Raw genomic sequence first — 128,734 nt, forward strand, 5'->3', positions numbered from 1 at the left:
AAACAATGAATAAGCAGAAAACTTATGCAATATAAAAGTTATGCAATTAAAGATAGAAAGAAAATAACTAATATCCAGATAAGAAGAACCCAAGAGAGGAAAGTCAAAATAAACAGTAGGAAATATGTGAAGCAGAGATAACATTCTCAGACTTATATTGAGAAGAAAGACTTCCCACTGGAAAGTCTCACAGAGTGACAAGGAAGAGAGATAATGAAAACCTGCACTTAAGGATATCATAGCAAAATTTAAGTCTTTTCAACTAATGATGTTGAAATGATTGGACATCTGTAGGGAAAAAAGAGCAGAATCATTTTTTTGAAATGTTTTATTTATTAATTTTTAGAGAGAGGGGAAGGGAAGGAGAAAGAGTGGGAGAGAAACATCAATGTGTGGTTGCCTCTCATGTGTCCCCTACTGGGGACCTGGTCTGCAACCCGGGCATGTGCCCTGACTGGGAATTGAACTGGTGACCCTTTGCTTCACAGGCCTGTGCTCAATCCACTGAGCTATGCCAGCCAGGGCAAGAGCAGAACCATTTTTAAGAATCTCAACATACACATTACACCTTACACAAAAATTAATTCAAAATAGAACATAGACCCAAATGTAAAACATAAAACTATAAAACTTTTAGAAGAACACATGAGATAAAATCAAAAGACAGGTCCCATATGATCTCACTGACATGTGGAATCTAATGAACAAAATTAACTGACGAACAAAATGGAAACAGAGGCTGTCAGAGGGGAGGGAAGGGGGGAACTGGAGGAATGAAGGTGAGGTGATTAGCCAAAGAACGTGCATGTGTAAGCCATGGGCTCTGACGCCATCGTGATGACAGCAGGAGGAAGGGGGGCAATGTGGGCAAAGTGGGGGGAAATGGAGACCCCTGTAATAGTATAAACAATAAAAACAAAGTTAAAACAAAACATAAGAGAAAATCTACATGAACTTGGGTTAGGTAGAGAGTTCTTAGATATGACACCAAAGCATGATCCATAAAATAAAATATTGATAAACTGGGCTTCACCAAAATTTAAAACTTATGCTCTGTGACAGATATTGTTAAAGAGAAAAGATAGGCTGTGCACCGGAGGACAATACACACAGGTCACATCTCTGACAAAGGACCTGTGCTCAGAATACGTGAAGAGCTTTCCAAACTCAATGGTAAAAAACAACCCAATTAGAAAGTGAGCAAAATACATGGAACTATATTTTACCAAAGAGAAGTTATGATGACACAAATAAGCACACGAGAAAATGCTCGACATTTGGGAAACACAGAACTACAATGAGATGTCACGGCAGACCTATTTGAATAGCTAACACAAAAACAGTAGCAGTAACAGAGGTCGGTGAGGAGGCAGAGAAACTGCCCCCCATGCACTACCAGTGGGACTGCAAAGTGGTGCAGCCACTCTGGAAACAGTTCCACAGTCTCTTACAAAACTTGGTGTGCACTTACTGGAACTCAGCAATCGCAGTCTTGGATGTTTATCCCAGAAATATGGGAGCTTTACATTTAAAAAACTATGAATGTTCACAACAGCTTTATTTAGAAATAGCCCCCAACAGAAAACACCCGAACATCTTTCAACGGGTGAGTGGTTGAATAAACTCTGACACATCTATAAAACGGGACACCATGCAACAATAAAAAGGGGTGCATTACTGATACATGCAGTGACCTGAATGGATCTCAAGGGCATTATGCTCAGTGGAAAAAATCTATCTCAAAAGATTACACAGCATTCTAGAAATAACAAAATTATAGATGGAGAAATCAGTGGTGGCCAGGGGAGAAGGTTGTCAGGGTCAGATGGAGTGGGTCACGTGAGGGGGACTTCTTTTGGGGGGGTAGAGCAGCTCTGTGTCTTAATTTTCATGCTGGTTGCACAAATCTACACTTAGCTGCATAGAATACACACATGCACACACACACAAATGCAGGTTATAAAACTTAACACTGCATTGAAGATCTGAAAACTAAGGTCTGTAGTGTAGTTGACAGTAATACACCAGTGCAGTCCCTGGTTTTGATACTGTTTCAGCCCCAAACCTTCGGAAATGTAAGACATCAATACGGGGGCAGGAAGCTGAGTGAAGGGTACAGGGACTCCATACTATTTCTGAAATTTCTTATAAGTCTCTAGTTATTTCATATTAAAATGTCTTTAAACTGGGTAGAGAAAGATGGACTGTTCAATAAATTAAATGTTATTCATCAAGGACTCAAATAAAATGAGAGCTTATCTCACAATATATATTAAAATTCTAGAAGGCATAAGGGTTTCAAGATTTAGAAGAAAACAATCTTTATTATATAAGGATAAAAAAGACTTTTTAAAGGGTTTCTTTTTTATTTATTATTTTTGAGAGAGACGGGGAGAGAGGGAGAAAGAGACGGAGAGACACATCAGTGTGTGGTTGCCTCTCACGTGCCCCACGGGGACCCGGCCCACAACCCAGGCCTGTGCCCTGACTGGGAATTGATCTGGTGACCCTTTGGTTTGCAGGCCAGCACGCAATCCACTGAGCCACACCAGCCAGGGCAGGGAAAAGAAGAAAGTATTAAATTAGACTTTTAAATGCACAAACTATAAAGGAAAATTTTGATAATTTAACCTCATTCTCGTTTAAAACTCTGTATGACAAAGGACACCAAAAACAAAGTTAGAAGACAGGCAGTTTCTCCTAGAACATAAGAAGCTGAAAAAGGCACGCGAACACACAAGCTCTCAGAGCCTGCAGACGGGCACGGCGATTTCCGCCCCGCCCCGTGGGACCTGCGGCACTGTGAGATAATCGGTTTGTGCTGGTTTAGGGCACTGCGTTTGCGGTCATTGTTTAGGGCAGAAATGGAAAACTCCAGTGACTTACCTCTGCCGATTTCCAAGCAGCACACTTGAGCGGCCATGCTCCCTGGGACACCGCCACTTCGCTGGGCGGCTGGAGGCCTCGCCACCGCTCTTGTCTCGACTCTGCCTTGGGAGTGTTCTCTGTCAAGGACGGAAAGCTGAGGTTTTACTTCAGCAAGAAAGACTAATTTGCATTAGCTCGCAATTTTTAAGTTAATCACTACTGAAGACTCAATTTTTTTCCTACAAAATATACATATCTCCCAATGGCTACCCATAAATAGTGATCATTTTAATATAGCTCTTTATAACAACAAGTTGAGACATTTTAAAATTCAATGTCAATTCCAGCCCTTCTCCAGTGAACAATTTTATTTCATAGCTTTATTATTTGACATATATATTTAAATATAAGGTATAATACTGTATAAAAATAGAGTTTGAAAATGTGAAAATCATTCAAATAAAACTTTATCAAAACAGGAATAATGACTATAATTATTCTACTTAAAAGGCATTTACTACTGCTGTGTGAACATCATGGTTCCAAGCAAAACGAATCAGGAATGTATGGATCATTCGATAAGAACTTTTAAACAAAAAATTTTTAAACTTAAGCACAAAAGAGCATGCTAAAGAAAATAAAATGATATTTCCATTTATGTATTTTAACTGAACTTCATATTTTTGTAGTCTTAATATCATTTTCCTCCCTGTGTTAATTAATGGGTAAACAAAGTATCAGTACCTACTCTATCTCAGTGTATTGTTGGGCACAACAAGAAATACAAGAAAGCTGTTTTCCAACTGGTGTACGCACATCGTGGTGGGCACTGAGAGCCTGCCCAAGGGCTAGGTGGGCGTGGGTAATTTTAAAATACAGTGTCCAGATCCACAAGTTCTGCATATGTTCTGTCCCACACTGGGCATCCTGAGAGTGCAGCTGTGTAGCAGCATCAGGCCGAGTCTTTCCCCCTTCCCTTTTGTGATCAATTTTCTCCCACTTTATAAAGAAAAGCATCGATTGCCTAATCTTATTATGGTTATCTTCCATCAAGGTGTATGTAGAAGAACCTCTAAGGCACCAAACAACAGTAGGAAACATTGTTATGGGGTTGCCTCTTTCAATCAAGGCATGAAAAATCCAAAGTAGAGCTTCAAAGGTTGTCTTGCCTCACACACATTTCTTTAATGGCAGAGAATGGCGTACGTAACAGGAAATTTTGGTCCACGCTGGGATGTTTGGCAATCAGATACATTACAGTATGGAGAAGCAGAACAGTTGACAAACTTCATTCAATGTGGTTGTGCTTTTCCCTCCTGCACCTGTTGTCAGAGAGTGCGTCATCCCCGGGGAAGAGCCCATGAGAAGAAAGCCAACAGCAGGGGAGGCAGGGTCCCTGCTCTGCTAACGGGCCAACCTTCTGACAAGGCTCTCTACAGTAGCTCTCTCCCTTAGGGAAGGAGTTCGGGAGTGTGCATGAAACCAGAGTGATGTTTGTTTACACATTTATTTGCATAAATAAAGAAAGATATTTTCTGAAAGAAAGTTTAAATCTATCTGATTGGACTATTTGTTTTGACAGTGGGGTCTGGTTTTGCCAACTAGAAAATCGGATCATTTCCAGAAATTGAATGAACCAAATCTGCAGTTCTGAAGAGTTGATGAAAATATATTTAAAGCATATGACACAATAAAATCATTTCTCAAAAAATTATTATATTGACAGGTATGTTGCAATTAATGTTTTTCTGTTTCCCATACATTCTGAGTGCATTGTGTTAAAGGATACCTAACAGGTGTACTTATCATTTGATAAATTATAGTAAAGGTTTTGGTATTTTTCTTAGAAACTTTGAAAGTAAATTACTCCCAATGACTATTTAACTGTTTAATCTTTTCCTAAGTAGGGTGTTCACAATCCTTTGCTTTCAATGACATTGAAGAAAGATGTAATCAAGTTAACAGGTGACAAGAGATGAAAAACATTTTTATGATAAACCACTACATAATTCTTGGCATATGACTTGGAAGGAATTCATAGAATTGACATTGTGATAATAAAATATCTTCTGTTCCCAACTATAATTTTATGTGAACAAGTCTTCTCAGCATTTACATTTGTAAAAATGTAAAATAGAAACAGAATTAATGCTGAACCCTACTTATTTCTAGCAATAGGTAATATTCATATGTAGGTAAATGAACAGCTCCATGCATCTCATAATAACATGAATTTTCAATAAATTGTATCCTTTATGTTTAATAAGTACTTATATTACATTTATGTGGTTTTGATTTTGACTGTGCACTAAAAATAATTGAAATGATAAGTCAGTCTAGAAGGAGTATTTTATCACTTAAAGCCTCTAGTCAGAAAACTAAAAAATAATTTCAATTTACATATACAAGTTCTGTCCAGAAAAAGTCCAGCCACTGTTAATATAACAAGAATGGTTTGCACATCAATGTAACCTGGCAGCCAAGGAGAGTGGACTGGAATATGCATGTGTGAACAATGACGACTTCACTGTACTAATCAGTGGAAGCAGTAGATGCAGTTGAGTGAGCATGGGTACTGTGTGGTGGTCACATTCACAATGGATGAGCAAGTAGAGCAATGAATCTGCATCAAATTTTGCATTAAGCTTGAACATTCTTCCGTGGAAATTATTTGAATGATTCAGAATGCCACAGCAATGCATAATTGGTGATTGGCAGCTTTAACACAACAATGTGCCTGCTCATGCATCACATCTCATGCAGTTTTGTGGTAAAACATGAAATCACCCAGGTGACTCAGCCTCCCCTACAGCCCAGATTTGGCACTCTGTGACTTTGGGCTTTTCCCCAAACTAAAATCACTTTTGAAAGGGAAAAGATTTCAGACTATCAGTGAGATTGAGGAAAATACAACAGGGCAGCTTATGGCAATTGGAAGAACTGTGTGAGGTGCTAAGGTGCCTACTTTGAAGGGGACTGAGAGTGTCATTGTCTTATGTACAGTATTTCTTATATCTTGTATCTTCTTCAGTAAATGTCTCTACTTTACATATTATATGGCTGGATACCTTCTGGACAGACCTCATATATTTGATGTAGAGCAGATTTTCAAGCATAAAAATACTCTCTATTAGAATAAATTCTGGGAAGACTGTGGAACAGAAATATGACTTCAAGTGGAAAGAATGATGTAAAATTTCCAACAGTTAAAGAAGACTTCATGTAATTTTTTCAAATGAATGACTACAGTATCAATCACAATAGTACTTAGATTCCTTTATATACACTTAAAAGTCTCACATAATAGTTTTTACTTTGTTTTCTTTTATCTTCAATGTCAATATTTTGAATTACACCCTTTGTAGTTATTTATACTTATGATAATATTTCACATGTCAGCTTAAAGATATACAAGGAGGTATACAATTTTTCAAAATCATTTTAGAGGTTATGCAAAAAAAATAGCTTGAAAAGAAATGATACAAGGCATGGATGGTCTTTGCCTTCAAAAAGTTTAGCCTCACTAGGAGGGTAAGTCTAACATACAGACTTATAGGAAACAATTAGAGGAGAACAATTACATGTCAACTTCCTTCAATTAACTAATTTCAGGACTAGAAATGCTAAGGAGAAAAAAATAAGGGTATACAGAGTAATAAAATAGAGCCTCAAATAAAAAGTAAAACTTGCACGACCTTTGAAGGTTGGCTAGGATCCTGATCAATGTAGAGGGAGAAGAGGGAGAAATAATTCCAAACAGAAAGACCTGCATGGGCAAAGGGGCAAGTATGGTGTACATGAAAGACACTAAAGAAAGAATAAGAACTTCCCACTTATGGGTCTAACTTTGCATTTTCTTGTAACTTCACATGAAAATGAATAAAATGAGCTTACGTGGGGCTTGGAGATTTTATAATTAGTATTTGCAAACAGTAGCGGTTTGAGGTTTAGGTCATCTGTGTACTTTCATGTGATTTAATCGGGAACTGTATTATCACTGTTCAAGAATTTAGCAACAAAAATCACCCTCGAAGTGATAAAGACCTAAGTTTTAGACATTACAGAAGTAGATTAATAAACATTTCTGGAGGTAAATTTTGAAATGTAAGGAAACTGAAGAATAGCAAGAATTGTGTAAGATAAAACGTCTTGCATATTAGGAGATGCATTTTAGGCTAGAATAACTAAAATATTATATACCTATATTAAATAATCTTAAAGGGGCAGGAAGAGAGGCAGTTATATTGTAATATAGAGAGTCAATAGAGACTCATTTACATTTTTTAATATCAGGCAGCACAACATTGAAAGTGAAGTGTGCTTAATTAAATTAAATTAAATGATTACACAACATTTATTTCTTGATTTTCTCAAGCAAATGGAAGGGGATAACACACATTTAGTTCCTGAGTGGAAATAAAGTCCCTTCACTATCATAAGCTGTGTATCACTTGAGACTGTGAACTCACATGCCAGGGAGCACTAGTACGTGAATGAGAAACCACAAAGGAAAAAGGAGAGATGCTACAGGAAGTGATGCTACTGACTCATTTGAAGATGAGTGTTAGATACCAAGGTTGTAGGTACTTTGTAGAAATATCTAGAGAGAAGCTACAGCTCTCGTTGAGCCTGTAGTCTTCAGATAATACCACAAAGCAGAACTGGTAAACCCGGTGATATTTTTTAGATATCAAACTGACATTTAAATGGCCAGATATTAACAATGCAACAGCACATGTTGAAAGTGAAATGCCCCAGAAGTTGAACAGATTTCCAAATTATTCCATTTATTATTTAGCATCCAATAAGCATTGTTGCTATGTATTGACAAGTGTCCTTTCAGGTACAATTTAAGTAAATTAGTCATTTGTTTATAATTAATTTTTAAAAATAAAAATTTAAGGGAAATTATTAACTTCAAACAGCAAACAAACCAATCATAGAACATGGTCAGTAGGCCAAGGAAGAACTGATTATGTGTAAGAGTCTCATTGTGATTAAGCTCCTATGTAGCCTTTGCAGAATCATGAGCTTGGAACTTTCATCTACAGATTTTACTGTTTTACACTTCAGCAACTTCAAGTAGTTGATATTGTCCTAATTTTTTAAAATTTCATTTTATATGAATTTCAAACTTGCAGAAAAATTGGAAGAATAGTACAAAGAACTCCCATATACTCACCATCCCAATTCACCAATTGTTAACATTTTGCTTTATAATTCTCTTTCTTCACTTAGGCACACATGTTTTGATAGTCCTATACCTTGAATTTTGAAAGGCCATTGTGCTAGGTTGGGTTCCCCGGGAAACAGGCCCCATGGCTCAGGCTGGTTCAAGGGAGATTCACTAGGGAGTGCTTTGGGAAACAACCCGTGTGAAGAGGGCAGGATGGGCAAGGGAGAAACTGGGCCCCAACAGAGGCCTTGGCCAATCTCCAATTAGGAGTTTGGTCCTGGGAGGGCTCTTTAGAGATGTCCTGTCTGGAGGCATGGGTGCTGGCCACAGCTACAGGTCATTGGATGTAGGTTCCCTCAGGAAGTGGGTGTGACCTTGGGCACAGGGGCTCTCCCCAGCTGTTGGGAATGCCCGGAGAAGGACCCTGCTGAGAACCCTGATCCCTGACCCTCCTGGCAGAAATGAGTGCCTTGATCTTGAGACAGGCATCTGAGAGGTACCACCGCACCCCCTGTAGGCACAGCCTCTGTGACTCCCTTTACTTCTGAGAAATGCTGCAGAGGAACAGGAGATAGAGTGTGAGTGCTGTAAATTTTTTTTGAAAGATTGAATTTTGACATTAGTGGGAAAAGGCATTAAAAACAGAAAAGGGATAAAAAACAAAAAATTCAGAAATGTTTAAGCAGATTTTGAATTTTGAAATAGGTAAATAAGAAAATGTGAAAAGGAAAAAACTTTTCTTGCAGGAGAGCTTAAAATTGGACTTAAGACAATTTCATTTCAGTGTTTTGCTAACAATAGCCTACAAAATTTGAGACATCACCAGTAGTTCTTACTGAAGAATAATGGGAAAGAGGACTTCCAGCCAAGATGGAGACAAAGGTAGACACACTGTGCCTCCTCACACAACCAAAATTAAGGACAACAAAAATTTATAAACAAAAAAACAACCAGAACTGACAGAAAATTGAACTGTATGGAAGTCCGACAACCATGCATCCAGACTGGTAAGAGGGGTAGGTTCGGTGGCCAGTGGAAAGGGGTCTCGGCAGGAAAAAGCGGTGGGTTACAGACCTGGGCACGCACATAGCAGCTGGCAGACCCCAGGCATGGGGTGGCAATGAGCAGACCCAGTGAGGTGCACAAGGCAGCTGGCTGACTGTGGTCACACATTCGCCTGCAGATAAACCAGATGAAAATGGGCAGCGAGACAGACTGCGCAACCTAGGACCCCAGGGCTGAGATACAAAGCCTAAAAGCATCGATTGAAAACACTTGTCAGGGTTGAGAGATGCCCAGCCTCACAGGACAGTTTGTAGGAGAGACCCACAGGGTCCTAGAATGTACACAAACCCACCCACCTGGGAACCAGCACCAGAAGTGCCCAATTTGCTTGTGGGAAGTGGCAAAGGGGACTGAAATCCGAAAGAGAGTGAAGCAAGTGCCATTGTTCCCTCTCTGACCCTGTCCCCACATACGGCATCACAACCCAATGACTGGGTTGCCCCACTCTGGTGAACACCTAAGGCTCCGTCCCTCATACATAATAGGCACGACCTCACCAAAAATGGTTCAATCAGAAGAACCAATCAAAGCCCCAGAGCCAATACTTTTTTTAAAAGATTTTATTTATTTATTCTTAGAGGGGAAGGGAAGGAGAGAGGGAGAGAAATATCAATGTATGGTTGCCTCTTGTGTGTCCCTGCTGGAAACTGGCCTGCAACCCAGGCATGTGCCCTGACTGGGAATTGAATTGCAGTCATTTGGTTCATAGGCCTGTGCTCAATCCACTGAGCTACATCAGTCAGGGAAGAGCCAACACTTTTAAGGGACCAAGAGATAGCCAATCTATAAAATGCACAGTTCAAAGTACTGGTGATCAGGATGCTCACAGAACTGGTTGACTTTGGTTGCTAATTAGGTGAAAAAATGAAGGCTACATTAAATGAAATGAAAGGAAATGCACAGGGAACCAATAATGATGGGAAGAAAACTGGGATTCAAATCAATGGAGTAGACCAGAAGGAAGGAAGAAACAACCGAATAGAAAAGAATGAAGAAACAAGAATTCAAAAAAATGAAGAGAGGCTTAGGAACCTCCAGGACATCTTTAAACATTCCAACATCTGAATTATAGGGGTACCAGAAGGGGAAGAGGAAGAGCAACAAGGAAAACTTATTTGAACAAATAATAGAAAACTAAAAATGAATGTGGCTTTGACCCAGCAATTCCACTATTAGGTATATCCTAAGAACCCTGAAACACCAATCCAAAAGAACCTATGCACCCTGATGTTCATAGCAGCACAATTTACAATAGCCAAGAGTTGGAAGCCACCTAGATGCCCATCGGTAAATGACTGGATCAAAAAGCTATGGTACATCTACACAATGGAATTCTATGCTGCAGAAAGGAAGAAGGAACTACTACGCTTTGTAACATCATGGATGGAACTGGAGAGCATTATGCTGAGCGAAATAAGCCAGACGGTGAAAGACAAATACCATATGATCTCACCTTTAACAGGAATCTAAACAACAAAACAAACAAGCAAGCAAAATATGACCAATGACACTCAAATACGGAACAGGATGACAGGGTCCAGAGGGGAGAGGGGAGGAAATCACAGGGGAAAAGGGGATGGACTCACATGAACAAGTATAAAGGACACATGGACAATAACTAAGGGTGGGGGGCGGAAATGGGAGGGAGGTGGGGAGCACGGGGTGGGGGGCGGGCAGGGCTGGGAATATAAGACAGAAAACTGTACTTGAACAAGAATTAAATAAAAAATATTTGAGATAAAAATAAAATAAAATAAAATAAAAATAAAATCAGAAAAAAAAAATAATAAAGGAGAACTTCCCCAATCTGGCAAAGGAAATAGATTTCCAGGAAGTCCGGGAAGCTCAGAGAGTCCCAAAGAAGTTGGACCCAAGGAGGAGCACACCAACACACATCATAATTACATTACACAAGACTAAAATGAAGGAGAGAATCCTAGAAGCAGCAAGAGAGAAGGGGATGGTCACCTACAAAGGAGTTCCCATCAGACTGTCAGCTGATTTCTCAAAAGAGACCTTGAAGGCAAGGAGGAACTGGAAAGAAGTATTCCAAGTCATGAAAGGCAAGGACCGACATCCAAGATTGCTCTATCCAGCAAAGCTTTCATTTAGAATGGAAAGACAGATAAAGTGCTTCTCAGATAAGGTCAAGTTCAAGGAGTTCATCATCACCAAGCCCTTATTATATGAAATGTTAAAGGGACTTATCTAAGAAAAAGAAGATAAAAAATATGAACAGTGAAAGGACAGTGAACTCACAGTTATTAACAACCACACCTAAAACAAAAGCAGACTAAGAGGACAGCTAGATCAGGAACAGAACCACAGAAATGGAGATCACATGCAGGATTATCAACAGGGGAGTGGGAGGAGGAGAGAGGGGGAAAAGGTACAGAGAATAAGTAGCATAGACAGTAGGTAGAAAATAGACAGGGGGAGGGCAAGAATAGTATGGGAAATGTAGAAGCTAAAGAACTATGACACGTGGACATGAACTAAAGGGGGGAATGGATAGGAGAAGGTGTGCAAGGTAGAGGGGAATGAAGGGGGGAATGGGATAACTTTAATATCATAATCAATAAAATATATTTCAAAAATAAAACTAATAATGAAACCTAAAAAAAAGAAAGAAAAAGAATAATGAGAAAGAGTCCTGGCTGGTGTAGCTCAGTGAGTTGAGTGTGAGCCTGTGAACCAAAGAGTCGCCAGTTGTTTCCTAGTCAGAGCACATGCCTGGGTGGCAGTCCAGGTCCCCAGTAGGGGGTACACAAAAGGCAACCACACATTAATGTTTCCCTCTCTCTCCCTTCCCATCTCTCTAAAAATAAATAAATAAAATCTTAAAAAAAAGAATAATGGGAAAGAGAAAATATCACCAACTGTTGGAGGCTCAGCTTATGGGACAAGGAGAAATCCATGGTCACTGCGAAAGCAGCTTCGAGTGGTCAGTGGCAGGCTCCTGGGCCAGGACAGCAGACTGAAACCTCAGCACTGAGTTTCCATCACCCAACACTTAATGAGATGCACTTTTAAAAAGTTAAAATTGTAAGCCCTGGCTGGTGTAGCTCAGTGGATTGAGTGCAGGCCTGTGACGCAGATGATCGCGGTTCGATTCTCAGTCAGGGCACATGCCTTGGTTGCAGGCCAGTTCCCTGCAGGCCAACTCCCATCAGGGGACGCACGAAAGGCAACCATACATTGATGTTTCTCTCCCTCTCTCCTTCCCTTCCCCTCTAAAAGATAAATAAATAAAATCTTAAAAAAAAAAAGTTAAAATTGTAAAAAAAATTAGCAATCTAGTAGAGAAACAGATACAATACACATTTTCTAAAGAAAAAATGAAAATAACTGGTGGTCATGAAAAGAAACAAGATTCAGGACTTCCCTTCTCCTCCACAGGTGATACTGAGAAGCTGACAAGATCTGGAGATTTCGCATCAGTATCTGAATGTCTGGGGAAAAGGGAACTGAGTGAACAATGAATGTCCTTATGATTGAGAAGAGGTGGAAATGGCTAAAGGGAAAAAATAGGTGGAACAGAGTGAGTCAGCAAGATGCTGACATTTTAATGGAAGCAAGATCCACGGTTTCACACTAAGGGGAGGAGCTGAAGGGGAAGGGTGTGTCCCCTCCCCATGGAAACAGCATACACCCCCAGCTAGAGAGAACAAACAGGATCTTGCCCAAGACTCAGAAGACAGAGCAGACTCCAAATATTGTAAACAAAGCTGCATATGGCCTAACGAGGGCTCCCATTCCTCTTGCTGCCCAATAGTGGATGAAATAATAGCCCACGAACTGCACCTTAGTATGTGGAGAAAAGAAACCAGTCTCAGAGATGGTGGGAAGAGTCAGGAAATCAGTAAGTATATCTGAGCAGATAACCACCAAGGCTTATTATACTGCACCTATATTAACCCATTTACTTCTTATAATAACTGTATAATAGGAACTGTATTTTCTTCATTTTAAAGAGGATGAAATTGCAGCACAAAGGCTTAAGTAACATGTCCAAGGTCACATAGCCCACACAATTTGGATCAGAATTCAAATCCAGGCAGTAAGGCTCAGGACCTGAGCGCTTAACCATCACCCTCTACTGCCTTCAAAACAGAGTGCCTCTTCAGAGCTGCCAAAGCATCAGCAAGACAGAAAGAAATGACCTGGCATAAGCCAAACATATTGCAATAGGAAAAAAGGAGAGGAGAAGGAAGAAGGGGGTGGGGAGAGAAGCAAGAAAGAGAATGAGAGAAAGGAAGAAGGCATGCAAAAAAAAAAGATTACAAATGTAGAAGAACATTTAGCCCAAGGAAGAGAAGAAAATTCCTCACAATATGGCATTAGATACTTTAACCATTGCAGTGTGGTAAACTGTATTTTCATATATTTCATTTCATAATTGTTTGTTCTACTATATGACAATACAAGGTTGAACATTTGAAAAATATGTTTCTTGCCCTTACATATTTCCTCTTTTTTAGAAAATGCTTCCCACATCTCCTTCCTTTTTGTCAGTTTTATCAATTTCTTATTTGTAGGAATTATTTATATACTCTGGATACTAATTGTCAGTTATTTGTTTTGAAAATATGTCTCCTAGTTTCTGACTGTCTTTTTCACTTTTTAAAAACACTTTACTTATTCATGAATTTTATTTATTCATTTTTAGAAAGAGGGGAAGAAAAGGAGAGAAATATCAATGTGTGGTTGCCTCTCACACACTACCTACTGAGGACCTGGCCTGAAACCCAGGCATGTGCCTTAGACTGGGAATCAAACTGGCCACCCTTTAGTTCACAGTCCACACTCAATCCACTGAGCTACACCAGCCAGGGCTCTTTTTCACTTTTTATTTGTTTTTTTATACAGAGAATATTCTTAAGTTTAATAGTTTTATTAGTTTTCTACTGCTGCCAAAAATTACCACAAACTTAGTGGCATAAAGCAATATCTATTTCTTATGTTACAGTTCTGTGGGTCAGGAACTTCTGACCTACAGAAAGGAAGGCTTGACTGGATTCTCTGCTTCAGGTCTCACAAGGCCAAAATCAAGGTATTATTAGCCTAGCTGAATTCTCATCTGGAGGCACTGGGGAAGAATCCACTTCCAAGATCATTCAGGTTGATTCCTTATCACTCCATCTTCAACTGATTAAGGAAGTATCAGACCCTTTTCACACAAATCCCTCTGATCTCCTCTTCTGCCATTGCTTGAGAAAACTCTTGTAAAGTGTTTGTGTGATTAGATGAAGCCCACCCATATAATGTAACAAAATTATGATGATAACTCATCATAGTCACAATGATACCCACGCTCAAAGTGGAGGGGATTGTATAAAGGCTAGGGTTGCTGGGGCTTACTCTCAGAATTGTGCCTACCATAACAGTCAAATTTGTAAATGCTTTTCACAAAATGTTTGTGCCTTTTCTGTTGTATTTAAGAAATCCCTCCCTATCTCAATGTAAAAAAGGTATTCTTCTACCTTTTTTCTAAACATTTTGAAGGTTTGTTTTTAAACTTTATTTTTAATTTTTTTATTGTTCAATTACAGTTGTCCCCATTTTCCTACCATTAACTCTCCCCCACCCTACCCACCCCCATCTCCCACATTCAATCTTCCCCACACCTTGTTTTTATCCATGGGTTCTTTATACATGTTCAGTGATGACCCTTCCTCTTCTTTTCCCTGTTACCCCCCTCTCCCCACCTCTGGTTACTGTCAGCTTGTTCTTTATTTCCATGTCTCTGGTTATATTTTGCTCACTTGTTTGCTTTCTTGCTTAGGTTCCCCTTATAGGTGAGATCATACAGTATTTGTTTTTCACCACCTGGCTTATTTCACTAAGCATTATGCTCTCCAGTTCCACCCATGCTCTTGTGAAGGGTAGGAGTTCCTTCTTTCTTTTTGCTGCATAGTATTCCATTGTGTAAATGTACCATAGTTGTTTAATCCACTCATTTACTGATGGGCACTTAGGCCCTTTCCAGCACTTGGCTATTGTAAATTGCACTGCTATGGACATTGGGGTGCATAGGTTCTTCTGAATTGTGTTTCAGGATTCTTAGGGTACAATCCCAGCAGTGGGTTTGCCAGGTCAAAAGGCAGTTCGATTTTTAGCTTTTTGAGGAAATTCCATACTGTTTTTCACAGTGGCTGCACCAGTCTACATTCCCACCAACAGTGCACTAGGGTTCTCTTTTCTCCACGATCTCACCAGCACTTGTGATTTGTTGATTTGTTTATGATGTCCATTCTCACTGGTTTGAAGTGGTATCTCATTGTGGTTTTAATTTGCATCTCTCTGATGGCTAGTGATGCTGAGCATCCTTTCATATGTCTCTTGGGCCCTCTAAATATCCTCTTTGGAGAAATGTCTGTTCAGGTCCTTTGCTCATTTTTTAATTGGGTTGTCTTCCTGGTGTGGAGTTGTGTGAGTTCTTTATATATTTTGGAGATCAAACCCTTGTCCAAGGTATCACTGGCAAATATATTTTCCCACATAGTTAGTTCCCTTTTCATTTTGCTGATATTTTCTTTAGTCATTCAGAAGCTTTTTAATTTGATGAAGTCCCATTTGTTTATTCTTTCCTTTATGTCCTTTGCCCTATCGGTAGACATATTGGTGAAAATATTGTATGTGGAATATTTGAAATTTTCCTGTCTATGTTCTCTTGTAGGGCTTTTTTAGATTTGTGAAAAAATATGGAAGTCTTCACAAATTTGCGTGTCATCCTTACAAAGGGCCATGATAATCTTCTCTGCATTGTTTCAATTTTACTACATGTGCTACCAAAGCGGGCACTTGCTTTTAAACTTTGGAGTTCTTAATTCATCTAGAATTTGTTTTGTACAAGATATGAGGTAGAGACCTAATCCTTTTTTTTAAAGATTTTATTTATTTATCTTTAGAGGGGAAGGGAAGGGAAGGAGAGAGGGAAAGAAACATCAATATATGGTTGCCTCTCATGCATCCCTTTTTGGGAACTGGCCTGCAACCCAGGCATGTGCTCTGACTGGAAATTGAACTGTGGTTGTTTGGTTCACAAGCCCACACTCAATCCACTGAGCTACACCATCCAAGGAGACCTAATTCTTAATTTCATTTTTTTCAACATGGATAAATAATTGCCCCAATGTTAAGTAGTTCATCCTTCCCCTACCCAAATGAAATGCCCCCTCTGTCATGTACTAAGACAACACAGATGCACAGGTCCATGCTCTGGGCTCCACAGTGTGTTCCATTGGTCCGCACACCTATCCCTGAATCAAGGCCATACCATCATGATGACTAATGCTTTGTTTAGTCTTGTTATCTAGAAAGGCAAGCTCTCCACCTAGTTTCCTTCATGAATGTTTGGATATTCTCGATCTTTTGATTCTCCCAGATAAATTTTAGAGTCGGCCTATCAAATTCAATTTTAAAACTCATTTTTGGGTTTTGATTGCACTTGCACTGAATCAGTACTTCTCAATGGGTGGCAATTTTGGTCCCCAGGTGACATTTGATGATGTCTGCAGACATTTTTGGCTCTCACAACAGGAAGTCCTGTGTCTAATGGCTTCTAGGTTAGGGAGAATGCTAAACGTCCTACACTGACCAGGGTAGCCCTTAAAATAAAGAATCGTCTGGCCAAAAATGTCAATAGTATCGAGTTTAAGAAAACCACCACTAAATCTTTTCAATTTGGAGAGAATTCATACTTATATTTTTTAGTATTTCAATGGACAAACATGAATATTTTCCATATATTAATATGTAGGTCCTCTTTAATGTATTTCAATTAAGTGTTATAGTTTTCAGTGTACAGATCTTACACATCCTTTGTAAGTTTTATCCCTAAGTAGATAATAATTTTTGCTATTTTAAATGGTATTTTTAAAAATTATATTTATTACTTATTCATATTGTGTAGAAATATAGACAGACATCTTGTTAAAATGTAGCATTTCTTTTTAAATTTTTAACTGTTTTCAATTATGGTTTATATTCAATATTATTTTTTTATTAGCTTCAGGTGTACAGCACAGTCAGTAGACAATCATGTACTTTACAAGGTGTCCCCCCTGATATTTCTAGGACCCACCTGGCACCATGCATGGCTATTACAATCTTATTGACTATATTCCCTGTGCTGTACTATCCATGGTTATTTTGTGACTACCAATCTGCACTTCTTAATCTGCTCACCTCTTCCGCCCAGCACTCTAACCCCTTCCTCCTGGCAACCATCGGTCTCTTCTTGGCATCTGTGAGTCTGTTTCTGTTTGGTTTGTTCGTTTATATTGTCCTTTAGATTCCACATATAAATAAAATCATATGGTATTTGTCTTTCTCTGACTGACTTATTCACTTAGCATAATACATTTAGTATTTCTGACAGGTCGATATTTTCAAGTTTTCTATATGAGAATCCTCTCATCTGCAAGTAAATGTGTTTCTTCCATTTCAATACTATGCTTTTAATTTATCTTACTTGTTTTATTATGATGGTTAGGACTTTCAGTACAAAGCTGAATAGAAGCATGGAGCATGGGGACCTTTTCTTCTGTCTGACCCTAAAAGGAATACTCCACATTCAAATGAATGGAAATTTTTAATTTAGATTTTAAAATCCAAACAATGCATTTTTTGCTAAGAAAGGTCATCTGTGTGATATAGATTCCTTGAAATGTTAAGACCTTCTTTATGACAAATATAATCACTTGTAAAACCCATGTTTTAAAAAATGTTTTATTTACTGACCTACCAATAAATGAGAGATATTTTGAAATCACCTAATATAATGGCCAGTGTTTCAATATCACCCTATTATCCTATTCTACCAATTTTCACTTTATATACTTTAAAGTTATTTTATTGGGCATATTCACATTTAGAAATGTTATTATGTCTTTCTAGGGAATTAAATCTTTTATCATTGTCTTTATAGTGCTATGGCTTTAAATTCCACTTCTGATTTAATACAGCTATGCCAGCTTTCTTTAGTTAGGATGTGCTTGTTTTATCTTTTTCCACCCATTTGCTCTCCACCTTGCTGTGGAGTTACACTCACAGCATATGCCTGGGTTTCTTTCTCCCCCATTTGATAGTCTCTGCCTTTCAACAGATTAGCTTAATTCACTGACATCCATTGTGATTATTAATATATTTGGACTCATTTCTACCATTTTACTTTTTTGTTTCCATTTGTCTCACTTTATCTATGCTTTCTACCCTTCATAAAATTAAATTTTTTCACTTCATTTTTTTCTCACTACTTTGAAATCTATGCATGTTATACTTCTCTTCTTTTAGCATTTTCCCTTAAAAGTTTAGAGTCAAATAATATCCTTACCTTTCTCTAAAAAAATACAAGGACCTGAACACACCATAGACCCACTCCCAATTTAAATACTATGGCTACTCAGTATTCTAGTTGCCTTTTGCTAAAACTAAAAAATGTGACGTATTTTATACAGAAAGTATTTTGTATACATGTTTACTAATGGTGTACTCAGCTATTCTTCTGGAATAACTTTCCTTCTTTTTAAGGTATGTCCTTTAATGGCCTTGGCTGGTGTGGCTCAGTGGACTGAGTGCTGGCCTGCAAACCAATGGGTTGCTAGCGGGCTCAATTCCCAGTTAGGGCACATGCGTGGGGTGTGGGCCAGTCCCCCAGTATGGGGCATGGAAGAAGCAACCACACATTGATGTTTCTCTTCCTCCCTTCCCCTCTCCCCAAAAATAAATAAATTAAATTAAAAAAATTTTTTTTCTTAAAAAAATAAAGTATATCCTTTAAGGTAGGTCTCATGGTGGTAAACTCTCAGTTGTTGTGTATATCTACAAATGACTATTTCATCCCCATCCCTGAATAATAGTTTTGCTGGGTTCATGACTATAGGCTATTGTGTTCTCTCAGCCCTTTGAAAATAGGGCTGTAGCTGATGAGTTTACGGTAATTGTCATTCCTCTGTGGATGTGTCCTCTATGTCTTAATATTATTTTCAAAGGACAATGCTGGGGCAGAGGTGGGGGGAATTGAATGCGGGGGGTGAGCAGGGCAGGGAAGAGCGATGGGGGTGGAATGGGGACAACTGTAATTGAACAACAATAAAAAAACTAAAAGATATATTGCTTTCATATTTTCCATTTACTTTGGGCCAATCTTCTATTTCACTAAATTAAGTTTTTAAAAAATTTCAATGGTATCTCATTTCTGTAGGTTCCCATCTTTCAGATTCGTACATTCATTTCTAATAATCTTCTTTTTGAAGTAAAACAGTTTTAATTTTTAAGAGTTTGGTTGGGTGCAAAGAGCCAGGCTGGGACAGATATAAATGGCATTTGAAAAACCGGATTAATTGAGAGAAGGGCAAATTGGTTTTGATCGTTGTGTCTAAGTGTATGCCTTTCTTTAAAGACTATTTTGTAGAGAAGTTTTAGGTTCACAACAAAATTGAGGGGGAGGTAGAGAGATTCCCCATATACCACGGCCCTGCACATGCACAGCCTTCCCCGTTACCAACATGATGTGTGCATCCTTTATTTATTTAAATACATAGTTGTTCTGAATCACGTCTCTGACCTTTCTAATACCTACAGTCTTTGGGGGATTAAATATGTGCTTGCTAATTACTTTTTCCTATGGTTGCTGATTTGGATTGTGAGCTCATTCATTGCCTGGTTTTAATTGGCGGGGATCCTGTGAGCCTGACTGGGAATTGATCAGGCTGTCTTCTTGCCAAGACAACCCCACGGATTCACTCTGGCCCCTCTGGAGTGTCTGCGCTCAGCACTGTAATCCCAGGCTTTCCTTCCAGTGCTCAAGGCAGGCCCCACACTCACTTTCCTGGGTACTTGCAACAGCCCTTAAGCAAGTCAACCCTACAGTAGTCAGTTGACCCAGAGGCACAAGCTTGAAGTCACTCTGATCTCAGCTCACGTATCCTGTTCTTATTCTGCTTATTAAATTAAGCGAATTAAATTTAATTCTTAGAAGGAGAGACCTTTCAGATTTCCCATACCTCTGGTGATGCCAGAAATCTCTCAAATAGTATCATTCCCAGTCTTTGGTTACTATACAATAAATGGGCCTCTTGGAGCTCCCAGTAAATTTTACTGGAGAAGTTGACCTGAAATATTTTTTAGTGAAAAATAGCATCTGGTATAATTCCACATTTATAAAAATGATTTCTCTTTGGTTATACATCTTTTGATATGTGTGTATGGGATAAGAAAGATACCAACACCCAGAATTCATGTTCACCTGAAATTAATTATGGGTATTACTGAGTGATGGGATTGGAAGTGATTGATTCCCTATGAGCCTGCACTGTTTTTATAAGAATAAAGTGATTTTTCTGAAACAAAAACAAAAGAAAAAAAAGGAGCAGACTGGAAGCAACTATTCTAATATATTAATAGTGGTTGGTTTAGGGTGGTGGAGATATAAGCTACTGTTATTTTCTTTTTTGTACATTTGTTTATTTTTAAATTTAAAAAAAATCACTGCTTGACATCCATCAATGAAACATTTGAGTGGCAACCACCATTTGTACCGTAAGTCATGGAGACTGCATATACGGTAAGGCAACTGAGTGTGACTCCACACGAACTCTGTGAACACGAAGTTCATTGTGGGAACTGCAACATTGACATCGTTGTTTCACTTGGAAAAGCATGACACTACTCTGAAGTGTAACTTTTGGTCCAACAGGAATCACTCCAGTTTTAGGGAAATACTTCCATAACATGGACGAGAGTAATCCTTCTCTAACACAGGTGAAGTTCGACTGCAAAAAATACTGTCACTAAAGAGCCCTTTATGGAAAATAGGATGGCCAAGAGAAGTGACACTTTGCTAATCTGGTTGTGTGCAATGTCTGTGGTGATAGTCTTTATAACCATTACCTCTAAAGAGAGCACCTAACTCTGATGTTTACAGCTCAGAAAAGTTGAGTTGTAAATGTGCTTTAGACACTTTTCTGTCTTGCCATCAAGTAGCAATTATCCTTCAGCTCATCTCTTCCTTCACACATTAAAATCAAAACAAAACCACCCAAGCTATCTACTAGAATTAAAATCTTGGGGGAAACATTCAGGAATAGAAAAAAGGCAAAATAGAGATGTGTGTATAACACCTTCTGTAAAGCACCTCTTTTCCCTTGCTAATTTACAACAAAGGAGCTAGGCACAGCTGTTTCAGCTCTAAATCCTGGAGCCTGGAAATCATATTTCTAGCAATGCATTCAATTTTGCATTTCATTATAACTAAATCATTTAGAGATGTCTTTACATTTCTTCCGACAGAAATTTACCTGTGTGATACTGTCAGGTGCCTCCATTTTCTCTAACTCAAATGTCAGAGCCGTTTTCAATTTCTCTTTTTCTTCTCCAATATGTTATCTACTTTCCTGATTTCCTCTCTACACGCTATCTTTAGACATTACCTTTTCTTTGTTTCAATAACCCTACAGCAGGTCTTAGATGCTTGGACTGAAGCAACTATCTCTTATAGGCTTCCCTCCAATTTGTTTCTCCTTCATTTCTACATGAAGCAATAAAAATTATCTTTCACCAACAGCTGTTTTCAGTAATAAGAAAGCCAAGTTCTGTGACTAAGCTAAACATCCCTTCTGTTCTCCAAGGCCTACAATGGTTCCTGGTTGCTAGTTATATCAAATTGAAATTTCCAAATACTGTTCATTATGTCCTTAATGAACTGTGCTGAGTACTCTCAATGATCTGTTCACATTTTCCTATATATTCAAATTTACATTCTCTATGTGACAACCATGTATTACCATGATTAATCATTTGTTTATATTCTTTCCCACTATTGTAGAGACTATTTGCTATCCTTTATATTTATTTATTTATTTCCTTCTTCCTTAGCAATAGACTCTCTAACTTTCATCTGGGTACATAGTTGTCCAGTATAAAGATTACATTTCTCAGACTCTCTTGCAGCTAGGAATGTCCATGTGACTAAGTGCTAAACAATATGTAAGACAAAATGTCATGAGCAACTTCAATAAGTGTTCTGAAAAGGAAAAAGCATCCATATTTGAACTTCTCTTTTCTACTGGCTAGAACACAGACATGATGGCTGGAGCTCAAGCAGCTATCTTGGATCATGAAATGGAAATTACATGCTAAGTTTGGTGGAGCGACAGGACAGAAATAGCCCTGGGTCACTGACATCATGGGGAGCCATATCAGTCCTAGAATGCCTAGTTCTGGATTATTTTTAGAGGAGAAAAATAAATTCGTATTATGTTTAAACTGCTATCACTTTTGTGGTCTCTACTATTATCACTTGTCAGTGTACCTAATTCTAACTGATCAACCCTTCTCACCCTTCTCTAAGTTTTCATTCGCTACTTCTCCTGTCTGACTAAGAATGCTCCCTGAATTTATTTGTTTTATCTTCCCCACACCCTGACCAAATTGTCAGTTTTCTTTCTTCCTTTAAAATACAGCTTCAGATTCAAACATGGGACCCAACATGGGAATGGTTAATATTGCTAAGCTTACTTAATCTAATTAACTCTTCTTTGAACAATACACATCTATCTATACATGTATGTATATATATAGTGATGGATAAATAAAATTTAAAAATATTGTAACAAATTTTTAACAAATTTACTACAAGTTTTACACCCAAATATTCACTATTTATTATTTTTTATTTTTTTTACATATTTTAAAATGTATTTTATTGATTATGCCATTAAAGTTGTCCCATTTCCCCCCATTCATTCCCCTCTACCCTGCACACCCCCTCCTCCCCATTCTCCCCCTTTAGTTCATGTCCATGTGTCACAAGATCTTTAGCTTCTACATTTCCCATACTATTCTTGCCCTCCCCCTGTCTATTTTTTCCTATCTATGCTACTTATTCTCTGTACCTTCTCCCCACTTCTCCTCCTCCCATTCCCCTGTTGCTAACCCTCCATGTGATCTCCATTTCTGTGGTTCTGTTCCTGATCTAGCTGTCCTCTTAGTTTGCTTTTGTTTTAGGTGTGGTTGTTAATAACTATGAGTTTGCTGTCATTTTACTGTACATGTTTTTTATCTTCTTTTTCTTAGATAAATCCCTTTAACATTTCATATAATAAGGGCTTGGTGATGATGAACTCCTTGAACTTGACCTTATCTGAGAAGCACTTTATCTGTCCTTCCATTCTAAATGAAAGCTTTGCTGGATAGAGCAATCTTGGATGTAGGTCCTTGCCTTTCATGACTTGGAATACTTCTTTCCAGCCCCTTCTTGCCCATAAGGTCTCTTTTGAGAAATCAGCTGACAGTCTGATGGGCACTCCTTTGTAGGTGACCATCCCCTTCTCTCTTGCTGCTTCTAGAATTCTCTCCTTCATTTTAATCTTGGCTAATGTAATTATGATGTGTCTTGGTGTGTTCCTACTTGGGTCCAATTTCTTTGGGACTCTCTGAGCTTCCTGGACTTCCTGGAAGTCTATTTCCTTTGCCAGATTGGGGAAGTTCTCCTTGATTATTTATTCAAATAAGTTTTCCACTTTTGGCTCTTCCTCTTCCCCTTCTGGTACCCCTATAATTCAGATGTTGGAACGTTTAAAGATGTCCTGGAGGTTCCTAAGACTCTCCTCATATTTTTTGAGTTTTTGCTGCTTCATTCTTTTCTTTTCATTTCTTTCTTCCTTCTGGTCCACTTCATTGATTTTAGTCCCAGATTTGTTTCCATCACTATTGGTTTCATGTGCATTTTGCTTCATTTCACTTAGTGTAGCCTTCATTTTTTCTTGTAATTTGTGACTAAAATCAACCAGTTCAGTGAGCATCCTGATCACCAGTGTTTTGAACTGTGCATCTGATAGGTTGGCTATCTCTTTGACGCTTAGAAGTATTGACTCTGGGGCTTTGAATTGTTCTTCTGCTTGAGCCATAATGTTTTGGTCTATTCACACCTGTTACATATGAGGGGCTAAAGCTTAGGTGTTCATAGGGGTGGGTCAGCCCAGTGGTTGGGTTGTGACTGGGGGTGGGGTCAGAGAAGGAGAAATGGCACTTATTCCACTCTCAGATTTTGGTCCCCTCTGCTGCTTCCCACAAGCAAATTGGGCCGTTCTGGTGCTGGTTCCTGGGTGGGTGAGCTTGTGTTCATTCTAAGACCCTGTGGGTCTCCCCAGTGAACTCTCCTGTGGGGCTAGGAGCCTTTCCTGACACCTCAGCCCCTGAAAGTTTTTCTAATCAGTGCTTTTAGGCTATATTTCCCATCACTAGGGCCGTGGGTTGCGCAGTCTGTCTCACTGACCATTTTTAGAACTGCCGGGTTCATCTGCGCACAAATGTGTGTCCGCAGTCAGCCAGCCACCTTGCGAGCCTTACTAGGTTTCCATCTCTGCCCGCCTATGTTGCCAATCACTGCCTCCTCCTGCCGGGACCCCTCTCTGCCACCCCCAACTCCACCCCTCTTACCGGTCTGAATGAATGATTTCTTGTTGTCAGACTTCGGTACAGTTTACTTTTCTGTCTGTTTGGTTGCATTTTTGTTTCTAAATCTTTGTTGTCTTTAAACTTGGTTGTGCGAGGAAGTACAGTATTTCCACCTACGCCTTCATCTTGGCTGGCCACTATTTACTTTAAATAGTACCATTACTACAGGTTCATTTCAATGATACCATCATTTACCAACTCTATTGGCACATATTTTTAAAAATATATACTAAAAGCCCATCACTAGATATAACCTCCATGAGAGCAGAAATACCCCAAATTTGTTTACTAGGCCTAGAAAAATATCTAGCAGTATTGAGTGCCTACAGTAAGTAGGCATTTAATGAAAAAATGCTCAATTTTTTCATGCTTATGGCATGAAAAAAATAAATTGTAGCAAAACTTCATTTTAAGGTAGATTGATTTTTTAAGAGTCAAAAGTCATTCAGAGCTCAGTCTAGTGAATAAGATGTGTCACAGAACTGGGAATATAATTTTGAGTATTTTAAAAAAGCAGCTGGCCCTGGCTGGTGTGGCTCAGTGGATTGAGCACCAGCCTGCAAAGCAGAGTCACCTGTTGAATTCCCAGTAAGGGCACATGCCTGGGTTGCAGGCCAGGTCTCCAGTAAGGGGCATGCGAGAGGTAACCACACATGATGTTTGTCTTCCTCTCTTTCTCCTTCCCTTTCCCTCTTTTAACAGAAAATGAAATCTTTAAAAAAATAAAAAATTTAAAAAGCAGTGACTATAAAATAATAAACTAGACTTCCTTGTATGAATCATAAAAACGGCTCAGAAATGAGCTAGTTATGCAGCAGCTCAGGGCCTCATTTCCAAAGCTTATAGTCAAGGATGCCAAACTTGCCCCTATTCCAGAGTTTTTGCACCTGCGGTTCCCTGTGCCTGGAGCACCCACCATTACATGAATTACGTCCTCACTTCCTTCAGGTCTCCGTTTAAATGTTCACCTTCTCCAAAAGGCCTTCCTTTATTACCTGACCTAAAATAAAGTCATTACTGTCCCTCTCTGTCTCCTGACACTGCTTTCTTTAAAAAAAATAGGAATTGTCACTCCACTATCTGACATAGTTTTATATCTATTTGGTTTGTGTGTCTTTAATATCTGCCTCAGTCACTAGAATATTTGCTCCACGATGAAAGGGGCTTCATTCAGTGCTATAGCTCCACATTTCTTCTAGATATACAAATTTCAGAAAATAAACTCAATGGTTATGTTTATAATAAAAGAGAAAAGAAGAGCAGAAGAAATGAAGAAAGGAAGAGCAAGAAAACTAACAGAGAAGTAGCAAAAGGGATGAAGACATTCCGGAGGAGCCACAATTGGTTCTTCTACTGTTACTCCTTCTTAGTAGAGGTTTGACCCCAAGGCTTCCATAAGAAAGTTTCGGAATGGGTCTGTGTCTCTTTTGGATATTTATTCTGAAGGAATGAGTACCCTAGAGAAAGAGTTTCATTACCTTTTAGAAGAACTTGGGGGGTATTTACTTATAACTACAGTGGCCGTGTCTTTGCTGTGTTTCCATCTCCCCAGTCCACACAAGCACAGACTGAGTGAACACTTGAGGACTCCTGACCGAGTCAGACAGATTCTTTAATGGTTTTTAGTAGAATTAGTTTGTATTGGTATAAACATTTTTAAGTGTTCATACTTCACTGACATTTGGATACTTGCATTTCTTTCAGGATCTTGATGAATAGATTTACATAAAGCTAGAGGCAAGCCTCTGAAAATACTTGTAACTACCTATATGCTACTCTTACTATGCCTCTCACTTATGGCACAAAATTCAGTTCCTTTCAAGGGACAGATATCTACGTCACATTTCATGAATGTTTCTGCAACCTCAAGCTGTCCACTCCTTATACATAGCTTATCAAAACAGGTTTTTTTTACTGGAGAAGTTAGGGCAAAATGATAGTTCTTTATGTTTTAAAAAAAATTTGTAGAAGAGGTTTTGTTTTCCTGCTAATTTCTATTATAACATTGTAAATAAAGCCCTGTTTTTAAAAAATTCAGTAGTCCAAAATTAACATTTTAGGCAAAGAAAAGGGTTATGTAACAAGGCATTGTCCTAGAAGAGTTTTAGAACAATTTTAGAATTTTGAGTTATATTTAGGAAAATGTCAATTTCTCGATTTGTAGGATCAAATGGCACAAGTGCACGCATACCCTGATTCTTGTCTCAGAAAACAGTTCTTCACATTCCAGTTATGATTGAAATCTTAGAAATCAATCAGAATGCAAAGTAGGGAATCCACTTGTTTAATACCTTCTAAGCTCAAAGTCATTTTATTTGAATTCCACATAATTGCATTCAGAAAATAGCCATAAAATTTCCCACTGAATTCTTCATCTTTGTTCTCTACAGTATGGTGCCTAATACACTAATACCAGGACTAGTATAATATTAACATGTTAGGACTAAAAGTTATGTTTTATATTTTTAGTTGTCATCAAATATGTACTGCATTTTAGGCTCATGTTCATTATACGCACTTTTTTTACGGAGCCTGGAAACCTTAAGAAGCTTACACTTCTTCTCCGAAGCAGGAACTTCTGGTGTGGGGTCAGAAGCCCAGGCTGTTGGCGAGTTACCTGCACCAGGTAATCTTTCAGAAAATGTCACAGGGCAGGAGCTACGCCGTCTAGTCCGACATGCTGCTTCCCTCTCTTTATGCACCAACTGCTCATCCATCAGCAATGATAACACTTGCTTAGACTTTTCTCTGATATAATAACCTGAAAAATACATTGAATTTCCTTAGGAAAAAATATTAATTAAAGCTACAATTAGTTTTTATTTAAAAAATTAGGAAAAATGAATATGTTAGCAAAGTGAAGAAAACCTGTGGCAAATAGAGGGAAACCTAAGTTTCAGTAGAATTATCAATAAATATATTCCTTTTCTTATACTTCAGGAAGTAAATGAATATATGATTAAATTATATCATGCACTGGCATTACATTTTTCACTTTCAATACACTTTTAAAAGTACCACTTACTCTGCAATAAATCAGACAAAATAGGCAAAGAAGAGGAATGAATTGAATCTAGATATGCTGACCTAGATGTATGACCATGACATATGGCTGAAGTTTTAAAATAATATGCATAGCATGATTCAAATCTGTAAAGCAAAGGGGAATATAAACCTGTATTTGTATACAGAAGAAAGAAGTGGAGGGATGGATAGATGGATGGATGAATGGATGGGTGGATAAATGGATGGGCAGGCAGCCAACCAACTGCATATCCATCGCATTGTTAATATATGTGACCTTAGAAGGATACAACTGGGTAGGACAAGTGAAGGGAGGGCAACTGGCTTTTCATTGGCATAAACTCCTGTCAACTTGATGCCAAAAGTAGAGTGCCAGAGCACAGTCTAAGACTGCATTCTAATCATGATGCTGTCCTTAATCATCTGTGAGACTTGGAATCAGGTGGCCTCTCTGGGTCCCAGATTCCCATCTGAAAACCCAATAAACCTGCTCCAAGGATGGATTAAATAATAACAATGATAAAAATAAGATGATATCTACTTGACTCTTAACCAATGCATTTTTTAAAACAGGGAAGATGCACAGTACTAAAATAAATAGTACTAGAAATAGAATAGATTGGGCTGCAACTGCTTTTCTCTGTATAGTGCCTTTTCTCCTGTTGCATATTGGCTTCTTCAATCTGGATGTGGATATGGCCATAGACAGTGCCACGTTCACACCTCACAGGTTGCCTGCCACCTGGGAAATCTCCCTCTTCCTTCTTTCAAATTTGAAAAATCCAGTAGAATAGCTCGGATTGGCCCAGCTTGTGATTGGCCCACGTGCCCATCACTATGGTCAGAGAGTGGGATGTTGCTCTTGGCAACCCACATTAGCAGACACAGTAGAGTAAGGAGAGGATCAATGCGATAGAAAAGTGAATGAGTAAAAGGCCAACTGAGGAGTCCTCCTAAACTCAAGGCAGCAGAGGTAGAGGACACAGAAATCACAGACCAACCATGCAACAGACCAATGCTCAAGATTACTCACATTTAATCATTTCATGAACACTTAAGTTTTAGGAAATGTTCTGAACAGTGGAGGCACAGGAGAGAAAAAAAGAGACAAGGTCCCTAAACATGATAATTCCGGATAAAAATAAATGCTCCAAAGGAAATAAAGAAGAGTGATATGCTAAACATTAATTTGGGGTGTGGTCAAAAATGTCTTGCTGAGGAAGTATCTTTATCAGTTGAGTCTTGAACAGCAAGAAAAAGCCAGCTGTGCAGATAACGCCATAAGAAAGCACCTGCTAGAGGGAAGACTTCAGACTTCATTTATTCAGAAAAGTCTACTGAGAGATGACCACCCCCTCCCACTCATCCAATGCACACATCAGGGCTGCAGACTCGGTTAGGCCCCTCTTTCACATACTCTCACTACATTTATTTTTTGCACCTACATTTGTGGGTTTTTAAAAAAATCCTCACCCAAGGACATGCTTATTGATTTTGGAGAGCTGGGGGAGGAAGAGAGAATGTGAGAAACATCAATGTAAAAGAGAAACAGATCAGTTGTCTCTCACACACCTGAACTGGGGACCAAACCTGCAACCCAGGCATGTGCTCTGACTGGGAGTCAAACCCTTAACCTTTTGGTTTATGGGATGACACTCCAACTGAGTCACACTGGCCAGAGCTACATTTGTTTTTTATAGTACTTTTGTATTTTGTAATTGCCTATTTATTTGGTAAGTATCTTTTTCCTCCACTAGTGTACAGCATCCATGAAGGCCAGAACAATACTTGTTTGCTTAAGAGATTTTTTTTACCTGTAAAAAGTGTTTTTTAAAGATTTTATTTATTTTTTAGAGAGGGGAAGGGGGGGGAGAAAGAGAAGGAGACAAACATCAATGTGTGGTTGCTTCTCACATGCCCCCAACTGGGGACCTGGCCCACAACCCAGGCATGTGCCCTGACTAGGAATCGAACCAGTGACCCTTTGATTCACAGGCCAGCACTCAACCATTGAGCCATATCAGCCAAAGTTGCTTAAGAGATTCTTAATGTTTGTTAAATAAATAAATGAATACACTGAGGAAAAACTCTCCAAATACAGGGAGGGAGTCTCTATAAATTCATATCTGAACACCAAGCAAAGAGACTTGGACACATGGCAAATTCCAAGACCTTGAGCACTGAGATGCACCAGCATGAAAGATACACACCAGACTTGTAGAGCACACATTGGGCTTCACACAATAATTATAAAACATCTCAACAGTTCTCTTTCTGTTCCTGACCCGCTGACCTACCAAAATCTGCTCTTCTGCCCATATGCCTTTCTCAGTGAATTTTACCCCCATTCTAGGCCAGAATTATAAACATTCACCAATTCAATTCAATAATCCATGTCTACTGATTGTACATATTAAATATCTTCTAAATCCACTCTCTCCTCTACATCTCCCTGGTGATTTGTTGCTGTGGAATTCCAAATTTTTTACTTATTTTTAGCCTCCCTTCCAATCTACCCTCCACAATGCATCAGGGATGGGAGTGGAGGAATATGTGTGGAGGGAAAGAAGCACCTCAAACATATCTGATTAAGTTATTTTCCAGTTAAAAGAAAACTCCAGTCAAGTTGGCACAGTGAGTTCATGCTTCAGAGTACCCCTCTGCTCTGCTCCAAATACACAGCAGTAATAGACATCACCAGTCTCAAAGACAAGAATCTCCACAAGCCAGAAATATGAGAAATGAAAAGGCAGTGAAGCCACAGGGCTGCTAGGCTCTTGATCTAACACTAGGAGCTCAGCTCCTCAGGAGTTGGGGAATCAGGGCTCACTCTTTGGTGTTAGGGATTGTCCATGTCTGTGAGAGAAGCCTAGGGAGAAAATTTTAGAAAGTCACTAATTGCATCTTGGGCTATAATTTATTTGTAACGGGGAGTCTGAAAGCAAGCGGACACACCCGAAGGCTTGGAAGTAAACAAAGTCACCTGCTGGCTCAGTGACTAGACCCATGGCACACGCCCTCATATTATCGCAGGCATGTGCCCTGAGCTGCCTTCATAATGGATGTATGGAAGGCTCGAAGGGAGCCAGGTGACAGGAACTTGAAAACCAACATAGAAGGAAAAGCAAACACGGGTGGTTGGGGAATAACATCTTACTCAAAATAGATTTTTAAAAAATATAATGTTAACAGCCAATAAAAGAGCAATCAAAACAAATACACTCCAAATGAAATTATTATGCGACAGGATTCTACATGATCTTATATAAATCAATAATCTATATTGTTACAGGATTTTAACAAAGATTTTTAAATCAATATGATCAAGAGAGAGTAACATAGGCATCATACCCATAACAAAATCATGAGATTATAAAACAAAAGCAGGCAGGCCCTGGCCAGATGGTTCAGTTTGTTGCAACTTCATCCTGTACACCAAAAGATTGTGGGTTAGATCCCCAGTCTCATATAAAATCTCATATTTTATTAATTATGCTATTACAGTTGTCCCATTGCCCCCTTTTATTCCCCTCCACCCTGCACACCCCCTCCCACCCACATTCTCCCTCTTTTGTTCATGTCCATGGGTCATACATATAAATTCTTTGGCTTCTACATTTCCTATAATATTCTTAATCTCCCCCTGTCTATTTTCTACATACCTTTTATGCTACTTATTCTTCTCTATACCTTTTCCCCCTGTCTCCGCCCCCTACTCCCCTGTTGATAACCCTCCATGTGATCTTCATTTCTGTGGTTCTGTTCCTGTTCTAGTTGTTTGCTTAGTTTGCTTTTGTTTTTGTTTTAGGTGTGGTTGTTAATAACTGTGAGTTTGCTGTCTTTTTATTGTTCATATTTATCTTCTTTTTCTTAGATAAATCCCTTTAACATTTCATATAGTAACAGCTCGGTGATGACGAACTCCTTTAACCTGACCTTATCTGAGAAGTGCTTTATCTGCGCTTTCATTCTAAATGAAAGCTTTGCCGGATAGAGCAATCTTGGATGTAGGTCCTTGCCCTTCATGACTTGGAATACTTCTTTCCAGCTCCTTCTTGCCTTCAAGGTCTCTTTTGAGAAATCAGCTGACAGTCTTATGGGAACTCCTTTGTAGGTGACTGTCTTTTCTCTTGCTGCTTCTAAGATTCTCTTCTTAATTTTAATATTGGGTAATGTAATTATGATGTGTGTTGGTGTGTTCCTTCTTGGGTCCAACTTCTTTGGGACTCTCTGAGCTTCCTGGACTTCCTGGAAGTCTATTTCCTTTGCCAGATTGGGGAAGTTCTCCTTCATTATTTGTTCAAATAAGCTTTCCACTTGTTGCTCTTCCTCTTCTCTTTCTGGCATCCCTATAATTCAGATGCTGGGATGTTTAAAGATGTCCTGGAGGTTCCTAAGCCTCTCCTCATTTTTTTGAGTTCTTGTTTCTTCATTCTTTTCTGGTTGAATGTTTCTTTCTTCCTTCTGGTCTACTCCATTGATTTGAGTCCCAGTTTCCTTCCCATCTCTATTGGTTCCCTGTTCATTTTCTTTTGTTTCACTTAGCATTGCTTTCATTTTTTTCATCTAATTTGCAACGAAATTCAACCAGTTCTGTAAGCATCCAGATTACCAGTGTTGTGAACTATGCATCTGATAGGTTGACTATCTCTTTGTCGCTTAGTTGTATTTTTTCTGGAGCTTTGATATGTTCTTTCAGTTGGGCCATTTTTTTTTTGTCTCAGCACACCTGCTCTATATAAGGGGCAGGGCCTTAGCTTGTTCACCAGGGCGGGGCAACCCAGGTCACTGTGTTGTGATGCTGTATGTGGGGGCAGGGTCAAAGAGGGAACAGTGCCGCTTGTTCAGCTCTCAGCCAGCTTTCAGTCACTTTCTCTGCTACCCACAAGCAAAGTGGGCCCTTCTGGTGCTGATTTCCAGGTGGGTTGGCTTGTGTACGTTCTAGGACCCTGTGGGTTTCTCCAGTGAACTATTCTGCAAGGTTGGGAGTTTCTCCCACTGCTGCCTCAATCCCCACAGATGTTTTCAATTGGTGTTTTGAGGCTTTATTTCTGTGCGCTGGGACCCCAGGTTGCATGGCCTGTCTCACTCCCCAGGTGTTCCTCCCAGTTTATCTGCATGTGAATGTGGAACTGCCCGCTCCACCAGCCACCACCTTGTGGGTCCACCAGCTGCATGCAGCCTTGCCTGCCCCACTCCACAATCTACTGCTTCGCTGGGTCTGCCATCTGCCACCTCACCCACCCCAGTCCTCCACTGCCCGTATTGCCACAAGTCCTCTCTACCTGGCTGCCTGCCTCTGCCCCTCCTACTGGTCTGGATAGAGGTTTCTTCTTTAACTCCTTGGACTGTTGGACTTCCATACAGTTTGGTTTTCTGTAAGTTCTGGTTGTTTTTTGTTTTTATATTGTTGTCCTTCTTTTGTTGTGTGAGGAGGCACAGTGTGTCTACCTACACCTCCATCTTAGATGGAAGTCTGAAAGTTTTCTTCTTAGTATTGGGAACAATACAAGTATGGCTGATGCTACTGCTTCTATTCAACACTGTACAGGAGATTTCACCAAGGTAAATAAGGGAGCAAAAGAAATAAGAGGCATCCAGATTGGGAAGGAAGAAATAAAACCATTTTATTTGTAGATGATATGATCTTGTATGTAGGAAATCCTAAGGAATCTATCAAAACAATTACAGCTAATAAACGAGCTCATCAAAACAGTAGGATACAAGTAGGACACAAAAATCAGTTGATCAGTTGTATTTCTATACATTAGCACTAAACGATCTGAAAGTGAAATTAGAAAAATAATACCATTAAAGAGAATGAACTACATAGGAATAAATTTAACAAAATAAGTATAAGACTTGTACACTTAAAACTACAAAACATTTGCAGACTGGTACAACCACTATGGAAAACAGTATGAAACTTTCTAAGAAAACTAAAAATGAACATGCCTTTTGACCCAGCAATTCCACTATTAGGAGTATAGCCTAAGAACCCTGAAACACCAATCCAAAAGAACCTATGCACCCTGATGTTCATAGCAGCACAATTTACAATAGCCAAGAGTTGGAAGCAACCTAGATGCCCATCGGTAAATGACTGGATCGAAAAGCTATGGTACATTTACACAATGGAATTCTATGCTGCAGAAAGGAAGGAGCTCCTACCTTTTGCAACATCATGGATGGAACTGGAGAGCATTATGCTGAGGAAAATAAGCCAGACGGTGAAAGACAAATACCATATGATCTCACCTTTAACAGGAATCTAAACAACAAAACAAACAAGCAAGCAAAATATGACCAATGACACTCAAATACGGAACAGGCTGACAGGGTCCAGAGAGGAGAGGGGAGAGAATCATAGGGGAAAAGGGGAGGGACTCACATGAATAAGTATAAAGGACACATGGACAATAATGAAGGTGGGGGACGGAAATGGGAGGGAAGTGGGGAGCACTGGGGGAGGCAGGGCAGGGAATATAAAACAGAAAACTGTACTTGAATAAGAATTAAATAAAAAATATTATTTTAAAAAAATAAATAACTAAAGATTTTTTTTAAAACCCTACAAAACATTTATGAAAAAAATGAAAGAAGACCTAACTAAAAGGAAAGCCGTCCTGTGTTTACAGATTGGAGGAATTGAAGTTGTGAAGATGGCAGTGCTCCCCAAAGCGATCTATAGACTCCGTGCAATCTCAGTCAAAATTCTGGCTATCTTTTTGTAGATGCTGACAAGCTGATGTGAAACTTGATATAGAAATGCAAGGGACACAGAATAGCTGAAATCATATCGAAAAAAGGACAAAGCTGGAGGATTCACACTCGTTTATTGCAAAAGCCTACTACAAAGCTATAGTAACCAAAATAATGTGGCGCTGGCATAATGATAGAAATATAGATAAATGGAACAGAATCGTGAGTACAGAATAAACCAATACATCTATGGTCAATTGATTTTTATAAAGGAGCCAATCTAACTCAATGGGGAAAAATAGTCTTTTAAACAAATTGTAATGGGACAACAGGATATTCACAGGATGTGCAAAAGAATAAGGTTGGACCTCCACCTCACACCATATATAAAAATGAACTCAAAATGAATCCAAGATTTAAATGGAGAAACTTAAATCATTAAACTCTTAGAGGAAAACAGGTATAAATCTTTGTGACCCTAGATTAGGCAATGCACACATGATATGTAAAGCACAAGCAATCAAAGGGAAAATGGATAGAGTTCATCAAAATTTAATCAAGAAAATAAAAAGATGACCTAGAGAATAGAAGATATTTTTTTATTATTTTTTATTGATTATACCATTACAGTTGTTCTATTCCCCCCCTTCATTCCCCTCCACCTGCACACTCCCTCCCCCACCATTCTCCCCCCCTTAGTTTATAACCACGTGTCTCAAGTTCTTTAGATTCTATATTTCCCCCACTATTCTCGCCTTCCCCCCTATCTATTTTCTACCTACCATCTATGCTATTTTCTGTACCTTCTCCCCCCTTCTCCTCCTCCCACTCCCCTGTTGCTAACCCTCCATGTGTTCTTCATTTCTATGGTTCCACTCCTGATCTAGCTGTCCTCTTGGTTTGCTTTTGTTTTAGGTGTGGTTGTTAATAACTGTGTGTTTGCTGTCCTTTCACTGTTCATATTTTTCATCTTCTTTTTCTTATATAAGTCCCTTTAGCATTTCATATAATAAGGGCTTGGTGATGATGAACTCCTTGAACTTGACCTTATCTGAGAAGCACTTTATCTGTCCTTCCATTCTAAATGAAAGTTTTGCTGGATAAAGCAATCTTGGCTGTAGGTCTTTGGATTTCATGACTTGGAATACTTCTTTCCAGCCCCTTCTTGCCTGTAAGGTCTCTTTTGAGAAATCCGCTGACAGTCTGATGGGTACTCCTTTGTAGGTGACTGTCCCCTTATCTCTTGCTGCTTCTAGGATTCTCTCCTTCATTTTAGTCTTGGCTAATGTAATTATGATGTGCCTTGGTGTGTTCCTTCTTGGGTCCAACTTCTTTGGCACTCTCTGAGCTTCCTGGATTTCCTGGAAGTCTATTTCCTTTGCCAGATTGGGGAAGTTCTCCTTTATTATTTGTTCAAATAAGTGTTCCACTCGTGGCTGTTTCTTTCCCCCTTCTGGTACCCCTATAATCCGGATGTTGGAATGTTTAAAGATGTCCTGGAGGTTCCTAAGCCTCTCCTCATTTTTTTGAATTCTCATTTTTCCATTCCTTTCTGGTCGGATGTTTCGTTCTTCCTTCTGGTCCATTCCATTGATTTGAGTCCCAGTTTCCTTTCCATCGCTATTGGTTTCCTGGACATCTCCCTTCATTTCAATTAGTTTAGCCTTCATATGTTCCTCCAATTTGTGACTATAATCTACCAATTCTGTGAGCATCCTGATAAATAGTGTCTTAAATTAGGCTTCTGAGAGGCTGGCAATCTGTTGGTCGCTTAGAGTTATTGGCTCTGGGACTTTGAGTTCTTCTTGCGCCATCTTTGGGGCTGTTCGTGCTTGTTCGTGCCTGTTCTGTAGCAGGATCGGAGCCCTAAAGTGTTCACTAGAGCAGGGCAACTAAGTCGCTGGGTTGTGACGTTGTATGTGGGGGCGGGGTCAAAGAGGGACAATGGCTTCCCTCTTCCCTCTGCTTCCCTCTGCTGCGACCCCCACCGGCACCGCAGCCACCACCGTCACCACGCCCACATGTTTCGTTCCACTGCATGCGAGTGTGCCACCGCTGTCAGCCCTCCACAACTGGGTTCGCCCCCTGGGGCCTGCGTGGTCCGTCTCACTGTGCACGAATGTGTGACCTTGGTCAGTCTGCCCCACACCCCGACTGGTTCCAGGCTGCCTGCGCGCCTAGGTCGGGGAATCTGTCCTGCCCGACCCAGCTCCACTGCTGGCTCCGCCTCTCTTACCGTCCCCATTGAACGGTTCGTAGTTTTCGGACTCCCATATAATTCCGTTTTCTGATCTTTGGATGTGTCCTAGTTCTCCAAACCTTTGTTGTGTTCAAACTTAGTTGTGGGAGAAGGCACAGTGTTTCCACCTATGCCTCCATCTTGGTGGAAGTCCGAATAGAAGATATTTTCAAATCACCTATCTGATAGGGTTTCTGTATCCAGAATATGTAAAGAACTATGAAAAGCCAACAATAAAAACAATAACCTAGTTAAAATGGACAAAGGGTTTAAACAGACATTTCTCCAAAGGTATAATTGGCTAACAAGGACATGAAAAAATGCTCAACAATGAGATACTATTTCACATCCACTAAGCAGGATGACTATAACAAAAAAGATGGACAATAACAAGTGTTAACAAGGATATGGAGAAATAGGAACTGTCTTACATTGCTGGTGGAAATGGAAAATGGTGCAGCGGCTAAGGAAAACAGTTTAGCAGTTCCTCAAAAAGCTAAAATATTGACTTACCATATGATCCAGGAATTCTATTTCTAAGTATACACCCAAAAGAATTGCAAGCAAGGACTCAAACTGATACTTGTACACTAATGTTCATTGCAGTATTCATGACAGCCAAAAAGTGGAAGCAACCTAAGAATCCATCAGCAAAAGAATAAACAAAATGTGGTATGCACATACAATAGAATATTATCTTCAGCTATAAAAAAGGAATAAAATTCTGCTACATCTTACAATGTGGATGAACTTTGAGATTATATTAAGTGAAATAAGTCAGACATTTAAAGGAAACTACTGTATGATTACACTTATATGAGGTATACCCAGAATAGGCAAATCTACATACACACACACTAGATTAGAGTTAGCAAGGGAGTTATGCTTAATGGTTACAGAGTTTCTTTTGGGGGTGATAAAAAAGTTTTGAAAACAGTGGAGGTGGTTATGCAGCATTGTGGATGTAATTAATGTCCCTAAATTGTACATTTAAAATGGTAAATTTTATGTTATGTATATATTTCAAGTTCTAAAAACTAATAATATAGCAAAGCCATAGAATTGTACACTTTAAAAGGGTGAATTATATGGTGCTGTACATGACATAGTCTCAATAAAAACTATTTTTTTAAGAAAGTGAAGAGAAAAAAGAGAAATGAAGTCTCTCAAGCTATAAAAAGATATGGATAAATCTTAAATGCATATTGCTAAGTAGAAGAAACCAGTCTGAAAAACTACACACCATATGATCCAACTATATGACATTCTGGAATAGGCAAAAACTACGGAAACAGTAAAAAGATCAGTGGTTGTCAAAGGCTGCAGAGGGTGGGGGAGGAGATGAATAGGTGGAGCACAGGGCACTTTCCAGGCTGTAAAACTATTCTGTATGATAATGGAATGGTAAAGACATAACAGTGTACATTTGCAAACCCACAGAAATGTAGAACAGAGTGAACCTTGATGTAAACTAAGGACTTTAGTTAATAATCCTGTGAATATTGGTTCATCAATTCTAACAAATGTACCGCATTGGTGCAAGATGTTTAACAGGAGAAACCACGTGAGGGTAGGGAAGGATGCATAAGAATGTGCACTCTGCATAATTTTTCCGTAAATCTATAACTGCTCTTAAAAAGTCTATTTTAAAAATGTATACTTAACACAGACATTGCACTGAATTTTATCCTTTTCTCATGATTCATGAGGCTCTTCACTTTAAACACAAATGATAATTTTACATCAGATGGGAAGTGCTGATTTCTTTTACCATTGTAGAAAATCAGGCACTACTGAATCATCTCAGCTCAGTATTCTAACACCCTCCCCCTACTTCACCTCCTTCTCCAGCCCCCACAAAACTATTTTATGACCTAATTTTTTGTATTCATAAAACCACTTGAACCTAGCTAGTCTTTGAAGGTTCCAGTCTTTGGAAACTTCCTTACATTTATGCCTTTATTCCAACTGAATTATAATTATGAATTACAGTGACATTATTATACCAATTTGCCATGCTTCCTGTTTTATTCGCTTTGCTTACTTCCTGTGAGGTATCATTTTATCATGAACCTAAGTGCTGATTTCACATATCCTTTTGGAAAAAAAAAGATTGATCTCTAAGGCTCTCAAGAGTCAACACAAAGGATTAAACTGGAAACCACAGCTACCCCAGAGGAAATGTAGCTAATACATTTAAGAACAACTTTTCCCCTGTCTTCTGGTTTTAAATGATTTCCTCCCAAACTCCTAATCTTTATTGGCAAAGATGTAGAAACCTCTTTAACTGTTACCTTGGTCTCTTCCAGCTTCATCTATGTGTTGAAAATCTTTTAGCATCTTAAGGTTATAGAACCCCTCTATGCAAAACTGAATAACTTCCTTTGATCCATTCTTGATGAGATAATCCAATAGCGTAAGGGATTTATACACATGGCGCCAGTTCTTCCCGTGGTCATTTAGTCTCTGCCATAGCATATTCATAATCTCTGAGAGAGAAATTGTGTTGAAAGTCAGGTCACTGATAGCTAACATCAGAGAACTAGAAGGACCCCAAGGATCATTAGAAGTTGCTTCCCTGACTTTTATTTCAGCATCTGAGTAATTTTTCACGAAGTTTTTCACTTGCCTCTTGAATGCCATAGGTAAGACGAGTTTGAAGGTAGGATAGGGGATGTGAGCAATAGAATAGGAGTTTGCTTATAAAACCCATGGTAGGTAGTTGATCCCCACATCTGCTGCTCCCAAAAACAAATGAACAATCATCTTGACAAGGCATCAATTTCCTGCAAAGGAAAACACACAAAAAAATGTTAATTTGTTTAATGTCTACAGAACACCAAGTCAGCCTGAAAAATCTAGCTTCAGTTTCTAAATCAGCCCTTCACTTACATCAGCCAGAATTGAGAGTACCGTAGAATAGTTCCCAGGATCATTATGGGAAAATCTCTCATAATGGATTGGCCTTCTTCATTTAGAGAAATATAAGTGGTTTTTCTAGTCTTAAAGGTTCCTGCATAAAATATCATTCATCCTCTTTGGCCAGAAATAAAATCATTATAAAGCATTTCATGGGCAGTGGACAATTTAGCATAAGCAAATGGAACTTGAGCTCTGAACATCTCATGCCTAGGATTTGTTGTCATGTATAAAAATATTAAGTTCTAAAAATAATTCAGATGGTGAAAATTGAGTCTTAGAGTCACCAAATAACCCTTTGGTCACATTCTTTTTAGAACTACAAGTCATTAGAATCAGAAACTAAACATGGTCTGCTTTCTTGTTGATCAAAACAGGAAAGTGTCACCAACTATTAGGACAAGTAATTGCCCCTCAGTTGGCTCCACATCGGACTCATGGTACCCTAGACCAATGTCTTAGTCCTGGTAAGACTAGTAAGTAGAAGGAAGAGGTCAAATTACTTTCTTTACTCAAATTTAGAGAAATCTGAATTTAGCATTAAACAGTACCAATAGTATGATTCAAACAGTCTCAGAATTTTCCTAAAATCTGGAGTGATCAGCAGTCTCTGCGAAAATACCTGAAAACTGAAAAGGGGTATGCAGCTCCAAAACTTTAAATGATGCTTGTGAAAGATCAATTTACAAGTTTGTATGAAACTCTTTATTCCCCTTCTTCTTTTTCATTACTTTGCATTAAGGTGAATCCATTAGTTCGCAATTTCCCTAGAGACTCAGCACTGATGACCATCAAAATGATGTACAACAAACTGATTTTAAGCCCTGGGAGCAGCATCTAGACCCAACAAAGACTCCCCAATCTAGAATCAGTTTTTGCTAGAGAAACTGTACACATATGAAATAAAATGGTTAAAATTCATAACAAATAAATTCATTTTTAGTTTTGTTTTGCTTCTCTTCTTTGACCTTTTCAACTTCCAGCTCAGGCTTAATTAATTTCTGTGTGTGTATTAAAGGAAGACATAAATTTTCAAAAGCATCCTAAATGAACTATCATGTCTTTGTTAAAAAAATGAGAAGATAATTAACTTTTTTTTAAAGTACCATGCATCCTCAAATAAGCAGGACAGAAAATCTATCAATTTAATTAGGATTTCTCCGAAAGAGACTATCATCAACCCTGGGAAGGAAAAAAAAGTTTCACGTTTTCAAATTTTTCTGATTTACTCTTGTTTGCACTGCAAGTACAGGCATTCTTATCTGACTCGCCACTGCAGCAAAAACTCAATTTATAGTGTGTTTCAATACGCTATTAAAATTTTCAGTCATGAGGGTTTTCCTTTTCTCTTGTCCTTCTCTGTCTATCAAACTCACTCAGTGCAGAGCTACACTGTGACACTGGCTCAGAGCAACAAATATTGATCTACTTTCTCACAAGTCTATTACAAAAACAGTCTATCAGAATCATAACTTGCTGTAATTGAACAAGTCATTAAAACCCATTTTTTTCTTTTTTGGATAGCTACCTATCTACATTTTAGTGGGACAAACCCTAATTTTTAGGTCTTTCTGTTTTCTCCAGCCTGCATTTTTAAATTTGTTTATTCTGCCCCAGAAAACTAAATAATAGCCTTCAGTCCAATAGAGTAGTTTCAGATGGATGTTGTTGACACCATACCAAAACAAATACATTTCTAACATTAGAAAACCAAAAAGAAAAAATCTGGTTCAGTGAATTAGTATCATTTACTAATATATGGCACTTTGTGACATTAATATAGAATATGTAGCCCTGGCTGGTGTAGCTCAGTGGATAGAGCACGGGCCTGTGAAGCAAGGGGTCGCCGGTTCAATTCCCAGTCAGGGCACATGCCTGGGTTGCAGGCCAGGTCCCCAGTGGGGGACCCATGAGAGGCAACCACACATTGATATTTTTCTCCCACTCTTTCTCCTTCCTGTCCCCTCTCTCTTAAAAAAATAAATAAATAATTTTTTTAAAAAAGAATATGTAAGACACAATTCTACTACTGTTATGTTTTTACACTAACAAGTTCAATTAATTATAGTTGTAAGTGACATGTTGGTTTACTATGTGTTTTACACACCTGACTACATGCAAATGTTCAGTTTACTCATGCTATCAAAAACTTGAGGTTATTGTGATGATGATGAGACAAAATGAATGCCCAAAAGGGTAAATTTTCACACATTTGGGTAGTCTCCCTACAATGTGTAGAAATGGAGGGAAGATATTCCATGTCACAAATCTATGTCACCTCCTCTGAGAGGCCTTCACTTATCTTGCTAACTACTTATGTCTTCCCATCAAACTGGGAAGACATAGTAGGCACATAGTAGGCACTCAATAAACAGGTGTTGGGTGAATGGCCAAATGCTTTAATGATTCTGCCTGGGGATAAACCTGTATTGTATGGATGCTACATCTTTAGAATAAACATGACATTTTAAAAATATAATCCATACTTTGACTGGTATGGCTCAGTAGGTTGGGTGTCATCCCACAAACTGAAGGGCCACTGGTTCCTGGTCATGGCACATGCCTCCATTTTGGGCCAGGTCCCCCTACGGGCTAGGAGCACACAAGAGGCAACTGATTGATGTTTCCCTGACACATCAATATTTCTCTCCCTCTTTCTCCCTCTTTTTCCCTCTCTTTAAAAATAAATAAATAAAATTTTATATATGTATATGTGTGCATGTGTATTCCAGCTCTTGTAATTATCAAGTAAAATTCTAGAGTATTGCCCAGGTATTTGTAAATCAATCAATCAATATTTCTTGAATATACAGTTTTGTGAGAGATAAAGGAAATATATAACAAAATCCCTATATTAAAAACACATCATTAAGGAGCTTTTCCCCTTAAATAATTCCAAAATAAACAAATGATGAGGTAGTAGAAGAGATCTCTGTTTTCTTTTTAGGTTTATCCAGCTTCCACAATGCTTTACCAAAGGCTGTTTGCTCCCACAGCTTTACCTGAATCATAACAGGAGATCATTTAGGTTATCAACTGACATTAAACTATTGGTGCACAATTCCTTATCCAAATCCTTTGAGGCCAGTTGAGTTGTGGAATTCAAACTCATTTATTTTTTATTTTGCTTTTTACTTTTGAAGGATAATGCCATGTCTATAACGTATATTACATGACACCCACAGTGAGGCGTGGGGCCACTCTGAACAATCAAACACATTGACATGACAAAAGTAAACACCTGTAAGTATATGGAGTACATGAAGACAAATGGCTCATTTCAATCCAGGTCTTTCCACAAGTTATGGGAGAAAACTGGTTTTTAAAACTTTTTGTGTGTTAGAATGGAGAATAAGGGATGAAAGAAGCTGAAATGACTTTTACCAGAGACCTAAGACAATGACAAGAGCAGCACCTAGGAGGCTGACTGCCAAGAAGCATCTCTAGAAAGAGAATTTAGGGCTCTGCAATAACAAGGAGAAAAGAGCTTTTGTGTTTGGACATGTTCTGCCTGTAAACTCGAGCTCAGCCCAGGAGGACATAAGGTCTGACCGAGACTGTCATGGGAGGACAATCACAGAGCACGCCATGACATCAGGAGATGCAACTGTTCTCATGGAGAGAGCGCTGCAAGAGGCAGAAACCCCAGCTTGCCTGAGCCCCTCCTGGGTGTTCATTAACCAATTCGACTAGGAGTTTCCCAGTTTCCCACGGACAGGCCCCCTTCTAGGAAATGGAGAAACAGGTGCACAAGACACAGTCACCACTCTCGTTAGCACCACTGGCTGCTCTTTACTGAATGCTCGCAGCGTGCCCACATTCGCATACCTCATCTCATTACTTTAATCAGGACTCCAAAGGCATGGATTTGAGGTCCTGTTCTCTCATTTCCTAATTACGGGTTACAACTTCTCCGGGCCTGTGCCCCATCTGCAGGAAAAGGACTAATCACATAGGGCAGACGGTTGAGAGGAAGCAATGAGGTGCGCGGGAAAGAATTCTGAACCTGAACGTGAACGGCGGAGGCTGAGCAAGAATCGACTTCCAGCAACTGCCCTCTGAGAGCTCAGGATTTACTTACAGGGGGAGGCTGGGGTCGGAGAAGGTTCTATAAAGTGGGAGCGACCTGTCAGTGTGTCACAGGGTGGGGTGACACAGCAGGGACTTTCCCTTACAAAGAGTGCGGGCCTCAACCCCCTGTCACTGGCACTCAGACCGCCCGCCAGCCCAGCCAGCGGCATTGGCGTGGGACAGGGGGCGGGGCAGCAGGCCCAGTCCCGCCGACCTCCATTACCAGACCCTCCTCCTAGAGAGCGGCTACCTGAGGAGAAAATCCAGCTCCCGCGGCGGGGCCTCTCCCCACTCCAGTTCAGGCCCCTGGCTCCCCAGGCCTGTCCAACTCCTCCAGGCCCAGGTGCCCACGCACCCCCACTTCCGCCTCCTCACTTCCGGCCTCTCACTTCCGGCCTCTCCCGGGTCTGGCGCGGGCCTCTCCCGGAGCCTCAAACAACAGGGGTGCGAGGGGTGAAAAGACCCCAACTTGAGGGTAGGGAGTGGACTGGAGGTGAATGTCCTCATTTAACAATCTGTTCGTCCGTGGTGCTGCCTTAATTCTCCTTTCAAAGAGTAAGTTTTACAACCTGTGTCGGTGTAATTTTAACTGACTGGAAATGCCATCCGCCCTGATTTCCACCTCAGAGGACAAAGACCAGAGAAGTCGTGTCCCTAGAGATGAAAAGAGCGGTGTGTGTCATGGGCAGTGACGGCCTCAGGTGCCACAGACCCGTGGTCGTTGAAATGTGCACCTGATCTTCAGGGAACACCCACCAGGTGCGGGGCACCCACCCAGCCGCGAGGGTCCAGGCCCACGGCGAGTCCGGGGTCCGGTGAGCCCAGGCCGGAGGGAGTGGAGGCGACAGGCACCAGCCCGGAAGACTGCGACAAGACCAGCATGGCGTAGTAATTGAGGAGCAGGCCTCTCCTCCGGCCAGGAGGGCCTACAGGCAGGCTTCCCTGAAGAGTGTACATCTGATGTGAATCTTAAAGAATGACAGGGCGTTCGTTGAATAAGCAGCGTAGAGGAGGCCATTAGAGACAAAGGACTCATCATGGGTAAAATCTCGGAAGCTGAGAGGGCTCATTATCTCGGGAAAACTGCCAGCCCCGGCACTTCCACGGCTGTGGCCGAGGCTCTCAGCAGAGCGGCCGAGGGAGATGAAGCGGCAGCGGAACGTTAGGTCACGGAGGACCTCGATCACACTGCCAGGCGATTTTATCCACTGAGCATATAATCAAGCCTGTTGCAAAGCCTGTTGGGGCTTGAGTGGACCTCGGCAGCACTCTACTGGGACAGAGAGAAGAGACTTGGAGAATGGGAAAATGTGTCAGAGGGGAGAGTAACATTTGTTTTTAACGCTTACTACTTCAAGTATCATGATGATGTTTGTAACAGCCCACATTACTGATACTGGCATGAAGATAGGTAAGTGTAATATAAAATGATAGGAGGTATGAAAGAAGTCGGTCTGCTTGAAATACTGCTTAGCTGGCTAAGTGGAGTAACAGCCAGAGGGAAATGGAAAAGCGGGCTTGGAAAGGGGTTGTTCAGGGGCTTGAATAACATGTTAAGGTGCTATTCTATAACCTGTGTGTTGAGGGGGGAGGGGACAAACAACAAGTATTTTATATATTGAATTATAGCTTGAGATGACTTTTTTCCCTAAGGATATCTTATGCAAGTTTCAAAGGAACTCTGAAAAGTAGGCATTAATGACCCTATTTTACATACCAGGCAGTGAGTTTGGAGAAAATGCATTCACCCTACATCCTTGAGCAACCTGCTGTGTGCCCCGCATTATGCTGAGCTATTGGGACTACAAGGAAATTATAGTCTAACAGTCTCAGAGGAGACAGAAATAAATCAGCAATTATAATAAGTTGCCATGACAAAGGCAAATATAGAGTGATGTGGGAGTAAAAGGGGGACTTGTCTAAATCTACAAAGTTAGGGAAGTCTTCCTGGAGTAGGTGAATTTGGGCTGGGTTTGCAGGAAAAAATGGATTGCGTGAATTGCTTGGAATTATTCAAACATCGAGTTATTTAGCTAGAACTTGAACACAAATCTTCTGCATTCAATGCTGTGCCCTTTCCTCTACTCTAAGGATGGTCCTAGACATTGAAATCCATCAACATTCTCAATCAGAGGTCTACCTGTTGTATTTTGAGGTCAGAAATCCCATTTTTTTCTTTTTAAACCAATTCATTTCCTCCTTTTAGACTGAATCTCTGGATGAGTTTTAAAGGGAGTAGATTAGGCTCCCCAAAGGTGCAATGTTACCTACTTAGGGGAATTAACTCTGTTAAAGTGACATTTTTGTAAGAGGTCCTTTTTCTCTGCTTTTCTCCATTTGGGGGCACCATAATTTAGTTGTAATACTGCAGCCTTTGCTAAATACAGACATCATTATACAATAACAACTTGTTGTATTCCTCCCCCATCCCCGAAATTCAGAGTTTTATAAAAGTGAACAGTTTCTTCTCTTCTCAATTAAGAGAAGAGAAGAAAGGTTTCTAGGGCATCACACTCCTCATCTCTTTGGCTGGTTTCTTCTCATTTCTCTGACCTCTCAACTTTGAAGGGGTCTCTGCATTTCTTCTTCAGGTGATTTTATCCAGTCTCATAGCTTTAAACACCCTGTTCTTTCTCAGCAGTTCTCAACGCTTTATTATCAGCCCTAATCTCTCCTGACTTCCCCACTGGCACTTCTCATACACATCTCATATTTAATACATCCAGAACCAAACTCTTGATCTTCCAAACCTGCTCCATCTTAGTAAGTGACACATCCCTGCTTCTAGTTTCTTAGGCCCATGACCTTGAAGTCATCAACTCCTCTCTGTCTCTCACACCACACATCATTATCCAATATTCATCAGCTCATCTTTTCATACAGCTGGCTACCAATTCTGGGTAATATGTGTCAGTAGGTAATAAATGGTTTATCAATGCCACCTTCTAATTCACAATAAAATAATATCTATGTTTCCAGACTTTATGGTCACCCTGTACATTCAAACTTAACTACTACCCATAACCTTCACTTCCCATCTGCCCTAAGTTGCCATATCTCTTACCAGAACCATTTCAGGAGCCTCTTATCTGGTCTCCCTGTTTCTGCTCTTGCTCCCTTACCATCTAACCTCAACACAGCTATCAAAATGGTCCTTTTAAAATCCAAGTCAGATCATGTAAGATCTAGCAAGACCCTAAGCGTTCTGGCCCCTGCTCTCTCTGACCTCCACACTGACTCCTCTCTACCTCATGCATCAGGCTTGCTCCCACCTTAAGGCTTTGCACCTGCTGGTCCCTATACCTGCAAAAGCTGTTGGCCCAGAGAGCTCTTAGGCTGGCTCCCTTGCTTTGTTTTGGACTTTGCTCAAATGTCCTTTGATCTCCCAATGAAATTACAACCCCTCCACCTCAGTCACACTTCCTATGACTCTGGCCCCATTTTATGGTTCTCTCGTGGTACAGCCATCTGACATATGTGTTGTTTCTCCCTGTGCCAGAAGGTGAGATCCTGGGGGGCAGGGATTATGTTTCATTCACTGATACATTCCCAGCATGTAGAAGAGCTGTTCAAACGTTATTTACTGAATGAGTGAAAAGAGAGTGTCTGGATCCATACTGTTGAATGAGAAGTACACATATCACCATAAAACCAGATTAAACACAATTATGCATAAGAAGTTCTGATATTGATGATGATCTCCTTAGAAGGAATTGCTGAAAACAAATTTTAAGATTTTATTTACTTATTTATCTTTAGAGGGGAAGGAGAGAGGGAGAGAAACATCAATGTATGGTTGCCTTTCGTGCGTCCCCTGCTGGGAACTGGCCTGCAACCCAGGCATGCGCCCTGACTGGGTGGGAATCAAACTGCGATCCTCTGGTTTGCAGGCTTGTGCTCAATCCACTGAGCTACACCAGCCAGGGCCTGAATTGATGAAAAATTTTAACAAGTACACTTTTAAAAGAAAATTTCTCCATTGTAGATAAGTTGAGATTTCATGTATTCCTAAATCCTCCCAATTTTGCTGATATTTTTCTGAGTGTCCCTGATGGTGTGGACTGAAATGCTGGTGTTCTCACATGACAGTCTTTGTTCTTAGGTTTTGCCTTTGCACTTGTTCAATTTATGAAAGAAACCACTGAGATGGCTTGGCTTCCCTCCCAGTATGCTCTAGAAACACATCTGCTGATCATTACTTACTAATGCAGTAACTTGAGATTTTTCTGTTCTGTACTTTGCCCCTCACTTGTAAGGGGAGGAGTTATATTCTGCTCCCTGGGGTGCCGCACCCTGTGGAAAAGTAGCGTCCTCTTTAGGGTGCACACTGAAAATACCATGATACTTCCTAGAGCACTATTCGACTTTTCCTCCTTATTCCAGCTCCCCAGCCATGGAAGTGTAGGGGGCTCAGTGTTTGACCACTTTAAAACTGCTGAATGGGATAAGGACTCTACCAGAAGATCCTGGGGTTTGAAAACTGGCAGTGGAACCCTGGGGTGTAACAATGACCCAGGTCCTTGAACCATGAAGACTAAAGAATGCTGAGGCCAACCTTGAGATGTCATTGTTTTAAAACTGGCAACATAGCCCCAAGCAATGTGTCATCCCTGTGCACTGAAAGGTGGTGGGTTTGATCCCCAGATGGGGGTGCGAATGGGAGGCAAACAGTGGATGTTTCTCTTTTTCCCTCCCTCCCCTCTCACTCTCTCCCCCTCCACACCTTCTCTCTCTCTAAATTCAATAAACTTTTTTTTATTGTAAATCAGCTACATGTTTTATCTTGAATTTTCCATCTTTATGATGTGGAAATAATGATAACCCTGTTCAGACACAACTCAAGTTTAAGAAAACTCGACAAGCTGGCATTATTAAAAAGAAAGTGCTTCTTAAACAGTCAGGGGAAGCAAATTACTTCTCTTAACTCATTTAACAAATATTTACTAAACATCACCTGCTGTGACCAAGGTGCTCTTGATTCTGCAACAGAGTCTTCTTTACTATTTCAATTTTAAAAAGGAGCAGTTATAACCAAAGAAAAGTTTTTTATAAAAAGGGTAAATCTTGAGCAAGGTTTAGGTGTAAAGGGACAAAGAGAAAATTATACCATTTTACAATATAGAATAAATTTAAATTTTAGAACCCCAAATTGAGTCTAATATGATGCCCTCCTTCTTAGCCTTCAAGGGATTAATGCTTGGAACATCCTGCGAGCCAGCTTTTTCCTCTTTATCTTGGGACTGGTTTCCAAACTCTGAATGGTGCCATTTAGCGAGTAGCAATGTGTCTAATTTTATGTGAAAGATGCAACGTTGCAATCCATTTTTAGCAAGAGCAGAGAGGAAGAGGCCTTCACAAGTTGCACTTGTTATGGGAGGCAGGAACTTGGGAGGGTAAGTTATAAATTTGAAGGTAAGAAAGTTGAAGGTGACAGAAGCTTAAACATCCCAGAAATCCTTTAGTCCAACCAACTCAAGTGAGTGAATCCCAGACCCAGGTCATGTCTGATTGTGGCGAAACTGGGGCTGGAACACAACCTAGCTCAGAGCCTTTCTTTTTTTTTTTTTTTTTTTTTGGTTTAGTGTGATATTATGGGCTAATTGCATTAAGAAAACATTTTTTTCTGGGGTTTTAATATTGTGAGTGATCCAGAGTGGTATTAAATAAGTTCCCCTAAGAAGTCTTACTGTTTCTCTGGTTGCATGGCTATCCTAAGGGGAAATGAGAGTTTTCCTTAAGACCAGCAGCAGCCTGCCAATGCACTATCTCTAGGATTAGAAATTTTCTTATGTGAACATAATAGTTCAGAGGGGAAATTGTTAAAACTGAAACCAAGCATAGAGAAGCAAAAGTGTTTCAGTGAACCTCTTGCATTTTAGTTCAACTTTGACAGCAAGAAAACAAAACCACATAATCTAAGGCTCACGCCCAACTCTCTGAAGCCCTATGTCTGCTAGTTCCTGTGTGGTTTGCCTACAGACTGCAGTTCTGACTGGGGGTAGTTTGGAGGAGGGAGTAAGAAGTTAGGGGGGAGGAGGCACTACTAATGGATCTGTGATGTGAACCCTCTTTTTAGTGTGGTAGTTGGAAGACAGCACAAGGTGGATCCATACTCTGAAATGGCAGTAATTTGGATGTGAATTCATCTTCCTTCTTGCAAGAAAGGATTCTAATAACTCAGTGTCAAAGCCAAGTCATAGACTCAATCTCTTCTCTTCTAAAAGGTATGTTATTTTGCAACGTCAATCCACATACTCTAGCGGTCTTGAATAGTTTTAGTTTGTAGAATGCTCTCTATGAGTCGAATCTTAATCCCATGGGCTTTCCAAATATTGCTTTTAAGATGTTGTCCCATCTCTTAATCTTTCGCAGTAGCAATGTCTGTGGTGATAAGATTTGACTTCTAACTAGCAAATGAAGGAGGAAAGGACTTGTTTCTTACCCAACCCATTACACAAAAGAACTCCGCCGATGGCTTCTGAGGATTACAAAGGTGAAATTCCACTTCACCATAGTCAGCATTTAGTTCAAACTGGGGAGTCCGGTGAGAGGCTGAGCAACAATGAATGAACACTAGTACTCTGAGGTCAGAATTTCTCTCGTTACTTGCATTTCTACTTCTGTTAGCATTTATGTCACCTTTACAAATAACTCCAATTTGGATCCCTTTACAAAAAGAAAACTTTGTGTTGAAATAGATTTTGAGAGGGTGTTGCCTGTCTTTGTCTCTTTATCAACAGTTGATGCTATATCGCTAAGACTGTCTTTAGTTTAGGCATCATCTTAAGACAACTCTATGCTCTTTGCCTCACCTGTTCCTGAAAATGAGAATTGAATACATCTACCCAGGAGTTTGCTAACTTTAAAATATTGTATTTACAAATCCAAAGTTGAGCCTTGTTAATAAAGCATATACTACTTAATTTGCCCATTACTGAAAATATGCATCCTCAGATAAATTAAGGGAGAAATGTTTAGGATCTAAAAATCCAGAGGCAAAGATTGCATGTTGCTCATGTTATGTCATCTGAGAATGGGAAACCTTGGGTTGAAGACTCTTTTGTTGCATACGACTACATCTGCAATAGATTATTTGGCTCTTTAGTGCCCCCCCCAACTTTCTTATTTTTGGTTTCAAAAGAACATTTAGTGTAAGCATATTCTGCTTTAACAACCTTTTATTGTTTATAAAACTTCATATTTATAAAATAATTTTAAAGTGATTCTCTTTACAAAAAGACCCATTAATAAATAAAGAACACTATATAAATAATCATGTAAGTATATTTAAAATTCAAGTTTTAAAATATTCTGATTTGTACTCTTTGAGAACTTTTTTTTATAAAGAGAGACAGCTCTATATTATCAAATTAAAATACCTTTTTAGATTGAATTTGGAGTGTCTCCCATGTAATAAAATGTAATATTATTCTCCCTAAATTGTAATAGATTTTTATCTTTTAAAAATGACTTTACTGAAGCAGAAGGGGAGGAGGTGATCGGTTTGTTCAGTATGAAGAAATATCTGTATTGCTAATATAATATCCTTTTCAATATCTTCCACATCTTAGGTCATAATGAAAATCCCTTTAATCTTTTTTAAATTTCAATTATTCTACATGTACGTTATAGGGATATTGTAAGAATGAATGAGTCAACCTAGATAAGAAGTGCCTTAGGAAAAAGGCCCTATGAAAATGCAAAGTGATATCATTGTTAATTATTTCTTTGAATCTTGATCATTTCCTTCCCACCTCTTATACAAAAGATATCTATCCCCTTACTGCCTGAAGCCTTCTCTCGTAGACCCTTTGCCTTCTGGAAGAGCTGAAAACGACCCTAGTTGATGCAGATTTACTGATTCTCAGAGAATAACAACCACTGATGTTGGTGACATGTAGGGTTCATGCCTACACTTGAGCAGAACTTGCCTCTTTTCATGGATCTAGAAAAGTCTACAATTGTTCAAAAATGTGTTATTAAGTATGATTCCTTCAGGATGTCTTAAACAATAGTTGTTGCTTCTGGTTTCGTCCTAGGCACAGAGACTTCATTCTTGTGTCCTTGTAAAACAGATTCAAAACTTGGTCAAGAATCTTCATGACCTATTGAATCAAGGGCAGGGTCAGTTGGTCCCTGTCTTGTCCATCTCAAGTATTTTCCCAGTGTACCTTGATCTGTAAAGAAATAACACAGCCTCATGCCTTTGTCTGTCTGTCTATCTATCCATCTGTCTTATCTATCCATCTGTCTATCTATCTGTCTATCTGTCTCTCTTTCCCTCTCTCTTTTTTTTTTTTTTTGCCACTTTACAATCCTCAGGAAAGGGAAGTACATAAATAAGTATTTACAAACATGTATTGGACATTTGCTACATGTCAGGCCCTGTGTTAGGTGCTGAGTTCTCTTCAACAATGTTGATACCAATTTAATAAGCTTGAGCCAGTAGGAAGTTAGCAAAAATTTTTAGTTTTCTTTTCAGAGGCAAACATTTTTTAGAATTTTTTTAAAAGCTATTACTAAGTACATGAAAATAAAAGTTTTACATGTTCCCCAAAGATAAGGCATAAATCTAATAAAGAAAGTGAAGAAAATGTTTAAAAATAAAGTCGAAATACTAGTACAATGAGTACCTCTATACTTACCTTGTATATTGAACAGTTGTGAACTTTTTGCCATATTTGTTCCATCTGTATGTACTTCTTTCTGAACAACTTTGTAAACTACAGACAAAATGATGTTTTACCCTAAATAATTCAGTGCACATCTAAAAATTACGACATTCTCCAACATAATCACGATGCCATCATTATACCTAAGAAAATGAACAGTAATTCCTTAATATTATGTCATAACTAGGCCATATCTAACTTTTGCCATTTGCTCCTCAAATGTTGTCTACACCTTTAAGAAAAAACTTGATCTGATTTTTAAAAAGGAAAGCACATTTTTGCATTTGGGTTTTATGTCTTCTTATTTGACATTGAACTTTTTTTAAAGGTTAAGCCAGTTATTTTATGGAATGTTCCATGTCCTGGATTTGTTGTTGCCTCGTGGTATCATTTGTTTCTTCCCTTACCCCTTGTATTTCCTATAAACTTTAATTTCAAACTAAAGAAAGCATTGATTAGATTTTGACTGAGTATTTGTAACAAGGTTCCATATTGCGTCTCAGCAGGAGGCACATAATGCTGGATTGTCCCTCTGTTTGTAATGCTCAGTCTGATCGTGGCTCCAGGTTGTGATCTCACTCCAGGGATCTCTCTCTCTCTCTCTCTCTCTCTCTCTCTCTCTCTCTCTCTCGCAAAGGTACTTTTTTCTCCTTTTCAGTTAACAAGTAATCTGAGCAAATGACACTTTGGGACAGTGGTAATATACCATTTCCCAATAAACTATCACCAGTGACTTCAGGTGATAACCCTTGCCTAAATCAACTATTCCGTTAGGGGTCATACACATTTTAGTACACTTTGAAGAGGGATTAGACATACAAATTCATCATTATCAGCAGCAACAGCAGATATTTACTGAGTGTGTAAGTGCAGGTAATAGCAACTATAATAATAATGACATTTAATGAATGCTTGTTGTGAAGCCAGTCTAGGTTTGAAACCAATCCTTCAGTTACTAACTGGGCCATCTGGGACAAGTTACTTACTCTTTCTGTGTGTTAGTTTCTTAAGCTATAAGAGAAGAATAACAGTGGCACCTGTCTCATCATATTGTTTTGAAAATTAAATAATTGATACATATAAATTTCCTATAACAGTGTCTGTTACTTGTCAAACACTTTACAAGTATTAACTCATTTGCTTCTCATAATGGGACAATGAGTTGCTAATACTCTCCTTCTTTCACAAGTGAGGCAACTGAGGTACAGAGAGATTAGGTAGCCTGCCCAAGGTCACTTACTGAATTTTTCAGACTGTAAGACGAACTGAACCATAAGATGCACCTAGGTTTTAGAGGAGGAAAATGGGGAAAAATTTTTGAAGCAAAAAATGTGGTAAAATATTTAATAACATGAATAACATAGGCCACTGCCTTCGAGCCAGGTAATCTACATTTGGACTATAAGATGCACCCTCCTTTTCCTCCCAAGGGAAAGGTGTGTCTTATAGTCAGAAAATACATTAACTAGCTGGATTTGAACCCAGGCGGTCTGATTCTGAAGTATTCTCTCTGAAGGCTGGCACATATAATGAGAAGTGACACAAATGAAACTGAATGGAAATCGGTAACAGAACCCCCTCCCACACTCCAATCACCACCACCACCCAAGTTTTAAGTTGTTATTAAAAATCTTGAGAGTGTTGCTACCAAAATAAATTTGTTTTTGTCTCTCTGAAGTAAAGCACTCTATTAAGCATAGATGAGTTTACTTACTGTATTTATATAGCTTAAGAAACTTTAAACATAAAAGATAATACTAGGAACTGAAAAATGTAGAACAATGAGGGAACAGGAAGGAAAAAAACTGAAAGGAATAACATGAGAGAGGACTGGTGAGACCTCAGAGCCTGAGGGCACAAGATGATACTTTGATATAGTCAAGGGGGAAAAAATATCCCTCTCATTTTTCACATTCCTGTACTGTATGAGATTTTACCTCTAAAACACCAGAGTATAGCCATTGTCAGATTTAGGAAAGACCCCATGGGACGATGGGCAAGTCTTGTTGGAAGGTAACTTTCCTAATTGGTTATCTCATACATCAGATATTCTATAGATCAGCCTATGGCTTCTGAAATGTAACTGCAACACAGAAAAGGCCTCACAGGCCGGGTGCCGGTCACTACCCCGGCAGTGACCTTACAGAGGGTCGCAGCACTGTCTTGCTCGCACCTTTGATGGCTACTACAGAAAACTCTCAAGTGTAATTTTCTAAAGAGAACTAAAAATAAATTAGAAAAAATCCAATGTTAAGAATCTTTTCATGCATTTCTAACACAGTCATTGCTAAATTGGTTCTGCCTTCTTGTGTTTTTTTTTTTTAATGAAAAGCAGCCTAATTGATCAGTTGGTCATAAATGTAAATGTTTGTTTTTCTTCACACCTCCCAGCCTTCTGGAATCACAGGTTTAACGCGGCAGTTAATCATAAAACAGTTTATGATTTGTGTCTTTAGTCTGGTGCTTTTTGAGAAAATACTGGAAACAACTGGTTGAGAACTCAGTAGGAATTCAATAAATAATAAGTAGATAGTTTTATTAAATATGATTTTAAAGAAAAGTTTTTTAAAATAACTAAGAAATATGACTAGGGAAGTACACAAGTAGAAAAAATCTGGTTGATTTGTAATGTGAAATTGTATTCATCATTTTATATGTCACAGGTTTTTAGCACTTTATGATGCAAAATGTAAGGTCAGATATGCTCCCCTCCCGTAAACAGATTTGTATTCTAAAAATATGGATTATTGAATCACTAAGACTATCAGGAAGATCTCAACCATATGTTCAATCTAGGAAAATTGCCATACTTTAATACATTATTTGAACTCTTTAAGTTGATCATAAATACATTGTTATACAGGACAGCACATAGGTTCTTACTGGCAGTGGTGAGGTGCAGGGTGGAGGGGAGTGTCAGAAACACATTTACAGAGCTGAAGAAAGCTGTGGGAATTCTCCCCAGGGGAAAGAGCGTGCCTAGCTCTCGTCACACACTCCTTTACACAGAGCTTCCAGTGGGCCAGTGATCCCTGGAGTCCATCCCCATATCCTTGACAGGAAAAATTTTCTTTATTTGGAGTTTTGTCTTATTTTTACCCTGAGCCTTATAAAGCCTTAAAAAAGAGTTTTTACATATTATCTCATTTGATCTGGTGTTGATCTTTGAGGAAGACAGACCACATATTTTAACCTCTCATGTTGCAGAGTAGGGAAAGCAAAGCTCATGCGGTTGAGCGACTTGCATGAGGTAATTTTGCTAATGTCGGCCGAGACAGGACCAGAGCCGGTGCGTTGTAGCCCAGGGTGCCTTCTACTACACCGGTCTGGGCACAACATTCCGGGGATGCATTAAGGAACCCTTAATGGGGCTTCTGGAAATCTGCAATCTGACTCTCCTGAAAACTACCTGTGTGACTTTGAGCAAGATGCTGTAACCTCTCTAGGCCTCAGTTTCCTTCCTGGTCAAGTGAGAGTTAGGCCACCTGCTCTCTAAAGCCCTTTTGGTTCTGTTGCAAACTACCTGGGGCTGAGAACAGAAACGACTTGTTCTATGATAGATGGCAAGACCTTTCAACCCGGCCCTGTATGTAGGTCATAAGAGCCAGCGTCCAATTCATGATGGGTCCCTTTGCAATGTCCAAATCCTGTTAGAAACTATAAACATCAATAGTGCTTTGATGGGCTGTTTGTGTGTCGTTCTCCCGGTCGCCTCGTTTTTCTGCAGGGCTGTCTTACCGTGTTTGGGTCTGACTCTGCTCTGCATCAGGCAGACATGACACAATCTATTATTTTTTCTCTCGGGCAGTTCAGAGTATAATATGGAAATAAATAATGCTGATGGACTTATTTTGGGCCTAGACCTTATCCTTCTAAAAACGTTATTCCTCTTAAAGCACCCAAACCTTCCATCTGATTTTTCATTATTAAGAATTATTTTTATATTTCTTTAATATCCCTGAAATTGCTTGGAAATTTGAGATTTATGTGATGGCCTGCAGCAGTGAAAACAGAAGTCTTGAGACAAGAAAGATGTGATAAGCTTTGGAAGTATTTGGAAAATCTTTGAGTCAGAATAATTAGGACACATTTGTATGTTAGCATTTGTTTCAGATTTATAAAGTGTCCAGAGCATATGCTGCCAAGTACACAAATCCATGATATAGTCCCGGTTTAATTCTGAGTCTCTCCGGGAAGCTAAAACAAGCAAAAAATTCTCATGCTCCATATGTCAGTAAACTAGGGTTTTATAACACCAATTATCAAACAGTGGAACTGCAAAAGCAAGGGTCTGCTACACATTGGAGCAACCCACCACCACCCCCCACCCCACCCCCCCGCGCCACCCCATGCTCTAGGCCTTTGGACTGACCCAGGCCAAATACCATTAGCACAACAGGCTGACTTCCTTGGTAACCAGGAAGGCGGCAATCTCTGTTTGTGATTATCGGCTGATGATAGGAAATTGGGGGCCCTGTTTCTCAGTCATTTTGCTCTTTGAATTTTCTAAAAGAATTTCAGGCTGGAGAATGGAGTTATATCGACTTCTTACATAGAAGGGCACAATTTGCTCTGTACTTTGTCAGGTCATCAGACCGTGGGAGGCAACACTGTCCGGGGGTGACGGTGACGGAGCATGAGCTCAGGCAAGCTTGTGGGTGACTCAGTGTGCCTCACGCACTGCTCTGTGCTTGAGTGAAATGAGACTGTTCTTTAACCTGCTGCTACCCAGGAGACTTAGGGAGAGGGAAGCATTGTTACCCCAAGAGCATTTTTATATCTTTGACGTAGTATAAACACTTAATACTTCATTCATAAAATGCATAACATGGTGATTTCTTATTTAAACAAACTCATTTGTGGAATTGCTATCTTCTAGACCAATAGTGTTAAGAGACCAGTAACTCATACATAAACCAGATACTGTGCAATGTTGCATCTTGACACTTGGTAGCCAGTAAATATCTGGGTAATGAAGGAGAAATTGCGAAGTTAAAGAGTCCCCCAGCTGGAGAGCAATTCCCAAGACCTGGAACAAGCAAGATAGAGCTCTTAGAATGTAAACTCTATTTTTCTCTAGCGTGGATACATAACTTTTATCTTAAAAATGCAGGCTGTAGGGAAAAGTAGGTTTTACTACACAGCCAACTCTGTCAGCTCACATTATTTTATAAAGTGAAGGTTCAATTAGGTGTTATTATCATCAAGAGAGCAAGCTGTAAGGCTTTGTCATGTAGACACCATAAAAAATTACCTGTCTGGTTACTTCAATTCATCTTTTGGCTCCCATCAACAGATAGCCCCTGAGTACCCAATGCACTGTACCCAGATGTACTGAGAACATTTAGGGTAATAAAAACAAAAACGAAATAGGGTCCTTTTCCCTAAGGAGCTAACAAGCTATTAGGGAAACTGGGACAAACAAAAGAAAGCGCCACTGCAGTGCAAAATTCACGGTGAGGCCATGGAGTAAGAGGCTCAGGCAGTGCTTTGTGGACAGGGCCTTCTGAGGGAGGTGCACCTGCAGGCAGAGGGGGATGGCTGTCGAAGAGGCGTAGATGCACCCACAAATTTGCACGTTTCAGGAACATCATAGGAGGAGCAGGTCTTCTTCACTGAAGACCCATTTATTTTGCAAATGACAGAGTAGAGAAGGCTCTCGTGATTTTTTTCCCTTGGGGATCTAAAAGTTAAATTTCTGCCATTGGAAACTACCTCAAGCTCTTTTCCCAGAAACACTGCTCTGCTCTCACTTTCAGTTATGCCCTTCTCTAAGTCTTCTCTTTCAAACACAAATATCCTTCATCCTTTTTTTAAATTCTCACCCAAGGATATGTTTAATGATTTTAGAAAGAAAGGAAGGGAGAGAGAGAAAGACAGAGACAGAGAAACATTGATCCATTGCCTACTGCATTTGCCCCAACCAGGGATCGAACACACAACCTAGGTGTGTGCCCTGACCAGGGATTGAACCCGCAACTTTTTGCTATACGGGATGACTCTCCAACCAACTGAGCCACCAGCCAGGACCAAAAACCGTCATTCTTTTGACTACTCTCCTATGATGTGGCTTTACAAACTCTCGTCACTTTAAGTGTTCACCTCTGCCAGACTTCGGTTTAAGTCCCCTCCTAAATCGTGATGCCCAGATGGGACAGAGCTCTCTGGGAGCAGTCTGATATATGCAGGACACCATGGAGTAAGAGCCTCCCTTGATGTGTACCTTATACTCCTATTAACGTGGCCCATGATTGCATAAGTCTTTTTGACTTTGATGTCACACTGCTGACTCATAGTGAAATTGTGGTCAAGTAAAACCCGTGAGTTCCCATGCACCACTGTGAAGCCAGATCTTCCTTACCTTTAATTGTAGAGAAATTTATTCCTTTTATACATAGTCATATTGGTAACAACCTATCAAAATATTTTAGAACTAGCATATTAGTTCTCCCTCCCAGCAGATGAGCAGGTATTTATTTATGAGGATATAGCTAGTCTCCTGCTGGATCCCTGGTAGAGACCTCTAAAGGGTCAGGACTCAGTTATCTCTGTCGTGTCAATAAATTGTCTGCAACCCTGGACGAATCTGTTGTATGTCTTTAGACTAACTAGTGAGCCTCACCCTTTGTAACTGTAAAATAGAAGCAAATTAATATGAATTTGCGTATCCCAAGGACATGTAACAATGAGTCAGATGTCTACAAAACTCGAAGTAAAAGTTACTCAGAGGCAGTATATATGAAAGAAAGAAATTTTTATTTTAAGCCCCTGACAGCTTTCAAAAGTTTTGGTTGTCCTTATCACTCACTATATGATACAGGAAATAACATTCATTTTTGCAACTGCTTTAAAGTTACAGTTGAGTTGTCTGATTTGGGGTTGTAGTAACATCATGTGATGTCAGTATAATTTCAGCACACAATTACATATAATTTGTGTGAACACCATAAGATACAGTGTATCTGTGTTATTGCAAGGCCCTGTTTAAAGTGATTCTCCTTTCTCCATCCTCTGCCCCAGCCCAATCCTCAACCCTAGCCTCTTTCATTAGTAAAATGAAATAAAATAAGGACTACAAAGACATTGAAGTTTAGGTTTCCATCAGACCTTTGGAAACTTCTGAAAGTCTTGTCAAACTACAATAGCTCAGCAGTTCATAGGCTTTCATTCCTGGCCAAAGCAAAGAACTGACAAGTAACTTGTATAATATTTATAACTTCAAGCTAATAGAAATGTCACATTTCAAAACACATTCTGTGAGCAGTTTCATTCATTATAGAAAGGTGCAGGCCATGTCCACAATGCACATTTTAATGTTGCTCATGACTTTGAAATCATTAATATTCAAACCCCACTCCCACCCTTCCCCAGTGATTTTGTCCAGGGCCTTGCTCTGCAACATGAGACCCAGGGGTGCGTAGCACTGACACCACCTGGGAGCCTGTTGGAAATGAGGACACCAGACCCTGCCTCTTACCTGCTGAATCAGAATCTCAGTTTTAACAAGACTCCCCTGGTAACTCTTACGCACAATCGAATCTGAGAACTGACCTGGGGTGAAGGGATTTCACCCCACTTTACCCATTATCTACTTGTGTCATAGTACAAAATTTACAAAATCCATTTGGTACTTATTAATAGTTTAGAGTTATTAAAATTTTATCAGATTTAAATATTCTATATAATCTATTTCTCAAAGTATATATGACTGGCTTTAAAATACTCTTGCCTTTCTGGGTTCCTGTAGAGTGGGGTTTCCAACAAGGGGTGCTTTTGATACCCCCTCCCTAACAGGGACATTTGTCAGTGCCTAGAGATATTTTCAGTTGTCCCAGTTTGAGATTGGGGAGGGAATGCTGCTGGCGTCTGGCGTGAAGAGGCCGGCCAGCAGTGCCGCTAGTGATCCTGCAGTGCACTGGGCAGTCGGCAGAGCAAAGACTTAACCAGCCCAAAATGTCAGTAGTAATGAGGTTGAGAGGCCCTGTTACAGATTGGATTGCAGAGAAAGGGTCACATGTGCAGCCATGTACAACAGAATGTCATAGGAAAACGGAGCTGTGTGGCGTAACAGGACATGGCCGGGCAGAGAACAAACAGACCGACAGCTGCCTGAGGGGTGGGGGGGGTGGGGGCCTTGGGAGGAAGGGGAGGCGTCTAGGACCAATAGTAACCAGTGCTCTGTGCACAAAGACAGTCAACATTAGGGACCAGGGCTGGGGTCAGAGCCTGCACATGAGCGGGGTGTGGGCCAGAGAGACACGAGGCTCTGAGAGTGGGTGCTAGGTGTGATCTCAAAATCATGTGAGACCTGGAAGTCAAGGAAGGATTCCAGTGTTAGCATGGGGGTACATGGTAGATTTCTGGTAAATCCAGTAAGACGTGGATTTAGGAGTGAAGCAGAATCCCACTTGCTGGAATTGGGACACTTCAGAGCCAGGCCAGTAAGCAGCAGGGGATGACCGAGCACGGAGTTGGCTGAGCTTTCAGCTAGAGTGAGCTTCTTAAATCACTCCCAACCGTTAAGTTTGTTTGCAGTACAGTTCACTGGCAGGAAGGGGTCAAGTGCTTTTCGCTATGGAGGTAGGAGGGCAAAAAGCAGTCTGGTTCCTGGCACCTGCTACTGAAAAATCACGGGATAACAACTGGAATAGTACTTTGGGGGCCCTCCACGTCATTTCCCTACTGCAGGGCACCTAAATCATTTTAAAAGGAGTATCTACAGCTCAAATGTAAAATTTCCCTCCCGAGAAAGATTGCTTAAGGACCTGTGTTGATGCCTAATCCCATCTAAACCAAAGCTTCTTCCACATTCCTCATCCTAAATCCCCTGCTGAGAGGTAAATCAACTTTCTTTTATCTTACCTGGCACACAGAGTGCATGCTAACATTCAGTAAAGGTAAGTAGCCCAAACTACCTGTGCAACTGCCAGGCCCAGCCTTCTTCTCTCCGGCTCGAGAACCTCAGTTCCATTAGCACATCACCCTGAGTCTGCCCAACCTTGTGTCCCCCCGCTATTCTCCATGCCCTCTGCACCTTGTCTGCTGGTGATGGTCACAACCAAAGTGTAATTATTAAGTATATGTTGTGTGTAGACTGTTCTTTGACCACAGAAAGCAAAGGAGGGAAAATATAAAAGGATATATGTGATCCGGTTGGTTTTTATTAATCTCTCTTCTCTCTCTCCAAGTTGTCGATGTTTGCCAAATTCGTAGTCCAGCTGGAGCAATAGTCCTTAGGCTAAGTTTCACTGTAACATTTTGGTTGAAATGTTACAATGAAAACATCCTGCAGATGCTTTCACCATGGCCCTCAGTTAAGGACAATAGAATGCACTATCATATAAAATAGCTCTGATTGAATGTAGCTGTAAATAAAATGGAAATAAATGCATTTGCTCAGTTCAAGAGAAGACATAGTGTCCTGTGGATTTTTTTTCCCAAACGAGCTGCAAAACCACGTTCTTTTCCACAGAAAGGGGTTTGTTCAACAATTCACTCACTTTGCTGCAACTGGATTAGTTCCGTTTCACGTCATGTCTCTAAGTGGAAAAGTACCGTAAACTGACTTGCAGCAGGCTGAGTGGATATGTTGATGTGTCCAACGTCAGTAAGATTCATGCTGACTAGATTACAGCCATCATGGCAGGCCGGTTGTTTTAGCTTCTGTAAAGTAGTTGCGAAAGTGCGCCCCTTCAGTATGTGCACTGAGAACAGCTTAGCCAAGTCACAATAGATCAGAGATGTTCCGGAATGAGAGGGAAGGCAGATGGGCCAAATGAGATGAGCATCCTTCCCCTCCTCGTGCTGGAACCACTCTTTCTGCTCCTCAATGTTATTAAAATTTTATATATACATTTTCATTTTATCCCATACCCATGTTCTAAAAGCCACCATTTTAGATTTTTGAATTGCTTCACATAGCTCTGCTGAAGACATACACCCAACCCCACTTGTGGTTGAACAGGCTTACTTTGTGCTCAGCACTGTGGAAAGTACCACCCGGTCGTGGGCCACCACCCTCCACTCACTCCATCCTCTGCGGCACACTGTCTGTCTCTTCTGCTCACTCGCCATTTCCACAGACACCATCTCATCAGCTTCCCAGGATTCTCAGTCTCTGCCTTGGGACTCTTCCTTTCATTTCTCTTGAATTGCTGCTTTATCCTGGCTTGCACTTACACAAGAAGGCTGCTAGTAGCAATTTGTCTGATTTCTATAGCTGGTAGTTTCTATAACTAGTAGTTACTTTCCAAGGAAATAGCTTGTGGAGATGAGCCTGGGGCGTTACGGGGCTGTTACATGAATCAAATGTAATAATGTGTATTAAAAAGGCCATTAGTAAAGTGTAACATGCTCTCCAAATGTAAATTATTTCTACATTTTATGATTTTAGGATTGAAAAGCAGCTGAGTGATATATTTATTAAAGTTTAGTAAGACTTGATAGCGCAGTTGAAAAAGAAAATCTGGGGCATTGACCCCTCCATCCGCAAACTAGAGACCTTCAACATTTCTTACAGCCAAGTGCACGCATTGCCCTGAGAGCATGTACTCTGGGCCACGGGCCACGTCTGCTCACCATCCTGGAATAAGGCCTTCATTCTGGCTCAGGCTCGCCCATTCCCCACACAGTCACCTTCCAAAATCCCAGCCAACCTTTGAGGGAAAACCCCAAACCTACCCCTGCTCCCAAGCTCTTCCCCAGACGGAATTAATCTTTTTCTCCCCAGCACTCATGGCAGCCTTATGGCAGAATTATTTATGTGGGTATTGATCTCCCTGAATTGACTGTGACCTGCTGAAGGGCATCTTCTGGCCCTCCCCACCCACTGTGAATAACAACAGCTCAGAGTAGAGTGGCCAGAGGATAAAGGAGAACACTCCATGGGCCAGAAATGTCCACAAAAGGTTTTCTTCCCAGAGGCTGGTCTCAGATATGGAAATGTCTTTGGGTGAGCAACACCTAGAAGAGGGACCCCTCTGAAATGGAACGGGGTCAATTAAATAGACTCATAAAAACCCTATGGGTACATGGAAGCTTCTATTTCTTCTTCTCTGTGCTTTTCTGTACATTTAAATGCTTTCTATTTAAAAATGATCTTAAAAAGACTGCATCCTATTTAAAAGTTAGTGAGTTGAGTAACTTTCTAATTTTATTTTCAAGCCTAAAAGTTCCTCTGTAGTTTAAATTACAAAAGTCATTCTTTGCTCCCCAGTTTACCTGTATTTATCTACTGAATATGGTCCCCTTGCAACTGGTAGTTCTTAGGCTGTGTTTCACAGAGTGACAGGTTGCACGCAACTTTATTGAAAGGGATTCTTTGTGCAGGGCATGGGACTTTTGGAGGATGAGAAGTGCCACTTTTTCACATATTTTAAAAAATCTATAAGCTGATTTAGTAGTATTTTAATACTTTAGCAGAGCAGAAAGTATTTTTTAGGAATCATCTCTGAACAAACCAACCATAAAACTGTTGCCAAGTACATAATAAGTGCTCAGTAAATATTTTTAGAATAAATCAAAATGCTCTGCACTTCTGAACAAAAGGCAACTTCGGTCATTTAAAACAGAATGCAATGGGTATAGTTTCCCATTGCTGATCTTTGATGTTTGTTAGAAATCATAGAAAAATGGGAATTTGGGGGGGAAATTAGTCACTGTTATGGAAACTGTACTGATACGAGCAGATTGTATCTTTGTTTATAGTGATTTGGTACCCAATTGTCTGAGGGTTTTGTTGTCATCTGTGTTGTTACTATAATGGAAGATTGGCCCACAGCCCTCATCCGATGCCAAACTCTCTAGCATCACCCAGTTCTTCCCGCAGCAGCCCAGGCCTTTCTCTCTCTCACTCGGGGCCCTGAGTCCTGGCACAGACTCCTAACCTCCAACTTGGCCAGCTTCCCTGACAACACCCTTCCTCCCCCCCCCCCCCCCCCACAGAGGCTTCTTGTCCTCAGACATTATACCCTGAAATTGGGAGCTTTCAGTGAGTTAAAAAGGGAAGTATAGAATTACCTGGCTCTATCAGTGTTTTAAGTATTCTTGTAGACTAAAATGAGAGCTCTTGTATAAAACCACTGAACTCTCTTAAGATATGCTAATTTTTTTCTCTCTCTGATTGAACTGTTGACCTTCTGGATATATGACTAGTTATTACCTCAAGTATGTTTGGAACTATTCTTGCTCTACCCGTTCTAAAATGTAATTAGCGTGAAGACAGTATTGTAGGAGCACATCACCTGGGGCTGGGATCTCATTAGACAGCACAAATCGAGCAAAATTGAGCATGCTCCATGCTTTAACAAAGAATCTCCTAAAAAATCTGTGGCACTGGAAGAAAAGTTAACGCTTTCGTGAGCCCTCTCTTGCTCATGTATTGATTTGTGTAAGAATCCAAACCAAGAGAGGGTCGTGGCTCTTCTGTTTGAAAACTGAAAGCAACTCTGTTTTCTCAGCAGTATGCTTTTACGATGCAGCTGCTGGCACAGGGTCGACCAAAACTAATATAATTCTTTTAAGAGCTTGAGCTTTTCCCCTCAAGACATGCAGAGAATTTTAAGATATATTTATCCTTTCAACAGCAGATGTTACAGAGAATGAATGTTCTCCAGGAGATAGTTAACAAACGTGGGAAAACTGGGGCCCGTGGAGGCGTGACTGCTTCCTGGTTATTTGTGCTGCTCCTTGAACACTGCCCATCTCGTCCACCATGGAAGGAGCTCTTTATTTTCTGAACCGAAGACCATTTCATGCTGCCTGCTCAGCTATTTCAGTGTGTACGCCTAAGTTTGGGACCAATCCCAACGGTTATTAAGCCTTAAATGAATAATCATGAAGCTCCTCATCCTGGAATCCCAAAGCTGACCATTCTAGTTCATTCCAGGATGCCCCAGTTGGGCCCTAAGTGATCGAAACTCTTGGGAGAGCACAAGCCTAATTCTGTCATGTGTCTTAGTGCACAGAGGTGCATCAGATAAACAATAATCTTTCATTATTACGACATTTTTCTTTAATTGCACAAATATTTTTGACCTAAATTTATTCTTGTCATGGCCATGTGTGCAAGCAGAGTCTAGTTTGTCTCTGCAAAACATTAATACTGTATTAATTAGCTTTCCAGTGCTGCCCAAACAAGGAGCGGAAAGGATCTATCTGAATCGTGAAACACGAAACAAAGCTAACACTTTGCTAATTATATTTTAAGGGCAGTCTCAGCATTAGGTAGTGCAGCAGAATGTAGGCCTATTTTTAAGAGAAGATAATAGAAAACACTACTCAATTAACAAAACATTTGTTTATCACCTACTGTGCACAAACTCTGAGAAGCAAAAGAGGTGAAGACAAATACAATTGGCTAATTTTGCTCTATAGCCATAATTACAGGCAATAAAAGGCAAGTTAATATGTGTTTTGATTTAGTGTCAGAGTAGCTTACATATTGCAGACAGAACTATATGAAATCGACAATGTCTGAAAGTTTTTTACCAAAAGAAGTGGCAATTCCATGATTTGACCTAATACTAAGATACTCTTGTCATGCTATACCAGTTCCTGGAACACGATACTGTTCATTTTCTTTCTGTTTTTTAAATTAAACCGTTCATTTCAAGTTGAAGCTGTCATAAGACGATCAATAGAAGGTAAATACAGGTCAGAAATTTGACTCCTGTTTTTCATATTTATTTTGTAGACTCAAAAATAACATATATTTTGTAATTTTTAAGTTTTCGATTACATGAGATACTGTGTTTGATTTAGAGGCACAGACCTGCTGCCTGTTCTCGTGTGATGCTCCCCAGCTTGATTTCTCAGGCCGTTTCCTTCACGGTCTTCACACAAAACCGGCTTCTCTCTTTCCCTGTTTTCTGCAGAGATATTTGATTGTAGAGCACTCCATTTATTTGCAAATACTTCTCTATAGGAGAGTAAATCTAATATCCAGTCTTGCCAGTCTGGTTACTGAGAAATCAGAACTGGTTACGGTATGTGAACTCCACTAAACACATTCTTCTAGTTCCATCAACAGTTAACACATGTTTACCAGGCACCTATTTTGTGCCAGCAGTGGAGTCGGTCCTCTGCCAAACATGAAGTTGTATCAACAAAAATGTATGCATTAATGTAAGTCCAAACTTAGTGCTAACTAGACAGACCAGGCACTGCTCCAAGCACCTGGCGTGTATGAATCTATTTAACCCTACCCAAGGGGGTATATTTCATTGTTTTACTTATTTCAAAGATGAGGAAACCTGAGGCCAGAGGGAGGGGTTCACTGAGCTTCTAGAGCCCAAATACTTAACCAAGACACCAAGAATTTGTCTGGTTATTAGGGGGGACCCGATGTTAGAAAACAAGTGCTTTTCCCAGACCATGAACTAATTAATGTGACCAGTTAGCAGTGCCTCCTAATGCCCTAAAATAGTAAATACCAACCCAAGCCAACTTGTGTATAATGTCAGAAGACACATGAGCCTATCACACTGGGTTTACTCCCAGCTCAGGATGCTAAGATGCTGAGACCCTGGTGAGGCCCCTAACACACACTGGAATGCACTGAGCAGCACCTTCGTGGAGAGTCACATCTTACCCCAAATCTTATCACAACCCTGCAGAAGGCCAGCACTATCAAGAAAATGTTCACTCGTTTTCCCCCGTCATGCCCAATGTGTGAACACTGATAACACATCTAAATTCGAAGAAAATCAACAGAAGTCATCTCAGTCAACCTGAAAAGTCTAGTGACTCATTCACAGCCTTTTCACAGAGCCCCTGCTGGGCCGCCCTGGTTCTCCTGGACCAGCCTCCAGGCTTCCTGCAGCCGGAGCGCAGCTCAGGGTTGATCATCTGCACTGCAGGTCCGATGAGTGCTGACTTCCTTTTGCACAGGCATTTGAGTTACTCAGCAAGCTGCCCCTGTTTCCTGCTGACAGCGACCCCACTGTTCATGTCCCCGAGGCAGGCTAAACAAGGTCGCCTTGGAAAACACAACGGGGAAGAAGATGCTAGCTGTTTAGCCCCAAGAGTAAATTCCATCTCTCTGAAGGTAGTAAACATAACATCTAAATTTGACTCCATTTATGTCGTCTTATTAATATGTGAACACAGGAGGATGCTTAAACCATGTATGCAGACTGCTGGAAACAAAACAAAACAATCCACTGTCTCATTCATTAGAAAGATGAGAGGGGATAGGCCGACTCACCGGAACAGAGACAAAGGGGCGCTCCTTTACACACATATGTACACGTGCTCTTTGGTGTGGTGAAGTCCACGAGATGGTTGGTTGCCCTGGCAATGAAGGGTAATTAATGTTTTCAAGGATTTTCGTGTTAAATTTAAACAGTCATGTGAACTTCCTGAGTTCGTGCGAGCTTAGCTTCAGGCCTCCGTCCTCGGATAGAGGTCCGGCACCGGTTTCAGCCTCCCTGGGGAGGCCGTGAGGCGGTGAGCCGCGGAGAAAGGACAAAGGCTCAGGGGCCCGGACGGCTCAGGCTGGGATTTCAGTTCTGCTGTTTTCCTGCTGTGCCACTCAGCTAAGTCACTTAACCACTCTGTGCCCCCATTTCCTCACTGTAAAGTGGGAGTGATATGACTAAAACGAACCCACTGGGTTTGTTATGGAGATGCCATGAAATAAATGGTAGGGCATTTGGAACAAGGCCTGGTTCAGAGCAAGCCCTCGACACACTGAGTTATTTGTTGTAGTAACGAAATGGTCCCACATGTTCCAGTTAGGACACCATCGAGCTCTTTTTGTGTTTTTAACTTTAATCTTTTAGCACTTCAGTCTCATCTCTTATGTGCGTGCAGAAGGAAGATGGTTAGTCATCCTTGGAGTACAGTCTTTTACTAAAAAACCCTTATTAAGTTTCAAGTTTCTTTTCTGCAGTAAAGGATACAGATAATTATTCTGTTTTACATGCTTTAATCATATATTTAGCCTTCTCAACTATCTCCAGATTTATAATATGTGCAGAAATATTATCTAGGTAGTTTGGTTCTGAAATTCCTTATCATCTGCATCCATTAGCTCAAATGTTTAAAATCCATTGTTCATAAGAGCAAAGTTAAGTTCTTTATCGTATTGGTTAGTTACAGTATATTGCCATAGTCACCTAATTTTCAAATGAATAGTTCAGCCCAAGTGAAACTAGAAGAAACCACAGGTTATTCATCCATTCATCAAATATTTATTGAGGGTCAACTATGTGCTGCATTTCAGATTACAAATAAGACATTCCCTTCTTGGAGGAGCTGTCAGCTTAGGAGGGAAGACACAGACGTAAGCACATCATTGCATAATTCTGCCGTTAGATGCTGTACTTGAAGCAAGAAGGTGTCAGGATAACCCTGGGGGAGAAGGGAGGGAGAGTTCAGCTCTGCTTGGTGGGAACAGGAAGGCTACACAGAGAAGGTGACTTTGGAACCATATGAAAGAATGGCAAGAATTGAGAGGAAAGGAGGAAGAGAGTATTCAGGAAGAACAAGCAATTTGCCTGTTGTATGGCCAGGGTACCTTCCACGGTGAAGGTATGAGTGGGGCCCAGGATCTAGGAAGGGTGCAGAGATATAAACCTGCCCAGGTCAGCTGGGGCCAGGCTGGTAGTGACCAGACCAAGAAGCCTGAGCTCCACCTGCAGGCATAGGGAGCCAGGGGAGGGCATGTTTTACAATCACTCTGGAAGCAATGGAGAGGGGACACTGGAGCATCTGAGCCTAGAATCGGGAAGAAGCAGGTTGCAGCGGTCATGGAGAGAAATCATAAAGCCTGCGCTAAGGAAAGGGTAATGGAAAGAAGGGATTTGATTTAAAGTATATTTAGAATATAGGGTTTAAACACCCAGATGAGAAGGCTGCTGGAACTGGATAAAGAGGAAGAAAGAGAGGGAGAGGTCCAGAAGGAATTTCAGGTTCCTGTGCAGACCACAGTGGGGGCCACAGTGGAGCAGACACAAGTTGGCATAAATCTTTCTCCTAGAAATGTCCCTCAAAGATACATGTCCCAGCCCTGGCTGGTGTAGCTCAGTGGATTGAGCACGGGCCTGCGAACCACACAATCGCGGTTCGGTTCCTAGTCAGGGCACATGCCTGGGTTGCAGGCCAGTTCCCAGCAGGGGACTCATGAGAGGCAACCATACATTGATATTTCTCTCCTTCCCTTCCCCTCTAAAGGTAAATAAATAAAATATTTTTAAAAAATACATGTCCCATTGCAAGTCGGTGGGGAACATCGACATCACATGCAAGGAGCAGTATATGGGGTATTCTTTCTAGAATACCCTTTAATATAGGTAACATATGAGCAAAGACAATGTTTGTGTAGGGCTCTTAACTTTTAATTGTCTGGAAATTAATTTTCCACATGCAGCATTCGCATTATCTCAGTTATCTGTGCCTGCCCAAGTATAGATCTGCTTGTTCGCTCGCTTACTTCTTATCTGTCTCCTCAGCTGGAAGCAACTCTGTGAGGTCGAGGACTGTGCTGCTTTTCTTCACCTAAAATGGTGTTGGACTCATGATAGGTATTCAGGAAATATTTGTGGAGAAAAATGAATGAATTTCCACGTGGGTAAAAACAATAGGATAGAAACAATTCTATCCTTTACTAATGTGGCAAGAAAAGAAAAGAGGAAAAAAACTTGGGCTTGAAACAGCTTTACATGACCAGATCTAATTTGCAAAAGTGGAACTGGAGTTTAAAAGCTGTCTTTCTTCCTGAAGCTCTGCTTCTGGGGAAAGCACAGCTGCCAGCTTACGTGGCAGTTTTAACTGCCCGGTTACAAATTCTGCGCAGTTGTACATGTTGGCAAAGCTCAGCTTCCTTCAATGCTGTTGGATCAGTAAGGAAGTGCTGATTTTCCTTATTGATTTAATGCCAGTTCCTCTTTTGTGCAAAATCCCATGTGCTGCTCAATGGAACACGGACAATAAAAACTGAACATCGGGACCAGAATCCCTTCACTCATGTTCCTCTCCAGTCAGGTGATGTGAAGCCGTTTCTAATTTCAGTCTGGAGTGTTCAATCATTTTCCCCTTTAAATTTAGCAGAGTGATTATTCCTCCTGGTGGGTTGCACATATGCTCCTTTTGATTTGTGAAATAGCTCATTCCTGGATGAACTTTAAGCTCCAAAGTAACGCATATGAAATACTGTTTATGAATCATGGGAGAAATGTTTCACAACCTTATTACTCCAAAATGGTTGCACCAAACCACTCTCTCCAAGTTTCTCTTTTTTTCAAGAGAGAAAAAAACCCTTCAGGCAACAGCACTATGATTATAATAATAATCATACTTCCCATGGATTTTACTCAATAGTCTCATAGAGGCTACAAAGGTGGAAAACGTATTAGCAGCAAATGTTTTCCATGAGCAGGACACTGTGCTAGGTGCATAGACTACCAAGGTGGGTGAGATGTGGCTCCTATCCTCTGGGGCATCCACATTAGCTGGAGAGATAAGACACAATCCACAACGTGCAATTAATAGTCACAAATGAATGACAGGGTCAGTTGGTGTCACACAGGGTTCAGAGGAAAACAAGGTGACCAGAGAACTAAGGAGATGGACTTGAACTTGAGCTGGACCTTCAGTGGGGATCTGGAGTGAGAAAAGGCACCGTGGTGGGAACATTCATGGGTATCATTGCTAGGGGTCCCATGTGGCTGAGGCAGAGGTTGTGGCAGGTAAGGAGGGAATAGCTTGGGTATGGCCTTGAATGCCACTCTAAGGACTTTGGACTTGAGCCTATAAGTCAAATGGAACCATTAAGAGTTTTTTTTATCAGAAAGGATGAGCGCGAAGTGATGCTTTATAGGAACTGAATCAAGCAGGGATCTGTGTTATGAATTTAATTGGGGTTGGTGGTTTCAGAACTGAGATAATGGGACGCTGACCCAGGCTGGGGCAGTAGGATATCTCCGCCATACGTTACATTTCTGTGAATCATTCTTAGGAATTCCTGTAAAACTGTGTTCAGGGTACCACGCTCTAAGACAGTGAAAGTGATGTTATTGTGTGCTGCACAGAGCCTGTGGTTTATACATGGAATGGGCCCAGGTGTGGTCTACGTGCCAACCTCAGAGCCAGCAACGTACAGCTTCTCCGCTGGCCAATTCAGAAGCCAGCCATGCTCAGTTCACACAGCTCGCCAATGACAGAGCCAGGGTGTGGTCAAATCTCCTTACCACGCTCCAACAACAGGTCCGAAGTGGGTCCAAATTCTGCTTTGAGGTGTGTGTGTGTGTGTATGCACATTCTGGCAGAATCCAGGAGAGACTTTTGGCCCCCTAACTGAGGTAGTTGAGATTCTTTTCCTTTACTCTCCCCAGACCCCCCACCCCAATACAGTCCCTCCCTGAGCCTACACTGAAGTGAATGAATTCCTGCCCACTCCCTGCCTCTGTGCTGCCCTGCAGTACTTTCTGGCCTCTCGTTCTCTGTGCACACCCTGCGATTTCTTGTGGCCTGTCACTGACTGGGCTGTCCTCTTTTCTGGAACACTTTAAGGCCCCAGCTTAGAGCACACCCTGGCCTCAGCCCAACCATGGAACTTCCACACTACACGCACAGAGTTCTATCACTGTGTCTCCATGATATCTTATAATTGTTGATGGGCCTGCTTCCCTCCTGCCCTTCAGCAGTGAGCTCCTGGAGGGCAGGAACTGTGGGGCTGCATCAGCAGACACCCTGTATCTAGCCCAGTGTGTGGCACATACTTGCATTTAAATATCTGCTGAATGAATGAGTGAATGAATGACATTTGCCTTCCTGGTGCATTCATTCATTTAATAAATATTTATTGAGCAATCACTTATAATTGGCACCTCAATAGTCAGTCTTAAATGTCAAAATATACCAATGCACTCAAGCTCCAAATTATGCATGCATCAATTATGCATGTAGGGTGTTAACACGCACACGCAGCAGGAACTGCGTACATAACCACACATACCGGAGCTAGCAAATGCAGTAAACTGCATGCCAGATGTCCCTGTAATTTACAAAGAACCAAGAACCAAAAATGACAGTTAGCTCCATAAGCCCTCTAAAAGAAAAAAGAAAAAAATGCAAAAGAACAAAAGAACCTCAAGCAGAAGGAAGTGGCTATGTTTTTTTTCTGTGCACTCAAGATAGAGGGTGGGGGAGATTTATCAAAGCTTTCTATGCTGGGCAGGTTCATGTAAGTCTGAGTTCCTCAAGGGTTGGCTTTAGGAGCTATTAGGAAAATTCATTGCCATGCAGGAGTCAGGGGACTGGTTTTTATTCCACTGGAAATTGTTAATGGGGATGGCATTAGCGGCCCCTTATTGCTTTGCCTGATAGAGAGACAGCAGGTTTACCCAAGCAATTCTGGAGCCCTGATCACTGCCAATTAGGGGAGCATTGTCTGGCTGACATAATCAAGTGAGTATAAATATATTTATTGTGATTAGAATGGGGGAGGGAGACAGCAGGAAGACTGGGGCAGAGACTGCCTACCCCCCGCCCTCCGCCTGGCTCCAACTTGTGTCAGGCTCAGCGTATCTGTCACTGTTGGGCTCAGTTAAAGCCGCCGCGGGCTTTCTAAGGTGGAAGACACAGTTGAGAATTCAGGACTAGAACTGGTTTTTCCCAGAAGGGGCCCCATCTCTCTTTATTTTTGCTCCTTGCTTCTTCCCTTTTTTTCATGTTTGTTTCTGCGAAAGCTGAATAGAGAAGAGAGACCAGATGCCAGGTTGATCACATTTTAATTCTGCCCTGTCGTCCATGCCGCCCCCACTTAGCTTACCTGCAGCTCAGAGTGATCGCCGGGACAGTGCTGTGGCAGGACTCGCCACCCTCTTTGCCTGCCTGGCTGTGCAAGTCTGTCTGGCACAGGGTTTAATCTCACTGTGGACTTGTGGGACTTTCATGGGAATATCTGTGATGTGTCTCAGAGCTGGGGTTGAAAGAGCCCAATAAAAATAGTCCCCTGCAGTGGACTAGATGTGGAAGGAGTTTCTCGCATTCTAACAGCTAAAAAAAGAGGGCCAGCGTTTAAGCCCCATCTGGTGGCATTTTGTCTGACTAGAGACTGAGGTCTGTTTAAGCATCTGCACACATTTCAAAATGCAGGCAGCACCTCTTCATCCCCGGACAAATGGCCGAAGGCATTGTTACAGAGGGATCGGTGACTGAATTTCAACTCATGGCTGAATTTGAATTCTGGTCAGTGCAGGGCTGGTCCATCAGATGCGCAGCTTTTCTCTTTTCACCCTTGACTATGTGATAACAGCAGTTCTAGAGCTGAGTTGATTTCAAGCTTCTTCCCCCAGGCACGCTCGTGCATGCTGCTCTGTTCTGAAGGTGTTTCCCAGAGGCCACGACAGAGTGAGGAACCCCCAACCCTGGGTGCCTTGCTGCCCTGGGTCCTGTTCCCTTCAGTTTGTCTTCACAGTTGCCAATAGCTCTCAGCCTGTCTTCTTGAATATTTCAAAAACTGTTTTATGACTGGTAGCACACATATAATTTGTGACCATATAAGGGAAGGTGTAGATACACCAAATAATAAGGAGCCCATGTAAGAAAAATGTCATTTGTACAGATCACTCAGCCTGAAGGCATCTGACCACTCTTATTTTTTTTCCAATTTTTTAATTTAATTATTTTTCAAGTACAGTTTTCTGTCTATTACTCCCATCCCTTCCCACTCCCCATCCTGACCACTCTTATTCAGTCTGTTCCTGCTAAATGTTTCCTTCTTCAGCTGCTCAGAAGTAAGGCCAAGCTCTCCACCCAGCTATCAGAAAGAAGCATTTCCTTTGCTTTCCAGATTATTGTGGACAAAACACTTCTTTTTTCTGTCTTCCACATCTTGCCAGATATATTGTTTTTTGAGAACTAGAGCTCATTTATCTCCAAGGCAGAAAGAAAGTCGTATTTACCCATCAACAAATCACCTCTTACAGTGATTTACAGAAAATACAGAGGAACTTTCTCACTTTGTTAATTCGCCTTGGCTGAACCTTGACCACTGTTCCCTTCAAGTTGGGTTAGTTTTCTCTTGTTGGTTTTTGTTGACTTATAGTGAATAGAATTTGGTTTTCTGTTTGATTCTGCTTTTTGACAGTGGGCCTGCTTCCTTTGGGTCTGTTTGTTTTGTGAGTTGATCAGATTAAACCCCTAACATTTATTGAGTAGCCTGTTGTGTTGGGGGTTCTGAGTTCCTGTGAAACACTTCCCACTTGGAAGTTGGATGAAGTCACTTCCCACTTGGAAGTTGGATGAATATTAACTCCCTCCGAATCCATCATTCCTTTTGCTGTGTAGATCCCGGGGGCATGCAATAGCCATCGACCAAGAGACAATGGGGTGTCATAAACCGAGCTTGAGTTCTGTTGTCTGTGAGACCTGCACTGTATAGCCACACAACCTTGGGTGCCTCGCTTCTCTCTTTCAGTCACACACTCTTTGTTATGAATGCTGATGGGAAGAGCAGAACAGTCCGTTCTTCTCTGCTGTTCTCCGTAATGAGACCAAGCCAAACAGACAACAAGGAGCCTGGTCTAACCACGTAACGATGGTACAAATTGCATATGGCTGTAAGAAGGTCTCTTTGGCCTGAGTGTTTAGGTGACATTTAGTGTTGTATTTGATGCATACCACTTAGTTAAGGGGAATCATACCTCTCAGACACACACAAAGCTCTTGATCTGGTTGGACATTACATCTTACATCATTTTGACTATTTTTGCTTAGGGTACTTCTTACTAGGAGTGGTAAAAGAGAAGATAGCAGTCCGGTTAATAGTACTGTATGTCAGCTTACCGGTATTGATACTACACTATGATCATGTAAGATGTCACCATTAGGGACAGCAGGATAAAAGGGTGCAGGAGAACTCTCTGTACTATTTTTGCAAATTTCCTGTGCATTTATTATTATTTCAAAATAAGAAATTAATGAGAGAATAGATATGAATGGAATTGCAACCGGAGAAATGAGTGCTTATCTTGGTTTTAGTCCCTTGCTGGACCATTATTCACAAATCTGTGAGTAGTCAAGGAGAGCCAGGGCTCATTTTTCTGTAGAAGAGAAGAAAGAAGTAGAATGAACCCAGAGAACCCCTGTCAACATCTGATTAGAAGTCCTACTTCCTGCCTCTCCCCACCCCCTTTACCTACACAAATTTACCTTCCGTATGCACACTCACTTGTCCTTCCTTCCTTCCCATTCAAGGGGAAATGCCTCATCTGCTGCTACGAATGAACTCCTTCACACACACACAAGGCATCTGTCTGTTCCTGCTGTCTCCAAAAGCTCTGTCCTTCTATATAATCTCCCCTTGTGAGTTTCTTCTTACCTGGGGTTTTAACAATCACCTGTATGAGAATAGTTCCCAAATTTATACGTCTATTTAGACCTTTTTGCTGAGATGCACACCTACATACACAACCCCTGACTGGGAATCTCTGCCTAGGTGTTTCACATTTCAAATTCCTTCCAGTTCATCTTTTCTTCCTATGTTCCCTCATCTCTGAATATGCCATCGCCATCTACCCTATTGCTTGCGGCAGAAGTATAGGGCCATTCCTAGGCTCATGCTGCCCCTTGTGCAGCCTCTAGCCACATGTGCTGCTAAGTACTTCAGATATGGCTGGTCCAAGCTGAAATGTGCAGTAAGTGTAAAATACACACCAAAATTAGTTCAGAAAAAAGAATACCAACTATTTCAATAATATTTACACCAATTTCATGTTGAAATAATATTTGGATATATTGGGCCAAATAAAACAAATTATTAAAAATAATTTCCTTTTACTTTTTAATGTACTACTAGAATGTTTAAAATCACGTATGTGGCTTTCATAATATTTCTATTGTATAGTGTTGCTCTAGACTTATCTGCCTTTCAGCTACACCCAATTGGCCAGAAGGTCACAGCAATCCTCTTGACTCAAGCAAGACAAGGGACAACATTAGTTAGGTGCGCAGGCTGAATTTGAATCCTGGCTCCACATTTTTTAATGCATGTGAACCTTAGCTTGTGTTTAACCTCTTTGAGCTTTGGTTTATCTCATCTGCCAGGTACGTATGGAAATAGTTCTTACTCTTAGATTCTTGCAAGCATAAAATGAGATGATATGTGGAAAACACTTGCTATGGAGATAAAAGCATGTGCAAAGGCACAATGTCAGGAGAGTATGATCTCTCACATCTCTCAGTGTGACCCACTGTGGGGTTGTGGGGGTCACACTTCAGACCCCCATCAGTTCTAATCAAGGTTACTTAAAATAGTTTCTCAATCTCCAGTTCATCCTGCTCTCCAGTCCCTCACACTGCCACTAGATTAAACATTTGCATTATCAAAATTTTTAGTTATTTCCTATCACCTTTGGGATAAAGTCCAAAGTCTTTGGCACACTATACCAGTCCCTCTATGGCCTGCCCTCACCCGAGTCACCAGTTCTACCCCCACCAGTCTGCGACGGTCACAGTGAACCTGATGGGCTCCCCTACTCCTGGCACATGCCATTCTCCCTGTCTGATGTACATGCCCTCTACTTGTCTGCAAGGCTGAGTTTGTCATCTCATTTGGGAAACTCCCCTGGCCCCTCCTGCACCTAGGCCCCTCCAGGCTAGAGAGGAGCCATTCCCTCAGGCTCCCCAACCCCTTGAGGTTTGGCTCCATCATTATACCAATCTCACTCATCCGGCTGACTGGTCTGTCCTTCCTACAACACTGTGAGCCCACTGAGGCCTAGGATGGGCCTCTCGTTCCCTCTGCACCTCCCTGCATCTCCTCTGTTGAGCACGGTGTCCGGCACAAAGAAGGGCCTAGTAGATGTTTGTCGAGCAAATGCGTAAAGTATATAGGAGATACTCCTGAGAGATAAGGAGCACGAGAGCCCAGTGGAATCATGCAGCAGAAAACCGGAAGACAATCCGCTGATGGAGAAATCACTGCTTCTTGGCTATGGAGACAGAGTTGGGAAAGAGAAAAAATCTGGGCAAGGAGTCACTCATGGGCGATTTGAAGTGAAAGACTCTAAAAAAGAAAAAATCATGCAAAAAACGGAACTGCATTTCGTACTGCTGGTGGTTTAGTGACTTCCTCCACTGTGGTTCCAGGAAGAGACAGGCTCCAGGAAGGCGCAGACCATGTACAGAAAGGACAAGGTATCAGCAACTGATTTGAGGATTATTTGTCATCAGGACAAATACATGGAGATACAAGTAAATGTCAACCTGTGATCATGTGATGAGACTAATAATTTACTGAGACTGCTGCCCAGGAATTTTTTACTGTGGTGCAAATGCCAAGCATGGAAAAATTTGACAAGTTATAGATATGAGAAAGCAGATAGTGAATTTGAGAATAACGACATGAAATGCCAGAGTAATCACAAGAGGAATATCTGAATATATAAGAGGGCTTAGAGGGTTGCTGCTTCACCACAAGTTTAGATTACAAGAAAATTCACTTATAAAAACAGAAATTTCAATATATAAAACCCACTTATCAAAACACATAGTATTCTAGAGTACATACTAGGAAGAAGACGCCTTTTGACCTAAACAATATTAAAAGTAACAAATAAAACAGGAAAGGTAGAGAAAGTAGGACATTTTGAAGCTCATAGGATGTATGAATGAGAAAATATGTACTTCTATGTGCAAACCATGACCTTCACACCTGAATTCTTCACTCCCAGACCTCAGGCAGGCCTCATGGCACGGGTTAGCCCACTTCCCTGATTTCATGGAAGAGAACTTGTGGGACAGGCATCGTGTGAGGTAAAGGGGCAGCAGGCAGAAATCGAGATGGGATGTTGAAAAGATAAAATGATTCCATGCCATAATTCTTAACACTGAAATTTCCATTAAAAAGGTAAAAATGTCAGATATACTAGAAAACTATGTGTTGTGTATTTGAATTCTATTGAATTCTACCCAGCAGGCCTCCTTAGCGAGGTAGCACTCTGCCACTCATGCTTCCTGAGAGCCCCAGCACATCTCATCGTTGGCTACCGGTGCACAGTGTAGCAGAAGTTAACACCTACTGAGTGCCCCGTGTGCCAGGCACCATGCTAAGACGTTTAGATGGATATTTCATGTATTATTCACAAGAACATTATGAGGCAGGCACTATTGTTATTCCTGTGTTAAAGATGAGGAAATGGAGGCTCAGAGGGTTAAATAACTTGCTCAGGGTCACCCAAATGCCTGTGCAAAAGATAGTGGTAGTGGTAGCCCTGGGATTTGAACTCTGGCAGCATGACTCCAAAGCCCATGTGCTTACCTATCTCATCTGACATGGCCCCAGCACTACCAAGGGTAGAAGAATAAAAGAGCAAGAGCGCAGGGTATGATGGGCAGGTCCTGACTAAGGCCTTAAAGGAGCCGTTTTGAAATTAGACTAGGTGCGTTCGTTTCCATTAGAAAAGTGTACCCCTAACTTAGACAGATGCAGTCCCATACCAGGCCTCACAGCTTGAATAGAAGGCAGCAGACGGACTTCAACCCCACCGCAGTCTCAGCCAGGGGCCCTTGCACAGTGAACAACCTGCACAACTGTACACAGCAGCCTGCATTAGATGGCGGAAGAAAAACCAGCTCAGAGGCAAAGATGCAGATGGGGCACTTAGAGAATAATTAGGAACCATTTAGTAAAGCACATTGCATGGAGTACATGGTTTCCTGAAGTCAGTTTAGAGAGAGACAGTGGGGGCAGATTGCTGAAGGCCTGAAATGACAACGGGAGGGTCCCAAGTGGATCTGGGAGGTGGTGGATCGAATGGGAAGGTGACCCCAAGACATGCATGGTGGAAAAGTCTCAACACAAGGGGTCTTGGCTCCATCAACAGGGGGAACAGGATGGGAATGTGGTGCAGTAGGTAAGGTGACAGCAGACTATTTAAAAGACATCAAAAGGAAACTCAGTAGCCTGGGAAAGAGGATGGGAAGTGGGGAACAGAAAGCACAAAAGGGGGAAAGTGAGTGAGAAGATAAATGCCTTCCACTTTGCATTTTCCCCAGTATGGCCCTGAAGGAAGAGCTGCCCCTGTTCTGGTGCGTTTGCTTCCAGAGGGTTGTTAGCCTGGCAGATAAGGAAAGGGCCGCGGGCACACACAGTGAGTGTATTGAGGCATCTGTTTACATTTGTCCTGACATCCTAGAGAACAAAATGCAGGAAGATAGGCTGAATGATAACTACTTAATCTGGTGTGTTTGGAGTCAATACTCAAAGTAGGTTGATTCATAGATTAACGACAACCTGGAGGGAGACTTTAGGTAAGAAACTGAGTTCCAAGATGACCAATTTGCTTATGATTGCGCGGCAGGAGAAGGGAAGAGTCAGGATTCAAACCCAGCTCTGCATGACTTCAAAGCACGTGTTCTATTTATTATGGAATAAAGACCAAAAAAGGCATTAAGTTTCCTTGTGGAAAAAAAAAGAGTTGGAAGAGATGACCAAGGGGGAGGAATACAAATCCATGCCAGAAAGAATTGTGGCTGACGGAAGAGACTGCCAATGGGGAAGGACAAAAACAAGATGAATGTCAAAAAGATTAAATGTGAGCCTCTTGTTTAGGTTTTCAAACCCCCCTGCAGAAGCAGAGAGGCGTGGCCTGAAGCCTCTTCACAGTGGGGACACTTGGGTTTTGTCATAGCTGTTGAACGCCCTAACGGCCCAAAGTGTAACACATCATTAAAAATCTACTGTCCAGATGAGTAATTAAATAGTCCAATCATACTTGGTCCAGCCCAGACCCCTGGATTCAATTCCAGGTAGCACGTTCTGAGAAGAACACTGAGAAACCGTGATGCAACCTGAAGAGAGTGTCCAGGAGAGCGAGGGGTCTGAACCTTGTCATATGGAAGGCTGTAGAGGACCCTGGGGGCATTTATGTTTATAAATAAGAAAACGGGACTTGGGAGCATCTTCATCTATCCAAAGCTTTTATTTCTTAGGGCAGAATTCAGACTGAAAATTAGAGTGAGCCATTGTGGTTCACTGTAGCAATTCACCAAGTTATTTGTCCCCTCCCAATTCCACGCCTCCCTGTGCCCGTTCTCTGACATCTCAATGAATTAGGGAAAGACTGGACCAACTTCAGGGCCACTTCCAGATTTGGGAACCTAAGGTTTAGGGTCCTACTTGCTGTAGGGCCCTAAACTCAGTAGCCTGGAAAAGAGGCTATATCAAAACTGGCAATTAAAGAGAAAGAACTACTTTAAACAAGGCAAACACACGTGTTCCTCCGTTTAAGCAAACTCAAATTAAGACCTAAATTTCTAGTTGATGGAAGTAATTTGCACTATCATTCTTTTAATTGGCAGCTTTTTAGTGCCTTGATGGGTGACTTAATATTTTAAAATGTAATTATCACCAACTTTTTGGGACAGATGTATCAGGGGAAGCAAGGGAAGCTATTATATGGGTTAATGTCCACATCTGTGAACTGTATGCCCAGCAAACTGAAAAATGACTGCATTCCAATAATAAATGGGCACTTGGGTGTATAAATAAAAAGTGACGAGAAGATTAAAGTGGTTGTGGTCGTTCAGTCATCTACTGTACCCTTTTGAGCTTTGCCCAAATAAGAATTAAGGTGACGCAGGTGGCGAAGAAAAGGAGAGAGGGCACCGAGTGTATGTGCAGCATTTGCAAATGACCTTCTAGCCGTGGCGACGACAGAGCAAGACCACGAAGGCTTTCAGATTTATGATCCATGTGCCATGGTTCCTGAAATTGATAGAAACAAATATAAAAATCAATGAAAACAAGCACAGAGTGACCAGAAGGAGAGAAAAGGGGAAGAGAACGCAAAGGCACTATGAAATCCTGGTGACGCATGTGAGGGGAAACCACGATGTGAATATAAACTAGGAAGTGAAAAATAAATGAAGCCTGAAAATTTGCAAAGTGTCTGTCTGTCTGTCTGTCTCCTTCTTGCCCCCCACTCACATCCTCCGCCGCCCCTCTCACCCTTCTCATAGGGCTCGTTAGGTAATTTCTGATTCTGGGCAGGTGTGACTAATGCCTCACTCAGGTTGGGGTTTTGAGAGCAGGATTCACGGTGCCTCTGTCGACAGTTGTCATTACTTTAGGTAACAACGAGGGTAGGATGAGGGACTGGCACATGTCCCATGAGCTCCGCAGCAGAGCGGGGCTGCAGGGAGTGGCTCCAGCAGGGCTGGTGGGCTCTTTCCATTCCACGTGTGCTGGATTGGTGTGTGCTGATGGTGCCACTTAAACAAGCGAAGTGAAGGAGATTTGAAAACAAAAGCACTTTAAATATACTTTTTTCCTGATTAGGTTATAGTGAGTAATGTTTTAAGGAGGAAGAAAAAGAACTTGAAAAAATATTATGGGGACAGTTGATGGTGGAAAAGGTTAGAAAAGAATGAGACAGACAGAGAGAACATTGAACAGAAAGGAAAGGAAAAGAAGAGAGCAGTAGCTTATAAGTTTATTAACTGAGATTGTTTCCATTTCTGCAATTGCCTTAAAGCAGACGATTGCCTGGCCTGAGGTCAGCCAACTTTATTGTAGTCTTTGCCTCTTTGACTGAGGAGTAATGGCCTTGAATTTTGTGGGTGTGTGAGAACTATTGCCATCAATTGCTCAGCTGAAGAACAGCACTCAGGAAGGTTTCAGGGAGCCCCGAGCTAGTTAGTAGTTATCCCGAACTAGCGTGGGACTCGCGCCCTTTTGCCAGGGCTGGCAGAGGGCCGGTGTGGAAGCAGAGTGCACAGCCTTAGGGGCCAGCAGACAAGGTCACTCCTCTCTCCCCTCAGTTTCTCAGCTATTAGTTTTAATGTGATAGTAATGCAGCATTAGTTTTAAATGTGATAGTAATAATAACAGTGGTAGACCCTATCAATACACGGAGCTTAGTCTTAGCCGGTTGTGCCTGGACGTAGGTGAGGCTGCCTTGGGTGCTGCCCCAGCGTGGCTGCCCAAGGGCTTCCTGTTTCAAGACGGCTGTGCAGTGACTGAGCTCTGGGCCGGCAGCACGGTTGAGAAGCTGAGTCAGTGTTCTGTCTCCCAGCCTTCCATTTCTGCACTTCCCTCTGGTCAGTGGCATCTTCTCTCTTTCCTTCCTGGGTTGTCTTGATCACAGGGCCGTTTACCTCCCAATGGCTTTGCAGCCAGCGCACGGTGGTGAGTGGCGAGATCCTGGCACTAGCACAGGGTGGATAAGGAAAAACTGGGCTTGAAAAGCTGAAAGGAGTATATGCTTGGTGGATGCACACTTTCTAGAAAGTGTTGACATTTTCTTCTCTACGAGAAAGGGTGGTAGATAGCAGAGCAGCAAAAGTGCCTTAGAGAAAGATGCTAAATCGTTGAACACTGAAGAAAACCGAGCATTCTCCATCCTCTTCCTGACAATGTAGTGGGGTGAGGATTATGACTGGATTCTTGATGAGGAAACTGAGGCACAGAGAAGTGAAGCTTCCCCAGCTACCCAAGTGAGACTCGAAATTTGAAGCAGGTACCCCTGACATCCTGGTCCCATGAACCTCCACAGTTGCTGGCAGCCTCACCTTGTGCAGAGTGGCAAATTAGGAAGAAAAGGGAAGAACTTGCTTGAGTTTGATAGGACGTATACATTACATTTAAAAAAATTTTTTTTTCTTACAAAAATATTGAGAACAAGTAAGAGTTTATGTGACATGCTTTGAACTTAGAAAAAGTTTTATAAGCCAGACTGGTGTTGATTGAAGAAGAGTGAGGTAATAAAAAATAGAACAAGGAATATAATATTGTAGGTCAACTGTGCTTTAACAAAAAACAATTTTTAAAAGCTAAACCAGAAAAAGGAAGAGCAAATGACCCTTCATCTGGACATCACTCAATTTATAAGGCTGGGGCGGAGACCTGCACAGGGACAAGCTCCTGATTTGTTTCCTCCCCTCTTCTGTTTTCTCTGCTCACTATACCACTCCCCACTCCCCATCCCACCCCCAGAAAAACAAAAACCTTAAGCAGGAAAAGAGGAGCTAATTTAAAAACAGGGAAGAATCCTTGAGACCTATGAAATCTCCCTAATCCACAGTGACAGACAGGGACCTGCAGAACAGCACTTTGATTAAATAAGGATATACAGGATTTAGAGGGACTCTCCAGTCATATAAAGTTTGTAAGTCTTTGAAATATATTTATTTGGCTTCCAAACCTAGAAACCATGTGCCTTCTAGCTGGAGGGATAGTTCCCATTGGGAAAATAGGAAGAAATCTCAAGGCAGGGCCAAAGGGTGGGACTGACACTCTAGGAGGCTGACAGAGAGAGGGTCTGGTGGGGAGAGCTGGGTCAGGGGGTGTGAAGCCAGCCCCGCTGAGGGGGCCTCTGGTCTCAGCCTGATGTCCAGGGGGAGGACAGCACACTGCTGCTGCCCAAGTTCCCTGTTTCACCTGCAAGCCCACTGCCTGTTAGAGACCTGTCATCAGAGACAGCTCTGTTGCTGCTTTCCTCAGAAATGAAGTAGCCAGAGAATGACTGCAGGTGGGGGACACACCTGCACAGAAAGATGGGGAATGCCCAGAAGGCTTCTTTCATAAGCCACCTCCTTGCAGTCTCCACAACTAGCATTGGGTCAGCACGAGCAGTTGCTGTTCTCAGATGAGCTTCGGAGCCCATCTAGCTCCATGTGTTCACCCCTGCCTGTTGTGCTGGGGGATTTATGGTTTCCTGGGGCTTTGGAGGAGGAAGTAATGAGTCACCTGGGGACAAGAGGAAAATAGCAATGCCCTACATGCATAAAAGCATACAATATGGAGGCTCTTAGAGGGTATGAAAATCTTAGCCAACCAAGCAGAAATGGTCTGGTGGGGTATAGTTCACTTGTCTTGACTTTCTCTGGTTGCGATAAAATCAGAAATGTTTATACCCCATGGAGAGAGCACCTGTGGAAATAGACCAGGTCCTCCTGAGAAGGCCATTTATTCCTCAGGAATCCTGGCCTAAAAGGAAATAGTCTTGCATCTGACTTGGGAGGTGCAAGGTGTAGAGAAGAATAGGAATTGTTGATTGGAAATCTTTTAAAGCGTTGGCCCCTGAAGGCCACTCCCAAGTCTGTGGCTACCTATAAGCGGGGTTGTAGCTGCCATGATTCAACTCCCACCTCACCCTCTGCACCTGGCCACAGATCACAGTTTCCAGAGAGCCCAGGAGAAGGATCTTACTAGAATAGCATTTGGGGGTCTCTATTTCAGAGGATGAGTTAGAAGTAATTCAAGACCAAGCACAGTTTTTTGTTGTTGTTGTTGTTGTTTTTTAAGTGTAAGCCTTGTCAGACAGTTCAGGGGAAAGGTTGACATTTCTAACATGGCCAGCTGATTAAGAGGTCTGCTGTGGCAGGGCTTCTGCTGGTTTAGAGCGGAGCGAAAATGTTGTCATATGAGAACCCAAAATGAGGAAAAGTCAGCCCTCAGTCTCTTGGCCATGCTCCATCTTTTGCTTTCTTTCTTTCTCCTTCCTTTCCAGATTGGATTGGTTTGCGTTTCCAGAAGACTAAGCAGAGGCCGACAGGTGAATTATAGGTAGCTATTCATCCTATGCTGATGAATTTTTGAGATTAATGATTTGTGTTGAAGCCCCTACTGCATGTTTTTCTTTTATCTGAACGCTATAAGTGTAACTGGAGCCTTTCTGCCTCAGTTGGTCACCTTTTACTGGGCACTGGACAGGACAGGACACTGAAATAAACTAAGGCAGAAAGGCTTCAGCCACAGCCGTAAGCTTCAGACAGACAGACAGACAGACACACCTAGTGTAGGGGTTTCACACACACACACTATAGGGGTTTCAACACAAACCATGGATCTAAAATCAAAAGCAGGAATGAGGAACCAGTCACTGTGAGATTAACAGGGACCCCCTTTTCGGGAAACTCAGAGGGAATTTAAGTATCAGGAAATGGGTAGGAGCAGATGGTTTCCAATCTTTTCCATCTAAACAATTTTGTATTTTATGGGTTTTAGACTCTTTGAAATGTCAAAGTTTATGTGCCTTCAAAGGCACAAGAGACAATGAGGACAATTGAGAAAACTGTCTGGATAAAGGTTGTGGGGCTTCTTCTTCAATACAAAGAAAAGTTACAAGATGGAATTGGCGGTTTGGGGTGCACCATTGCCCTCTATTGGATTAATAAATCAGACGTTTAACATTGGTGTGTACTTCTTTATCTTTGGCTGAGTTTGCTGAGAAGTCAGGGCACCTCTGAGTGGGAAATTAATTGATCCTTGTAAATGGGTCCTATCTGCTGCCCCTTCCCCGAGGAAATCAATGATGGTTATAACTCTGATGGCAGGTCATTTATCATGTTTTTATTCACTCAGCCAATATGTCCTAAGTGCCTACTAAATGCTGGATAGATATTATAGGGAATCCAAGAACAAATAACAGCAGCTACTATTAGCACTTATTGGACACCTACTGTGTGCCAAGTTCTTTATACACACTAACACACTACATACCCATGCAGTAAGTGTGGCCACACTTGTGGATGAAGAAACAGGGCACTTGAGAAGCAAATGGCACATCTGAAGTTCAAATTCAGGTCCATCTTCTCCAAAGCTCACGCTCTGTCCTCTGAGCTAAAACTCTTCTCCTTAAGAAGTTTACAAACTACTAGGAGAAAGAGGATACAGATATAAATGTGTATGTCGGGGTGGCAAGCTATGGCCCGTAGGCCAAATTCAAGCTATCACATAGTTCTGAGCATGAGCTAAGATGGTTTTTCCATTTGTAAATGGTTGTAGAAAAATCAGAAAACCAATAATACTTCGTGGCATGTAAAAATTATGTTCACCTGGCTCGTGTAGCTCAGTGGATTAAGCATGGGCCTGCAAACCGAGGGATTGCGGTTTGATTCCCAGTCAGGGCACATGCCTGGGTTGCAGGCCAGTTCCCAGCAGGGGACTCACAAGAGGCAACCATACATTGTTATTTCTCTCCCTCTGTCCTTCCCTTCCCTTCCCCCTCTAAAGATGAATAAATAAAATCTTTAAAAACAATTTTAAAAGATTATGTTCAAATTTCATCTTTCATAAATACAGTTTTATCGGACTCTAGCTTCTCCCATTCCTTTACTTTTCTCTGCGGCTGCCTTCTTGCTACAGCAGCACAGTGGGGTGGTTCTGGCAGGGACCATATGGACACACAGCCAGAAATATTCACTCTCTGGCCCTTACAGAAAAGATTTGATGACTCCTAGTCTGTACTCTAACTGAAACGTTATAGATCCATAGGAGAGGTTTTTCAAAGGATTTTGAGAGTTAAGAAGAGGGAAAACTAGTATTTACTAAACCCGGGGTGTGAGGTGCTGCAAGGTTATACAGGTGTGCTTTTTTTTTTATGGTTATTATTTTTTAATAGAGAGAGGGACGGGAAGGAGAAAGAGTGGGAGAGAAACATCAATGTGTGGTTGCCTCTCATGTGTCCCCTACTGGGGACCTGGCTTGCAACCCAGGCATGTGCCCTGACTGGGGATCGAACCACGATCCTTTGCTTCACAGGCCCATGCTCAATCCACTGAACTACACCAGCCAGGGCCAGGTGTGCTCTTTTTTAAGACTCAGTACAGGAAAACCCAGACTCTAAAAGAGGTAAATTAAAAGGTAAGGATTTGCATAACAATTTTTCCTTTCATTTTGTAAAAGGATTCACCACAGGGTTCTTTTATGCAATGAGCTTCCACATGCATGCTAATATGATTCCATTTACAAATACTCTATTCATAATAACTTTTCAAGAACTTATCTATTGTATACAGTGAGGCTTAGCTATAATCATTAATCATTTTCCTGGTAGGGTAAGGCTTCCTACTTCTGAAACGTCATTGAGCTGACCCAGCAGTTGCAGAGGGCAGTGGATGCTTTACCTGCTCATTGTCTCCAGGAGGGACTTCGCCTGACAAGTAGAAAGGCTGTGGGTCCAGGTGTCTGCCTTAGGTGAAGTTCAGTGGTTGGCATAACTTCACATTTTTAGCCACATTCCTCTTCATAACTACAGCCAAATCCCTAAAGTGTTAACTCCTCACTATTCTATCACTTAGTTTCATGCACAAGATAAATTCACAAAAATTACATTTGTTGCTAATGTCCTGATAAATATGCTACCAGCAATATAGCTGGTCCTGAAACTGTGCCAGTTTACTTATGTGTGGGTTTGTTGTTTGTTTGTTTGTTTTGTCCAGTAAATACCTATACTGTTTTCATCTGAGGCTGAGAGTGCCCAGAGGAGGAGGGCCTACCATATACAAGGCTTTCAGTTAGAAGACTTGAGCAACCTCAGATTTTCTTATCTGTGGGAGTTCTGGAACCAGTCCAGAATACCAAGGGACAACTAGGCTTTTGGGAAGTCAAAAGTTCTTTGCGAGTTTTTGACTGAGTGTGGGGTCAGCACCCCTAACCCCCATGTTGTTCAACAGTCAACTGTACTTGGAAGACGCAGTGTTTCTCTCTCTCTCTCTCCTCTCTCTCCGCCCCTGAGGCATTATCTTAACTGTATTACAACATGAACTGGGGCAGTCACATGATCTTCAGATTAGAATTCTCCCCAGGAAAGTAGGAAGTGGTGTCACTGATTCGGTTCAGGCTCCCTCCTCCGATGGGTCCTGAGCCTGAATCTCCAAGCAGCTTTCTGATGTTATGCAATTGCTCTTTTTAAGAGACGCATAAAAAGAACCCTTGGCTATTCATAGCCCACTTAGGAGGAGCTGACATCTTTCAAGAAGTTTCTTGCCTGACACCATTTTGACAGTAGCTGTGTGTTTCTGAACACATTCACTTAATCTGGCTTTCAATTAAGGATACTTTTTCCAATAAATATGTTGTTGTATTTTAATCAGTTTGGTACATGATAAAGGTTGGTTTTGCAGTTTTCAATGAACTGAAATTGAAATTTCTAAACACAGAAGTGTCTGCCTGTGCAACAAATACCTTAAGGAAAATCAGGTGTTTTGATAGAACTACATCTGCATAAACAAATCAGATGAAAAATCCGAAAAGGTTTCTATATACCTTCTGGACTTAAAAAAAATTATTAATGGCTCCAGACACTAAGTTGCGGAAGGAAGGAGGGAAGAGACTGTGTGACTCTGGTGTGAGAGCTCCTCTTGCACAATCGAACCAATTTCGTACATGATTTTGTTGTTAGGGCGGCGCTCGAAAATGTGGGCGATGAGACACTTCATCAACTACATTTTCACAAAAATGTCTGTATGCGTTGACATTATGTGTGACAGGTATTCAAATCTAGGTAAATGACACCAATTAAGGATAATTTAAAGGACTGTCTCATGGCTTCTGTTTGCATCGTCTGTGGTGACTGTATTTTAGAAGTAGGTAAGTGTTCCTCATATATAGTCTGAATATTTTTCAGGTCCTTTTACTGGTAAAAGAAGCTTAAATGGAAATGCAAGGGCAGAGATAATTGTGCCTCGGGAAGTCCTGTGGGGGGTTGGTTGCCTTGTGGTGAAGCAGATCTGTGTTGCAGGGCTGCTAATGGATATTACGTGCAGTTCATGAGGGGGGTGAGACCGTGGCAGAGGGCTGGTGAGAAGCAGAGGGAGCAGTAGGGGCAGGAGCCCTTTGCATGGTTCTGAGGTGGGATTTCTTGACAATGGCTTTGTCACTGGGTTGGGTTGGGGTAGGTACGGGGAGGCTGCTGGGGGTGGTTTCACTGCCCTTGGATCCTGTCACTTCTCACTCACATTCTGTGGCAGGTAGCATTTTAGCCATTTCTAAAGCTGATCACTGGCAGAAAAACCACATCTAACCCATCTGGGAGGTTCTCTGAATAGGTGGCCCTGTCTTCATCTACCCGCAAGGTCAGAAGCACTGTTACTACAAACAGCATCAAAAAGGTGCTGTTGCATTCTCGAATTGAAGAGACGACTGCTCTCTCTCTCTCTCCTCTTTTCTATCTTGAAATTGTTGCTACCATGTTTTATCTCCATCGTATATATTTTGTTCCCCAGATGCAGTATGCAGTGTTGGAAGGTATAGATTGCAAAACAATAGATAAATACTGAATAAACTACATAGGTTCAGTTTTCCTTTTCATAGTGGCAATTTTAAACCTTTCAAAATTAAAACTAATAGCCCTGGCCAGGTGGCTTGGTTGGTTAGAGTGTCATCTGGAACATCCGAAGGTTGCAGGTTCAACCCCCAAGTCAGGGCACATACCTGGGTTGTAGGTTCAATCGCCATTTGGGATGTGTATGGGAGGCAACAGATAGATGTTTCTCTCTCACATTGATGTCTGTCTGTCTCTCCCTCCCGCCCTCTCTCTATCCTTGCCTCTCTCTCTAAAATCAATAAACATATCCTTGGGTGAAGATAAAAAAAATTAATGGCTGTAGAGGAATGGGATATAAATTTTTATGCAATTCTATGATCAAAGAGGAGACTGACCCCTAGGGGTGGCACATTTACCTTCCTCTGCTATTAGGGAAGCAGAGAATGGTAAATTCAAGGAAAGAATTTGCAAAGCCCTATGATTTGAACAAAAACAGAGCATACGCCACTTCACCCTGAACATCTTCCTCCTACCAAACAGCCTCTGAATAGATTTCATTTCACAAATGGAAGTGGGATGCAAACAAATATTTTCAAAGTGATTTCCTAAAGAGCAGGCCTGTTTAATTGGGTTTTTGAGCCAGGATTAATATCATCAGCTGGGGAGCTCTGTGATGCACTCGTGTGGTTGGCTTTGCATTGCCACCTGCCTCCTGGGGGGAAGGCGGAGAAAAGGGCCACCACTCAGAAGCAACTCTCCTCCGGCCTCGGCCCTTTCACTGGAGTGACTTACAGCCAGTCTGAACCAAGGCCTGATCTGAATTACATGTAATATAGGAAACAGCTTCCCAAGCTCAAGGTCATTATCTAGAGCATGCCTTTAATATTCTTTTCATCTCTAATTTATGTGACTTTCTAATATGTTTAGCATGGCACTCCCCTTGTCTCCCTCCTGCTTATTAAACTAAATTTGCATAGAAATGGGATGTTGGTTTTCAGGACCATTCACCTGACATTTGATCTCCTGAGGTGACCAGTGTCTATTGTTGACACCATGAGGATGACCCACAGATACCACATCTTAATGTGGTGCCAACTAGAGGCAAGGCCTTAATTAGGGGACGCTTTGCATGTTAAAGTAATGGGATGAATCAAATCAGCAAAGGCATTTAGTATTCACTAAGGAGGGCAGAGTATGCCTTCCTGTTGAGTGGGTCATCCTAGGTCACAAAATTTTAATTTGCCTTAAATGGACAGATCTTACAGAAAGTGTACAAAAAGTATACTTTTGGGGGGAGGGTAGTTTGGGCCGATGAGTAAGCTCAGGCAGTTAGTGATGACATTTTACTTTGGCTGCTAAAATATTTTTTGCTTAATATCTTTGGGATTGGTAATATTCATCTCTACAAATTGCCTTTGGACGACCAAGCAAAGGTGGAAAATCAAGGAAATGAGCCCGTTGCTATCACCGCTGTTGCAGTCGGCTTTAATCCCCGGGTTTCTGCCGCTGTGCCCAACCACCATCTTCCTTATTTACCCAGATCTCGTCACTTGGGCAGAAATCCTCACTGAGGGGACAATTGTAGTTCCAGTTTACTGGTCACTGAAAGTCAGTTAGGTTTGGGGGTTACTAATCTAAAGTGTTTGGGACTTAGGCAAATTTTACAAAGCATGAATACCAAAAAACAGCTTTCCAGGCTACAGCTTTCCAGGCTGCGTCCTGACAGTAAGCCATCTTAACAGAGGGCCGAGGGGTTTGAGGGTCATGGAGAACAAACATCAAATGTCACTGAGAAGAGTTTCTAGGAGATGAGAGAATTTAGAAGGAAACTTGGGCTGCTGTTAGCCAGGCTATACCTTTGCTGAGGATAAATTAACCCCATCAAATTATTTTTAAATAAAAATACTATTTAGGTTTATCTTCTATGACATTTTGCCTCTATTATTTGATTTAATTTCACTTATTAGTTGACTATTACGACCTCTATTTTACAGATGAGGAAACTTTGACTCCAAGAGGTCTAATTACTTGTACAAAATCATATAGCTAGCTATTCACCAACAAAATCAGATCTCAGCTCTCTTACATCCCCACTATCTCCTAAAACCAAAACCTCTGTTTCATTTGTAGGCTGACCTTTTTATCTTACATAGGTCTCATCTAGTATTAGGAGGGGTCAATATTTTAACTCAGTTTGGAAGTAATAAAATGAAAAGTTTTCAAATGTACTTGGTTTATACTACATTAATAAAATAAATAAGGAAGCTGGCCTGTTGAGCCTGCCACCTCTAAAACCAGAGTGCTTTCTGCTCTCAAACCATGCAGAAGGCCCTGAAGTTCCCCACTGGCCAACGCTGTCCAATTCTCTGAAGTGATTCAGACACAAAGGAGATAATAGCATCTGTCTAACTAACGCTGCACGGTTAAGCAGAGCTGCCAAGGGGCAGCCTTGGGACCGTGGTGCAGAACAGCCTTTCCAGCCCCCCAGGCCTCCAGTTAGAGATGAGGGCAAGTCTTTTCCCCATGAACCAGACATGGAGATGGCCCAGAAATGGTGCCAGGCAAAGGAAGATGAAAGGAGGGTCAGTCTGCCTTTCATTTTCTGCTCCTGGCATCTAGGGATTCAGAGGAAGATGCCAGAAAGCAGGTCCTAAAGGCTCCAGCAACCCTTCTCAAAAACAAAAGTTCTCACTGTGCACTTGGGCCTCTCTCTCCGGCCTAGAGACAGTCGACTCCTCGCCTACCAGCTGCTAAGACTGCTACGCAGCACCACCTGCTCTGCTGCCCTTCTCCTGGCAGAAAGGCACAATGACCACATTATTTTCCTTCCAGCTTCACATTACAACATGGAAGCCATCGCCAAGTTTGATTTCACGGCCTCAGGTGAGGATGAACTGAGTTTTCACACCGGAGATATCCTGAAGGTAGGTGACCTGGGGTGCAGGGCCTCGGTGGGGAGTTTAGGTTGCTCTGTTCACTGAGTCCATGCCTTTGTTTCTTGAGAACGACACACAGTTCTTTTCAAAAAAGAAGTTTACCTCAATCAGAAGGTTTCCTTCCAGTGCCTTTGTGCCAGCTATTAGGCCAGGTGATGGAAGTCCAGTTGGCACAAGCCACCATCCTTGCTCTAAGATGTTCGTGGTCTCTGGAGGGGAAAAAAATGCATATAGATGTTCTTGTCTGAGAGCTTGGGAACCACAGGGGAGGAGACAAGCGATCCCACTTTGAAAGATGGGTCTGTAGGCACGTGCGGCAACATCAGTTGTTCGGGGTATAATGGTGAGCTGGGCTTTGAGCGAAAGCTTGGAAATGAGCAAGCCCGTGCAGAATTTTGTGAGCACTGTCAGATTCAGCATGGCTAGGACTTACAAGAGGAGGGTGCGGTGGAGACAGCCTGTGGGAAAGGCAGCTGGAGGAGATCAGCAAAGGCCACGCTCACCGAGCCTGCACTTGAGTCCTAGTGGCCACTTGCTAAACTGACGATGCCTTAGACCTCTCCCAGATTTCATGCCCCACACTCACAGATTCTGCATCTTAGCCCCTGTTTTGGGCAAAAGAGCACAAGCCCTTCAAGAGGGCACGAGGAGTCTGTGATGCCAACACTGCCCACCCCATCCTCAGAGCACCTGCAGACATCCTGATCCCTGGCCCTCAGCAGCCCACATGGCCAGCCCAGTAGTACTGCAGCCTCCATTGTCTCACCACTAAAAATTACCCTTGTTATAGGAAGAACCTTGTCAGTACGTGAGAGGGTGACTCAGAAAGAGTCTGTGGAGCGTAAACCAGATGATGACTCGGTTTAGAACTTGAACACCCCCAGTATTTATCCTCCTAACTGTTCTCACCTTGCAAGATCTAATAATGTGGCTGCAAAAAGTGCGCCTTCAGTGTTGGAGCCTCTCAAAGTCGAAATGTCCTTGGGCTCCTGACCCAGGAAAAGATCCCAATTTCTTTGGAATCTTACCAAGATCACAGAGGGATCTGCCATTTGGTGACCAGTCTTTCCCTAATTCATGGGGTATTGTGAACATGTAACTCTACAGTGGGGGAGGAGCCAACTCCCACCCCTCACTTCCCATTGCAAACAGAATCTATTATCTTGCTTAAGTTTTCCCTGTTCCCTACAAAAGTTAAAAGAAAAAACAACTTTTCTCAACTCTGCTTCACAAACCAGCTTCCAATTCCTTTCCTCTCTTTGTTGCCAGTACAGGGACAGATCCTCTCTTCTGGGCGCCTCCACTGCCCCGCTTCCAATCCCCCAGGAACCCTCTGGGATCGACTTTTACCCCCCAGTTCTCCCTTCAGATCCACTGATGATGTCATCAGTGTGGAATATAATGACCATACCAAAATGCCTGTAGAATGTGACCCTGCTAACCATCCCTCTTCTGGATTTGAATGGCGCTCTGCCTGTCATGCAAACACTGTCCTCTGCTCTAAAGATGTGTCTTCCCTGACATCTCTTGGGCAACCCCCTTCTTTGCTGGAGAGGGATGTGATGCAGTAAAAAGGAGCAAGGAACTTTGGAGCCAGCTAAATTTGAGTTTGAATCCCAGCTTACTAGCTGTGTGGCCTGAGGCCAGACACTTGCCCGTCTGAGCTTCAGTATCTTCTGTAAGTGGAGGATCTATCTTTCTTGCAGGGTCGTAGAATGGATTAGAAGTAATGTCCCTATCCCAAAACGAATGCTCAGTAAATGGCCACCATGTGTTTTTAGTATTACTCACTGCTGCTCTCTGACTGTTCAGACTATTGCCACAGCCCCTTGACTGACCTCATCACCCCCTGTGTCTTCCTCCTTCAATCATGCTATGTACTACTCCCAGAGGGATTTTTCTAGATGACAAATTGGGTCATGCCACTTCCTTATTCAGAAGCCTTCAGTGGTTCCCCATAACCAGCTGGTTGAAATCTAAGCCATCGGACCCCAACCTCATCACACTCATGTGTGTGAATGCACATACACACACATCTTTGTGTACTAATGCCCCTGGGTCACGGCACTGCACTTTGTCTACCATCCTTTCTCAGGCTTCCCCCGTCCTTCAAACGCCCTTCTTCCGCACACACATATTTGACCACCTCTGACTCAGAACCCTCACCAACCCTCGCTCCCTACTGCCCTGGGGAAATTAATCCCTCCATCTTGAGCATTTCCACAGCATTTCACACACACCTCATTCAACACACTTACGAGCCCGCCTCACATAACAGTTATTAATGGGCAGACCAAGCCTCCGTGCCCTCACGCACCCTATACATCCCTGCCCTACCTCCCATCGCTGCCCTTGCCCCATGGGATCCTGATTGTCATTTATGTGTTGGCCACTGGACAGAGTTCTGTGAGGGCAGGGACCAGGCCTGCCTCAGTGGCTACAGCAGCAGAAAGGTGACCCTCGCTAATTCATAGTGAGTGGATGAATGGTTGATTCTTCCACTAGTCTGTGAGCTCCCTGAGAGCAAAGCCATGCCGGGGTCGACTTTGCATCTTCCCAGCATTTAACACAAAGCATGGCCCCAAACAAGTGCCCTGGACACATTTCTTGAATTGTTAAATTGCATTTCTGCATGCTCATTTGGAATTCCAACAGAAGGCAAAACTCCTTCTTATCAAAGTCTGAACATTGCAATTGTTGCAATAAAGGGAAAAGCAGAGAGGTGCCCTCCGGCCAGGCCTCACAGAATGTCTGTCTCGTGGTAGTTAGTGGCCCTGCCTGTGGGTCTCTCCACATAGGGTGCAGCATCAGTCCCTTCCCTCCTCCCCACTCCCCAGAGCTGGGTGACATGCCCCAAGAGCCTCAGGAATGTTTTCAAAGCCTTCTCTTGACTGACCAGCAACTCACTCATGAGATGCTCTTTTGTGTCTAGCCTCTAGCACTAAAAGACTAAGCTGGCTTTTTCATTAGAGGGTACAAAGATGGCTCCCAGCTCACCACCCACCCACCCCCTCCAGACTGTGAGTTCCCCAGGGCAAAGGCCCCAGCTTATTCACTCTGCATTCCCAGCACCTGAGTACAAACAGCAGGTGCTCACTAGATGCCGAACACAGAATGGTGAGCAAGGTGGTAGATGGGGAACTCCTGCTCAGTAACCTGATCCTGCTGCTTCTGAGAGGAGCACTTAGCAGGCCAGAGGTGTGGTGTCTTGTGTCCGCGTGACAAACCTGCGGGACTGCAGCTACACACAGCGTCAGCTGGATACATCAGTCATCTCAGAACATGTCCCTTGACCCAATTGATTTCTGTCTGCTTCTGTGATGCGTCTGGCTCAACCCCACTTCTTCCCACTGAAACAGGGACCTGAAAGCACTAACAGTTAATCCACATTGGTAACTTCCTCAGTGCTTCACTTTTCTGCTGTGCCTCTAAGAGCTGTAATTCCATCCAGTTTTAAAATTCTCTCAACCACACGTTTTGTCCTCTTCACATCTAACTCAGTCTCAGGCCATGGGACCCGCAAATGTGTTCTGGGAAGCAGTGCTGTGAGAATTAAGATACAGTGAAGTGTCAGACCTCATGTGTTGAGGCTGAACTCCTTGCTCAGGTTTACTTGATGGGGACAAGAGATAGGGGAACCGAGTAGATGGAGAGATGAGAACAGGAAGTCAGGGGCCCTGCGCCAACAACGGCAGGAGGAAACCACCTCCCCCCAAATACTCTTCTTTGCAGAAAATGGGTTTTTTAAACCGTGTCTTCTAGACATCCAAAATAGCCTGTAAGTTCACCTCCCTGGGGACACAGTCTCAGGCAGACCGAGCGCCAGGTGGTGGGGAGAAATGGCCAGCATCATGCAACAGATAATCTTTCCGTTGCTGGAGGAGGCAGATGGGTGTGAGCCAGGATTGCTAGAATTACAGCTGGTTTCAGGTCAGAGAACAGAATGCAAAGTGTGGTTCGAACTGTGAAGAGCCAGTCTCCAGGTGGCCTCTTTTCCCTTATCCCTGTCACTCTCCTACTTGACACTTGCCACCCAGGCCAAATTCTAAATTCCCATGTGATGGTAGAAGGAATTCCAAAGCCGTAAATCCAGGAGGCGTCCTGGCATGCGATGTCCTTGTGCACGGTATGTGTGTACCAGGTGCTGGTGCCGAGTTTCCTGGTTCTTCTGACCTAGATTCTCTGCTCCCCTCCCACCCCCCAGCACACACAGACCCACAGGTCCTCAGCGACAGCTACAGTCACATGTGATGTTGGAAACTATAGAGTTTTCTTTTCTCAGCAATTCTAGAACTCAAATATGGGATGCATTTTTATTTCTTCAGAACAAATAATTAAATTCAAAACATGCATATTGAATGCTTTAAAGAATGTATAAACCCTTCTGTGTCCTTCAGAGCTGGAGTCCTCCCTTGTAAGAATATCGCATTGCACAGAATTACATTTTTGAAAAACAGTGCACACTTTCTGAAGGAATCCCAGACACAGGGCTCATTTGATCTTCACCACAACCCCAGGAGACGTTAGCCCATCCTTTTGTCCCCATTTTGCAGACGGTCAATTAACTTGCCAAAGGTCGCACAGCTAGTGACAGGGCCAAACTAGAAACCAGGTCTTCTCATTCCAAACGCATCGTGATGTCCCCTTCCTTTTCCCTCAGAAAGGATACTGGAAATAGGTCGTCACTGCTTCTCAATTACTTAGCTCTCTTTAATTCTCCTTTCATGACTGGGAGAGAGAAACCCAGGGGACCCATGACTTCAACTTCACCCACTTTCCGATGATTCTAAAATCCCATCCTCACTTCTGAGTCCAGACACACATCTCCCACTGCTCACTGAGCTTTTCTTCTCAGATGGTCCCAGGGGCGACTTGGACTCACCCACACACGATCTGATGTCCGTGAGTTTTTCCTTAGACCTGCTCCTCCTCCTCTATTTTCTATTTTAGTAAAGGCTTCACCACCCACTCAGTCTCCCAAGCCAAAACTCCAGAGCCATCCCAGAATCCCCATCCTCCCTTAGTTCCACGAATAGTCATGAAATCCTGCCCATTTTGCTTCCTGATTCCTCTGAAATATGTCCTCACCTTTCCTGAGTCCAGATCCCCTCGTCTCTCGCCTGGATACCTACAGTCGTCTTCCTACAGTTTCTCCTCCTACAGTGCCCCCCCGCCCCGCCCCTGACGTTACCCTTCCTATCCATCTCCACTCTGATGCAACACTCTTTCTTAACTCTGATTCTTACTGTCTTATTTCTCTGCTTTAATTGCCCATCCTTTAGTGGCTCCCCATCAATTTCAAGATAAAAATCCCCAAACTTTTAACGTGGCCCACAAGGCCAGCATTCCCAATTCCCCCTCTCTCTACCTCTGGACCATGATCCAAACTCCCACCAGACTGAGGCTTTTTACTCCCAGAAGGCAGTGCACTTCCTCATATCCCAGAAGTAGTTTTTTTGACATCAGGCTTCTCCTGGCTACCTCCTGTCATTGCCCAGACAACTCAGACGCCCTCTCTCCCAGGCAGTCTTTCCTACCCATCCTCTGCGTTCCCCTTCATCATAACACTTCTGTCAGCAGACATTTTCAGCTACAAGAAATAGACACTAACTATGGCTTAAACAGTAACACTGGTTTATTATTTTTCATCCAAAGTTTAGAAGTAGGGGGCATCCTAGGTGGCTGATTGAGTGGCTCAGTGGCATCATCAAGGTTCTTTCTGTCTTTTTGCTCTGCCATCTTTATTCTGAATTATTGTTCAAGTCTATGTCATGTATTTTAGAAACACTCTCAGAGTGGAGTATGGGCAAGTATTTGTTTTTATTAATGGTGAAATATTTCCTGAACTAACCAGAAGTCACATAAAGCCACGTCTGGCCAGTCAGACGAGTAGTCAAGGTATGTGAAAACATTTGGAATCAAGGTCAAGGTAGGACCATACAGTAATGAGACAGAACTTCTGGTTTTGTCTGTGACCTGGATTGAAAACTGAAAAGGCATTCCAGATATCTTGAGTTATGTCCAAATTATTTGTGAAGCATAAAGAGTGTGAACACAAAGAGTTACTGTTTTCAAAGCTGGCCCCACTTGGACATTTAAGTTTTAATCTGCTTGTCCAAAAACCATAGAACTAATTAAATTTTTAAGAGGTTCCTGGTTACCTGGCAGAGAAGAAAAAATATGGAGTGGCCACTCTTGCCTTCTCACCATCAGCCCAGATGCTGAGCCCAGATGCTGAGGTCTGGGACATATGAACTTGCAAAATAAAAAGAGAAAGGGGTTTAGGGAAGCCCTGGAGTGCTGAGTCTTAGAGGCTACACCATGGCTGTGTCACATGTGTAGGTGGCACTGGTGGACAGAAATAGCTTGGGGTCAAGAAGAGCTAAACTCCCAAGATGACCTGCTGCTCCCGCAGCATCCCCTAAAGTGTGGTTTCTTTGGTTTATTTTCTCTAAACCCCAAAGGGTGCTTTTTGCCCTGCAGACTGTTTCTGTTAGTTCTTTGGGTACTCCCTACGGTGTCTTTGTCCTTTATTCTCCTCTATGTAGATCTTAAGTAACCAGGAGGAGTGGTTCAAGGCAGAGCTCGGGAGCCAAGAAGGATACGTGCCTAAGAATTTTATCGACATCCAGTTTCCTGAGTAAGTATTTCCAGCCTGCCGAGAGGGGCCTACCCACACACACTCCCCTTACCTCTTCAGCAGTCACTAAAATTATCCACGCACACCCAACATACCGTCAAAAATGGTTGCCTCCGGAGAGGGAGACACGCAGCTAAAGGCCAGGGGTGGGAGAGATTTTCATTTCACTGCACTCTTTTGAATTTTATACCGTGTGTTCATATGCCTATTTCAAGTTTATAAACTGAAATCATCTACAAGTGTAATCACAGGGTTTCCAGGAACTCCAGTGGGACAGCTGTTGGCCTCCCCACTCCAAGAGCTGCTACTTCAAAGCACTTATCTCCCAACCTGGCTTCCGGTGTAACCAGCGACCCCAACAGCTCTGGGCCCTGATCAGGCGTGTGGACACTCTCTGCCGACCTTAAACCATGCTTACACCAAAGACAGAAGTCAGTGGGAGAGAAAGGGAAATTCCCTTCATAAAGAGGAAATGAAAATTTGAGATTGAATCTCATTGTCTCAAGAATTGACCACAAGGGTTAGATTGAAATCTAATCTTGTCTAAGAGTCGGAGCCCAAAGAGCAAAAGTTTGCTAGAAAACCAAAGCGGCTTTGGTGAGTGTGGGGAAGTGCAGCAGTTCTCTCGCTGTGAACCAGCATTGACCACTGAAACGCTACCTCCACCGGGCCTTTGATGCTGCCCTGTGATCTTCTAGATGATGAGATGACACCTCCCCAGCACACTCTCAGCCTAGGCCTTGCTGCCAGGTTCCCTGGGGCAGTGGGAGTGACCAGAAAAGCCCCTCTACCCCACCCCCAGCCTGACTCACTGCATCCACCCACCTCGTGCAGCGGGCTACACTTCTAGCAAAAATTCTACCCTCCCTCCCCCACATCAACTTTCTTTCCCTCTCTGCTCAGTCATTCCTGTCGGCAAAAACAAAGATGCTGCCATTCTCCCATCCTATCAAAAACCCAAACCAAAAGCAGACCAACAACTCAGGAGCCCAAATCCTCCTCCAGCTGCCACTGCGCTTTGTCAAAGGAACTGTTTACACTGTTGTCTCTAACCCCTCTCCTCTGCCCCCTCTAGAACCCTGAGGACTCCTGTGACCTTTCGGTCAGGGTCACAGTGAACTACTGGTCTCTGGTCCATTCTCAGCCGTCATTTCAGCACGATTTGGGACCTTTCCTTTCCACTGAAACGCTTTGTTCATTTGGCTCTGGGACACCCTTCCTCCTGGCTGCTCTTCCTCCATCCCACATGCTGCTTTCTCCCCAGCTTCCTAATCTGGAGAATGTCCTGCTCCCAGGGAGGTCCTCCCTGTCAGGGTGTTTTAAATCCCTCCCCCACTTCTCATCCCTCCTCTTGGATTTCATTGTCCCCACAGCTCTTACGATCATCTGACATACAATACATCACAACTCTTCTGGTGTTTCCTGTGTGCCCTCACATGACAGTGTAAGCTCCAGGCGGGCTGGGGTCTTCTTCTTGTCTGTTCTGCTCACCACTTATGCTAGTGCCCAGGAGAGGGCCCAGCACTTCTTACTTAATTACAGCTGTTGAATGAATGAATGAATATCTCTGGAGTGATATATAATGTTGAAAATCTGGCCACTCTTTAATATGTAGCATGTAGACAGCTTGGCAAGTCCTGAAAAAAAGTTGCTTATCAAATTCTAGTTGGGAGAAAAATGCATGTTTTCTAAACAATCCCATCACTGCTTGCTGCCTCTTCTAACACAGTTCCTTGGAGGTGTGGCCACTGTGGGATGTGTCCCGTTCTTTGTCCCATCCCCGTTCGATTTCCTGCACAGACCCCCATAGGACTGTGTGGCACATGCTCTGCAGGCTCTCCAGGCACGTGGTGACCAGGACTCTCGGCTTCCAGCCCCTCAGAGCCCAACCAACCTTACCCTGCAGCCCTTGGTCGGGAATAAGGGCACCCCTCCCGCCACCCCGTCTGTTCAGATTCCCAAATTCCAGAGAACACGGGAATTGCTCACAAAGGAATCCAAGCAGTTTCTGTTAGACATTCACCTTAAAGGGGGCACCCACACTCACCTTCCAGGGGCCGCAGTTAGGGCAGCCGCCTTGGAGCAAGGGGACCCAGTCCACCTTTAGCCCAGAGTAATTGCAAATACTTGTTTTGCTTTCCTGTACTTGAGAGAAGTTTCTGGGCTCCTGCCCTGAGGCTGTAGCCACTGTTTGCCTGGCCCCTGTGGAGGTACTTGGCCCTTTTCCATTCTAGGTACTTTCCAGTAGAGTCTTTGCCATAGATGTCTTTGCTGCAAGCGTTTTCCCAGTATGACTGGTTGGCTGAACGCAATTTTGTTGTTGTTGTTTTTTAAAAAGATAAATAACTGGTTGACAATTGGCAGTTGGTTTTTCCCTCTGGTTTAGTTTCATTTCTTTATTGATGAATCTACTGCCATAAAAATAACTGGTTGACAGTTTGATTTTGATTTTTTTGTTTGTTTGGTTGGTTGGTTTTGTTTCTCCATTGATGAATCAATCAATTGCCTTCCACAGACTTAATCCATTTAAGGTAGTTATCAGTTTGGTTTAATTTTTTTTCTATTGACAAGGGCTTGCAGTTACATTATCAGTAACCTACATTATCTGTAAATCTTAGCTAGCCCTCTGAATGGCCTATACAGTGGAGTAAACAGGGAGGTGGCATTAAAATAGTGCTTCTCCCAGAGGATAAAGCCTGTTCTCACTTTGAAGCTCACTAACTGGGAGCAGAGGCGGGGGCCCTCTCTGAGAGCGCAGCGCTGAACCCACATCTCCCACAGAGCGGAGGCTAGGGCTTGGGTACACGCACACTAAAGTCAGTTATCTGCGAAGCTACACTCTAAACATATTCAAATACAGCCTTTTAAGTTTTCTGTTCTTTTATTTCCAGTGATTTTAACTTTTTTTTATGGCAGTTTGCCTTACGGCCGATGAGCTGTGGGGTGAAGATGCTGACAGTAGTCCACTGGTGGTGCAAACGCGCCCGGTCTTTTTCGAATGCCGCAGGCCACCTGCACCATCACTTCCAGAGGTTGCCTTCCTCACTGCAGCTCTGAGGGAGCAGTTTCTGCTCAGTGTGTTCTCTTCCACAGTAAAGATTCTTAACAGCCTGGATTTTTGAGGAGGCCCTGGAGCCCACTGTATGGGTGTGGTCCCCAGGCTGACGCCAGCTTTGCTTATTTCTGAGCATGTGTGCAGCCTCCCTGGGTGCCTTGCAGCCCCCTTGAGGTGCCCTCAGTAAGAGCACAGGGCCAGAACCAGTGTCCAAGGCCCTTCCCAGCCCCACCAGGTCGCCGCTTGCCCCAGGGTCTGAAGGGATCCCTGTCCTCCCATCACATCGGATGTCCCTGAAGTTCTTTCCTAGCAACATCTGTCATGCAGCTGCCAGCAGGAGGCCGCTTCCCGCAGCGAGTCACTCCCACCCTGGCCCATTTGGTGCAGCAGCAGTTTCCCCGATTGGGCTTTCTGAGTTGCAGAGGCTTCTCTGGGGGACAGAGGGAGCATCGCACTGGCAGTGCCTGAAAACCACAGGGAGCAGTTTCTTCTGCCTCCCTGCTGAGCAGAGACCCCAGCCCTCTCCCTTCCGGTCATCTCACCCCTACTTCCCCCTCCTGTCACTCTGGCACCTCACCAAGACCCTCTGTTTTTTTCTCACCCGATAGATGGTTTCACGAAGGCCTCTCGAGACACCAGGCAGAGAACTTACTCATGGGCAAGGAGGTTGGTTTCTTCATCATTCGGGCCAGCCAGAGCTCCCCAGGGGACTTCTCCATTTCTGTCAGGTACTGGCCATTCCCGACACCTCCCTGACCCAGACTGCTAAAGCCATGAGGTGATATCTTGAACATGACCTATTGCTCAGGAGCACGGGGGCCTCAGGGCCCAGGCATCTTTCCAACTGTGATACTATTCATTTCCTTCCCATAACACGTGCATGTAACTCCTTAGCACATTGGTTGTGGCCAAAATTGTGTGTACACTTATCTGCCCCAAGTCCTCAGCCCAAGTGCTTCTGGAAAGACAGGATTTTTATCTGCTTTACCTCTGTACCTTTAACAGTGCCTTGTGCTCAGTAGACATGCTCGATGAGAGTTTGTGGAAGGAAGTCGGAAAGAATTGTCCACATCCATCCACACTGTAGCCTTTCACTACTGATGGATGCCTGAAGCAGGGTCAGAGAGAAACAAGAGCCCCAGGTCGTCACTGTAGGGTACACACGGAGCTGCCACGACTGCGAAAGGAGAAGGGCAGACACCCACAACTGAGGGCAGCAGAGGAGCGGGGCACAGGAGGTGAGGGGGTGGAGCCTAAGAGCAAAATCTCCCTGATGTGCAGGAAGTGGCTCAGTCCAGGCACACGCATGACACAGCCCCGAAGCCCCAAGTCTGAACACACTGTGTGTGGTCAGCGTGTCAGGGGCTGCCAGTGACGTTTCAGACTTGGTGACCACATGTGAAAATGCAAGAATGAAAGGTGACGGCAGTGAAGAAGGGTGGCAGCCTGTGCAGGGAACTCTGCCATTGAGGTAGTGGCCAGGAAATGCTGGTCTGGGTTATTCAACACATTTTGAAAGGCGTGTAGTCTGAGTGCTTTAAGTACATGAATCCGCTCTCAGGTGATAAACTGAGGTCACTTGATTATTTAGAAAGTATGGATATTTTAAGGAATAGATAGGGACTTACGAATAATGGGTCAACCATTTTTGCGCACAGGTGCCCCTAAAGTGCTCACAAATAGCTTGGACTTGTCCACGGTGCCCTTGCAGTCTCGCCCAGGCTCTTAGCTGTCCTTTCTTGTCCACAGCTTGGGTGATGGTGTGTTTAAGTCAGGCCAGTATTGATGCATCACAAACTCTAAGCTTATTCGGCCTTAATTAATGAACTTTTGCGCTTAAGAAATCTTATAAGTCAAACCTCTTTCTTGAGGGCCCTGATTATAGAATGGACCAAGTAAATTGTTAGAGAGAGGGCATCTCTTGGTGCCTTTGGTCTGCGTGAAGTTGACTCTCGCTTCCTCTGATACGAACCACTGTTTATATTTCCTTGATTAAAGAAAATTCTACAAAACAGTCAGCCTTGACTTCTGCCAGAGTCTTCCCCTGCTACTGAGGTAATGCAGCTTTTTGTACAGGGATTATTACCATAATCATTACCACATATTCTGCAGAAATGTAGTGTAATGTATTTCAGAGTGAGATCATTTTAATTCATTTATTTATACATCTGCTTTCTGTCTCAAACACAGATAATTAAGAGCTAATAGCGGTTTCATCACTTAGCATTTGCCAAGGGTCTGAAACATTGGACTTCAGCGTTTGGAGCACTGGGTGGTAGCCTCTTCTCTGCCCCTCTCAGAGCACTCTCTTTCCATCCGCACCGGTGACCGAATGCAACTCCGGCATCCACCCTCTCCGCTCATGGGAGTGAAAGGGTTAATGTTTCTCACTCTGTGTTCTTCAGCCAGAGAGGGTGGATGAATAATTATACCACAAGGATATTTCCTCCTCCTCACCCAAATGTGAAGGGTAATGACTATGAGTCAAGCCATGTGGTGTTCGAGTGAAGAAAACATCTGTTAACGGCCGAAACCAAGGCGAAGGCCATGTAGCTATTGCAGAGTGCTGGGCACTGCCCCTGAGCGACCTGGCAGAGGTCACCGCATGGTTCACCTGGCCATGAGTGGAGCCCAGCACGTAAATGAGGCTGATGATCAGAATTCCCGACCCCTCTGCACAAAGACCACTCAATCCATCCCTAAGAAACCTCCACTAGCCTTCATGTATCTTTACACTCCAACACTCTTTAAATTCTTGACTTTTTGGGTCAGGCAATTGGTACGATTAATGTCAGTTAATTTTTACATATAAGTGTATGTCCATTTCACAAGTAAACTTGATATCCTAAAGAGAATGACTTGGAGATACTAATAAAGGCCCAGGGCCCCCTTCCCCAGTGAATAAAGTCCCATCTCTGCACCCCTGCTACCAATATGCCCAACCCCTGTGAGTGCAGCTGGTGTCAAAAGATGCCCATCTAAAAGAAGTTAGCATGTGCACATGGTGTGGCAGGCTGGAATCAGACACCGAGGGTTCTTGTCTCAGCTCTGCCATTCACCTGTGGTGACCTTGACCAAGGCCCTCCTTCTGTTTCCTCAGCTGTAACAGGTAGACATAAAGATAAACAATCTCTGAAGTCCTTTCCAATTAAAACTCTACACATCTACATAATACTTCTTTCCTCAAAAGCTCCAAATGCTTTGCAACTTTATTTATGCAAAACATATGTCAAGACCAAGAGATCTACATAGAGAACAAAGCATGACAAATTTCTCAAGGTGGTATCTTACTGTCCAGAACAAGTCTATGGGCTTGAAGGAGCTGGTTCCAAGTGTTTCTGATAACAGAAAGATAACAAGGGCTCGGAAACCCCTCCCGCTGAGTCTTGGCAGAGCCCTTAGCGTAGTAAGGACTCCAGGGTTGCCAAGTTTCAGATAAGCACTGCTAAAAGGTCCTTGACCTCAGAGTCTTTAAAGCTCTTGGAACATTTCTTGGAGAAGATTAGCTCCAGTGTCAGAAGCCAAATTACTTCTGCTCTAGCGCAGCCTGTGTCCTGTGCAGACCTGGCCCAGATCTGCCCCCAGAGCCCAGTATTAAGCAAGCCCCCATCTCTCCTGCCCTGCCCTGAGGGACTCCCCTGGCTGGATGCAGTCAACCCTGAGGGCAGACACACTGCCACCGAGTAACACACAGTTTGGATTTGCCCTCATCTCTAGGCATGAGGATGATGTTCAGCACTTCAAGGTCATGAGAGACAACAAGGGTAATTACTTCCTATGGACAGAGAAGTTTCCATCCCTAAATAAGCTGGTGGACTACTACAGGACGACTTCCATCTCCAAGCAGAAGCAGATCTTCCTGAGGGACAGAACACGGGAGGATCCGGTGAGCTTCTGGGCCCAGGTCGCCCAGTCTAGAGACTAAACGAGGCAGCTGCAGCCTTGCATGAACCACCAAGCGGTGTGTTTGATAGGCAGGTGCTCAAAGGCTTCACAAAGGTAGACTAGCTCTGCAGTCAGATCTCAGCTTCAATCGTAGCTTAACACTGCCTGGCCACGTGACTCTGGAAAGTTTTCCCACCCTCCATTTCCTCTTCCGTAACACTGCGACCAGGATGATGTGCGAGGAGGGGGGATAGTGGTATCTGCCTCATGGGATGGCTGTGAAGGTTGGGAGTGATGTGTCCCCTTCTCGCACATCGTCCTGGCCGTACTGCAAGCACTCAGTGCCCAGGAGCCCTGATTGTGGGTGCCATTCCTCCGTCACCGATGTTACCACGACACAGTTGGTGGCCTCTCTAGAGCTTTATGACAGGATTTGGGGTGAGGAGGAGGTGTTGGAGGAGAAAACTAGCCTTGGAATTCTTGCTCTTGGAACAATTTGGAATGCAGAGTATTATTTTCCTAGGAAATGCACAGGACAAACCTGGCTTTAAATCCTGATTCTATGGCCGGCTCTCCTCATCACCTAGCCAGGTGAAGACAGCCTTTCTGAGTGCCAGTTTTCCCATCGTAGGAGGGGGAGAATGTAGTGCCTCCATCACTGGGCTGCCATGACAGTTGAATGAGAAAATATAGTTGCAGCACTTGCTGCAGAGTCTGGTCCACAATAGGCTGAGAGGAAATACCAACTTGCCTTCCACAAGTAAATCCGCACAAAATATGTAAAATACTTTTCAAAGGAAACACATGGCATAGGAGACGGGTATCGGAAGTAGCGTTGATGGGAACAGTTGCAATCCCGGGGCCGGTTTTGGGGAAAGGTGTTGAGACTTTCAGAGCAACGCGTACTTTGGGGACATGAAGAAAACCATCCCCTTCAAGTTATTGGCTGATTTTAAGCCTGAGAAGTTACAATCAAAGGAGAAAAGGGCATTCCCATCAAGTACACACAGAAGTTCAGAAAGAAATACAAAGATAAACCAATCATTTTAACCAGGAAGTGGACAGAGGTATTAATTACTAGGATGTACATGCAGAGATAAGAAAGGCAACATAAAACTGCCTTCAACCGGATTAAGTGAGTCCATCTCCCTAAAGTGCTTAGAATAGTGCCTGGCAGGTAGTAACTAAGCCCAGGGCTCTCTGAATTGATAAATAAAAACAACTCCCTCTGTCTCCTGAAGCTCTTATAGCATGAAGAAGACCTTGCTCCTCCCAGTGTGCCCAGTGCAGGCCCGGTTTCCATGGTGCTGCAAGACTGTTGTGTTTTGGTCTCTTTAACCAGACTCTAAATGACAGTTCAAAATCTGCAAAGGCAATAGCAGGGCTTATCTGGAGGGTAGGATGTCCAGCAGTGTGGCAACATGCGATAAGGAGGGGTGGCATTGTGTCAGTAAAATAGGATATCTAAGCTTGATTACACAGAGAACAACAAGCCCCCTGGGAATGGACCAAATGAATACCATGTGCAAAGTGTTAGTCTGTGACTCAGAGACCTGACATCCCCAAAGTGGGAGAATCTGAGAACTTGGAGGGTCTGAACTGTTGGTTCTCCTTAAGCTGCCCCCACCCATCAGCTGTTTCTCGGAGCTGTCATGAGCAGAGTCTGGGAACAGCTGCCTGAAGGGGTGGGGGCAGGTTGGGCCAGGAGTTGTGGGAGGAGGGGGGATCCAATCATCTTTGTTCTCTCCCAGGGTCGCAGGAGCAACAGCCTGGACCAGAGGGCCCAGGGAGGCCCACACCTCAGTGGGGCTGTGGGAGAAGAAATGCGGCCTTTGATGAACCGGAAGCTGTCGGATCACCCGCCACCCCCTCTCTCACAGCACCCCTCAGCCCAACCCCCGCAGCAGCGGTACATGCAGCATCACCATTTTCATCAGGTACCTGGAAAGGATGGAGCAGAGCACCCTTCCCCTGGAGGCTCAGGACACTTTGTTCCCACTGCCACTTCCTGCGTGAAAACACCTCTCAATGCTGGAAAGGAGGGTAGCAGATGAATGCCGGGGTTCCTTTGCGGTCCTGGGGCTGCTGGCCTGGCCCAGCCTCATCAGGTCTCGCTACGCTCAGAAAGGAGATCCCAGGGCCCCCAAATGGCAGAAATAGGCTAGGGAGACTGCCTGGGCAGAGAAGCCTGCACGAGTCAGAGTCAAATGGCTGCCTGCCTGCAGGCGCACTCACACTTTCTCCCTCCAAGGGCTCAGCGAACAATTGCTGGTTTACCCATCAGCACAATTTCAAATCTATTCATGCCGCTTAACCCACCTGGCTGCCAGAGATCTGCAAGAAAAGCGGATTAACACCTGCCACAGAGCCTTGCTTATTTATTTATTTAGTTTCTTTGTTATCCGAACCCCCCTCCCTGCCTTGTTGCAGATGGGATTTTAGGTGGCTTACCGAGATGGACAATATAGCCAGATAAGATCATTCCCAAATTCCTTAGCAGGGCACCCAGAGCCCTTTGTGAGCTGCTCATATCTGTTTCCCCAGCCTGGTCTCCCACTGCCTCCTTCTGTGCCCCACACAAACACCCCTCCCAGCGACACCGCACTACCGGCAGAAGGGTCCATTGCATCTTCTTTCATGCCTTCAAGGCCTTCATATACTGTCCCCTCTGCCTGAAACTCTCTCCCCTGGCCAGTCCTTTAAGCTGGAGTTCAAGTATCACTTCCTCTACGAAGTCTTCCCTGACTGTACGGGCAGACTTAGACACTCTTCTCTGTGCTCACTTATCACTTCAATGTGCATAACGTCCCCTCTGAACTGATGTTCCACGAAAACAAGGGACCTTCTCTTTGTGCTACATATCCCCAGTGCTTAGTCCAATACTGAATGTATGGTAGGTGCCTGCTAAACAGTTCTTGATTGAATAAATGAGACCTGCCATCAACTTTGCCTTCAGAATCTAAGGTCCCTTTGTCACACTTCCTCCTCTCACCATCACCTGGGGTTTATTGTAATCATCAGCAAGTATTCTGGAGCACTGGCTGTGTTTATGGCATCTGAGTGAGGCACTGGGGGAGACTGGGAGGGATGCTTCTGGCGGCGTGGTGACAGGATCTGTCTTGCATCTGTCTGCAGGACCGTCGTGGAGGCAGCCTTGACATAAACGACGGGCACTATGGCATAGGCCTGGGCGGCGAGATGAACGTGGCCCTCATGCACCGCAGACACACAGACCCGGTGCAGCTCCAAGTGGCTGGGGTACGTGAACTCTCCCCCTCTGGGTCAGTGGAGGCAGCTGGATGGGTAATTAAAGGGACGGTTGTTCCTCCAGGATAGACGTCAATGTCTACGGGGCTCCAATAGCAGTGGTGGGAACCCAGAGAGTGAAGGGCAGTGGGGGTGGGGGCGCCCCCAGGTGGGGTGGTCCCAGCCCCGCACCATCCAGTCTTGTTCTCATTCAGCCGGCGGCCTTGCCCTGTCCTTCTCGTGTTTCTCGGCTCTGCTTCTAGTGGAGAGGTCGCTGAGCACCATCCTGACCTGGTTGTGCCAGTACCAAGGGCTGTTAGTTGGGGCACACTGCCATTCTGTTTATCACTTGAAGAAAGTAAAAGGACCACCTGTCAACGGAGGGAGAGTAGGTCTCAAGGATTCTCTTGGGGCTTGCAGAGTTTCATCTCTGTCAGCCCAAATCCTGAGTCTCAAGAGTGACCCTGAAGAGTTGTGATAACTTCATGCTCGGCTGTGGGGCAGGCGTCCACTTTCAGGGGTAGCGGGGTTGCGATGTCTCTGGAGAGCCACACAGCAGCGCTCGGGGCAGGCTGCTGGCGGGGGGGGGGCTTTGTCTTGCTGCCAGGGCTAGCGGAGTCTCTTCTGTGTGCTGGTCCCAAGGCCAGCCCGGCCAGCCCCCAGTTCAGCGGGACCCCTCTGTGCTTTCCCCCAACAGCGAGTACGGTGGGCCCGGGCGCTGTACGACTTTGAGGCCCTCGAGGAGGACGAACTGGGGTTCCGCTCTGGAGAGGTGGTTGAGGTCCTGGATAGCTCCAACCCGTCCTGGTGGACCGGCCGCCTGAACAACAAACTGGGCCTCTTCCCTGCCAACTACGTGGCACCCATGATCCGATGAATCCCTCTGGAGAGGCCAGAGGCTTTGCCCGAAGCTGCCTGCGAGGGAGGGAGCAAGGAAGAAAAGCTGGGACTGCGTCCACACACACATGTGCCTGTGCACACACACATTTTATAACAGTAATTTATTGGCAGTTTAGTTGGTTAATTAGCTGACGTGAAAGTAACTCAGGTGGAGGCTTTGCAGAAGGTGGTGGGGATTGGGAGTGGGGGGTCAGGGAAGTGGAACCGAAATCCTTCCTGTCCTAAAGACGGTACCACTTCCTCCTGGTCCTGGGAATTGTCACCAGGCAGCTCAGCAGAGGTCCACACCCCAGCGTTGGCTGCAGAACAGCAGGGTGGAGTTGGACTTGGCAGGGCACATTCTGGCTTACCCGCAAGCCCTACTCCCCTCAGGGTTTGTAGGGCAGCTCTGCTCAGATTCTCCAAGGGAGAGCACTGCCGGATGGAGAATTAGGGTGCAGCCACACAAGTCTGAGCTGGAGCGGCCAGGGTGTGAGGGCAGGACCAGAGCACAGGCATCCCAAGGCCAGGCAAGGCGGGGACCTGCAGCTCTTTCAAAAGACTTGCTCTTTGGCCTGTCCCCTTCCTTGTGGCTGACACGAAGGAATGGGGACACTGTGAGGAGCCAAGCACTGGAAAATAGAGGGATTTTTTTTTCACAAGTCTCCCAGTGGCTCACTTGGATGTGACCTCCATGTCCCCAGCTTCTAAGAAAGTAGCCTCCTTGATCCTGTGAAGGGCCTGGAGAAGCTTTGGCGAAGAGAGCTGGATATTAGAGTCATTATCCTGTGGTTACAAAGGTGTTTCTTCGGGGCTCTACTTATTTTCCCTCTTGGTTTTCTCTGTTTGAAGATTCTTTGCCCAGGGCACATGGAAAAGTCCACTACCCAAGAACACTGACTAGTGATTAGCTGATTAGTTGGTTGAACATGACCCTGAGTGGGACCTGGCTGTCAGGTGACCTGTTTCCTGGCCATTGGACCTCTGCTGCTCCCTTCCCTGCACCAAGAGCTGAGCCTGGGGAGAAGAGCCCCTGGCAACCCCGTCTCCCTTCAGCACCTCAAAATAGAACTGTTTCCCAGCACTCATCTGAGGGCATGAGACACAGACCAGCCTGGCTAGGAACAAGGGACACTGAAGAAGGAAGCTCAGTGTCCTAGGGGAGCTTGGGGGCACACATCTGCACCGAGGACACCTAGGAGGAATGTGTGTATGAGTGTTCTGAGACATGAAAGAGGAGTTTGGGGCCCGAGCGTTAGTGAGGGGCCTGTGGGGTGAGTGGGGGTCTGTTCCTTCCTCAGCCCTTCCCCAGCCCTTCCTGCTCTAAGGAGAGACGGGGGCAGCCACCATCAAAGGTGATGTAAGAAACAAAAGTTTGTGGCTCAGAAGTAACTGTCATTGTAACGTAGGCCGTGTGTCTCTGACTCTGAATTCTAAGATTCTCTGATCCCCATGTCACCTTCAGAGAAAAACAGGAGGAGAAGGGACTCCGAGGGGAGACTCGGGAAGGGGCAGAGAAGAGCCCGAGAGAAGCAGGGGGGTCCAGTCTGAGTGAGGATCATCTAGCAGCCAGAAGACATTTCAAAAGATGAAGGAGCAGCATGAGAGGCATAAAGGGAGGGAAGGGAGCAAGAGGTTAAGTGGGACAGGCCAGCGAGGAGGACGCTGGAGTCAGCAGGCAGACGAGGCTCCAGGAGCGGGGCCGAGGCAGGTGGGGAGGAGGAACCGGCGCAGAGAAACGAACACCAGCAGCTCGGGGGCAAAGTCGCCACAGGAATGAAGACGAGAACAAAGGCAAAGGAGACTGAATCAGGTGTTTGGTGTAGGTAATGCGAACATAGTATGGTAAATGAAAGCCAACATTAGTGCTTGATTTTACCGTATTTAAACCATGTGCTTTAAACAGCCCACCAACTCAATCCACTTGTCTGATTACGTGGGAGGATCAGCCTGAATGTGAGGACAGAGTGAAATGACTTGGTTCTGGCATGGATTTTATGCCTTGAAACACTTCAAGGAAGCAGTGACAAAACAAGGGCCCTTGTTGTGGGGCTGTGCCTGGTGCCTGTGTCGCAAGGCCCCCAGGTGAGGGCAGGGTCCGGGGCCCGCAGAGGCTGACCACACAGTGTGGGCAGGGCTTTCAGGACCCCTGAACTGGGCTTTCTGTTCCACCAGAGGCCATCGTGGGACTATTTTTCACTGAGGAGGGAAAACAGCTTGCTCACCACGTGGCTCAGTGCAGAAGGAAGCAGATGTCACCCTGACTGCCTGGAGAACAAGGGCCCTTAGGGACCAAGTTGAGAGGACAAGGACCAAACTGTCCATGCTGGGGAAGGGGCAGCTGGCTCCGCTTGGCCTCTGGAGCTGTTGGGGCGGGGGGGGGGGGCACCTGCGCAGCACTGCCCACCTGACAGCATTTCCGCACCAGAGGTTCATCCATCCAACGTAGCTCGCCAGGCACATGGCCAGGAAACAGCACATTGTCTCTGAATTTGGCAGAAATGCTCTGTGTGACTTGGGAGCAGGGAACTTCCAGAGAAAACCCTGTTCCTGTTGGACCAGTTCCGTTTCCCTCACTGCTTGCTGAGGCTCGCTGCCTTTCAAAGATCTGGCACTGCCCCTGCCCACCCACTTCTAGATGGCCTCAGGGATATCTAAGGCCAGGATGCTTCTCAAAATAAATGTGCCTGTGAACTGTCTGGGGAGTGTTAACATGCAAGTCCTGATTCAGTGCTGCATTTCTACCCGTCTCTGAAGTTAGGTTCCTGGGTGCAGCACCACACTCTGAGTAGCAAGGGCAAAGAGCTCAACAGCGAGCTGCAAAAATCAAATTGGATTCCTTTTCTGGGGCATCTTTCTTTGTTAACAAATGATTTGTTCTGGCTGTGGGAGAGACAGACGTGACTTAGAACTGTCATTGGGACATCACATCTGCCCAGGGGACTTATTATTTTAGCATCATCACCTCCATCAAAAGTCAGGAAATTTTAGGGTAAGAGGCATTCAGGTGAAGTACAAACAAGGATTTCCTAATAGTAATTATTTTAAACGTGAGCAGAGGTTGCAAAAGCTTTCTCAGGAAATCTTTAAACACACAATTGATTCCCGTCAGGTGTGGGCTTGCTAGGAGGCAGGGGAATGGCCCATGTGACATCATCAGACCTGCAGTAGCCTAGAGCAAAACAGGCGGCATGAGGGACAGATTGGCGTGGTGAACATATCTGCTGTTCGTCTCATCTAAAATCAGCACTTCCGCCTCTCTATAGCAAGGCAAGGGCACGAGGAAAACATAGTGTCGATTCTTCTAAGTCCTGCTCCAGTTCCTTCATTCTCTCCATTACCGCAGCCATGCCAGCAACAGCTCTCTTCCGCAACTGAATTAGCCTCCACATTTTTCTCCCTGTGTGCCCTCTTGTTCCCACTCCTTTATCCACACAGGCGCCAGAGCAATATTTGTAAAACAGAAATTTGATCACATCACTCCCCTGCCCTGCACATGAGTTAAAACGCAAAGTCCCAGCATGGCCCTGTGAGGTCTGGCCTGTGCCTCCCTCTCCAGCCCCCTCCCGTGCCTCTCCCCTCCTTGCCTTCATGCCTCTGCCCCACTGGCCATCTCTCCACCTCCAGATGGCCAAGGATTTGTCCCCAAGTCCTCACCTGGTGTTCCTTCTACCTGGAATGCACACCCCCTGTTCTTCACCTGGCTAACTTCTATGCATCTCCACATCTTGTTGTTTTTTTTTCCTAAATCTGTATAAGTTTTATTTTTTTAATTTTTTTAATTTTTTAAATTTCTTATTCAAGTAGTTTTCTGTTTTATATTCCCAGCCCTGCCCCCCGAGTGCTCCCCACCTCCCTCCCATTTCTGTCCCCCACCTTAATTATTGTCCATGTGTCCTGTACACTTATTCATGTGAGTCCCTCCCCTTTTCCCCTATGATTCTCCCCCCTCTGGACCCTGTCAGCCTGTTCCGTATTTGAGTGTCATTGGTCATATTTTGCTTGCTTGTTTGTTTTGTTGTTTAGATTCCTGTTAAAGGTGAGATCATATGGTATTTGTCTTTCACCACCTGGCTTATTTCGCTCAGCATAATGCTCTCCAGTTCCATCCATGATGTTGCAAAAGGTAGGAGCTCCTTCTTCCTTTCTGCAGCATAGAATTCCATTGTGTAAATGTACCATAGCTTTTTGATCCAGTCATTTACCAATGGGCATCTAGGTTGCTTCCAACTCTTGGCTATTGTAAATTGTGCTGCTATGAACATTGGGGTGCATAGGTTCTTTTGGATTGGTGTTTCAGGGTTCTTAGGATATACTCCTAATAGTGGAATTGCTGGGTCAAAAGGCACGTTCATTTTTAGTTTTCGTAGAAAGTTCCATACTGTTTTCCATAGTAGTTGTACCAGTCTGCAATCCCACCAACAGTGAACTAGGGTCCCCTTTTCCCCACAACCTCTCCAGCACTTGTTGTTTGTTTCTTTGTTTATCATAGCCATTCTGACTGGTGTAAAGTGGTATCTCATTGTGCTTTTAATTTGCATCTCTCTGATAGCTAGAGATGTCGAGCATCTTTTCATGTGTCTCTGGATCCTCTGTATGTCCTCCTTGGAGAAATGTCTGTTCAAGTCCTTTGGCCATTTTTTGATTGGGTTGCTCGTCTTCTTTGAATGGAGTCGAGTGAGTTCTTTGTATATTTTGGAGATTAAACCTTTGTCTGAGGTATCATTGGCAAATATGTTTTCCCAAGCTGTTGCTTCTCTTTTTATCTTGATAATGTTTTCCTTAGCCATGCAGAAGCTTTTAATTTTGATGAGATCCCATTTGTTTTCCATGTCTTGGTTTAAATGTCACTCTATCAAATTGTTCTTTTCTGACCCCAGATCTAAAGTAACCCTTCCCAGTAGACTGTCTCCAGGTTGCCAGTGCTTTTCCCGAACAGCACACAGGTGGTGGTGCCGGACTGATGTGTAGGACTACTAGACTGTACGCTCGCTGCAGGCAGGGCTCGTCTGTTCTGTCCACTGCTGTGTGCCCAGCATCCAGCACTGTGCATGGCATGCAGAGGCTCAATAAATGAATGAACAAGTGAAACCCACCTCATGTCACCTATATCATTCATTCTGTAACCCAGATGCTCCCTTCATTATAGACTCGTGGGTGCAAACAAGGTGATATTAACAGTGATGCCCAAGTTACAGTAAGTTTTAGCCACCTGCCCTCAAAATCTCTAGTTACTTCTGAGAGCCCAAGAGTGAGAGGCTGGTGTTTCTCATGTGTTTAAGTATTGGTCTGCTTGTGTCTGTCTCCTACTCTGGCCACGTGTGGTTGCCTTGAACATTTTCGGCTGATGTCTTTCCTGATGCTGTGGACCCCACTGAACATTGCATCTGTCTGCTGATTCTTCAGGAAACCAAAGCTGCCCTGCAGTCCGTGTGGCAAGGGGTTAGAGAAGGGGTGGAGTGGAGAATGGCCTGCACCCAACTCTGAGTAGCCCTTGTCCCTGGGCCCCAAATAGGTCCCTCACAGTCTTTCCTAATCATAGCTTGTTCCCTTGTCACCAGAGCCATCAACAGGACAGGGGATGTCACTTTCCCCTACATCTCCTTTGTCTGTCTCTCTCACTATTTCCCCTTTCCCTTCAGCTGAAAAGAAATGCCCCTCTACCTGTTCATTTGTGCCATAGATACCATCTAGGGCCCAAGGGGATGTGCACCCATTTGTACAGTCTCAGCTCAGCTAGAACAAATTCATTAAATCAACAAATACTTAGAAAGCACCTCCCAGGGGCCAGATACAGTCAGCCAGTGGGCCCTTCCCATCTCTTGGCTGGGCCCTCTCTCTGCGTCTGGCTGGTCAGTGCCTCATTTCAAATGCCTCGCACTCCTCTCCCAGGGACAGTCTCAGAACTGGTCTCCCTGCCTCCTAGGTGGCCCCCTCTAATCAGCCTGACTGCCAGAGAACCTCATTAACATGCAAAGCAGATGACATCAGGCTTCTGCTTGAAAGCCTTCAGGGACTCTGCAGAGCTTTCACACTAGAGTTTAAACTCCTCGGTTTCCGCACTGAAGACATTTTGCGATCTACTGCTGCATGCAACTCCTACCCCTCCCCGGAATGAGTCACGTTCTCAGACCTCTTTGTCTTCTCATTCTGTTCCTTCTTCCTGGAACACCTCTCTCTCACTTTTTTGTCGAATAGCACTGTCTCAGATATTTTTGCTCAGTCTGACGGGGTAGCCTCTAGCCACATGTGCCTATCAAGTGCTTGCAGTGTGGCTAGTGGGAGTTAATAGCCTTATGTGGCAAGTGGCTGGCTACCTCAGGGGGCAGTATGGATCCAGACAGCTGCTACTCACTTTGAAATGCTTAGCTCACGGCTCAAGTTCTGCGTTGGGAAGCCATCCCAATTTCATGGCTGATATAGCTGCCCCTCCTTTGCATTCCTGTAGCATCCTTGCTCCATGTCTGTTCTGAGATGCAGGACTCTGCACCAGAGTCAGGAATTCATTGACCTGCCTCCTCCACTGGACTGAATATCTTTTAGGGCAAGGAAACAGTTCACCCAAGAAATGGTAGATGCCTGAATACACGGGTGTGCTAGCAAAGGCTTAACGATGGGCTCTCTGGTGGAGAGTCCTCATTTGCTGTTTTTGCCAAGCCTGTGATGTAAATATTTCTTCTACCACATATCAAGGGAGAGAGAACCCAAGCCACAGAGTGGGAGACGATATTTGTGAAAGACATATTGGATAAGAGACTATTATCCAAAATAGGCAAAGAACTCTTCAAACTCAACAATAAGAAAACAAACAGCCCGAATTTAAAATGGGCAAAAGACTTGAACAGACACCCCCTGAAAATGTAAGATTTCAAGTAAGTATATGAAAAGATGTTCACCATCACACGTCATTGGGAAATACAGATTATAACAATGGGATACCACTGCACATCTCTTAGAAAGTCCAAGATCCAAAACATTGACAACTCCAAACGCTGATGAGCACGTGCGGCAACAGGAACTCTCGTTCACTGTTGGGAAAATGCAAAATGGTACAGCCGCTTTGGAAGGCGGTTTGGCAATTTCTCACGAAATCGTACATAGTCTTAACATACAATCCAGCAATTGTGATCCTTGGCATTTACTCAAAGGAGCTGAAAACTCATACCCACACAAAACCTGCACATGAATGTTCATAGCAGCTGTATTCATGGTTACCAAAACTTGGAAGCAACCAAGAAGTCCTTCAGTCAGTGAGTGGATAAATAAACTCTGAGGTATCCAGACAATGGAATATCATTCAGCACTAAAAACAAATGACCTATCAAGCCATGAAAAGACATGGAGGAACTTAAAATGCAAGTCGCTAGGTGAAAGAAGCTAATCTAAAAAGGCTACACACTGTGTGATTTCAACTATATGACCTTCTTGGAAAAAGGAAAAAAAAACCCTAAAGAGACAGTAGAAAGATCAAAGGTTGCCAAGGGTGGGAGGAGAGAACAGGTGACACACAGGATTGTTAGGGCAGTGAAACTGTTCTCTATGATAACATAATGGTGGCTACATGCCATGCATTTGTCAAAACCCGTAGCATGTACACCACCAAGAATGAACACTGGCATAAACAACAGACTTTGGGTGAAAATGATGTGTTGATGTAGGTTCATCAGTTTTCAACAAATGAACCACTCTAGTGGGAAGTGTCGATAATGCGGGAGATTACGCCTATTGGAGGACAGGGAATATAAGGAAGCCTCTATCAGATGCTCAGTTTTGCTGTGTACGTAAAACTGCTCTAAAAAAATTAAGTGTATTAAACCACATCCCACCATGGCTGATTTCAAGCTACCAACGTAGTTTGGTGAGTTCATTGCTGAACTCAGAGTGGGGAAGAGATGTGCACAGTTAGCTCTCGGGAGCAGGTAAGAACCAGCTCCAGAATAAAGAAGGAAGGAGGGAGGGAAGGAGGGAAGGAAGGAAGGAAGGAAGGACGGACCAGGAATATAAGAGAAACCTTCGGGCTCATTAAGAAGAAATCTATCCATACCTGCAAGAAGCTGGCCAAACAGCTGCAGGTCCTATTTCAGTTCCAACCCAGGATATAAAGGACCAGGGAGTCCTAGCTTTGATTTTTTTTTTTTCAGGAAGAAGGTTTCCTTTGTGTCCTTTACCTTTAAAACCACGCCTTGACAAGGCACCTACTTCCTGCCCCCCCACCCCCCCACCTCAGACTAGTGTAAAGTGAGTGAACTCAAGGCCGTGAGGACAAGAGTATCAGTCAGGAGGCTTGTACCTGCAAGAATATGGAACCCTGACTGGAAGTATCCTACGCAAGGGCTAACGCTATTCCATATCGGAAGTTCAGAAGGAGGGCAGTTCCCAACTTGCTGAATTCAATGGCTCAACAACACCTTCCTCTCTGTCAGTGACGTCTCAATGGCTGTTGCAGTTCCAGACATCACGTGCAGACCGACAAAGTCCAATGAAGGAGAGAGGCATTCCATCCCAATTTCCACTACTGTGAAAAACCTTTCCCAGGAGTCCTTCCACAGCCGCTCCCTCTGATCTCATTGGCAATGACTGGATCACATGCCGTTCCTAAGCCAATTTTTAAGAGAATAAGACCACTCTGATAGACCAATGGTAAGGACCCTGCAGGAGATAGAACCTGGGAACCCAGGCAGGGTTCTGCCCACAAGAAAGAAGCGGTGGGGGGTAGGGTGTTGGTGGGTAGTGGCTGTCAAGAGCCAACCTACAGGGACTATTGGGAGATTCACCTATTAAAGGACCAGATCACTCCATAAACACTTGTTGAGACAGGGAAGGAGATGGCAGTGTGAGGGCACACAGCCCCCCGGCTTTTCCCCTCTGAGTTGAAATGCCTTCTTGAAGGACACACAGAAACACACACCCCTGAGTCCTCCTCTTTGGATCCCCACATGCAGAGGAAACCAGCATGTCAGTGGGGACAGAGTCCACGCCACTCACAGAAGCAGAACTGCACATAATGAGGCCCTGCATCTGCTGTGGGGACAGGCCCCAGCCAGCTGGGTCTGTGTCAAGTTCCAGCATCTCACTGATCCTGGCCTGAGTCTCCCCAGTGCAGGTTCTTCCAGGTATGGCTCTACCCAGGGTCGTTTGTGGACACATTCTGATGTGGGCAAACCCAATTCGACAGGTCAGAACTCCCCAGGGTGGGCAGTGCCTGGTGCCTCCCTCCCCGGTTCTGACCCGGTTACTGGGAGTTGCTAGGTAACTGCTAGGCAGCCTCTGCTTCTTACTGCTAAAGGAGGGCTGGTTACTATGGCGAGTCCAGATGAGATGGGGGTGCTGGCCAGGGGTTCTGCAGCCTGGATTCTGCCTCACTCTCTCTGGGCCACTGGACCTTAGGGAAGTCTCTGTCCCGCTCTGGGCCTCAGTTCCTTACCAGTAATCTTACTGGTAAGGAGAGGCTGGGTCTCTTCCTACTCTAAACTGCTGATGTATGCAGCCAGCACAAACTAAATAAACAAGGGCCCTCAGACTCCTCTTAGGTAAGAGTGACTCAAGATAGGTTCAAGAAAGATGGGTTGAGTTATTTGTCTTTGAAATAAAACAGAGAAACTAGCAAGCCTGTGTCTCCATAGGACAAATCAAAGTTATGGAGATTCTCCCTTCTGTTGGCAGAAATTTAGATTCTCGAATCAATATTCATGAGTCCCTGGGGCTCCCTAGGTCCTTTTCCAGATCCAGACTTCCTAAGGAAGTCCCCTTAATGATACATCAACTTAGGGTACCCAGCTTTCTAAAGTGTGATGTCCTATCAGACAGGGTCTACTGGTTCCCAGGTCACTGGGGCCAACCAGTAGACGCCTCCGGTGCAGAGCTCTGCACAAGCCTCTGGGGTCTGCTGCTTGATGTCATCTTTGTTCTGAGACCTGGCCCCACCCTCTGCCATGGTTCCTGTAAGGAGATCCCTGTCCAAGCCCAGATGCTGGGACCTGTGCAGGACCCAGCTCCTCCCCTCCCCTGTCTTGTGCAGGCCAAGCACCCTTCCAGAATTCAGACTCCTCCTGCTGAAGTTTCCTAACGTGGCTGCCATCCTGCCTGTCTGTGTGCCCGACTGTGCAGATTCTGTAGGCTGCTGCTCCCTCCCCATCTGTGTGGCACTCCTTGCCATGCCAGTGACCTCAGCTGGAGCCCCTGGTGCTGCTGGTGGCATGGCACCACCACCACCTGATGCCCACTGTCACACGTGGCCCCTGTGACCCCAGAAGAGCGGCTGGACCTCATCCACCCCCTAGTAGTTGGTCTGCCTTTTCCCTTCCTCCTCAGACTCTGTGTCCAAGGTCCAGTTCTAAGTCTCCGCCACTCTCGGTCCTTCCCTACTGCCACACGCACATGGAGAAGAGGGTATGCCCGGGTGTGACTCAGGATGCTGGAGTCATATCAGGAAACGCTCCCCACCCCCACTCAACAGCCAAGTACCCCCTGACTGGGAGCAGAAGGAGGAATCACACCTTATGCATAAGGAGTGAGAACCACTGGGGTGACTGGGTGGGTTGCCTTTCAGCTGCTGGTCATGCTGGGAGGCACTCCAAAGCCTCCCAGCCTCGTCCTGGAGTCGTGTACCCCCGGGGTCCGTGTCTAGACTCTACCACGGACGGCATGAGCCTGGGTAAGTCACTCCACTTCTCTGAGCTGCTCTGGAGAACCAGAGCCATGGCCCTGAGTTGTCGTGAGAGGCAGTTATAGAAGTTGTGTGGTCAGGGCCCGGCAATGGTGCACAGCCCCCCAGGCCTTCCAGATGGCAGATAGAACCTTCTTTACCTGCCCCTGCCTCACCCCCAGGGGCTCATTCTGGCAAAGGCCTCCTCTCCTTTGAAACTCCTATATTCAACTCTGCTTAGGGTAAGTCTCTCTGCACCTACCAAGCCGGTAACTTGCTGATGCAGTAAATGAACCTTGGGAGAGGTCCCCTCCCAGGCCTCACTCACCCTCTTTCAGGTGAGGGCTATCTGTGGTGGTGGCCATCAAGGAGCAATGTTTAGGGCATTGGCCAAATAAAGGAATGACCCTTTTTTTTTTCAGTTACAGTTGACATAAAATAGTATACTAATTTCAGGTGTAGAACAGAGTGATTAGACATCTACAAACCTTACAAACTGACCCACCCCATAAGTATGGCACCCACCTGGCACCATACATAGTTATTACAACATTATGGGCTATATTCCTTATGCTGTGCTTTACATACCCATGGCTGTTTTTATAACTGGCAGTTGGTAGTTCTTAATCCCTTCGCCTCTCCCACCAACTCCCCTGACCCCACTCCTGTCTGGCGACCAGCGGTTGCAGCGTTATTTGTGGGGCCGAGATGTGGAAGCAGCCTAGGTGTTCACTGACCAATGATGGATAAAAAAGATGTGGTACATACATACATGGAATGTTATTCAGCCATAAAAAAATAAAATCTTGCTATTTGCCACCTGAGTGAAGCTAGAGGGTGTTATGCTAAGTGAAATAAGATAAAGACAAATGCTTTATCATTTCACTTATGTGTGGAATCTAAAAATAAATGAACAAACGTACCCTGTCCCGTGTGACTCAGTGGATTGAGTGCCAGCCTGCAAACCAAAAGGTCACTGGTTCAATTCCCAGTGATGGGGTTGCAGGCCAGGTCCCCAGTAGGGGGTGTGCAAGAGGCAACCGCACATTGATGTTTCTCTCCCTCTCTTTCTCCCTTTCTCCCCGTCTCTAAAAATAAATAAAGTTTTAAAAAATGAAAAGATAAAATAAAAATAAACGAACAAACAAAACAGAAACAAACCCCTAGCTACAGCCTAGCTACAGAGAACAAAGCGGGGGTGGGGTTGGGGGTGGGGGTGGGAGGCTCTTGCAGGGAGAGTGTGGCAGGCAGAGGTGTGAGCAGCAGCTGGAGCCACCGCTCCTCCCTCCGGCCAGTCTGGCCGCCTGCAGGCTGTCTGCACTTAGACATCAGCGTGCGGGGTAAGGACTCACTCCCCTAGAAGCCTTTCCCCTGCCCTCCTTGGCTTGGGTTCCAGCTGCCTCCCGGAGTGGGAGTGGGGGTGGAAACGTCTGGGCTACTCTATGCCCTGAACCTTATCCTGCATTGTCCCTCACAGGTGACTGTGCTTGTGCAGGCCCCTCCATCCTGGAATGCCCCTTCCTTTCTCTCGACCTCTGTCCACATCCTAGCCAGCCTGTGAGAGCAGGAAAATGTCAGCTCCTTCACAAAGTCTCCCACCGTGGCCTAGAGCAGCTGTCCCTGCTGAAGTCTCCTGACACGTGCTCCTCTGGCCTTGCCCTAGAGCTGGGGTGTGTGCTCTGGGCCTGGGCCCTGCAACTTTTAGGTTCTGGTCCCCAAAGACAGAATGGGCAGGCACCAAGTAGGTAAATAAGTCCAGCTCAAGTCCCTTGTTTGGGGTCAGAGCTGTTTAAAAAATGTACCTAAAAATGTTTTAGACACACCCCAGTTCCTGGCTCTGCCTGCTGTAGGAGGAGGAGCCCTCTGCCCTGAGGGGGTGAAGGTCGTTCTGGCCGTCTGCGTGCTGTGCCGCTGCAGGAACCCCGTGTCTGTGCTGCTGCCCTGAGGATCAGAACACCGACATTTAAAGGGTGAACCACGGGGACTAGGACTGAGTAAGGGGAGGCGCAAAAAAACCAGGGAACCTGGGTGTCCGGACAGCAGGGGTGGTTGCAGTGTGGTTGAGGAGAGGAGCCCATGTGCCTTCAAAGCTGCAGGGACTTGGCTGCCCCTGAGTCAGGAAGGTCTGGGAACACAGGCACTTGCCCAGTACATAGCAGGTGCTCAGCAAATCCCTGCTGAATGAAGACATGAAAGCCTCAGGTAAGTCGGTGTGGGAGAAGCTCCGTATGTTCCTTTCTCCAGGCCAGGGAAGCAGGTCCGTGGCTACGGTGCCTGGGGTAGCCGCCTCCTCTCCTTCTCGGGTCCTTTCTGGGAATAGAGGCAGCAAGCACAAATGTTACACAGGTGTGAGAGCCCCCCCCCCACCAAGTTTTATAACAGACCCTCAGGATGCCAATTGCCACAAAGGGAAAAAGTCAGCCCTGGGGAACTTCTCTGAGCCTCTCCCATGAGGTGGGCTATTTTGGGATGCACATTACACAGGAGGGCCTGGGAAAGCAGAATGAACACAGCCCCAATTACTGTTAATTACAAGGTGTCGTATCGTTACTGCACACGCAGCCAGCCGTGTGCAGCGGGCCGGAGGAAGGGGAGTGAGAGCCAAGTGCCGGAGCAGGAGGGAGAGGCGGCTGCCAAGGAAGGAGGAGGGAGCAGGAGGAGGCACGGCTTCTCAGAAAGGGGAGATCACCTTGGCCAAGGTGGCCTCCAAAGTTGGAAAAAGTTGCAAATGCAACCATGAGGAGCCCCACCTAACTCAAGGGAACTCCAGACCCAAAGCAGGAGGGATCAGTAGAGGGCCAGAGGCTTTCCTCCGACGTCAGGGCTTCACGGGCTGTCCCCAGGCACAACAGGGCCTGAACCTAATAGGATCCCTTTCCTGGCTGATAAGGCTTCTTAAGAACCTCAGTAACTAGCCTGTGTGGTTCAGTTGGTGGGAGCTTGCGGGTTCGACTTTTGTGATCAGGCCACCTACCTAGGTTTCGAGTTTAATACCAGGTCCAGGCTTGCATGATCCTGGGTCCAGTCGAGTATGAGAGGCAACCGATCAATGTGTCTCTCTCACATTGATGTTTCTCCCTCTTTCTTCCTTCATTGGATGAGGATTTTTAAAAAGATTTTATTTATCCATTTTTAGAGAGGTGGGAAGGGAGGGAGAAAGAGAGGGAGAGAAACATCAATGTGTGGTTGCCTCTCATGTGGCCCCAGTAGGGACCTGGCCCGAAACTTAGGCACGTGCCCTGACCGGGAATCAAACCAGCAACCCTTTGATTCACAGCCCACACTCAATCCACTGAGCAACACCAGCTAGGGTGATTTTTTTTTTTTTAAAGAATCTCAGCAAAGATGCACAGAGTGCATAGCTATGTGACTCAGCTGTGTGGCAGGGCGGAAGGCCCGGGGCTCGGGCTGCAGGGACGCATCCCATTGCTCTCACTTGTCAGTGGACAGCCCTGAACAGACCACCCCAATCTCCCTCCCCAAAGCTGCAGTGACTCCCCCAAAGGGGGCAGTCAAATTAGACAATGGCACATAAAACACCTCCGTCTGTAGCCTGGAGCCTCTCTCTGAAGGCGTGGTGCCGCTCCTCAACCAGAGCCACCAGGGCAGCTGGCTGTCGGGTCTGAGTCCTCGTTTTTATTCTCGGTGGCAAGCATGTTACCTAGTACACATTTGCTGCTCAATGATGTTGATTGAATAAATAAGTCCTTGGTATGAAAAGGGGAATATTACAAAAAGATCAGGGTTTGCTTTGATCAGTTAGAGCTAAGAAAGATCTTGTCCAGTGGGAACTGTTAATAAAGTATTCTACTCTGATGCTCACCTTCTGTTCAATTCCAATCTGTGTCACTTAACATTGTGCTCCTTCAGAGCAAACACCACGTCTCAATCGTTCCACGTCAGTGCAAGCTCCACGTGGGCGAGGACTTGGCTTTCTGGGAGCCGCATCCCCAGGGCCTCGGACATGCCCTTGTGCTTAGTAAAGCTCAATAAGAATATGGTAAGTGACTGAATGGTTTGTAACTCACAGCACAGTGCTAAGCATCCAGCAAATATTTGTTGAATGAATAATTAAAGAAGGGGGATGCTGTTTTGTTGTTTGTTTTTTTTTTACCAATGTTCCTTTCCAGCATTCTCCACTCAGTCTGTAAAACAAGGTGAGTAGGTAGACAGGCTCCAGAGTCGGATGGTCCAGGTTCTAATCCTGGCTCTTCTAACTCACTGGGTGGGCATGTGAGCTACTACCGAACTGCTCTGTGCTTCGGTTTTCTTCTTCTTTTTCCTTTATTCCTCAGTCCCTCCGCCCCTGCTCCCCACCCTGTGCTTGTTGTCTTACCTGTAAAAGGAAGATGATAATTTTTCTAATAAGATTACAGGAATTCACTGGAAGGATACATAAAGTATTTAACACTGTCCCTGGCACACAGTAGTTGCTGCTATTTTAAAAAATGACCTGTTGGTCTATTTAATAACCTTCAGTGGCTCCCTTCTAGATACAGAATAAGATCTAAAGTCCAGGTTCCCACAGTTTGGGCCCAATGTCCCTTTTTCTCAGTCCCATTTTCCCACTCCTTAGTACTAACTACCCTTTACCAGCTGCCGGACACTCCACTAAGTGATGGACATCCATCGACTTGTTTCCATGCTCACACCGCTCTGTAAGGTAGGACTTACCATTGCTCATATTTGGCCGATGATGTGACCAAGGTTCAGAAAGGGGAAGTACTTTTCTCAGGGACACACAGCTTATCCCAGGAAAGTGAGACTGCATCCCAGCACTCTCTGACGCGGGAGTTCACGCTCCTATTCACTGGCCTTGAAACCCTTGCTATGCAAAGTCCCATCTATCTGCCAGCACCACCTGGGGGGTTGCTAGGGATGTAGAATCTCGGGTCATGGGAGGTCAGAGTTATTATTCCTTTTTACAGAAGTGAACACCGAGGGTTAAGTGCAGCCACCAGCCGCTTGACACTGGGGGTGCACCCTGAGAAGCACGGCCTCGGGCAAGTCCATCCCTGGGCAAACGTCACAGAGCGCACTTCTGTGCACCTGGAAGACCAGCCCAACACAAGCCAAGGCCATGTAGCTCAGCCTGTGGCTCCTAGGCTATAAACCTGTACAGCATGGGACTGTACAAAACAGCAAGACATTAAATCGAACTCAAGAGAAAATGATACAATCCAGAGACAGTAAACCCGAGACGTATGAGGCTACTGCCCGTAGGACACACCATACTGGTTTACAGCAAACTGGGTTCTTTTTCAGAAGTAGACAGAGCACACTCTAAAATAACAACAAAAAATAGAGTAAATGCATGAAGTAGTCGCATCGTCGCCCCTTATCCTTCTCCAGCACCGTGCACCACACGCAAGGGACAGGGCTTTTATAAGATTGGCAGCACGGCGGGTGGGTTTCTGCCAGCACCAGCACAAACACACGAGTGATGAGTTAGTTGCACTGCGACCTTATGACGGCCATGGCACTAGGCTACGGGAACGTTCATCTCCATCATAGCCTCATGGGACTACTGACTTCCATGGCTGACCAAATCATCGCTCTGAGGCCCCTGACTGTATCTGGGACTGACCGCTCATGTGCCTGATACCGGCAGGATGCTCTGATGCACCCAGTCTCAACTCCCTCTGCCTAGAATGTCCTCACTCCCCCTCCCCCTTTAGGCCCCACTCAAGTCCCTTCTTGCTGGGTTAATCTATCCACATCCCACTGGATAGATTAATTCCTTGATTAATTACTTCTTCCCTCAGAGTCCCCACAGCTCCCTGCCCATACCTTTCTCTTGGCCCTAATTCATCCACCGTCTCTCTCTTTTTAAAAGGTTTTATATATTTATTTATTTATTTATTTATTTTTTAAATTTTTATTTTTTTATCTTTAGAGGGGAAGGGAAGGAGAGAGAGAGAGAAATATCAATGTATGGTTGCCTCTCATATGTCCCCTGCCGGGAACTGGCCTGCAACCCAGGCATGTGGCCTGACTGGGAATCGAACCGTGATCGTGTGGTTCGCAGGCCCGCACTCAATCCACTGAGCTACACCAGCCAGGCCTATTTATTTATTTTTAGAGAGAGGGGAAGGGAGGAAAAAAGGAGGAAGAAAAACATCATTGTGTGGCTGCCTCTCTCATGCTCCCCACTGGAGACGTGGCCTGCAATCCAGGCATGTGCCCTGACTGGGAATTGAACCAGCAACCCTCTGGTTCCCAGCCCGTGCTCAATCCACTGAGCTACACCAGCCAGGACTCATTCTCTCTTTTCAATTACAGTTGCCATACAATATTATATCGGGTTCAGGTGTGCAACCTCATGATGAGACATGTAGGTACCTTACAACATGATCACTCTGAAAAGTCTAGGACCCCCTGACATCATCCCTAGTTATTACAATATTATTGACTATATTCCCCATGTTGCACTTTACATCCCAGAGTCGCTCTTTTTCAAAGAAGTCTGTACTGAGGCCCTGGCTGGTGTAGCTCAGTGGATTGAGCACGGGCCTGTGAAGCAAAGAGTCACCGGTTCGATTCCCAGTCAGGGCATATCCCTGGGTTGTGGGCCAGTTCCCCAGTGGGGGACCCATGAGAGGCAACCCCACATTAATGTTTCTCTCCCACTCTTTCTCCTTCCTGTCCCCTCTCTCTAAAAATAAATAAATAAAATATTAAAAAAAAAGAAGTCTGTACTGAGCACATACTGTGTGCCAGGCACTTCATAGGCCTTGAGGAAATGCTTGTTCCCCAGGGCACAGAGTCTGGCATCTGGTAGGGCCTCAGGTCATTAGGAAACAAACCAAATGCTCTCCAGTCTAAAGGCAAAATTTGTCTCTACTTTCGAGCAGAGCATTACCAGGAGTGCGACCTTCCAATTCCTGAGAGTGGGAAAAGAGACAGGTGAGGTGACAGTCACTTCGATGCTCACCACCCCGATCTTGGGGCTGACACAGGTTGGCAGAACTTACCATTGTCACAGAAGTTGTTTGTATTTGAAAATTGAACCCTCGCTTTTTCAGACCATCAAGGGAACTTTGGCCCAGAAATAGCAAGAGACCCCTTCAAATTCCCTGGAGTTAAAATCAGGTCCCAAATTTTGTCATTTCACGAGAGAAATAGAAAGGACAAAGGTGGCTGTGATGCGGGGCAAAGTTCTCCGAGACACAGAACCCCAAGGGCTGTTTTTCTTTACAGGAAGACCCGAGCAAACCACACGTTTCTGGGCCTCAGTTTCCTCATCTGTGGAACGAGGGGCTTGGACTAGTTTCTAAATCACCTTCCAGGTCTCAGACACTGTGATACAAAATGGGAGAAAAGTGAACTCTTCGTTGCTAAGATCTGAAAATATTTTTTAAAGATTTTTATTCATTTATCTTTAGAGGGGAAGGGAAGGAGAGAGGGAGAGAAATACCAATGTATGGTTGCCTCTCATGGGACCCCTGCTGGGAACTGGCCCACAACCCAGGCATGTGCCCTGACTGGGAATCGAACTGCAGTCATTTGGTTCAAAGGCTCGTTTCTCAATCCACTGAACGACACTAGCCAGGGCAAGATCTGAAAATATTTTGAACGTAGAGAGTCAGACTTACAGCGGTGCTTGAACAAAATGGTACATTGAGGATTAAGAAGATTCTGTTTAATCCAATGGGAAACAGCAGGGCTGCCACCGGTGGTGGTGGTTGCGTGTGTGCATGTGTGCTTCCGTGTGTGCGGCTTTCTTCCTTGAGCTCAACGTCTGTTTTGAATCACTAATACAGTAATCAGGCCTCTGGCAGCCTGTCTCGCCACACACACACACACACACACACACACACACCGCTTCAAATTAAAATGGGGGGAAATCCCACCGCGGCTGCTTACACCTTTGCTGTATTTTGGTGGGGTTTTGTTTTGTTTAAGAAACTTTTATCCTGGTGAAGGTGTTGGATTGACAGCCTCTGGAGGGAGGCCTCTGATCTCGGAACTGGGACGCGTGGGCTGGGAGCTGGTGGTTTTATTAGCATTTCGCTTTTGCACACTAACTGCCCCTCCTCAGCCGTTAAAATCCGGTTTAGCAGCAGGGCCCCCAGGCTCTCCAACTGGGAGAGGCCAAGCCCACAGCCCCAAAGGCGCCCAGGCCAGAGCAGGTGCTCCGGGCCTATCTGTGGGGGGCGGGGCGGGGGATTAACATGCACCTACGAGGTCTCCGGCAGCCAGAAGAGTTAGCTATCTCACCTTTCCCCGCAAGAAGGGTCGGGGCCAGAAGG

At 43.5% G+C, this 128,734-nt stretch overlaps 1 protein-coding gene and 1 non-coding gene across 6 annotated transcripts; one reads left to right on the forward strand and one right to left on the reverse strand.

Annotated features, from left to right (window-relative positions):
• Nucleotides 1-15,807: 15,807 nt before the first annotated feature.
• LOC119002571 (U6 spliceosomal RNA) lies at nucleotides 15,808-15,913 on the reverse strand. Its single transcript, XR_005069767.1, has one exon. It is a non-coding gene; the product is annotated as a U6 spliceosomal RNA (small nuclear RNA).
• Nucleotides 15,914-43,909: 27,996 nt separating this feature from the next.
• On the forward strand, nucleotides 43,910-111,847 carry GRAP2 (GRB2 related adaptor protein 2). Of its 5 annotated transcripts, XM_037068446.1 has the most exons (9): nucleotides 43,910-44,937; nucleotides 49,603-49,750; nucleotides 92,029-92,120; nucleotides 98,681-98,772; nucleotides 102,436-102,555; nucleotides 105,545-105,713; nucleotides 107,464-107,649; nucleotides 108,848-108,970; nucleotides 109,656-111,847. In XM_037068446.1, the coding sequence occupies exons 3-9, from the start codon at nucleotides 92,043-92,045 to the stop codon at nucleotides 109,833-109,835; spliced, it is 948 nt and encodes a 315-aa protein (XP_036924341.1). In that variant the 5' UTR covers nucleotides 43,910-44,937; nucleotides 49,603-49,750; nucleotides 92,029-92,042; the 3' UTR covers nucleotides 109,836-111,847. The 5 variants fall into 5 exon arrangements, with proteins under 5 accessions (XP_036924341.1, XP_036924342.1, XP_036924343.1 ...); XM_037068447.1 differs by lacking the exons at nucleotides 43,910-44,937; nucleotides 49,603-49,750 and adding an exon at nucleotides 72,342-72,607; XM_037068448.1 differs by lacking the exons at nucleotides 43,910-44,937; nucleotides 49,603-49,750 and adding an exon at nucleotides 83,520-84,702.
• The last annotated feature ends 16,887 nt before the right edge of the window (nucleotides 111,848-128,734 follow it).

This window comes from Sturnira hondurensis, unplaced genomic scaffold (genome assembly GCF_014824575.4).
Source record: "Sturnira hondurensis isolate 20B ecotype Veracruz unplaced genomic scaffold, ASM1482457v3 Scaffold0017436, whole genome shotgun sequence".
Taxonomy (NCBI): Eukaryota; Metazoa; Chordata; class Mammalia; order Chiroptera; family Phyllostomidae; genus Sturnira; species Sturnira hondurensis.

Coding starts and splice junctions, on each gene's coding strand:
- GRAP2 (XM_037068446.1), top strand. CDS start 92,043: ATGGAAGCCATCGCCAAGTTTGATTTCACGGCCTCAGGTGAGGATGAA. Junction 102,556..105,544: donor GACTTCTCCATTTCTGTCAG/GTACTGGCCATT, acceptor CCTCATCTCTAG/GCATGAGGATGATGTTCAGC. Junction 105,714..107,463: donor ACAGAACACGGGAGGATCCG/GTGAGCTTCTGG, acceptor GTTCTCTCCCAG/GGTCGCAGGAGCAACAGCCT.